Genomic DNA, 144179 nt, shown 5'->3' with positions numbered 1-144179 from the left:
GTACCCAATCTGGACCTCTGCCTGGTAGTGCCTGTGCAACCCTTGTCAGGCGCAGGTCATGTGGCCAAGGCCGGACACCGTCAACTGTGACACCTGACTTGTACAGTCTGCAGCTGTCAATATTACCCCTGTGTAGGCCAGCCTCATGCCAGACCTGTGTCCATGCATACACACACACTGGAAACAAATGTAGGGCACCTCAACACACACATGCATAAAATCCACAAATGCCCAATGATATCACAGGCCCTAACACACACGCATGATGTCATCCAATGGCACAGCCTAGGCCTCTGGAAAACATTATCACCCTGTGCATATGATGGTGCCTGTGCTGCATTCCTGTCATCCACACCATCGGTGCAGGGACAGGTTCATATGGTCTGATGCACAGGGTGAACATACTAGGTAGACAATTGTAGGATAATATTGTTGAGTAGTGTTGGCAGGCAGCAGACATAACATGTATTGCGGTTTTGGAATGCATTTTGTATGTTTGACAGTATGTATCATGTATAACCACACTAACAGCATGTTGATCCTGACGCTCTGCCTTCCTCTTTCAGGTGTATATGCATGTGCCGGGGGGTGTTGGTGTATGTGGGAGTCCCATATGTACATGCTGACTACCCACAGGTCAGTATGACAATGCACTTTGTAGGTTCCACAGCACAGTTATATTCTCCCATGTTTTAATTATGTTTACTGTTCTAATGATCCAAGTGCATGATAGCTGTGTAGTAAGCTATTGTGTTCAGAGCCATCAGATCCATAGTGGGTGACATCACACGTATAGTTACCTGGAATGCGGAGTGGGTAAAAGTGCAGTATGCTGGATGACAATGGTAAAGGCCGGTGAAAATAGTGGCATCACATTGGGAAGCAGTAATACCCACTGCCATGACACCTGCAAACACAGACACATCCAAACACTCAGGGAGTCCAGACACAGTAACACACACTCTGACACACACACACACAGTTGCCAGTGTTCAGATGTCAACCCCTGCCTATGTGCATATCATCATTATAGTACTACGCAATTACAAGATGTGCCACAGAGATTACACATGCACAGGTAGTTGGAATGTCCTAAGATCGAGGACATTGACAGGGATACTAAAGTGTAGTGAGTGCATGTGGGGAGGGGGGTCCATCAGTAGGCTATGTAACAACAGGTCACACCCCAGGACGTACATGTTAACAGGTGATTTGTATGCCCGTCTACGATTGATGTTATCAACAGGCATGCTACACTGCTTTGAGTGGATGGGGGGGCATTAACCTTCCACTATGGTAATATACAGCCTCACTCCAGGTACCGTACAGCCATACACACACACACACACACACACACACACACACACACACACACACACACACACACACACACATACACACACATACATACACACACACACACACACACACACACACACACACACACACACGCGCGCACACACACACCGACACTGTCATTCACAAAGATATACACCTATGTCACACACATACAGACACTTTACATGTGTGTGATTCAACCACATGCCTAAGGCATTTTTTGTACACTTCACTCTGTACCGCTGTCTCCAACAGTGTTCAGGAGAGTAATAACATGTGGGATGTATTCCCAAACATATGTACATATATGGACACACACCCACACATGCCAGTACTTTGAATCAAACACATGGCTATCTCATGATAGGTACTACAGCAGTACAGCACTATCACATCCGGTACAATGCTTACTGATTCTTTCCTATGACAACTGTGCTGATATATGCACAATATATGCACAGGGGAGGTATTACTGTTACAGCTGTCATGAGGTTTGCCTTCGGTGTCACCCTTACAGCATTCTACATTGTCTGTCTTCCACTTCAATTAACAAACCTGACCTTAGCAGGCCTGGTTGTTACACACCTGTGAGCACTCCTCAGTAATTATTCATCTGCAAAGAAGCCCCACCACTTAGTAGTCATGTCAAAACATCCGTCCATACCTCATGTATGGCTTACTGTACTTAGAGCATATCACCATATACAGTTGGCAATGTGGAGGCTGAATTGCAACAGCATGATGTAGTAATACAACAGTCACCTTCAGACATCAGACACTGCACACACATGGAATCTACACAAACAGCAATACATGTACACATATGCAGTCCACATCAGTACGTGTACTAGCTGGTCAAGAGGAAACATTCCACACCTTCCCCACGCCATGTGTGAAACATAGCCAAGCATCTGTGGCTTGTAAACATCTCACCCCAGCATGTACTGTCTATTGTGGTACTAAGGCTAATGTCCAGACAGCACACAGCATGCATGGCTTGCAATTGTTGACATAGGGTGTATGTAGGAGGTGTAGCCACACATGGCTGTACATGTCATGAACATATCACCTGTGAATACTCAGGAACATATAGTGCAGAGCTGGATTTCCCCGAGTCTGTCAATACAGGCCTTGTGTAGGTCCTATGTCCTGTTATTTGGGTATGTTTGTAGGCATTGCAGTAGGTGGACATGTCTAAAGTCATACATGCCACATGGGGTGTTGTATGATATGATAGGTGTCATGGGTGACTAGTAGAGTGGGGATATTACCTCTGTCAACATAGATATCGGACCTTATGTACTGTTAGCATGCTATTTGCCATGTGCATGTGTATAATGGCTGTAGCCACCTGTATGTAGAAAGGTAAATGAAAGCTATGGTAATTTGATATATGTTGTATGAATGTGGGATGTGTATATATATATATATATATATATATATATATATATATATATATATATATATATATGTGTGTGTGTGTGTGTGTGTGTGTGTTTTATATATATATATATATATATATATATATATATATATATAATATCTGTACATATGCATGCATATACATCTACATAATTAAATACTTTGATCATACTGTTGAATGACTGCTGTCTGCTATGTTTGTGATAACATCAGAGTTAAGTATAACTGTCATGGCTTAGTGGTAAATCACATTGGTTGTGGTGTGTAGGGTCCTGGCTTCAAGCCTGGCCAAGGTGGTTTATTGTGTTGCTGGGCAGAACAAGGGCCATTGGACACAGGGTGAGTACAACACTCTTCAGCAGCAGTTTTCCAATTTGCCATGTTTAACCGCCATTTCCTGTCATGCAAACACCTTCTGCATTCTTACTGTGATACGTCACCCCAGTTCACATTTCAATAGTATTATATCGTTATACAGCATAAAATTAGCAGGATATGCTCGTATATGGATTAAGTGTCATAAATGGTGTGTGTTGCAGTCTAACCCACAATGTCTGCTCGATAGGCGGATGCTCTAACCACTACACTATTGTTGTGCTGCTTCATTTGCATGTATACCATGGTTCATCGTTACCAGAAAAAACACAGCAAAACATCACTAAACAGCAGTCATCCATTCTCTTGTCATAAATAAACCATGCCACTACACACGCACCACTCCCTACTGCTCTAGACACATCCTGTATGTTGGCTCTCTCCAAGTATATTCAGACGTCCCAAGCTTATAGTCCTGGGACATATGTTCATATAATGGCCAGGGTGTTCAATTAGTCTTCTGGTTTTCGGCTCATCAGAATGGACACTGGGACTGCCCTGTACCTGTTTGAAAGTCAGACTTAGCACGTGGACAAAGTTAGTTCCACTGTTAGCATCCTACCTGTTTTTGGAAATGCAGGAGGTTTGCTCACCTCTGGCCAGCTTGGTATGACAGCACTAAGTAATACGGGGGATTCAGCTGATGTTTCCCGTCACATTCATTATGACTGCTTTTTTGTGACCATGTTCATTCTTCATGGATATATATATATATATATATATATATATATATATATATATATATCTGTCTGTACATACACATTTGTATACACCTACATGCTTATTTACATTTCCCATACTGTTGTATGACTGCCACTTACCATCGAGCATACCCGCTTACGCCTGCTTGAAAGTGCCTTAATCACCCTATATCCAACTGCCATTATTCTGGGCATCGTATAAAATTAGCAGCCCTTGCATGGCTTGTACCCAGGAACAGAAACACCATAGTCACTGGTTTGACCACTAAACAATCCATGATATATTCTGTATGGATGGTAGTTAGGATATATGACTTTACTACAAGCATTCCACACTACTGGCAACAAATGCGACAGTCGGTTGGTGTACATATGTATAGTACATGTTAATGTTCATATGTTTCTGAGAGGCATATGTATACATTTGTAAGTATACATATTTATGAATAGGACACATCCTTCACAACTAGTTATATGCATATATGTGTGATGTGTAGCTATGCGAATATAAGTATGTACATTTATAGATATATGACTACATATCTGGAGTTATACATGGCCATGTATATGAACACCCGCATCCAGGAGGGACCTGTACCATTTGTATACAGGGGTTGTGTGCATTATTACGATGAGGAACCTGGACAGGGTATACAATTTGTGGACATGTACTATTTGGAAGATGGCTATGGGGAAGCTTCTTGGGAACACATGAAAGGTATATATTCCCAATAATGCACGTGGGGAGATGTGCATCACGGTCATGTGTTTAATCCTGGGTCATAGGTTCTGCAGGACCAGGTGGAGGCTGAGCAGGGTTGTGTACAAGTACTGCTAATCTGACTTGTGCCAGGATGTCAACGGGGGTGGACATCGTGTTGTGCCACCAAGTCTAATCTTGAGAACAGACACTTATCCCATGAGGGATGTCCAAAAATTGTGGACGATGAACCCCGTTCTTCTGGCTGTTTGAAAATGATGGAGAGTTATGCATGCATGGGATAACTGGTTTGCAAGCCTGAAGCTGCCTAATAGATGTGGGTAGGGGGCACTATGTGCAGATATGGCTGGCCCAAGCTAGCAGCCCCTGTATTGGTGGTTTTGATGGACATTCATCAAAGGGGGGGTGGTGTGCTGTGGAGGGGATGATGGGCATTCAATTATGTATCCAGGTGTGTTGGGGTTGGATGGCTCAGTTCAGGCCAGACCATTATGTGGGTGTGAGCCAGTACCATTTCTGTACATGTGTATTGCACATTTTAATGTTCATATGTTTTTGGGATTGTGTTCTGCAGTATAGCCTGTCAGGGTGTATTGGAGATGTGAATGTATGTTCTTTGGTTTCCTTTCTGATTCATCCACTGCTCCCTTGTACACCTCCAGTTCACCCATTGTACATCCGACCCAGTCTCCCCTCGGCAAATTATTACATTACCTGTCACCCCCCCAAATTCCACAGACACACCATCCATCCCTTCTCTGGTTGCTGGCCCATGGCACAGACAGCAGTACACATTGCGTACTCTACATATACCTGGTACCAATATGGTTGTGAGGACAACCCTAGCATATTTGGTCTTCCACATGCTGTACTTCACACGCATAGGTACATGCAAATACTTATCTTTCTTGACATGGTAGATACCCATTCATCTTTGGGACATCCAGACAAGGACAACTCGGACCGTGAATGGGCAGATATTGAATGAATGCTCTGACCATTGGGCTAGGCTTAGCATAGGGTGGAGGCATGCAAACACGCTGCATTTTGCTTCCACTTGGTATAAAAATCAACACTACAATGAAATACGTAAATGGGGTTTTAAATGTCATTGTTCGAGGGACAGGGGCTCAACATTCAGCTATGTGCTTTTGTGTTTACTCCTGTGATTTTATTTTGGTGTTCACAGAACTCTCTTGTATGCTTTGCATGCATTTCAGTATCCACGGACACTGACAGGAGTGATTACTATTAGAGGCAGGCTGTACTCGTCAGCATTTTAGGTTGCTTGACTGTAGCTGACATGTTCACACCTCTGTGCAGTGCTTAAACACATTCCTTGCATTCACACACGTTTCCTGTGCACGTGGACGGTGCGGCACCGCACCTTCATTAATATGCATATGGTGCTGCTGCTCCATCTCTACACTGCACGGTCAGTGCAAGGCTAACGCCGTCTTTGCGCTGAGCTTCATGAATCCCAGGGATTGTCTTTCAAACACCATGTAGTGGAATTTGATTCATTTTAAGTAAAATTGAATCTAGAGATCTTTCTATTCTTAAATTATTACTAGATACAACTATAGATATGCCAATTCTGGAATATAATCTCTGTAATTGCTTTCTTACTATAGGTAAAATCAAAATTCTGGAAGGAATACAAATACTTTATACAATATAATCTCTGTAATTGCTCTCTTACTATAGGTGAAATCAAAATTCTGGAAGGAATACAAAGACTTTATACAAAAAGGGGGAACTACCATGTATTAACAAGTTAAAAAATATATAAAAGTACACATAATATTATATAATATGTTAGGAGTAAAGTTTACTTAGTATTTAATGATGCATTTCATGCTCTGACTGCAACAAGTGAAAATTATTACTGAAATTTCTGAAATATTCAGGATTAAGAGATATAGGTTCCTGTTTTAAAGTGAATCATAATAAAACTGTAAAAAAGGATGATCGTTATTGTATACAAATAATCATCAGCCAGTGGAATGGGCATTCAATATAAGTGAAACATTCGACTTCAATAAACTTGTTTAAAATAAGATTAGACAGCTGTGTTGGTGACAATACATATATTCAGTGAGATTGCATTATTGAGGGCTTTACATAGTTTTGCAGGAATATAGTGAACTATGAGGTATTTACTACAGAAAGCCCTCAAAAGTATTTATTAAGAAATTAAAGCCCTTTGGTCCTCAAATATTCCAATAGATTAAGACAACTCTCCTTTCACTCAGGAGGCATCCATCTCCTCAGACATGAGCTCTGCCTCACTTTTCAATTCACGGAAGATCTAGTCTTATTTGATCTCCTATTTCTTCGCAAAATCAGTGACTGTGCAAACACCCATACTAGGGACCTAAATCTACATTAATAAGTGAATAAGACTCAAGGAAGGGACAGTTATCTAATTCAACATATTCTAAGGCTATTGAAAAAGTTGCCACTACAGATGAAACAAAGCCCTACATTATTTACCTTTCATGCTACATTTGATGCTTGGATGGGAACATACAAATTTATACCAGAGTTATCATGAATGGTACACATGGATTTGGGAGATGAGCACTTCAAACTGCGTGTAAAGGGTGGTAAAAACATCTTAGTGTGTCTACTTAAATGTGTATTTGGCAATTTATCTTATGGTTCATGTGGTTGCTTGCCTAGCATTGTTCCTGTGTTCCTAAACAGAAGGTAGTAAGATAATATTCCATTTGTCCAAGCATAACAATGATTCTATTTCCTTCTAGTCTTGCTACTAGTGCTTAGATTTACTTGTATGAAGAGTTGTTCATTACCCAGGGTACTCTTTCAGGGTGCTCTAGAAATAATCTAGACATTGTATTAAAAATCCTGCATAGCCAGGGCAATGCTCAAAAACAGTTATATGGGTCTTATTTCATGGGCTGTGGTTAAGGGCCAGCATGACTGGCATAAGTGGTTAGAATCTGATTACATTGCATGTGAATAAGTCTTGACATGTATTAACTATCTGTGGTAAGTGCATATGTTTTAGCTGGGTCTGCATTTATTTTGTAGTAATATTCTAACACATCCCCAAAAATGCAGACTGATCAGCTAATTTGAATTGTGCTGATATATATATATATATATATATATATATATATATATATATATATATATATATATATATATATATATACATATATATATATATATATATATATATATATATATATATATATATATATTTTAACCTTTGCCCTTGTACCCCAAGATATGACTTCAATGGGTGTATGGTGATCAATTCCCTTATTTGGTTAACACATTAATTAAATCAATTGCATTGTCTGATCAAGTAATTTGTTAACTTGGTGGTAATTATTATTATTTCTTCTTCTCATATTTCATTTTTGAAGTAATAAAACTTCACCACATCTTTTTCTCTACCTGTGAATCATGATTCAGGCCCAGAACAACTGCAAAACGTTCTCTTTATTTCATGCTAAAATAAAAGTCAAAACTTTGTATTGAAATCTAGAAGCCAACTTTTTTTTTTGTAAAATGAGAGAATTACTGTGCAGTTTGTGAAAGGGAATAAATAGTACCATTGTTCAGACTACCATTCACAAACATTTTATAGCACATGTGTTTAAGACATGTGTCTCTTTGCCTTTAACAAAATGTATATTTATACTAGTTGCTCAATGAAATGTTTCTGAACATGTTAAATATACTTAACCTGAATACATTCTATCATTGAGGTAAGCACTTTTTAGTTACACTACTAAATCTGGAATAGCTAAGCAATATGTACCTTGTATATTATTGTTGTTTGATTATGCAATGTTCAACCATTAAAAAAAGTTATGGAAAATAGTTTATCATTTTATAATTAAAAATTTGAATGCCCTTATTATACATGCAATTGCATTGTCCCTCCTACACCATCTGCTGTATTTTACTATTTTGCCTCTGTAAATAGGGATAAACAACTGCAGATGTCACATGGATAAATGATTCCTATCACTTTTTAAAAAGCAGGGTTAAAACAAGGGCATAAGTTAGCAACAAACTTTAAAATGTATACATATTTTTTTCCTTTGAAACATGTAAGTGATTTTCTTTTTTTCATCCTCAGCAGGTTGTATGTCTTGTGCTGACAGGCTGATGTGAGTAAAAGCATCAGTTTGCTCCAGTAATTTCCCTGTTTTTAGTGTGCAGCAGTTGAGATTATTTTCTGCAGTATAAAAGTGTATATAATGTTTATAACTGCATACTTATCTCTTTCTGCAGTTTCCAAGTGATTCCTATAACCTCTCAGACTTCACTTATCAGGTTATTTGCATCACTTAACAACTACTTAAAGGGAAAAATCATGCTATCATGAACAGTAACTAGCCATTACGTCTCACATTATACAGATGGAAAAACATTCAGTATTCACTGCTTGATTATAAGACAGCTATAACATAGTTTGATAAGCACAGAGTTGAAAATCTGAGTAAATTATAAAAACAGGGCAATATAGGAACAGAAAAATAGATGCACAAAGGATGTTACACAATTGCACAATTACAAAGCAACAATGGACAGATCTCAACATAACAATACAGAGCAAGAATACTGAGTACAAAAAAACCAAATAGAAATATAGATCAGATCTGAAATAAGCATGCCATGTATACATCAAAATACACGAAACAAAGTCTGAAAGAGTAAGCATATGATTTGGGTAAAATGGAGATAGTTAATTTCAAAAATGTTTTACCAAAAGAAAGTGAATACATCCTTGTAGTATCAGTCACATAAAACAGTATTAGAAGTTACTGATATTTATGTAGAGTCTATGTCATTTGATAGGACAAACACAGAGTAAATGTTATTTGTGAGGAAAAAGTTTTGTAATAATGTTAATGTATTAAATAAATTATAGTTTGTTTACTTACTTGTTTCTTTGTTCTTAAGGGGGAATCCCAGTACTTCCATATAGAAGGCTATGTCTTAAGTACCTCATTTAAAATAACAAGTCTGAGATTGTAGCACTTTGGAGTAAGTGGCAATCTCTCCCAACTGCATTGTCAGATAAATCTAGTAATGTTTCAAGTCTTGAGTAGTTACCCTACTCAGATTCAGATAAATAGTACAGATAGTATCAGGAATGGTCTACAAAGTTTTAGGCTTGCTTCTATTGCTCATAGGCTTCACGGATAAGGAGGTTATTTCCCATGCTCTCACACATTGACAAAATTATTTTAATCATAGTGTATGCATTTCAGAATATCTTGCAATGAAAAAATATTTGAATCAGACAGCAAAACTACAATGAAGAGACATTGCAGTCAGTAGAATGATGGAGAAAGAAGGATAAACAGGGTTAGAAACTGCTGTTCTTGAATTCTTTAGACATTATCAATGAAAGAGAGAGAGAGAATATGATGAGTATGCAACATGCAACACTGGAACAAAAGTGAAGGGTAGAAATCAGACATAAAGACCACTGGGAGGAGAGCACCAATCAAATAAAATAAGTGTTGTTGTTAGTTTGCAGACATCTTGAAGGAGACTGTCACAGTGCTGTAGGGTTTTGAATCAACAAGCACTACCAGTAGCCAATAATGTATGTATCTGCTAAAAGTTGGACAATCAAATGTGAGATGATACAACCATTTTATATAACCAAGTCTTAACAGACAGTGACTGTCTGCCTCCTGATTAAAATATATTGTATTTTTTTTTAATTTAAAAATCATCTATAGATGTTTTTACCCTGCAATTATAAATGTCCATCATGTGTAACTTAAATATGGACCTTTTCTTTCTGGACCTCCACTGAAAATAGATTTTACCCAGCCAGACTTTTTTTGATCAACAAAGACAAATAAATAAATAGATACATAAACAAATTCACAATGTAATCTACTGAAGCCTTGAATAATAATGCAGCCTCATATAGAAGGAAAGAAGAAGAAAAAAAAGAGGAATATACTCAGAATTTCAGGCTAAGGGAGGTGATGATGAAGGGCCTTTATTACAACAGCTGTAAACTGACATATCTTTTGCAACACTGACAACAGGACCGTTGTTACAGGCTCCATACAGTTATTAATTCCCTATACAAGGGAGTTTAACCTTATAATTGGCATTATAGAATATTAAACAAGTAGATTACCACTCTGATTTGAGATTGAAAAGCTCCCAGCCGAGGCATTAATGTACAGGTAACACCCACTGAAAAATGAGTCTGCTGCTTCATAGATTCTTGCTAAGCTAACTGCCCTTGTGATCCATTTTAAGCTTAGCCAATTATCCCTTGTGAGACTCAAACCCTGCACCTTGTGTTTGTAAGGCAAACACCTTAACCATTAGGCCACCCTCCCAACCCTTCATGGCAGCATATTAAACCAAACAGTGAGAGTAATATTAAGAGAAAAAGTAAATAAAAATAAAAAATAGAAAAGAAAAGCATGTTTTTGTGGGTGTGAATGCATGTGTTTATGTTTCTGTCTGAGTCTATATGTGTGTTTGTGGTCTTGTGTGTATGAAAGCTTAAGCGAAATTGAGAGAGAGAGAGAGAATGAGCACTGACAGCAACAGGCAGGCCATCAGAATGTTTTTTTAAACATTAAGAGGTATGAAACTTAATTTCTGGCATTATTAACTAAGTTTAATCCTTAGTGTTTGTCCAGGTACATAGCAGCAATATGGACAATATCATGAACAATAAATGCAAGCAAGGAAAGGGGGGAGAGTCGCAATACCTTGCATTCCTTTATATATATATATATATATATATATATATATATATATATATATATATATATATATATATATATATATATATATATATATATATAAAACATATGTGGATGAAACTGTGTATGGAATTGAGTACATGAGTACATGGGTGTTTGTTTCTGTGCATAGGTTTGTAAGTCTGTCTATCTGCATTTCTGAATGTGTGTATTTCTGTCTATGTGTTTGTATGTTGGTCTGTGTTTCTGAATTGAGTACGTGTATGTGCGTGTGTGTGTGTGTGTGTGTGTGTGTGTGTGTGTGTGTGTGTGTGTGTGTGTGTGTGTGTGTGTGTATGTGTGTATGAGTTGTGTGTGGACATCAAATATGTATCAAACATATATACATATATCTTGGATGCAAAATACTTCCTCCAACAACAATTACATATACTATAGCAGGTAAGTGGAAGAACTACTTTACCATTCTCTAAGTGTAATAATACCCTCCAGGTGTGTATTATCATGTAAATAAGGCCCTTTGAGGTGTATAGAGGACCTCATCCTTCAGTGTTGAGCCTCAGAACACCCTTGGGCATGCATTATATACACAGTAGCACACGCCTTAGGGGCATTATTGCTTGCTTATCTAACTGGGTAGATGATCTGAAACTCAGTGTCTAATCCCTTTTAAAACAAGTGATCATGTAAAGGTGTACCATTCCAGTAAATAAAATGTACATATGCACCAAATAAAAGTAGAGTTTCTGATAAAATTATATATTGTCAGAAAAAAGAAGATGTACATGCTATGTAAGAAGATGGTATTGGAATATTACAGGGATAAGGCCCTGGCAATCTGAATTTGATTAGCAGTTTGAGTTCCTGATGGAGCAGGACAGGAATTATGCTAGTGTGTGGCTATGGCTTGGCATAATGGTTAAAATGTTTACCTTACAGATACAAGGTACATGGTTTGATTCTCAAATGTGGTAATTAACTAGGATTAAAATGCCCCACAAGGGTAGTTAGCCTAGAACTAATCTATGAACCTATTAAGTTGTTGTGGTTTGACTTTTGGCTTTTTCCCGGTAAGGGGTCACCACAGTGGAACTCCGGTCTGCTAATGATTGGCAGTAGATTTTTACGAAATGCTGGGGTGCCAGCTCGACACCCAACCTTCAATGAAGGCATGCACATTTCTGCACGCATGTCTTTTGAACGCTACCCAACCGCAGGGAGGACATGCAGACTCCAAACAGAAAGCACCCCAAAGCCAAGCCAAGAATCGAACGGGAGAACCTCTTGCTGTGAGGTAACAATGCTACCGCCATACCACTGCACCCTATTAAGTATTTCTGCCTTAGGCTCCTAGTGCAGGGGTTGGCAGCTCTGGTTCAATACATGGGTGATGCCTAGTGGGAGCATTAGGCATTGCACCTGTGGAGCACTAGCCTATGAGCACACACTGTCATACTACATATGCATGTAGCTGAAATGAGCATGTCACATGAAGTGGTGCTCAGTGAGCAGTCATGAGGAAGGGGGGGGGGGCACACCAGGGGAGAGGAAGTCCACTGCACCGGTCCACAAAGCTGTCCTCCTGCTCCCAACTACCCAACATGTAACACTGGGGAATGAATGAATGGGCAGACTAGACTATCTGGCTAAAAATAAATGGGATGCAAGGGTTTTAATAACCTGTTGATATTCAGCTGTTGCCCTTATCTAAAAAATAAGCTGATTGACCCCGTGAGGGGAAAAATCTAAAGAAAGAAAACAATGTTTTCTCAAACAATGTAAACTAAAAGAGTAGAAAAGTATACATTATTTAGAAGGCATGAGTAAGCAGAATGTGTTAAATAAATTAAAACAGAAGGATGCAGGGAAGCACTGTCATAAAAGACAAATCAACTGGAAAAACTGAGTTTTGTAAAGAAGAAAAAGTAATGAAAGGCAAATTGTGTGTGTGTGTGTGTGTGTGTGTGTGTGTGTGTGTGTGTGTGTGTGTGTGTGTGTGTGTGTGTGTGTGTGTGTGTGTGTGTGTGTTTATCTTTATCTGTATGCATGTGTGTCTGTACATAAAGGGGCTATGGATAAACACAATGCATTTGGAAAGAACAACAAAAAGTTCAGATTAATGAATGCTTTAGGTTAATATATATTAAGAAAGACATGAATAATTTATCACATGAAAGGATGGTAACTGATGTATGACCAGATTGGACATTCCTGGGCTGGTCATTTTTAATGTCTTTATAAGTAGCTTTACAGGTGGACTGAAAAAAAAGTCTGACTTTTTTTGCTGAAGGCACAAATATGTATAACAGAGATTCTAAGAGTGACAAAATTCTTTCCACATTTGGGGGAATGGTCTAAAACATGACACATTTATTTGAAAAGAAAGCCAGCTAATAAAATAAGAGGACACAAATATGACTGTAATCATGTCAGATGAAATCAGTGGAGGAAGGTAGGGAGAACTCTAGCAGTATCATAAGACATTTCAGGAAACCTCACTAGTCTTAAACAAGCAGCCAAATTCTCTTTTTAAAACAGCTGTTCCATACAACTTCTTGAGTATGCTAAGCAGATTTCAAGATCTCCTATATGATTCACAAATGTAGCAGGTGCATTTGTGCTGGGTCAGTCACGGTTCACCAATAAGGTGCTACATGGCATGAAACTCATTAAGGACTAAAAGCATGAATTAGCAGTGTGAAGAGTCATGGCTAGTTTATGGCCTATAATAATGTCCTGCATCCTTCAATAATGACCATGGAATGCAAAGAGAAATGTTCTAATACTTGACATGCAAATAAGCCTTAATGTGGCTCAGCATGTTCATAGTTCAAAGACTCATAGTTATATACTAGATTAATGACCACCAATGCCTTTATAAGCCTAGCTATGCAATCCTGCCTAATTTTGTCTATATGTATCATAAGCGTTTGTTAGTAGGGGTATGTTACTTAAGACGTTTCTAGAGGTAATGTGGGAGGGTATGCTAGTTTAGGTATTATTGTCTACCTCTGTATATCAGAGACATGGGGGCCAGACCCAGGGTGAATTTCCAGTTTCTTATCCATTGGTCAAGGTTATGCTTAAAGTGGGGTTAGAGATGGACTCTGCTTCAAATGGACAGGGATTCTGTTCCAGAACATGGGTATCATCTGAGACACATACCTGGCTCACCAACATGTCTTATTTATATCACAAGCAAAATTTAAATCCTTTGATCTAGTGGTTCTGATGCTGTTCATTTTCCAGATGTGTAAAAGGTTCATCTGAGATGGATACGAGGATGCCTTATGTGCCAGTCATAGATTGCCTCACAGTAACCTGTAGGAGACAGAGCATAGCGATACAGCTTTAATGCATCCCATACAGGACAATGTGCTTATACGCTAGATTCTCCTATTAAGAAACATTTGTGGGCATTTCAGCTATTGCATATGTTTGGTCAGGTACATGCCAAAGGGGGCATTATACTCAATGATGGATCTGATAAGAGCCAAATAAAGTGGCACTATTACTTCCTTGGACCTGGATGCCATGCCCTTACTTATAAGTCAGGTGACATAGAAAGATGTTCTTACTACCTTGGTCACATGTTGGTCAAAGGTCAGATTACTGCCTACATATTTTCCCACATCCATAAATACTGGATCACCTCACAGGGATATCTTATCAATGGAGTAATTATCCTGGGTGGCAGTTTTCCCAAAACCACTATAATGTATTTTTCAGCATAAAGTTTTAGTCTGTGACTTTGGCACCAGTCATTTATCTGTGTTAGATAATTTTGTAAGATGTTTGTGTCTTGAGGGAAACTATGGTAGCTCCCAATTTGCAGTTATCTATAAACCTGGTCAGCCAAAGGCCCTTTCCATTAGCCTTTACCTTCAAGAAATAGATGCCAAATAGAAGAGGTCCCAGCACAGAGCCCTAAGGTACTCACTGGTGACCAGTCTCTTAGAGAAGGTTGTATCACCAATCCTGACTTTCTCGGTCCTGCCTGTGAGCCAGCTGGCAGTCTAATGAATTTTGTATTAGTTTATTCCCAGTTTGGTGAGTTTGTTAAATATAGCCATGTGGGTATTGTATAGAATACCATAGCCAGGTCCAGTTAAGTGGTATGCACCATTTTTCCCTCTTCAATGAGATGGTGACCTTCTCAAAGAAGTCCACCATGTTTAGTAGGCACGATATTTCTTTGACAAAGCCAAACTGGATTGGGTCCAGTGTCTGAAGGTTGCCTATGCCTTGGTTGATCATTTCCATGATAATTCATTCCATGGCTTTGCATGTTAAATTAGTCAGGCTAATAGGTACTTTCTGGGTTTGGATTATGGTTCACCCTTATTGAAGTGGGATAGCTACTGTAGTCCTCCATTCTTGTGGTAGAAAGTCTATTTTGAGGCTACAGTTGAAAAATGATTTAAGTTATCCTGATTAGGCCATGTTTCTAGCTGTTTGAGAGGCATCCAGTTATATTGTTAGGGCCCATTGTGGATGTGTTTATGATCTTAGACAGTGTCACCAGGACATGTTCACTGATAATAATTGGGGTGGGTGTGCTACTACGTATTATATGGTTAATCCAGGGGGAGGGGGGGTGAAGTTTGAGCTGAATTTGTCAGCCAGTAAATTTTCAATGTTGTTTTGCTTAGTAAAGGTGTCACCATTGTCCACCAGTTAGACACGTGTGTGTGTGCTGCCTTTCTGCTTTAAAACATTGCTGTAGAAGACATTATGGTTATCTTTAGCCTGTGAGGCTGCCTTGACCTTGGAATTAGCCTTGTTAGACTTAATTAGTCCTCTTAATTTTCTATTTAGTTTGATTAGAGAGCTCCTATCATTATGAGAGTTGCTCTTCCTGAGTCTAGCAATGACTTTTTTCCTTTTGTTATATACCCTATTAAGGTTAGGATTCCACCAGTGCAGTTTGTTTTTAAAGTTTGTTTTGGGCTTACTTCTAATAGGAACAGCAACCTCTATAAAGCCATTTACATGTTTGTACAAGATCTCTGTGAAGAATTCCACGTAGGTAGTTGTGAACTATGGGTTGCGAGGGACATTGAATTTCGATAAAATATCACTTAATAGGGTGTAGTTTGCTCTGGAATAGTTCTTGACTGTTACAGGGTTTACTGGGGTTACTGAGCTGAGTTTTATTTTGAAGGAGGCAATTTTGTGGTCTGACCTGGGTGTACTGCTCCCCCATATTGGTGAGTACCAGGTCCAGTATTTTTGAACCTTTGATAGGTGTGTGCTGTAAATGGTCAAAGGTATTCATGCTAATAAAGTCCAAGAATCATTGTGCCTGTGAGTATGAGGTAGTGAATGTTTCTCAGTCTATGGAGGGATAGTAAAATTCTCCCATGAATAGAGTATTTGGTTTAGTGGAGAGTGTTTCTAGTAGATCTAGGTATGAGCTATGGAAGTAAGAACATAGAGTGTGACTTCTACTTGCTAGGATATGGTATGGAACCATATCTATGGTGATTTGCATTTGGATAAATTCCAGGGCATTACCCTGTTTAACCAATATAGGGTTATACATGTAGTTAATATAGATTGAGCCTCCTCCACCTTTTGCCCTTATCTGTGAGCTTATGGTCTAATCGTGTGGAAGGCACTGAAGCCTTACACTGCTGGAGTACTTTTTGCATATTTAAACCACATTTCTTTAATGGCACAGATGTCTATAGTCTCCAGAGTAAGAAGAGCATTTAGGGTATGTACTTTCTTGTTTAGGCTCCTAGCACTGAGTAGTGGCACCATTAGTTTTATTTGGGTTTTATTTGCTATGCTGGTAGGTTTTTCAATTTAGCATTGCCTAAAAAAGGCTCTAACCTGGATAACGTTTTACTTGATATTCTGAAGCCCAGAGAAGACAGGTATAGACCATCCTTTAGAAGGAAATGTGGTCTATTAACCATATCCTTCCATGCTGACAAATATCAAATCCCCCTTTAAAGACACCAGAGACTAGGCCAATTATTGAAGTCAGTCATCTTTTGTTCATACTGCGGTATCATTCTTGATGAAGGTAGAACACTGCTCAATGCAAAGCATACACCTGCCTAAAACACACATTCAGAGAGAGCTCAACAACATCTCTCTTCAAATAGTCCATGTAAGTATGTCTCAGGTCATTAACATCCACATGATCTATGATAGAATCATACTGGTACCTGTGGTGTAGTGACTTGAGTGCATACGTAACTTGGCAGATCCAGGATAAGCAACTAACTGTTATCTTCCTCCTTGATTGGTCTGACGAGTGAGGCATTTGTGTGCCATACAATCGAGTCTTATATGACAAGAGTCCTGGGTAATGTGCTGGCTTACCTTATGGGTTTTTCTCTTGGGACCCCACTGGGTATAGAAGTATGTGTGGTGTTTTTGATGAGTGCTTTTAAGATTGCTGAGGGTAGGCATTACTGTTTATAAGCTTAAGAGGTGTTTGAGGTGTGGAATAATTGCTTTTTAGTGCCTCAGCATAGGTTGCTCTATGTGTATAGTGGACACTATGAGTGGTGGATGTAGTGCCTGTATTCTTGACAACCTTGCTTATATGAGAGATTTTTGCCTTCAGTGAAATTGTGTATGTGGATCTCTTGCATTCTTTGTTTATTTGTTAAGGATTAAATGGCTGTCTGTCAACATGAGGCAATTGCTACATTGTCTCAGGATGCCCATATCTACCAAGCTGGCTATGGAGATATTTGGAAACTGCATATCCATGTTGTCCGGACCTGTATTTGGGAGGCTACTATAGGTTGCGGACTGGGTTATTCAGAGGTCTCCTTGACTGGTCTCCTGGTTTGGCACTATACTAAATTAGATTGTGGTAAGATTTGATACTAGTGTTGATTAATGTGCAGATTAGCTGTTCTAAGCTTGCCTCAGCACACTATGTTTGTTTTAGCCACACTAAGTTACAGACTTCAGATCTAAGGACACTTTTATAGATAAAATATATTTTCTGGGTATTTGCGTTTGTACAGGGTACTGATAACTTCTTGATGTAATAACACCAATAAAGATTCCTTATGAGTGTAATGCTACAGCAAAGCTTAAACTATCTTGAAAAGGGAATTTCAAGTACTAGGAACATTTAGAATGATTTAAAGGAAGATAAACAAATAAAGCAAACATTAAGCAGTATCACTCTAAACAGTTAATAAAACAAATCTCCTTTTTTTCCAACAGTGAAGCAGGAATAACTTGGGGCCTCATTAGAGTGTAGCTGGGATGCCAAGCAGATGAGAGCTCTGGGAAAATTAGCAGGAGACAATTTGTAGTAAGGGAGTTTTATGCAGGTGCTGGGTGGGTACTTAGCATTTTGGATTTATGGAAAACAATGGGTGGGACAATACTTCAGTAGTTCACACAACAGACATTAGCAATGAAAGGGGGGAGGAAGGTACTTTGGAAGTCAGATTACACAGTCTTTTAAATCCACAAAAAGAAAGGGTGAGAGGAAATGCAAACTGGAGCACAAATCCTGTGATTTGAATTTTAGAAACTTTTACCTTAATGCCTCAATAGGGGTGGGGCAGACTCAAAGAATAGGGATAAAGCCAGTAGCAAGGTAAATGGAATGGCACTGTAATGCAGCATTGCGCAGATATATACAGTTATAAAAAGTATTGAAGCACAAATCCTGGAGCAGAATTCACAACACTGCTATTACTGCAATCCTACCACAGATTAAAGCAGCAGATTATCAGACTGCAACTCTAAGAAGGTATATACAGCTATTACAAGTGCTGAAACACAGTTCTGGAGAAAAGTTCACAATACTGCCACTACTGCAATCCTGCCTCAGATGAAGGCCCCAGACCATGCAGGAATTTACCAATAATATTGTAATAAATGATTGAATGAGGCTGATATCTGACAGCAGATCACAGTCCTGCCATAAAAGATGTTGCAAGCTTGTCAAGACTGGTTTAAAATACAAAAAAAAATACCTTTTACAAGTAATTCTACTTATGGAAATAGAAGTGCAGGATAATGTATAAACAATGCTAAAATCTAGCAGTAATACACAACCTTCATACAACTATAAATGAAGCTATTAGGCGAAAGTCCTTGATCAAACTAATATAAAAAAAAAAAAAACAGGAAAACAGATAAATGGACAAAAAGCAGAGAAGTAAAACAAATATTAACATAACCCACTATAAGTGCAACTTAAAATATTTAAGTAGAATTTAAATTAAAAACTTTTGTTCTTCCCTTTTGGTGAAATGTTTGTATCTTACACCTATCAGAGTCTTGAAAAAAAGACCTTAGGTAGATGTAGCTCTGATACAAATATAGTCGACTTACTAGAGAGGAATTCAGTCATTTAAAGTCAATGCTGGAACTCATTTTCTATGGTTAGAATTTAAAAACTTTTAGCTTAATGCCTCAGTGGAGAATGGGGCAGACTCAAAGGACAGTAAAAAAACAGTACATATTCATGCCTGTACAGAAGTGGCAAGAAGGAAACAGCAACTCCTAGCTTTAAATACCAATAAAGTGCCATTTTTGTCTAGTCTTTAACCAAATTAAAGCATGAAAATGGGAGTATAGGAAAGTTGTCTTCAAAAACAGGAAGTGAACAAAAAGAAACAAGCAATGAACAATGGGGCATGCTAAGAAATTAACAGGATGGTAATGGGGAAGGAGGATAATTATTTTCTCTTTTTTTCTGGAATAGGCATTCATTTTATACATTTATATATATATATATATATATATATATATATATATATATATATATAGTGTGTGTATGTGTGTGTGTGTGTGTGTGTGTGTGTGTGTGTGTGTAAGTTTACTATCATAAGTTTGACATTCATAACATAAATATATCAAACGTGTGGATTATATGAGCAATGTGTGGAATATTAATTAGGTCATAATGTCACATTTCTGTCATGTAGTATGTTTCATGTAGATGGAAGAACAACATCTGTCATTAGAGCCAGAACCTTCTTGTCATGAACCTTGTCAAGCTACCCATAGATCCATCATGGCAATGCTACTATTCCTAATCTTCCATCAGCTAACAACGTATATGCTTGCACACCACTGAAATGGCTGATAGGTAATACTTAGTAAGCAGCAGGTGTTAGCATATTCCCCACAGTGAATCTGCCTAAAAAGGTTATTTCATGTCTGTGCGTCCAATAATTAGGCTGCTATTCTGAAAACTAAACAATTTCACAGGGTTCAGTATTAAACAGGTATACTCACCTCTGCAGCTGGAAAAAGACCAACCTCCCCTGATACTGTTGATGGTTCTATGCAATGTCCTATGAAGCTATAACATAAAAAAAGACAAACATGACTACAGTGAGTCCAGTCCAGTCTATTCTACCATGATTACTATTTAAAAGAAAAAAAGGAAAAGTTTAATATCTACTTACAGTACATCTCTAGATCTCTCACTCTGACTTATTTTTCCCATCATTCCTGCAGTGTTTGTCAGCACAGGGAATACCAGTGACAGCAGTAACTGTACCTATCGATTGGCCAGAATTTTGCAAAATGTCAAGATTTTTGCCTGGTATGTTTGGTCTGTTGCTCATAACATTTGTGGTTGTTGGGCAAATCACAGAAGATTGAAGTCACTAAACAGTGACAGACATTTAAGTTTCCGACTTTATATCCTTCAGAAAATGCATGGTAATGCAAAGTCAGTTATTCCAATAGCTTTAAACGTTTATAAGATTTTCTGTCCCACCATTATTTTTGGCTTTGTCCAGAATTCTTGCACTAAGATATTGAGAGGTGTGTCAGTAGTCATCCTGGTGAAACAGTACCAGGCATCCACCTTATACTGAATATTTCATAAAAGTCACCTGTGGTCTCTGTGGAAGAAATGAAGAAAGATTTTAGTCTCAGAGCAACTCCAGGATAACCTACAAGTACCAGTGCCTACTGAAGCCATACCAGATAATAATGGCCGACATCTCATGCTTGCTGCCATTTCACATTGTGAAAATTGTCATACAAAGTAGAACAACACATTAGCACAGTCAGTTTCAGGATTTGCGATGGAGCATACAGTTTCTTAACTTATACAATACAGAATGTGAAATTTGACAACCAGAGTTTAGCTGTACTGCATGTTGTCTGCTTGTGGGTGAAATATATGGAATACACAATTCAGAGATATTCGTGAGTTGAGCCATCACTTGCATAATAATCATGCTCAAATGCTTGAATCAAAACAATATGAATGCTATCAGTAGCAGGGAGCCTCACTGTGCAACAGTTGAAATTATGGAGCTCAAGAATCATGGCGAGTTTCACCTGTTGAGGACACTCACTGCTGTGGAAAGCTGAATTTCTACTTGCTGAAGGTATGTGCAGCATTTTTCAGACTAGTGCTTATGTGAAGATGGAAACAAATGCCTCTCAGAATAAATATATGCATTTCAAAAATATACGGTGACTGTTAAGTGTTTTAACATAGCAAAGTAGTTACTGTAGCTCAGAGAAGAGTGCAAACAAGGGCTGTCATGGTTAATGGGAGTCAAGCCCAAAAGCAGCTGTGAAGTGTAGCTTTTAAATGAGGCATTGTACAGCTGTAGCTGTGAGGAACTTATTTTTAGGACACATATTGATGTATATAACAGTAACATGATACTGCCACACTCATATTATAGCAGTACAGTGGACTCATAGGCAAGTACTAGACTAACTGTCCTTGTGGGCCATTTTAAGCATAGCCAATTTTCCTTTCAAGGGTGAGAATCAAGCTCTTTGCCTTGTGACTGTGAGGAAAACATCTTAACAATTATACGAAATGCAATGCCCCAGCAATGTACATGTGGGTGTCTGGGTGTCTACTGAATGTGACTACAGCAGGTAATATGTGATGTCCCTATGGAAGGGCATATGGCAGTGTTAACTGAGTGTATGTTAGCCTTTTGAAGGTTATAAAATAAACTCCTATGTGAACTATTAACAATCCCAATGCATTGTACATAAAGGATGCTGCACTACATATACAGCAGGTGGGCAAACAGTCCATATTGGCACATGTATTATTATAGGTTCATAGGTTCATAGGTTCATACTAGGCTATCTGCCCGAGGGCATTTACAAGCCTAGCCCATCGTTTTGTGGCTTACGCCACCCCTTTAGTATGGGGAACTATACCCATTATTTTGCTGTGCCTCTGTCGAGCAGTGACACTGAGGTAATCCCTGGGGTATATCTGCGATCTCCCATCCATTGGTCAAGATTTCTCTTGAACAAGGCCAGCGAGGTGCTCTGCCTCACATATACCGGGATTTTGTTCCACAGCATAGGGAGTCTTTGGGTGATGAATCTATCCCTCCAGCACGTCCTATTAATAGCCGTGTCGAGTTTTAAGTCTCCCGCCCTTGTGGCTCTGATGGATCTAGATTTTTTGAGGTGAAGCATATTCATCAAATCTGGGTTTGACATGGCCTTGTATGTTAGGCAAAGGTCACCTCTGAGCAAGCGGTGGCGACTGAATAGAGCTGGAGTTCTTTCAGTCGGGCAGCATAGGACAGATTTTGAGACCCTTTATCCTTTTGGTGAGGAACTTTGTGGCCTCTCCAGCTGCTGCAAGTGTCGAGTCAGATACATTCGAATGGGGCATTGTACTCAATCATTGGTCTGATGAGTGATGAGTAGAGGGAGACCATGACCTCCCTTGATCTAGATGAGAATCCCTTCATGATAAGGTGGGCAATGTAGAAGGTCTTCCTAACTACTTTAGCTACATGGGTGTTGAATGACAGACTACTATCAACCTGGGTCCCCAGGTCCCTGATAACTTCTTCTGTGCTCAGTGGATTGCCACCTATTTGGTAGCTAGGGGTAACCTTGTTTTTCCCGAAGGGTATGACTATGCATTTTTTGGCATTTAACTTTAGGCCATGGCTCTGGCACCAGTTATCAGTTTCTGTGAGACCCTTCTGAAGGATATCTGTGTCAGATGTGTTTTCTACTATGGCGCCAGTTTGCAGTCATCTGCAAACTTTGTCAGCCATAACCCTCCTGTGTTTGCTTGTACATCGGAAAAGTAGATGCCAAACAAGAGTGGGCCCAGGACTGAGCCCTGTGGGACACCACTTGTGACAGGCTTTGAGTCTGACATGGCGCCAGCAACTCTGACCCTGTGGGTTCTGTCACTCAGCCAGTTTGCAACCCATCTTGTGATGTATGGGTTAACATTTAAGCTGATGAGTTTTTCAATGATACCCGAGTGGGGTATTGTATCGATGGCCTTCGCCAGATCGAGGTAGGCTGTATGGACTGCCTTTCCCTCATCAATGGCTTTGGTGACTGTTTCGAAAAAGTCAACCAAGTTTAAAAGGCATGATCTGCCTTTGACAAAGCCAAACTGGGTTGGATCCAAAGTCTGCAAATTCCCTATGTCTTTATTTATGAGGTCCATTATGATCCTCTCCATGGCTTTGCAGATAAGGCTTGTCAAGCTAATGGGCCGGTAATTTCCAGGGTCGGTGGAGGCACCGCCTTTGTGAAGTGGGACCACAGTTGCAGTGCGCCACTCCCTGGGTACGTATCCAGAGGTAAGACTTTGATTAAACAGCTGTCCTAGCTGTGGGTTTAATTCCTCATTGATTTCGTGGAGCACACAGCCGGGGACCCCATCGGGTCCCATGGATGCTGTGTTTTTTGCTTTGGAGAGAGCAGTTCTCACTTGGGCGTTGGAAATGTTTGGGGGGCTGCAATCGTTTGGTATAGATATCTCTCCTTTGCGGGGGGGAGAAGTTTGCACTGAACCTGTCAGCCAGTATGTTGGCAATGTCTGTAGGATCAGTAATCTTCACATCATTTTGAACTAGTTCTGAGCATATCTGGGAATTTCCTCCCAGGTTTCTAACATAGCTAAAGAAGGCCTTATGATTGTCTTTTGAGTCTTTAGCTATTTTTCTCTCAAAATTTGCTTTGGATGATTTTATGAGAGCTCTTAGTTTTTACTTATAGTGATCAAGGGTGTCTTACCTTTTAAGGATTTTGCTCTATCTTGTAGTAGCTTCCTCCTTTTGTTGTAGAGTTTGTTTATGGCTGGGGTCCACCAGACTGGATGCTTGCCTTTGGTACAAAGAGTCTTTGTTTTGCTTGGGATTGCCTTATCCATGCAGTCCTGCAGGTGCTGGTAGAAGGCATTTGTAAGTGATTCAGCGTCTTGAGTACTGTTTTCCCGGCTCGGGGCCTTAAAGGAGACCACACTAGTCTTTAGAAGTGTGAAGTCGGCTTTGAGAAGTTCTTCACTGTGGTCTTTTTATTTCAGGTGGGGTGGGATGAGGACCTCCAGTGAGATTAGTTTGTGATCTGATCTCACCAGTGAGGGTATACTTCGGTGTTGAGCATTGTGCTCCCATGTTCGTGATGATGAGATCAAGTATGTTATCTCCTCTTGTGGGGATGGTGACTAGTTGTTCCATGGCATTTGAGTTTATGAATTCCAGGAACTTTTGGGCTAGGGTGTTTGGGCTTGAGTAGTGTTCCCAGTCTATATTAGGGTAATTGAAGTCACCTAGTATGATGGTGTTTGGTGATACATTTATCCCTCTAGTGTTTTCAGGAAGGCCATGTGAGGTTCCTGAGTTTGTGAGGGTGGCCTGTAACATGCTACAATTTGCAGAGCAGTCTTGCCTATGGTTAATTGCACCTGGATGGTCTCCGATGCATCGTGCGTTGCTACCAATCTTGAGGTGTGGGTGTCCTTGATGAATATAGATACCCCCCCTCCTTTCTTGGTATTGTCTGGATTTTGGGGCCGGAATGCATGATATGAGGTAAAACCTGATAGTGCTGGGGTGCTCTCAGGAGCTTTGAACCAGGTTTCTGTCACAGCACAGACATCGATGTTCTCCATACTGAGAAGGGCCTCGAGTGCGTGCATTTTGAGATTGAGACTTCTGGCATTGAGCAGAATTACCCTTAGTTTTTTTCCTTTTTTGTGTTCTAGGGTGGTAGGTTTAGAATTTGAGCCTTGCCTAAAAAGGCACTATGGGGGTGGCAAGAGCTTTTGCCAATATCCGGAATCCCAGGGGTGACAGGTGCAAGCCGTCCCTTGCGAAGCAGCGTGGCTTGTCCAGCATGTCATCCCAGGCAGACAGACATTGGATCCCCTTTGAATGACACCAGAGTTTAAGCCAATTGTTAAAGCTGATCATCTTATCTCTGTATTGTGGCATCATTCTTGGTGAAGGTAGGATACTGCTCAAGGTCAGGGTCATACCTGCCTGGGCTACATAATCAGAGAGCTCCTCAATGTCTCTTTTCATGTAGTCCAAAGAGGTACGTCTCAGGTCGTTTACACCAGCGTGGACAATGACCGAGTTGTACTTGTACCTGCTGTTGAGAGACCTGAGTGCTTGCGTTATGTGGCGGATTCTAGCGCCCGACAGGCAGCTTACTGTGACCTTCTCCTTACTCAGTCTGGTGAGCGGGACGTCAGTGTGTCTGACTATGGAGTCACCAATGACTAGTGTGTTTGGCATTGTGTTTGGCCTTAAGGGCTGTGACCATTTGACACTCTGACTGTGAGGTCTATGTGTTGCAGGTGTTGTGTTCTGAGGTGGTAGTTGTTTGGGTGTCTGCTTTGGTGGCCTCTGCTGTTTTGGTAGATTTTTGATCAGAGCCTCCGAGTATGTCTTTGTGTGTTTATGTGTATGATTTGCGGTTGTGATGGTACTATGTGAGACTGGGTCTATAGTGTGTGTGGTAACCTTCTCCTCCTGTCTGGCCTTGCCAGTCCTATGTTGAGAGAGCTCAGCCTCCAGTTTGGCCGTATATTTGCATCTCTCGCATGTATTTGTGTTTTGTGGGAGGAGGAGAGGGTTGTCTGTGTACATGAGGCAATTGTAACATTGCCTCAATATTCCCAGGTTAACCAGCTGAGCAGGAGAGGACACTAGCAACTGATCCCTCGACATGCTAGAAGGAATAGACAAAAAAAAAGTTTAAAAGAGATTCAGGGGGATGTGGGTGACCGAGAAATGGGGTTTGCCTTTTTGGGGTACTATCTATAACAAGAGTGCTGTATCAAGGTGATAAGTACTGGAGGAGCAAGTGATAGGTTTTTCAGATAGAGTATAGTCTACTTGGAGTCAAGTAGAGATGATTTTTTTAGTTATAGGATACGCTGATTAGATCAGTAGTATAGTTCGAGGAAGGTAGTTTTAAGGGAAAATTTGAAGAGTGGAATTTAGATGGCCCAAATAGTTTAAACGTTGCTAGCCGGTGCTGCCCTAGTTTGTAGTGGTGGCAACTCCGCGCTAAGTCGCGCTAACGCGCGTATAGCGCGTTTTATAACAGGGGGCTGAAAAGAGCTACGAATTGGCCCAAAACGACCAATGGGCTACTAGTTACTGGCTGAAACCTTACCAGATCAGACAAAAAGGCCGCTCAGTGCTACCCACTCCCAATCCATGCAGCCATATATCTGGGAAGGGAAAATGATTGAAGGGCAAAGTCTCTGATGATGGGTAGACATGGAAATCAAGTCTTTGGTTGCAGTGAATGAAGTTTTGCTGCAGTCTCTCTGTCTCCAAGACCAACAGCTCTTTGGACAGGAGATTCCAGACCAGTCCTCCCATGAACATGCTTGTTAGGATCTTGTGGTTGACATCAATGCTATTGTTACAAATTCTCAACTTGTAAACCCCATCCTTCCAGTAGAATTAATTATTAGTTTCCTCAGGCCATCCACAAGCCTTGGGATTGTGCCCCCCCCCCCCCCACACACACACACCACTGCCTTTGGTTCTAAAGGAATTTTCAGCTAAAGCTCAAATCAGCCCTGGGAATTCTCAACTTGTAAACACAAGCCTTCCAGTAGAATTAATTATTAGGTGAAATTCATTGAATTTGTTTTTAACAATTTTCTCGTACTTTGTGGCCATCTTTGTGAGGTGATCACAGCTGCATTGAGCTCCATTCAGCTTCTAACTTGGAGAGCCTTAATGAAATTGGGCACTTGGTAGGAACATACTCTACTAATCCACCCTTCTTACCATAGCTTGGTGGAATTTTTAGTTAAAGCATACTCCCAATTCTATAGTTCCAACTTCCCACTCCCTCCTAGGGAAGTTAACCACAGATTAATTATTATTGAATCTTACCTTACCTTATCTTTAGGCTAAGCTACCTTCTTGCTCAGTCAATCTTTTGCTGTTACTGATATGTTTCTGCAGCTTTAGTTTCTCTTGCTATAGCTTGCTCTATTCGCCCTTCGGGCTCACTCCGCTCCCCTCCTTGCCCCCAAATTTCACCCGCCTCCAGTACTTCTACCCTCTCCACAACAGCTTATTATCATCCCTAAGTCATCAGACCCACTCCCACTTCCACTCCACACCCTCCACCTTACAACAGCTTCCTCTGTACACCCCAACTGCACCATGCAAGGCACACTAGGACTACTACTACTTACTCTCACCACACTAGCTTACACCAAATCCATAGACTCTAACATACTAACAAACATTACCTACCACATACACACACACACGCACACACGCACACACGCACACACGCACACACACACACACACACACACACACACACACACACACACACACAAATATAGTAATATGCTCCACACTATTTAACAACTCATTACTCTACATACACAAAACATCAACCACACTACCTCACAAAAGGTTAATAGTACCCAAAAACACATAGATATAGCTTAAGCCATAAAACTCACACTATTCCTCAGAAAATGGCTACTAATCTCAGGGGACATACAACCCAATCCAGGTCCAAGCAACCCAATCCTATCCCAGAAACACAAGTCAGACCTACTTATTATCAATATAAACACACGTAGCATATCCAACAAACTACATGACTTTCATGCATTCATATCCCACTACTCCCCAGCCAAACTAACCGTTACAGAGACCTGGCTAAAACCTGCCACACAATGAAGAAATTCTTCCCCCAGGCTACAATATCCTAAGGCAAGATAGAGGTACCAAAAAGGGAGGTGGAGTTTCAATCTTATTTAAAAATACACTCAACCTCCAACCACTAAAAACCCCACTTCCCAAATTCCGGAATGCAGAGACATTAGGTTCTGTTATGTTCCTTAAAAACAAAAAGAGAATCAACATCCTCTGTAGTTATATTCCTCCAGGAAATAACTCACCTATAATAGAAGAGATACTACAATGGGCCACAATCAACCTACCCCAAGAAACCATCCTGCTATCAACATCCTCTGTAGTTATATTCCTCCAGGAAATAACTCACCTATAATAGAAGAGATACTACAATGGGCTGCAATCAACCTACCCCAAGAAACCATCCTGCTATCAACATCCTCTGTAGTTATATTCCTCCAGGAAATACTCACCTATAATAGAAGAGATACTACAATGGGCCGCAATCAACCTACTTCAAGAAACCATCCTGCTATCAACATCCTCTGTAGTTATATTCCTCCAGGAAATACTCACCTATAATAGAAGAGATACTACAATGGGCCACATTCAACCTACCCCAAGAAACCATCCTGCTATCAACATCCTCTGTAGTTATATTCCTCCAGGAAATAACTCACCTATAATAGAAGTGATACTACAATGGGCCGCAATCAACCTACCCCAAGAAACCATCCTGCTATCAACATCCTCTGTAGTTATATTCCTCCAGGAAATAACTCACCTATAACAGAAGATACTACAATGGGCCCCAATCAACCTACCCCAAGAAACCATCCTGCTAGGTGACCTAAACTTAGACTGGCTAGCCTGCAACTCCAACCCCTCAAACCATATTAACTTATTTGGATTCTTACAACTAACACAAGAACCTTCCAGAGTAGACAAAAAATCCAATATAACCTCCATTCCAGATTGGGCACTAGTTAATATCCCCACAGAAAATTATTATGTGGGCTGCTTACCTGATACACTGAGTGACCACTACCCCTCATTCCTCCTTCGTAAACAGGAAAAATTACCCAAACCCATGCTATTCAAGGAGACTAGGGGTGAGCACAAAGTCAATCCACAAACTCTTAACAGCATGCTCCAGCAACAGGACTGGAATCCACTAAAAACTCTACCTTTAGACCAGGCAGCTGATTTTTTTAATACTACTTTTATGAATGTACTAAATATACTAGATCCCATTAGGAAACTCAGGACTAAAGTTAACTATGCCCCATGGCTAAATAGGACAACAAAAGCCTTCATAAAATCTAGAGACAATGCCTGGAAAAACTGGAAAAAGAATAATACTATCCAAGACAGACAGAAATATCAAGAACTGAGAAATAAGGCCAAATCCCAAACAAAAGTAGATAAAAAGAACTACTACTTAGACATCAAAAACAAGCACTCTAGAAACCCCAAAAGTTCTAGCAAGCCATCAATACCCTTCTAAAACCGGGCAAAACCACCACTGCATCTCCCAACAATTCTGATAATGATAGCATAGTTTCAGAATTCAACCATCACTTCACAGAATCTATCCTCGCAATATCTATCCAACTATCCAACAAGAATACTAAAACCACCCCAAGTGTAGAACAAACTAACATACCCACCTTCACACTCTCATCTGTACCAACCTCTTCAGTTAAAAAGCTACTCTTTAAACTAAAACCCACCAAACTCACAGCAGATGGTTTACCCACAAATTTTCTAAAGTTAGCTGCAGAATCACTAGCCTACCCTGTCTCAATTCTTATAAACCGGTCTATATAAGAAACCTACGTACCCCATCTATGGAAAGTGTCACATATAATTCCCCTTCACAAAGATGAAAACTCCTATGAACTATGAAACTACTGACCAGTTGCTATCTTGACCCCCTTTCCAAGCTTCTGGAGAAATGTATTCACACCCAGGTAATGCACTTCTTATCCTCACAAAACCTTCTGTACCCCACACAGCATGGTTTCCTTCAAAGCATAGCACAACCACTGCTCTACTCTCCTTTACCAATCAGATTAACCATCTAAGAAACAACAAATTTGTCTCAGCCATATTCCTAGATCTATCAGAAGCATTTTATATGGTCTCCCACAACCTACTCTTAGACACTCTGTCAACCTCATCCTTCACCCCCTCTACTACTTCATTGTTTAGAAGCTATCTCTCTGACAGAAAACAATCAGTTAAATGGCAAAGTACACTGTCTCCTCTATTACCAACTACTATAGGCATCCCACAAGAATCAATACTGGGTCCTCGCCTATTCACCATTTTCACTAACAAACTATATACTTCCACCCTGCATGCATCACTTATACAGTACGCAGACGACTCCACCCTAATCTGCTCAACCCCATCCATAACCACTCTTCAAAAGCTCACCCAAGAACCCTTCTTCTCCATGGAACAATGGATTACCAATATCCAACTCATTCTAAACCCCAGCAAGACCAAATTACTCCTTTTTACAACTAATAAATCCAAATCTACACCACCTACCTTCATTCTCACCTCCGTAAATGGGACGACAATCTCCGCCTCCCCTCACACTAAGCTGCTCGGGGTTGAAATAGATAATAATCTAAACTTTAATGTCCGTATCACACAAACTAAGAACCCTATACAAACACAAACAGTTCCAACCGGACCACGCTAGAATCTCCTTAGCCCAAACCCACTACTTCTCTACCTTAATGTATGCATCACCAGTCCTAAATCATATCAGGAAAACAGACCTAAACAAACTAGAGTCATGTTACAATACAACTGCAAAATTCACTAACAACTCCACTTTTAGAAGCCATCACTGTCTTTCCCTGAAGTAACTACAGTGGATAGAACTCACTCAGCTAATTAGCTATCACCAATTAGTCCTCACCTTCAACATAATAAGCAACCCTCTGAAAACCCCAGCACTAAACCAATTTCTAAACCAATATTCTGCAAATCGCCCTCTATGCTCATCCACCAAAACCCTGCTCTGCATAACCAAAGCCAATAACACTGAAGGGAAAGTCTGTTCTCCCACAACATTGTAAGGAATGGAATAACCTCCCCCAAAGTATCACCTCTGCACCATCCATCTCACTTTTCAAGAAATCACTAAAGTCACGCCTCTTGCAATCATGGCTCTGTCCCTGTATCACATAAAATCTTTTCTGCTCTCCTCCTAACTTGCCACACCTCATCTCCTCACTGCTTACCTCAGTTATTCTGTACTCCCTACTATCCTACAAACAATTTCTCACGCAATGACATATCTCCCAAATAGCACTATTTTCCAGATTCCATTCCTTCATTTTTATGCTTTGTACTACAAATAGGGAATTCAAAGTTTTGCTATCTATATACCAAGCTTGCTCAAATCAAACTAAGGTACAAAAAATCTCCTTGATTGTATATATGCCACTGTATAGAAATTTTCTGTCATTCGTGGATTATGTGTTGTCATATAAAGACATGGAGCTTTGATTGTATATATGCCTCTGTACAGAAATTTTTTTGTCATTTGTTGTATTTGTACCATTATGTTATGGAGCTTTTCTCCCTGGGCCTCCACTGTAAATGGACCTTGTTCCAGTTGGACTTTCCTGGTAAACAAATGTAAAATAAAATAAATAAATAAATAAATAAAACGGGGTCCAGCAGTCACCAAACATGCTACAAACTGAAGAAGTGGTGACTAGTGTAGTCTGCAGTGCAAGTCACCAAATCCAAGTAGGAATCAAAACAAAGATGAAACAAACAAGTTTTTATTTATAAAATAAGATTAAGTGTTTTCATCCTTACAAGGATCAGAATAAATTCATACAAGCCTAAAATACAGTTAAATACTATTTTCAGACCAGACATGACTTACTTTTTGGCTAATACCAAATAGTTTAATTAGTCTGGTTGAGTTAATCCTCACTTACTAATTCCTCTTCTTAAAGAACTACTATTATTAGATTGTTTACAAACATGTCATTTGTTTAAACTGTTCAAGATCTTAAACTTTTTGTGGACATCCCACCTAGCTGAAAAAAAGATTCAAGTGAAAAATAATATGTGCAGACAAAAACACATCGTCAAAAGAAACCACAAGGTGTTAGACATTCTGTTGTAAGAAACAAAACATTTTCTACCCGTTTTATAGCCTAGCTGTACATAATTTGAATATAGGCTTAATACTAATATAATCATTCAAACCTGTGGGGGGTAAAGGGATTATGTCAAAATTGCCATAAGAGTCCTTCATGTTTCAACTGTCTTTCCCAGTATCCTCCCCAGGGATCAATGTCAATTAGTTCTAAAATTCTGAATTTAAATTCAGTGTGTGTCATATCCAGTAAGATATGTTTAAAAAGGGCATTGTTTACATTGTTGCTATTGATTTATTTTATTTATTTTATTTTACACTTATTTACTGGGCTAGTCCAGCTGGATATAAGTCCATTTTCAGTGGAGGCCTGTGGAGAAAAGCTGCAGTAGTAATGCTATAATAATGCTCATAAATTTGTTTTCATAATGTTCTTTCAGTTTTTCCTACATAGATTTTATTACATTTTGCACATACAGCTAAGTAAATTAGTCTCTTACTCTCATAATTTTCTCTTTTGAAGTGCACCTTAGTTTTTAAGGCATTGTCAGGGTTTAGGTGCTCAGCTTTAAAGATATACACAAACTGATTACGTGCTCCACATTTTTTGGTTCCATGTCCATTCCTATGGTTGAGGTGTAAACTCCTCTCATATAGGCTTTTCAAGTTCTGACATGTTTTAAAAATAAATTTTGGGTGGGTCATACAGTCCTCCCAAATTCTGGGGAATTTATGCTTAGCATTAAACTAAATGCAGAACTACCTTTGCCTTCCTTGTACCAGATTTAACTGCTGATTGTCTAACACCATATATGTTGCAAATGGGTGGGAATCTGCAATCTGGTCACCCAAATCTGCCAGCATTAAATAAACAGCAGTACTTGGATTTGGGTTTAATTGTGTTTTCAGGCTGCTTGAAACTGTCTCTGAATTTGCTGAGCTTGACACTGAGCCAAGTATTGGCATGTCTAAGTTTCCACTGGTCTGGTGCCTTGTGCTTTCTACCTCTCCACTGCTATGATTTTTCATAATGTTATGAATTTGGGGGTCTATATCATTTAATTGATATATATATATATATATATATATATATATATATATATATATATATATATATATATTCATCAAATACTTACTCAATGAACACTAATCAGTGAAATTCATTTCGGCAATTCCCAGGGTTAGAAACACTTAGCCATCACTGCAACTATTCCCTTTTCCCCACTGTAGTGTGATCTTGAGTTGGTGTATACAGTTGGGGGGTGCAGCCCCCCACATTGGGGGATGTGGGAGGATGAAGCCCCCACTTGGGTGGATTTAATTAAGTGCGGTGTCTGTTCCAGATTGCTGGTGTATGAGTGGTTCCTAGCCCTGGTAAAAAGTCTGGGGTTTGCTGAAATGAGTTTCGATGATTAGTGTTCAATGAATACATATTTGACAAATGCGTAGATCAATTAAGTGATATAGAACCGATTCTGGATCTCTTGTTTAGGCTTGCTCCTTTTACATTTACTGATGTTCCTGAAAGTCAGCCCTTCTTGTGGTACATACCTTATTCAACAAAATAAAAACAATGCCTATATAATGTTTCCTATCACTAACTACATAAGGTCTAGCATATAGAGACCTTATATTGTAAAAAGGAAAAATGTGCTCCTATTTTTGATGCTCTGCTGTAATTGTTAAGGCCAGTGCTATGATTTTTAATTCCTGGAGGTTGAGAGGGTATTTCTGATTGTACGAGAGCCAGTTGAGGCCTCCTTTAATGAAATGAAAATCCCTTATAATGAGGCACCTCCACACCCGATGTTGCTGTGGTAGTCCTAGCCATACATGACAATGACTTTGGACATCCACATCCATGATGACTTCCATCCATGTAGGTAGATGAAGATTTGCTATGAGGATCTTGACTGCCACATGACATGTGAGCCAGGGGGAGCTGCTTTATGCCAATATGCAATCAGTCCTGTCAGAACTGCCATACAGACAAGCACTCCCAGAGGTCACCTGCACACCCTGTGTTATCCATATCACCTCTGAAAAGACTGAGGATACTGTCCTGTGCCTTGATAATGACACTTCTCATATGTTGGGTCACACACATTGACAAAGACAGTTTGGGGGGACTGTCCGGGTACAGTACCTTTGTCTTCAATTTGCATCACTATGATCATCCAAACACTTCATGGGGCTTGTGACAGACATTAATGCCTAGGACATAAAGGGTGATACACTTCCCTGATTGCTGAGTGTCAGCACTATCCTGTGTAGCAGTGGTTTGTGTTTCTTGGGTCCCTGTTTGCACAGAGATTGTGTTCAAGGTTTGATAAGGTTATCTTGTTTGAACACTCTCTGTAGTGTTCTTTACTCCCTGAACATGCCAGCTGATGACTAGTATATCCATCATAGTTAGATGATTTTCCAGTATCAGTTTGTAAAGTTTTATAATGGTGGTGCCAGACTGAAAACTACTTATGAAAGCAGCAAATCACAAAACCCATTATATGTGCTACCTATCATCTCTACTTTACTCCCACTGCAGATTTAACCCATCATCTCTACCTTAATCCAAGTGCATATTTTATACTACATTGCTTTTCAGCATTACTGGATAATACATTTCCTCATACAGAGAGCCATGGTAGTCATACCTATGTTTTCCTATAGTACCCAAAGCACACAATATTAGTGAGATGTGCAACGATAAAGGGAATAGTCAAAAAATCATCATGGTGTAATATAGGTATAGTAAAAACCCAACTGAGGCATCTCTATGGTATAGTCATAAGACATGTTGCATCTCATCCCTGAAGTCCAGTCTGTTTCTCCCCTCTGAGAGAGACCAGAAATAGCTTTGTCTATATTAAGGGTGGCTCAACAGATGACCTCCTCATGTCAACCTACCTCCCTGTGCAAGGCAACAAGTCTATTTTTCTCAATAGTGGGTAATATCATTGGCCCTAGGTTTGACCTGCTTGCAGTTTTTGTCCTTTTCAACAATATCATTGATAAACTGAAGAATTGGTGGCTAGTGTAGTGATATTGATGCTTAGCAAAGCTCAAGGTTTACCTTTGGCACAAGGAGATAAGGACAGGAACTCCTTTCAGGATTTTAACAAGTTCTGTGCTTATTGTAGATTTCAATAAGCCATCTTGGAATCTCTCTCTCTAGTTAAAGTATGGGCTTTGGAGTTATTTCTTAGGGATTATCTGGACAGATCAGTTTCTTTGGATCAAGTAAATGGCTTCAAAATGTTCTTTTCAATCAAATTCATTGCAAATCACAGATCAGTTTAATGCAAGAATTAGAAACTAGTCAATGGCAAAGAACAGTTTGTGAAATTGTTACTGTTAAAAGAGCACAAAAAAGCACAATGATTGGACTGTTCCAATTACCATCATTTAAGTCCTTTGGTATTTCACTTCTTGGGCCCATCCCTAACAAAACAGAAACATAATTTTGCCCCATACGCTATTTATTATATTCCAAAGGTGGTTCAGTCAAAAACAGCATTGAAAGAGTGTCATTAGAGCACATTGTTCTTCGCTGGATGACGCAATCCAAGTCATTAAAAAATGTGTTGACTGTTGATTTGTATCTAAAACTGGCTTTTTGCCTGCTGCCTATTTGCCTCAGGACTGGCATTAATTAGGCATGCATTTTAGGGATGACTATTTTTTCAACAAAACTGTTCCTATGGGCTGTTCTGTGGCTTGTGCCAATTTTGAGCACTTCCGTTCAGTGTTATTTTGCTGTTGGAAACAATGGTACCCTGTTCAGTCACAAGTACATAATTTAGGTCGTTTTTAACCATTGGTGAAGGAGATGGAGTCATGAAAGAGTGTTTTCATTCATTCCAGGAGTTATGTAAAGTGTTGGGTGTCCCATTTGCACAGGACAAGATGGTTGATGGGTCTTCAAAGTGTTTAAAGCTTTAACAGTAGAAACTGATACACCTTGCCTTTGCTTCCAAATGCCTTTTGATAAATTATGCTTGTCTAAAAAAGATTTCCTTCAAGAAGATTTCAATTAGACAAGTAACAGATTTGGCAGACCTATTGAACTGTGCAACCAGAGGCAAATTCCTGATGTAGGACATTTGTCAGCTCCCTTTCAGAGCTTTTACTAGGAGTAGGGGGTATAAAAGTCCCATAGAATAAAAGTCAATAAAAGAGTCAGGGATGATTTGCACTTATGGTGAAAACCTTGCTTGATTCTAATGGTTGTTCCTTTGGCAGAATCAGTGGTTTGTAATGAAGGTGGGGCTGACATACTGGCTAAGGTTTTTCCTCAAGAATACAAGGTACTAGGTTTGATTTCTGAACTCTGTTTTTTAATGGTCTGTAGACTGATAGCCTAGCATTTACATATGAACCTCTTAAGTTTCTCACAGATGCTGCAGGTGGTTATGGCATAGGAACTTATTTCAATTGTCTTTGCTTTTCAGCAAGTTTCCTCCAGGAAATAACTCACCTATAATAGAAGAGATACTACAATGGGCCACAATCAACCTACCCCAAGAAACCATCCTGCTATCAACATCCTCTGTAGTTATATTCCTCCAGGAAATAACTCACCTATAATAGAAGAGATACTACAATGGGCCACAATCAACCTACCCCAAGAAACCATCCTGCTATCAACATCCTCTGTAGTTATATTCCTCCAGGAAATAACTCACCTATAATAGAAGAGATACTACAATGGGCTGCAATCAACCTACCCCAAGAAACCATCCTGCTATCAACATCCTCTGTAGTTATATTCCTCCAGGAAATACTCACCTATAATAGAAGAGATACTACAATGAGCATAATCAACCTACTTCAAGAAACCATCCTGCTATCAACATCCTCTGTAGTTATATTCCTCCAGGAAATACTCACCTATAATAGAAGAGATACTACAATGGGCCACAATCAACCTACCCCAAGAAACCATCCTGCTATCAACATCCTCTGTAGTTATATTCCTCCAGGAAATAACTCACCTATAATAGAAGAGATACTACAATGGGCCGCAATCAACCTACCCCAAGAAACCATCCTGCTATCAACATCCTCTGTAGTTATATTCCTCCAGGAAATAACTCACCTATAATAGAAGATACTACAATGGGCCCCAATCAACCTACCCCAAGAAACCATCCTGCTAGGTGACCTAAACTTAGACTGGCTAGCCTGCAACTCCAACAACCCCTCAAACCATATTAACTTATTTGGATTCTTACAACTAACACAAGAACCTTCCAGAGTAGACAAAAAATCCAATATAACCTCCATTCCAGATTGGGCACTAGTTAATATCCCCACAGAAAATTATTATGTGGGCTGCTTACCTGATACACTGAGTGACCACTACCCTCATTCCTCCTTCGTAAACAGGCAAAATTACCCAAACCCATGCTATTCAAGGAGACTAGGGGTGAGCACAAAGTCAATCCACAAACTCTTAACAGCATGCTCCAGCAACAGGACTGGAATCCACTAAAAACTCTACCTTTAGACCAGGCAGCTGATTTTTTTAATACTACTTTTATGAATGTACTAAATATACTAGATCCCATTAGGAAACTCAGGACTAAAGTTAACTATGCCCCATGGCTAAATAGGACAACAAAAGCCTTCATAAAATCTAGAGACAATGCCTGGAAAAACTGGAAAAAGAATAATACTATCCAAGACAGACAGAAATATCAAGAACTGAGAAATAAGGCCAAATCCCAAACAAAAGTAGATAAAAGAACTACTACTTAGACATCAAAAACAAGCACTCTAGAAACCCCCAAAAGTTCTAGCAAGCCATCAATACCCTTCTAAAACCGGGCAAAACCACCACTGCATCTCCCAACAATTCTGATAATGATAGCATAGTTTCAGAATTCAACCATCACTTCACAGAATCTATCCTCGCAATACCTATCCAACTATCCAACAAGAATACTAAAACCACCCCAAGTGTAGAACAAACTAACATACCCACCTTCACACTCTCATCTGTACCAACCTCTTCAGTTAAAAAGCTACTCTTTAAACTAAAACCCACCAAACTCACAGCAGATGGTTTACCCACAAATTTTCTAAAGTTAGCTGCAGAATCACTAGCCTACCCTGTCTCAATTCTTTTAAACCGGTCTATATAAGAAACCTCATACCCCATCTATGGAAAGTGTCACATATAATTCCCTTCACAAAGATGGAAACTCCTATGAACTATGAAACTACTGACCAGTTGCTATCTTGACCCCCTTTCCAAGCTTCTGGAGAAATGTATTCACACCCAGGTAATGCACTTCTTATCCTCACAAAACCTTCTGTACCCCACACAGCATGGTTTCCGCCCAAAGCATAGCACAACCACTGCTCTACTCTCCTTTACCAATCAGATTAACCATCTAAGAAACAACAAATTTGTCTCAGCCATATTCCTAGATCTATCAGAAGCATTGTATATGGTCTCCCACAACCTACTTTTAGACACTCTGTCAACCTCATCCTTCACCCCCTCTACTACTTCATTGTTTAGAAGCTATCTCTCTGACAGAAAACAATCAGTTAAATGGCAAAGTACACTGTCTCCTCTATTACCAACTACTATAGGCATCCCACAAGAATCAATACAGGGTCCTGCCTATTCACCATTTTCACTAACAAACTATATACTTCCACCCTGCATGCATCACTTATACAGTGCAGACGACTCCACCCTAATCTGCTCAACCCCATCCATAACCACTCTTCAAAAGCTCACCCAAGAACCCTTCTTCTCCATGGAACAATGGATTACCAATATCCAACTCATTCTAAACCCCAGCAAGACCAAATTACTCCTTTTTACAACTAATAAATCCAAATCTACACCACCTACCTTCATTCTCACCTCCGTAAATGGGACGACAATCTCCGCCTCCCCTCACACTAAGCTGCTCGGGGTTGAAATAGATAATAATCTAAACTTTAATGTCCATATCACACAAACTAAGAACCCTATACAAACACAAACAGTTCCAATCGGACCACGCTAGAATCTCCTTAGCCCAAATCCACTACTTCTCTACCTTAATGTATGCATCACCAGTCCTAAATCATATCAGGAAAACAGACCTAAACAAACTAGAGTCATGTTACAATACAACTGCAAAATTCACTAACAACTCCACTTTTAGAAGCCATCACTGTCTTTCCCTGAAGTAACTACAGTGGTTAGAACTCACTCAGCTAATTAGCTATCACCAATTAGCCCTCACCTTCAACATAATAAGCAACCCTCTGAAAACCCCAGCACTAAACCAATTTCTAAACCAATATTCTGCAAATCGCCCTCTATGCTCATCCACCAAAACCCTGCTCTGCATAACCAAAGCCAATAACACTGAAGGGAAAGTCTGTTCTCCCACAACATTGTAAGGAATGGAATAACCTCCCCCAAAGTATCACCTCTGCACCATCCATCTCACTTTTCAAGAAATCACTAAAGTCACGCCTCTTGCAATCATGGCTCTGTCCCTGTATCACATAAAATCTTTTCTGCTCTCCTCCTAACTTGCCACACCTCATCTCCTCACTGCTTACCTCAGCTATTCTGTACTCCCTACTATCCTACAAACAATTTCTCACAATGACATATCTCCCAAATAGCACTATTTTCCAGATTCCATTCCTTCATTTTTATGCTTTGTACTACAAATAGGGAATTCAAAGTTTTGCTATCTATATACCAAGCTTGCTCAAATCAAACTAAGGTACAAAAAATCTCCTTGATTGTATATATGCCACTGTATAGAAATTTTCTGTTATTCGTGGATTATGTGTTGTCATATAAAGACATGGAGCTTTGATTGTATATATGCCTCTGTACAGAAATTTTTTTGTCATTTGTTGTATTTGTACCATTATGTTATGGAGCTTTTCTCCCTGGGCCTCCACTGTAAATGGACCTTGTTCCAGTTGGACTTTCCTGGTAAACAAATGTAAAATAAAATAAATAAATAAATAAATAAAACGGGGTCCAGCAGTCACCAAACATGCTACAAACTGAAGAAGTGGTGACTAGTGTAGTCTGCAGTGCAAGTCACCAAATCCAAGTAGGAATCAAAACAAAGATGAAACAAACAAGTTTTTATTTATAAAATAAGATTAAGTGTTTTCATCCTTACAAGGATCAGAATAAATTCATACAAGCCTAAAATACAGTTAAATACTATTTTCAAACCAGACATGACTTACTTTTTGGCTAATACCAAATAGTTTAATTAGTCTGGTTGAGTTAATCCTCACTTACTAATTCCTCTTCTTAAAGAACTACTACTATTAGACTGTTTACAAACATGTCATTTGTTTAAACTGTTCAAGATCTTAAACTTTTGTGGACATCCCACCTAGCTGAAAAAAAGATTCAAGTGAAAATAATATGTGCAGACAAAACACATCGTCAAAAGAAACCACAAGGTGTTAGACATTCTGTTGTAAGAAACAAAACATTTTCTACCCGTTTTATAGCCTAGCTGTACATAATTTGAATATAGGCTTAATACTAATATAATCATTCAAACCTGTGGGGGGTAAAGGGATTATGTCAAAATTGCCATAAGAGTCCTTCATGTTTCAACTGTCTTTCCCAGTATCCTCCCCAGGGATCAATGTCAATTAGTTCTAAAATTCTGAATTTAAATTCAGTGTGTGTCATATCCAGTAAGATATGTTTAAAAAGGGCATTGTTTACATTGTTGCTATTGATTTATTTTATTTATTTTATTTTACATTTGTTTACTGGGCTAGTCCAGCTGGATATAAGTCCATTTTCAGTGGAGGCCCGGGGAGAAAAGCTCCAGTAGTAATGCTATAATAATGCTCATAAATTTGTTTTCTTAATGTTCTTTCAGTTTTTCCTACATAGATTTTATTACATTTTGCACATACAGCTAAGTAAATTAGTCTCTTACTCTCATAATTTTCTCTTTTGAAGTGCACCTTAGTTTTTAAGGCATTGTCAGGGGTTAGGTGCTCAGCTTTAAAGATATACATAAACTGATTACGTGCTCCACATTTTTTGGTTCCATGTCCATCCCTATGGTTGAGGTGTAAACTCCTCTCATATAGGCTTTTCAAGTTCTGACATGTTTTAAAAATACATTTTGGGTGGGTCATACAGTCCTCCCAAATTCTGGGGAATTTATGCTTAGCATTAAACTAAATGCAGAACTACCTTTGCCTTCCCTGTACCAGATTTAACTGCTGATTGTCTAACACCATATATGTTGCAAATGGGTGGGAATCTGCAATCTGGTCACCCAAATCTGCCAGCATTAAATAAACAGCAGTACTTGGATTTGGGTTTAATTGTGTTTTCAGGCTGCTTGAAACTGTCTCTGAATTTGCTGAGCTTGACACTGAGCCAAGTATTGGCATGTCTAAGTTTCCACTGGTCTGGTGCCTTGTGCTTTCTACCTCTCCACTGCTATGATTTTTCATAATGTTATGAATTTGGGGGTCTATATCATTTAATTGATATATATATATATATATATATATATATATATATATATATATATATTCATCAAATACTTACTCAATGAACACTAATCAGTGAAATTCATTTCGGCAAACCCCAGAATTTTTCCCAGGGTTAGAAACACTTAGCCATCACTGCAACTATTCCCTTTTCCCCACCGTAGTGTGATCTTGAGTTGGTGTATACAGTTGGGGGGTGCAGCCCCCCACATTGGGGGATGTGGGGGGATGAAGCCCCCACTTGGGTGGATTTAATTAAGTGCGGTGTCTGTTCCAGATTGCTGGTGTATGAGTGGTTCCTAGCCCTGGTAAAAAGTCTGGGGTTTGCTGAAATGAGTTTCGATGATTAGTGTTCAATGAATACATATTTGAGAAATGCGTAGATCAATTAAGTGATATAGAACCGATTCTGGATCTCTTGTTTAGGCTTGCTCCTTTTACATTTACTGATGTTCCTGAAAGTCAGCCCTTCTTGTGGTACATACCTTATTCAACAAAATAAAAACAATGCCTATATAATGTTTCCTATCACTAACTACATAAGGTCTAGCATATAGAGACCTTATATTGTAAAAAGGAAAAAAGTGCTCCTATTTTTGATGCTCTGCTGTAATTGTTAAGGCCAGTGCTATGATTTTTAATTCCTGGAGGTTGAGAGGGTATTTCTGATTGTACGAGAGCCAGTTGAGGCCTCCTTTAATGAAATGAAAATCCCTTATAATGAGGCACCACCACACCCGATGTTGCTGTGGTAGTCCTAGCCATACATGACAATGACTTTGGACATCCACATCCATGATGACTTCCATCCATGTAGGTAGAGGAAGATTTGCTATGAGGATCTTGACTGCCACATGACATGTGAGCCAGGGGGAGCTGCTTTATGCCAATATGCAATCAGTCCTGTCAGAACTGCCATACAGACAAGCACTCCCAGAGGTCACCTGCACACCCTGTGTTATCCATATCACCTCTGAAAAGACTGAGGATACTGTCCTGTGCCTTGATAATGACACTTCTCATATGTTGGGTCACACACATTGACAAAGACAGTTTGGGGGGACTGTCCGGGGACAGTACCTTTGTCTTCAATTTGCATCACTATGATCATCCAAACACTTCATGGGGCTTGTGACAGACATTAATGCCTAGGACATAAAGGGTGATACACTTCCCTGATTGCTGAGTGTCAGCACTATCCTGTGTAGCAGTGGTTTGTGTTTCTTGGGTCCCTGTTTGCACAGAGATTGTGTTCAAGGTTTGATAAGGTTATCTTGTTTGAACACTCTCTGTAGTGTTCTTTACTCCCTGAACATGCCAGCTGATGACTAGTATATCCATCAGAGTTAGATGATTTTTCAGTATCAGTTTGTAAAGTTTTATAATGGTGGTGCCAGACTGAAAACTACTTATGAAAGCAGCAAATCACAAAACCCATTATATGTGCTACCTATCATCTCTACTTTACTCCCACTGCAGATTTAACCCATCATCTCTACCTTAATCCAAGTGCATATTTTATACTACATTGCTTTTCAGCATTACTGGATAATACATTTCCTCATACAGAGAGCCATGGTAGTCATACCTATGTTTTCCTATAGTACCCAAAGCACACAATATTAGTGAGATGTGCAACGATAAAGGGAATAGTCAAAAAATCATCATGGTGTAATATAGGTATAGTAAAAACCCAACTGAGGCATCTCTATGGTATAGTCATAAGACATGTTGCATCTCATCCCTGAAGTCCAGTCTGTTTCTCCCCTCTGAGAGAGACCAGAAATAGCTTTGTCTATATTAAGGGTGGCTCAACAGATGACCTCACTCATGTCAACCTACCTCCCTGTGCAAGGCAACAAGTCTATTTTTCTCAATAGTGGGTAATATCATTGGCCCTAGGTTTGACCTGCTTGCAGTTTTTGTCCTTTTCAACAATATCATTGATAAACTGAAGAATTGGTGGCTAGTGTAGTGATATTGATGCTTAGCAAAGCTCAAGGTTTACCTTTGGCACAAGGAGATAAGGACAGGAACTCCTTTCAGGATTTTAACAAGTTCTGTGCTTATTGTAGATTTCAATAAGCCATCTTGGAATCTCTCTCTAGTTAAAGTATGGGCTTTGGAGTTATTTCTTAGGGATTATCTGGACAGATCAGTTTCTTTGGATCAAGTAAATGGCTTCAAAATGTTCTTTTCAATCAAATTCATTGCAAATCACAGATCAGTTTAATGCAAGAATTAGAAACTAGTCAATGGCAAAGAACAGTTTGTGAAATTGTTACTGTTAAAAGAGCACAAAAAAGCACAATGATTGGACTGTTCCAATTACCATCATTTAAGTCCTTTGGTATTTCACTTCTTGGGCCCATCCCTAACAAAACAGAAAAATAATTTTGCCCCATACACTATTTATTATATTCCAAAGGTGGTTCAGTCAAAAACAGCATTGAAAGAGTGTCATTAGAGCACATTGTTCTTCGCTGGATGACGCAATCCAAGTCATTAAAAAATGTGTTGACTGTTGATTTGTATCTAAAACTGGCTTTTTGCCTGCTGCCTATTTGCCTCAGGACTGGCATTAATTAGGCATGCATTTTAGGGATGACTATTTTTTCAACAAAACTGTTCCTATGGGCTGTTCTGTGGCTTGTGCCAATTTTGAGCACTTCCGTTCAGTGTTATTTTGCTGTTGGAAACAATGGTACCCTGTTCAGTCACAAGTACATAATTTAGGTCGTTTTTAACCATTGGTGAAGGAGATGGAGTCATGAAAGAGTGTTTTCATTCATTCCAGGAGTTATGTAAAGTGTTGGGTGTCCCATTTGCACAGGACAAGATGGTTGATGGGTCTTCAAAGTGTTTAAAGCTTTAACAGTAGAAACTGATACACCTTGCCTTTGCTTCCAAATGCCTTTTGATAAATTATGCTTGTCTAAAAGATTTCCTTCAAGAAGATTTCAATTAGACAAGTAACAGATTTGGCAGACCTATTGAACTGTGCAACCAGAGGCAAATTCCTGATGTAGGACATTTGTCAGCTCCCTTTCAGAGCTTTTACTAGGAGTAGGGGGTATAAAAGTCCCATAGAATAAAAGTCAATAAAAGAGTCAGGGATGATTTGCACTTATGGTGAAAACCTTGCTTGATTCTAATGGTTGTTCCTTTTGGCAGAATCAGTGGTTTGTAATGAAGGTGGGGCTGACATACTGGCTAAGGTTTTTCCTCAAGAATACAAGGTACTAGGTTTGATTTCTGAACTCTGTTTTTTAATGGTCTGTAGACTGATAGCCTAGCATTTACATATGAACCTCTTAAGTTTCTCACAGATGCTGCAGGTGGTTATGGCATAGGAACTTATTTCAATTGTCTTTGCTTTTCAGCAAGTTTCCTCCAGGAAATAACTCACCTATAATAGAAGAGATACTACAATGGGCCACAATCAACCTACCCCAAGAAACCATCCTGCTATCAACATCCTCTGTAGTTATATTCCTCCAGGAAATAACTCACCTATAATAGAAGAGATACTACAATGGGCCACAATCAACCTACCCCAAGAAACCATCCTGCTATCAACATCCTCTGTAGTTATATTCCTCCAGGAAATAACTCACCTATAATAGAAGAGATACTACAATGGGCTGCAATCAACCTACCCCAAGAAACCATCCTGCTATCAACATCCTCTGTAGTTATATTCCTCCAGGAAATACTCACCTATAATAGAAGAGATACTACAATGAGCCGCAATCAACCTACTTCAAGAAACCATCCTGCTATCAACATCCTCTGTAGTTATATTCCTCCAGGAAATACTCACCTATAATAGAAGAGATACTACAATGGGCCACAATCAACCTACCCCAAGAAACCATCCTGCTATCAACATCCTCTGTAGTTATATTCCTCCAGGAAATAACTCACCTATAATAGAAGAGATACTGCAATGGGCGCAATCAACCTACCCCAAGAAACCATCCTGCTATCAACATCCTCTGTAGTTATATTCCTCCAGGAAATAACTCACCTATAATAGAAGATACTACAATGGGCCCCAATCAACCTACCCCAAGAAACCATCCTGCTAGGTGACCTAAACTTAGACTGGCTAGCCTGCAACTCCAACAACCCCTCAAACCATATTAACTTATTTGGATTCTTACAACTAACACAAGAACCTTCCAGAGTAGACAAAAAATCCAATATAACCTCCATTCCAGATTGGGCACTAGTTAATATCCCCACAGAAAATTATTATGTGGGCTGCTTACCTGATACACTGAGTGACCACTACCCCTCATTCCTCCTTCGTAAACAGGCAAAATTACCCAAACCCATGCTATTCAAGGAGACTAGGGGTGAGCACAAAGTCAATCCACAAACTCTTAACAGCATGCTCCAGCAACAGGACTGGAATCCACTAAAAACTCTACCTTTAGACCAGGCAGCTGATTTTTTTAATACTACTTTTATGAATGTACTAAATATACTAGATCCCATTAGGAAACTCAGGACTAAAGTTAACTATGCCCCATGGCTAAATAGGACAACAAAAGCCTTCATAAAATCTAGAGACAATGCCTGGAAAAACTGGAAAAAGAATAATACTATCCAAGACAGACAGAAATATCAAGAACTGAGAAATAAGGCCAAATCCCAAACAAAAGTAGATAAAAAGAACTACTACTTAGACATCAAAAACAAGCACTCTAGAAACCCCCAAAAGTTCTAGCAAGCCATCAATACCCTTCTAAAACCGGGCAAAACCACCACTGCATCTCCCAACAATTCTGATAATGATAGCATAGTTTCAGAATTCAACCATCACTTCACAGAATCTATCCTCGCAATACCTATCCAACTATCCAACAAGAATACTAAAACCACCCCAAGTGTAGAACAAACTAACATACCCACCTTCACACTCTCATCTGTACCAACCTCTTCAGTTAAAAAGCTACTCTTTAAACTAAAACCCACCAAACTCACAGCAGATGGTTTACCCACAAATTTTCTAAAGTTAGCTGCAGAATCACTAGCCTACCCTGTCTCAATTCTTTTAAACCGGTCTATATAAGAAACCTACGTACCCCATCTATGGAAAGTGTCACATATAATTCCCCTTCACAAAGATGGAAACTCCTATGAACTATGAAACTACTGACCAGTTGCTATCTTGACCCCCTTTCCAAGCTTCTGGAGAAATGTATTCACACCCAGGTAATGCACTTCTTATCCTCACAAAACCTTCTGTACCCCACACAGCATGGTTTCCGCCCAAAGCATAGCACAACCACTGCTCTACTCTCCTTTACCAATCAGATTAACCATCTAAGAAACAACAAATTTGTCTCAGCCATATTCCTAGATCTATCAGAAGCATTGTATATGGTCTCCCACAACCTACTCTTAGACACTCTGTCAACCTCATCCTTCACCCCCTCTACTACTTCATTGTTTAGAAGCTATCTCTCTGACAGAAAACAATCAGTTAAATGGCAAAGTACACTGTCTCCTCTATTACCAACTACTATAGGCATCCCACAAGAATCAATACAGGGTCCTCGCCTATTCACCATTTTCACTAACAAACTATATACTTCCACCCTGCATGCATCACTTATACAGTACGCAGACGACTCCACCCTAATCTGCTCAACCCCATCCATAACCACTCTTCAAAAGCTCACCCAAGAACCCTTCTTCTCCATGGAACAATGGATTACCAATATCCAACTCATTCTAAACCCCAGCAAGACCAAATTACTCCTTTTTACAACTAATAAATCCAAATCTACATCACCTACCTTCATTCTCACCTCCGTAAATGGGACGACAATCTCCGCCTCCCCTCACACTAAGCTGCTCGGGGTTGAAATAGATAATAATCTAAACTTTAATGTCCATATCACACAAACTAAGAACCCTATACAAACAGAAACAGTTCCAATCGGACCACGCTAGAATCTCCTTAGCCCAAATCCACTACTTCTCTACCTTAATGTATGCATCACCAGTCCTAAATCATATCAGGAAAACAGACCTAAACAAACTAGAGTCATGTTACAATACAACTGCAAAATTCACTAACAACTCCACTTTTAGAAGCCATCACTGTCTTTCCCTGAAGTAACTACAGTGGTTAGAACTCACTCAGCTAATTAGCTATCACCAATTAGCCCTCACCTTCAACATAATAAGCAACCCTCTGAAAACCCCAGCACTAAACCAATTTCTAAACCAATATTCTGCAAATCGCCCTCTATGCTCATCCACCAAAACCCTGCTCTGCATAACCAAAGCCAATAACACTGAAGGGAAAGTCTGTTCTCCCACAACATTGTAAGGAATGGAATAACCTCCCCCAAAGTATCACCTCTGCACCATCCATCTCACTTTTCAAGAAATCACTAAAGTCACGCCTCTTGCAATCATGGCTCTGTCCCTGTATCACATAAAATCTTTTCTGCTCTCCTCCTAACTTGCCACACCTCATCTCCTCACTGCTTACCTCAGCTATTCTGTACTCCCTACTATCCTACAAACAATTTCTCACGCAATGACATATCTCCCAAATAGCACTATTTTCCAGATTCCATTCCTTCATTTTTATGCTTTGTACTACAAATAGGGAATTCAAAGTTTTGCTATCTATATACCAAGCTTGCTCAAATCAAACTAAGGTACAAAAAATCTCCTTGATTGTATATATGCCACTGTATAGAAATTTTCTGTTATTCGTGGATTATGTGTTGTCATATAAAGACATGGAGCTTTGATTGTATATATGCCTCTGTACAGAAATTTTTTTGTCATTTGTTGTATTTGTACCATTATGTTATGGAGCTTTTCTCCCTGGGCCTCCACTGTAAATGGACCTTGTTCCAGTTGGACTTTCCTGGTAAACAAATGTAAAATAAAATAAATAAATAAATAAATAAAACGGGGTCCAGCAGTCACCAAACATGCTACAAACTGAAGAAGTGGTGACTAGTGTAGTCTGCAGTGCAAGTCACCAAATCCAAGTAGGAATCAAAACAAAGATGAAACAAACAAGTTTTTATTTATAAAATAAGATTAAGTGTTTTCATCCTTACAAGGATCAGAATAAATTCATACAAGCCTAAAATACAGTTAAATACTATTTTCAAACCAGACATGACTTACTTTTTGGCTAATACCAAATAGTTTAATTAGTCTGGTTGAGTTAATCCTCACTTACTAATTCCTCTTCTTAAAGAACTACTACTATTAGACTGTTTACAAACATGTCATTTGTTTAAACTGTTCAAGATCTTAAACTTTTTGTGGACATCCCACCTAGCTGAAAAAAAGATTCAAGTGAAAAATAATATGTGCAGACAAAAACACATCGTCAAAAGAAACCACAAGGTGTTAGACATTCTGTTGTAAGAAACAAAACATTTTCTACCCGTTTTATAGCCTAGCTGTACATAATTTGAATATAGGCTTAATACTAATATAATCATTCAAACCTGTGGGGGGTAAAGGGATTATGTCAAAATTGCCATAAGAGTCCTTCATGTTTCAACTGTCTTTCCCAGTATCCTCCCCAGGGATCAATGTCAATTAGTTCTAAAATTCTGAATTTAAATTCAGTGTGTGTCATATCCAGTAAGATATGTTTAAAAAGGGCATTGTTTACATTGTTGCTATTGATTTATTTTATTTATTTTATTTTACATTTGTTTACTGGGCTAGTCCAGCTGGATATAAGTCCATTTTCAGTGGAGGCCCGGGGAGAAAAGCTCCAGTAGTAATGCTATAATAATGCTCATAAATTTGTTTTCTTAATGTTCCTTCAGTTTTTCCTACATAGATTTTATTACATTTTGCACATACAGCTAAGTAAATTAGTCTCTTACTCTCATAATTTTCTCTTTTGAAGTGCACCTTAGTTTTTAAGGCATTGTCAGGGGTTAGGTGCTCAGCTTTAAAGATATACATAAACTGATTACGTGCTCCACATTTTTTGGTTCCATGTCCATCCCTATGGTTGAGGTGTAAACTCCTCTCATATAGGCTTTTCAAGTTCTGACATGTTTTAAAAATACATTTTGGGTGGGTCATACAGTCCTCCCAAATTCTGGGGAATTTATGCTTAGCATTAAACTAAATGCAGAACTACCTTTGCCTTCCCTGTACCAGATTTAACTGCTGATTGTCTAACACCATATATGTTGCAAATGGGTGGGAATCTGCAATCTGGTCACCCAAATCTGCCAGCATTAAATAAACAGCAGTACTTGGATTTGGGTTTAATTGTGTTTTCAGGCTGCTTGAAACTGTCTCTGAATTTGCTGAGCTTGACACTGAGCCAAGTATTGGCATGTCTAAGTTTCCACTGGTCTGGTGCCTTGTGCTTTCTACCTCTCCACTGCAATGATTTTTCATAATGTTATGAATTTGGGGGTCTATATCATTTAATTGATATATATATATATATATATATATATATATATATATATATTCATCAAATACTTACTCAATGAACACTAATCAGTGAAATTCATTTCGGCAAACCCCAGAATTTTTCCGAGGGCTAGAAACACTTAGCCATCACTGCAACTATTCCCTTTTCCCCACCGTAGTGTGATCTTGAGTTGGTGTATACAGTTGGGGGGTGCAGCCCCCCACATTGGGGGATGTGGGGGGATGAAGCCCCCACTTGGGTGGATTTAATTAAGTGCGGTGTCTGTTCCAGATTGCTGGTGTATGAGTGGTTCCTAGCCCTGGTAAAAAGTCTGGGGTTTGCTGAAATGAGTTTCGATGATTAGTGTTCAATGAATACATATTTGAGAAATGCGTAGATCAATTAAGTGATATAGAACCGATTCTGGATCTCTTGTTTAGGCTTGCTCCTTTTACATTTACTGATGTTCCTGAAAGTCAGCCCTTCTTGTGGTACATACCTTATTCAACAAAATAAAAACAATGCCTATATAATGTTTCCTATCACTAACTACATAAGGTCTAGCATATAGAGACCTTATATTGTAAAAAGGAAAAAAGTGCTCCTATTTTTGATGCTCTGCTGTAATTTCTTAAGGCCAGTGCTATGATTTTTAATTCCTGGAGGTTGAGAGGGTATTTCTGATTGTACGAGAGCCAGTTGAGGCCTCCTTTAATGAAATGAAAATCCCTTATAATGAGGCACCACCACACCCGATGTTGCTGTGGTAGTCCTAGCCATACATGACAATGACTTTGGACATCCACATCCATGATGACTTCCATCCATGTAGGTAGAGGAAGATTTGCTATGAGGATCTTGACTGCCACATGACATGTGAGCCAGGGGGAGCTGCTTTATGCCAATATGCAATCAGTCCTGTCAGAACTGCCATACAGACAAGCACTCCCAGAGGTCACCTGCACACCCTGTGTTATCCATATCACCTCTGATAAGACTGAGGATACTGTCCTGTGCCTTGATAATGACACTTCTCATATGTTGGGTCACACACATTGACAAAGACAGTTTGGGGGGACTGTCCGGGGACAGTACCTTTGTCTTCAATTTGCATCACTATGATCATCCAAACACTTCATGGGGCTTGTGACAGACATTAATGCCTAGGACATAAAGGGTGATACACTTCCCTGATTGCTGAGTGTCAGCACTATCCTGTGTAGCAGTGGTTTGTGTTTCTTGGGTCCCTGTTTGCACAGAGATTGTGTTCAAGGTTTGATAAGGTTATCTTGTTTGAACACTCTCTGTAGTGTTCTTTACTCCCTGACCATGCCAGCTGATGACTACTATATCCATCAGAGTTAGATGATTTTTCAGTATCAGTTTGTAAAGTTTTATAATGGTGGTGCCAGACTGAAAACTACTTATGAAAGCAGCAAATCACAAAACCCATTATATGTGCTACCTATCATCTCTACTTTACTCCCACTGCAGATTTAACCCATCATCTCTACCTTAATCCAAGTGCAGATTTTATACTACATTGCTTTTCAGTATTACTGGATAATACTTTTCCTCATACAGAGAGCCATGGTAGTCATACCTATGTTTTCCTATAGTACCCAAAGCACACAATATTAGTGAGATGTGCAACGATAAAGGGAATAGTCAAAAAATCATCATGGTGTAATATAGGTATAGTAAAAACCCAACTGAGGCATCTCTATGGTATAGTCATAAGACATGTTGCATCTCATCCCTGAAGTCCAGTCTGTTTCTCCCCTCTGAGAGAGACCAGAAATAGCTTTGTCTATATTAAGGGTGGCTCAACAGATGACCTCCCTCATGTCAACCTACCTCCCTGTGCAAGGCAACAAGTCTATTTTTCTCAATAGTGGGTAATATCATTGGCCCTAGGTTTGACCTGCTTGCAGTTTTTGTCCTTTTCAACAATATCATTGATAAACTGAAGAATTGGTGGCTAGTGTAGTGATATTGATGCTTAGCAAAGCTCAAGGTTTACCTTTGGCACAAGGAGATAAGGACAGGAACTCCTTTCAGGATTTTAACAAGTTCTGTGCTTATTGTAGATTTCAATAAGCCATCTTGGAATCTCTCTCTCTAGTTAAAGTATGGGCTTTGGAGTTATTTCTTAGGGATTATCTGGACAGATCAGTTTCTTTGGATCAAGTAAATGGCTTCAAAATGTTCTTTTCAATCAAATTCATTGCAAATCACAGATCAGTTTAATGCAAGAATTAGAAACTAGTCAATGGCAAAGAACAGTTTGTGAAATTGTTACTGTTAAAAGAGCACAAAAAAGCACAATGATTGGACTGTTCCAATTACCATCATTTAAGTCCTTTGGTATTTCACTTCTTGGGCCCATCCCTAACAAAACAGAAAAATAATTTTGCCCCATACACTATTTATTATATTCCAAAGGTGGTTCAGTCAAAAACAGCATTGAAAGAGTGTCATTAGAGCACATTGTTCTTCGCTGGATGACGCAATCCAAGTCATTAAAAAATGTGTTGACTGTTGATTTGTATCTAAAACTGGCTTTTTGCCTGCTGCCTATTTGCCTCAGGACTGGCATTAATTAGGCATGCATTTTAGGGATGACTATTTTTTCAACAAAACTGTTCCTATGGGCTGTTCTGTGGCTTGTGCCAATTTTGAGCACTTCCGTTCAGTGTTATTTTGCTGTTGGAAACAATGGTACCCTGTTCAGTCACAAGTACATAATTTAGGTCGTTTTTAACCATTGGTGAAGGAGATGGAGTCATGAAAGAGTGTTTTCATTCATTCCAGGAGTTATGTAAAGTGTTGGGTGTCCCATTTGCACAGGACAAGATGGTTGATGGGTCTTCAAAGTGTTTAAAGCTTTAACAGTAGAAACTGATACACCTTGCCTTTGCTTCCAAATGCCTTTTGATAAATTATGCTTGTCTAAAAAAGATTTCCTTCAAGAAGATTTCAATTAGACAAGTAACAGATTTGGCAGACCTATTGAACTGTGCAACCAGAGGCAAATTCCTGATGTAGGACATTTGTCAGCTCCCTTTCAGAGCTTTTACTAGGAGTAGGGGGTATAAAAGTCCCATAGAATAAAAGTCAATAAAAGAGTCAGGGATGATTTGCACTTATGGTGAAAACCTTGCTTGATTCTAATGGTTGTTCCTTTTGGCAGAATCAGTGGTTTGTAATGAAGGTGGGGCTGACATACTGGCTAAGGTTTTTCCTCAAGAATACAAGGTACTAGGTTTGATTTCTGAACTCTGTTTTTTAATGGTCTGTAGACTGATAGCCTAGCATTTACATATGAACCTCTTAAGTTTCTCACAGATGCTGCAGGTGGTTATGGCATAGGAACTTATTTCAATTGTCTTTGCTTTTCAGCAGCTTGTCCTCAGTCTTAGTCAGATTCTTGGAAAAAATGTACCACTTTCTTAGAGATCATGCTCATTTGGGCTTCAGTTTTACTATGGCAGGAGCTGTTTAAAAAAATGTTAAACTCATTTTCCAGTCCAACAATGAGGTGGCAGTGAAAGATTTAATAGAAAAACTTTTCTACATCTTTCTATGTGAACTCAGTTTTAAGGTTACTTATGTTACTTATTTTGAGAATAAGTCTTTAATTTACTGCAGACCATATTACAGGTGAGAAAAATTATTTGGCTGATTCTTTGTCTTGTTTGCAAATAGAAAGATTTATGCAAATGCATAGTTAATTGGAAAAGATTGACTAGCCCATGGGTTTGAAATTCTTGGACATTTAGCACAAGGTAGGCTTACAATTCAGCTCCACCATCCATAGCATACCCAGTTTCCATTCTAATGAACCATTCTATCACTGAATCAGCTGTTCCAACTCTCTGGAAACAATTCTATACTATTCCTATACACAAGGGTGGCAACTCCTTAGAACTCTCAAACTTTCGACCAATTGCTATACTTTCTCCCCTCTCCAAAGTCCTTGAGCACTGTATACATAAGCAAATCCTGGCCCACCTACTGCAATACAATCTGATCACCCCTACCCAACATGGCTTTTGTCCACACCATAGTACCTCCCCTGCATTTATTTCTTTTACCAATACTATCTCTCAAGCCAGAGACAATAATAAACTCATTTCCTGTTTATTTTTAGATCTGTCCAAAGCTTTTGACACAGTCTCTCATTTTATCCTTCTCTCAAAACTTTCTCAACTTGACCTCTCCCCAACAACTATCTCTTGGTTCAGCAGCTACCTCTCAGACTGGGAGCAATCTGTCAAATGGCTCTCTGCTCTCTCTCCTTTTCTCCCTATTAATACAGGTGTTCCACAGGGCTCCATCCTTGGACCGCTCCGTTTTAACATCTTTACTAATGAACTCCACAACTCTTATCCCTAATCTTCTTTTATACAGTGTGCAGATGACTCTACCATATCTATAGCTGACAATCCTATTGAACTACTAACCTTCACACAAACATCTTTTAACCAGACTGAAACTTGACTAACTCAACACCTTCTTATACTTAACCCCACAAAAACAAAACTACTACTTTTTCTTCCAAAATCTCATCTCTCTCTTAAATCTTCCTTTACCATCTCCTCACTCAGCAACACTATAATAGCTCCAGAAACCCATACCAAGCTCCTTGGAGTAATTATAGATGACCAACTGAAATTTGACCTTCACATACATCACAATATAAAGAAAATCCATCAAAAGTTTGGTCTTCTTTATAGAAATAAAAAAAATCTCACTCCTGAAACTAGAATAACCCTTGTCAATGCCTATCTCATCCCTAATATTTTTATAGTGCACAAATCTTTACTAGCCTTCAGTCTACCCTTCTCTCTAAACTTGAATCTACCTATAACAAAGTGACTAGATTTGCTGTTAACTTGCCTTACAAATCATATCACTGGCTTGCCCTCAAGTCACTACACTGGCTTGACTTTCATAACCATCTCAACTATATCCAACTTCTCACTGTTCACTTTATTCTCAACAAACCATTTTCCTGTCCTAGCCTCTCTTCAATAGTCTCCTATTACACTCCCACTCGATCTTTAAGGAGCTCAGATCAACATCTTCTACAAATTTGCAAACCCAATAAGTGTGCAGGACAAAACTTATGTAGCTACTCTCCAGCCATTTTCTGGAACAGGCTTCCCTTGACTCTAAGAAGCCTTTCCCAGACTCGTACTTTCAAAATCTCTCTTAAACACTACCTTACCCACCTCACTTCTTGCCCCTGTAATCTCCCCACTCTAACCTAGAACACATCTTGTTCTCTTCATATCTCTGTTAAACACTACCTTACCCACCTCACTACTTGCCCCTGTAATCTCCCCACTCTAACCTAGTACACATCTTGTTGTCTTGATATCTCTATCATCCCTTCACTCAGCTTACTACTCATTTTCCCCCCTACCTATTTCCTGTCTAACCTCTTCTTCCCCTTACTTCTTCCTGCCACCATTTACCTTTCACCTTATGACCTGATCTTTTCTACCTAACTCTTGACTGTATGAATTATTTTTAATTCTTTCTTCTGTCTTTTCATCCCACACTTATTTAGTGCTAATTTCTGATTTATATATTTGTATTAACAGTTTGATTTATGATAGTTTGAATATTTACAACAGTTTGACTAATATATTCTTTAAATTGTTTGTCTATTGTAGTGTATATAACACATTACTGTGTGGAGATTTTCTCCCCGGGCCTCCGCTGAAAATGGACATGTATCCAGTCGGACTCTCCCTGTCAACAAATGTAAAATAAAATAAATAAATAATAACACCTCATGCAATTTTACTATGCTTTACATAATGAAGGTGAGGCTTGATTATTTCTCTTTACATTGTATCTAGCGTATTGTTATTATGTGGACCTGTGTGCCTTGACAGTCCATATTAGCATAAACCCATTAACTTTATTTTCAAGAGTAATTTTCAATATTAAACACATTATAAGACATTGAGTTTTAGGGAGGACTTGTAAAGGTTATGACAGATTAAGTGGTTATCAACCAGAAAGTAGGCACTCTATTGGCAAAGTCTGTTGAAGTTAATTCTTTTCAGATTACATGCTATTTCTGGATCCTACCATTATTATCTTATTTGGGATAATTTGCTTAACTGGATATTTAGGTGCTTTCAGAAAAAGTGAGTTATTGGAGTCACTCAGATAGATGTAGCCTTTTTTCATCAAGCAGTTTTAATCTGGATTCATAATTCTATGAGAGACTATAGGGGAATTAAGTAGCAAGCATGTTTTGACAAGCCCAACAATGGTATGCCTTCTCCAGTAGCTTTTGATTCATCTCTTGAGCTTTATTCTCCTCCCAAATTTAGATTGCTTAGTTTTTACTTTCATTGATGTTTCCTGAATAAATCTCAGAGATTTAGAATTACACTAGTGCAGGGCTCTTAAAAGCAAGGGATTTCTGCAGTTGGCTGTTCTTCATATTCCTTCAGGATTGGGAGAGCCTCTGATGTGACTTCACAAGGTCAATCTATTGAAGTGCTGAAAAGAAGGGTCAGTGATTGTCTTATGCATATTTGAAATACATATGTCAATGTATATGCTTGGGTAGTTCTGTGACATTCCTTTGAGGTTCAAGCAGGACAGAGAATGAGAATTTGCTCAAACCACCCTACATTTGGGCTCCGAGCAGCTCAGACATGAAGAGTTTTGGAAAGTATTTGTGGGGTTAGGTTGGGGGCATGCATTGCTCATGCTTCAATAAACACTGCAAGACATAGATATTAGTCATATTTTGATAATTCATATATGGGTAATGATTTGGGTTTCATTCCAAAGTGTCAACTTGTATATTATATCCAAAGACATTTGGCAGGAATCATACACATTTCCAGGAAATCATCTAACCTTGTCTGCCATTATAGTCCATTTAAGTTCTTGTGGAGATGACAGTCTCTTAGCCATAGAATTACAGAATGGCTAGAGCTCTTTTTTTTCAGAATCTCAGAGGTAGAACATTGGGATATTTATAACAAGGATCCTGCATGCTCACAAAGGATGGAGTGCATTTGCAGGTTTTCATTTTAGATATGTTCAGCCTTGAGTTGTCTTTGTTCTTATAAACTTCACATGTTTTCCTATAAAATAATATGTGTATATGTATATATATATATATATATATATATATATATATATATATATATATATATATATATATATGGGTCTTCGTTCAGCTACCGAAATGAAATATCTGCGAATGGCTAAATAGCGAAACTAAGACATCGAAACGTAACATTACCAAACTTGGATAATGTCATAAAATCATTCATCGAATGGCCATTGTTGGCCAAAATCATGACTGCAACAATCCAAGGTGGAGAACTTTACCCCCCCCCCACACCACCCAATGTTGGGGGCTGTTCCCCCCCACATCCCCCCAACTATATATACCAATTCTGAGATCACAGTACAGTGGGAAAAAGGTAAAATTTAAAAGGTTTCCTTCACTTACCTTATGCATCACGTTACTTCTTGGTTTTTGTCTGACTATGGCCATTTGATGATTGATTTTTTGAAATTGTCCACATTCAGGAATTTTATGTTCCAATGTTTTATGTTCAATATTTAGCTGTTTGTGGATATTTCATTTTGGTAGATGAACCTGAACCCTTTAAATTTACTCTCATGTTAAGATTTTCTTAACTTTGGTGTTTCGCCTTTGTAGTGGAATTAACTACCTGGAAATGGTTTTGTTTATCATCTGGGAAATGTTACTTATAATAAATAAATATATATATATATATATATATATATATATATACATAATTAAAAAATAAAAGAAAAAGAAAGAAGTTAAAGATTTTCTACTGCCAGTAAAGAAAGGAAACAGGCTGGTTATCAATCATTTAGGTGGTCATTGGGTAGCCTTACAACCCCTCTTTTACATCTTCCACTGTTCTTCCTTTCCTTGTGCTGTGCAGTGGCAGGTTTGGCAGAGGCAACATGTTCTGATGCCAATCATCTTCAAGGACAGGCATCCGGGAAGGCTTCATCTCATGCCACTCAGAAACAGGCCTGTGGTTAAAGGTGTGTTTCTAATATTTAAAAGTGTATGTTTTCTTGTGTTACTGCAGTCTTTTTTGTTGTAGTATAAGCTTGGACCCAATAAAGTCAGATTTTTATGTAGAGTTATTTATTGATAAATTCTACAGTAATAAAAAAAATATGGCAGTAAGTGGCTGTCCATGGTTTGTAGAAGTATACAAATAAGTTTAACACCGTAGTATGCTAATTACAGCATAAGCAGCTGAATTGTATGCAAATAAACCAATCCAAGATGAAGGAGCTATTCAACAAGCAATAAAGCGACTGTGTAGACTCAGTGCTGGCTTTCAATGTGAATTCCAAGACCTACTGGAATCCAGCCACGTAAAGAAGTCTTCACAGAAACAATGTTAGGGGCTGCTGTTGCTTTAATTCATGTGCATGTGCAACAAGCTGAAGTCAATGCTGACACTGCCGTTGCTGCTGCTAATAGACCAAGGCCATGAAGGAGAAGAGGTTTCAGACACCAGGTAACTTATCACAACCTACATGATGTGCAAACTGTAGAGCACTACAGGGTGGATAGAGACACACTACAGGAACTCAGCAATCTCTGTTGTCCTCAACTCAGAGTCAGGGAAAACCAAGGGGAACTCTTACCAGTGGAGAGAAATGTATGTGTAGCCCTTAGACTTTTAGCTACAGGTACCTTTCATAGACCACCTGGGGACATGCTGGTGGTTTCACTGGCATCAGCATCCAGGATCCTCTATAAATTACTGAATGTAATACTCTTAACATGCCGATGACCACATATATTTTCCCCATACTCCTGAGGACATGGCCAGAAATATGTAGAGATTCTACCCTGTAGCACACTACCCTGAAGTACTGGGTACGATAGATTTCACACATATAGAAACTGAGTCACCACCCAGGGAACAGGGAACACTCTACATAAATAGAAAGGGTTTCCATTCTACTAACTGCCAATTCATGTGTAATGCCAAGAGAATCATTTGTAATGTGTGTGTTGGCAACCCAGGCAGTTACCATGACTCACATATCTGGCACACCTCCCACCTGTATCATATGTTAACTGGGGGGGGGGGGATATCCCACAGGGTCATTTACTGGGGGATGCAGTTTAATACCTGGAACCATGTCTGATGACGACCATCATAAATGCACACACACACACACACACACACACACACACACACACACACACACACACACACACACACACACACACGCTGAAGAAGGCCATAATGAGGCACACACTCAAACCAGAAATACCACAGAGGATGTGTTTGGGCTGATGAAGTCGCAGTTCCACTACCTAGATACATCTGGGGGAGCTCTGCAGTACAATCCACATGCATGTACTGAAATATTCACCGTATGTGTCATACTACACAACATAAACCTAAGAAAACAACTATAGCAGGATCAACAAGGGGAAGGGCCACACATCCCACCACCAATGGTAAGGTCAACACATGTAGGTGAGGAGTCAGAGGGGGAATCAGCAGCTGCTGTGGGTGTAAGAAGACATAGGTGCCTCACACTGGCTAGGAGATAAAGCATAATACACTCGCGTACCACGTAAGGAGCTAAAATCTTCTTAATATGCACATACATATAGTAACATTGATGCCAAGCAATGCTGACAACCTTTACCTACCCATGTAATGGCTGTGTGCTGCTAGCATTAGACAGAGTCAGCCCTGAACTAAAACTATTGCAACTGCTGGATTTACAGGTAAGTGTTGAACCTGGAGTGTATTGTATAATAATATAAATTACTAGCATATCCATGCATGTTGTTACTTAGTAGTGTCAGCAAGTGAAAGGAGGGTGATTTGTACAGAAATCACTTTAACATGTGACAGCAGAGACTTATGAGACTTATATGTGTCTATTATTAAGTAGTAATCCTCAGGCAACAAAGATTCACAGTCATACCTCTCAGAAGTACTGATGTTCACTGAATGTCCTCAGTTTAGCATACGTTTGTACTTGAAAATCATTAAAGAGAGAAGTTAGAAAGTAATGAGACACATATCAGTTTCAGACTTCACAACCTTCACAAGATCATTAACAATACTGGTGTAGAAAATGTTCAATGCTATCAACTATCTTTCTAAGACCAGTATAAGTCAAAGTTCCAATTTCCAATTCAGCATCACAAAAGCAGATATACTAAGCACCAAGTCATCTATGCATCCTGAGCATCAGACACAAATGTTATGTATCCCTGAATCCAAAAGATAGAAAACAGGGATATGGAACAGTTCTTATCACTTGCACAGAGTGCTGGTGGGGGGGGGGGCAGGAAGCCTAGGCTGACACAAAGGTCAGTGAGTGTGTGAGTAAGAAAGAGAATCAGGCAAACATCGGGCTAAAGTACCAAATGACCAGTAAGACAAAATGAGTTTAAGCTTCATGGCTGAACCATGTAACTGTTGTGTGTGTGTGTCTGTATGGGTCCTCCAGGTGAAATTGGTGTGTGAGTGTCTGCATGAACACAGCCAAGCTCTGAGCTGGCTCTACATCATGGTATGTTGGACAGGTGTGAGCCATGCATGGTAGAGGTGACAGTTCATCATTGTCATACCTGACCATGAGAAATGGCTCTGCCAGGAGTTGCACTTGCACATCCATGCCCATTGTCAGATGCACTATTGCCACCTGAATGTGACTACTGTCTGCTGGATGAACTCCCCTCATGAGGATGCCCAGGACCATGACCCCATGTCCTGCCATGTCTGGATGTGGACACTCAACCACTGATGGAGCAGTGGAAGTACTGCTAATATGGGATGGTCATCAGGCATGGCCACATCAGCTAACAGCAGATGATGTGGCTGAACTACACCCACAAGGATGCCTTTCCCCTCCCAGCAAATGTTTCATCACAGGCACTGTCTATTCCAATATGTCATTCATCCGAGCCATTGAATCAGCAACACAATGTAGGCAGTCACACACTTGTCAACCTGTGCCACATCTACAACTGTAAGCATTTCTCTGGAGGACCTATGGGAATGTGCCTGTGCCTCCATGATGGCCTTAAACATACTTTGAGTGGTATTGGAAGAGACACCTGGATCAGGCAGAGGATGGACAGCAGTTATCTTCTGAGCAACCCTAACAACCAGCCTGCATGGCACCTCACCCACACTTTGGCTAGGGCAGAGTCAACAGGCACTGAAACCTCTGTAACCACACTTCTCTGATCGAGTGTCTCACCCTCCACCTGTCCAATATCTGAGGACTCACTATAATGGGTAGGTAGAGACCTACTGGCTGTGTCTGATGGAATGATAGGGGATGGCTGAATGTCAACCTCAGTGTCAGATTCAACCTCTGCACCCCACGACTGTACCTCTATTTGGCCACCATTATCATCAGAGTCTGCTGATACTTTGACATCAGGTGGTAGAAGTCCCACACTTCCACTGTCAAGATCACCTATGATAATAAGCAACAATGAACTTCATTAGGGTTGCTGAATCCCAAATATTTGGTTATTTTTAGCAGATGGAAACATAATGCAAGCACTCCTTCAGTGTTTGCTGCTAATGTATTGCAACTCTGAATGATTACTGGTAGGGAGATGGAAAACACAACAGCAAGGAAGACTGTCCTACCTCCAGTTTTTGTGTCAGGTTAGACTTAACAAAGTCTATAGAAGTAATTTTATCAATGTTGGAAATGTAAATAAGCAGCACACAATTCACAAATTCTGTTCATTAACATCCAACCTCCCCTTCATTTGTTGACAACTGTATATTATTGCCTTTTAATATTCTCACACTTTTGGAAGACAATGCTATAGAATGTCTTACAGACTGCATGTCTCAGATTATAGGCCAGATAAGACAAAAATGAACAACAAACACAAAGGGGTAAGACAGAGCTGCATTTTTGCAAGCAGTAGTCATAAATGTTTGTGTGATCGCACAGTGCACTACATCTGAAATTAATACATGTACAAATAACTATTATGTTGTTTATCAATACAGTGGATGATGTTGCAGTTGGTTTTATGCAGAATGATTTCTGTTCCTTGCTGAAAAGCTGTTTGTGTGTCAAAGAGGGGTAAGGCACCCTCACCGTGTTCTGAAGGTTCATTAGAGTGAGAGTTCAGATCCAGAGCTATGTAGAAATACTTTATGTGTACTAATGTATCTTTTGTAGTGTTTATATCATAGATTGCTTTTCTTCATTTCAACTACATTTTCCTTTTTTTTCCAGTATTTGTGTGATGCATGGCTTAGCACAAACAAGGGAAACAGAGAAAATGAAAATCAGATTTGAGTGTGCCCCATGCATAGCTCTCCATTTTGCAAGTGTCTTCTTAACACACTTGATTTTGTCTAATTGGCTTTACAACATGATTACAAAGTCACACCTCCTTCTGGAGGCAAGAGTCCAAATTCAGTTAATATACTGCACATATTTTCAGTTTTCACTGTTGTGGAAATGGATAGCTATGACTCTTTTCTATTTCCCTCCTGCACATTCCTGTATTGCTTTCCCTTTGTTCTTTCCCCTGCCTGCTCCCCATTTCACCACTTTCTTATCTACCCCATTTTAACACCTATAATCTGGTAAAAAGTAGAATCACACACAACACACATAAGTACAAGAAAAGCAATGGACACTTTCATTTTTTGGCCTCTATGTTTGCAAAGAGTTTGGCATTCTGCACCAAAGCCAAGTGATGGTGAGGAGCCCTACAGTCCGGTGGTTACCTCCTCACAATGCTGCTAAAACCCTCTGCACTATGCCAACACACAGCAATATATGTACTATGAACAACTGATGTCATTGCATTATCACTGTTTACTTAAAATTATTAGATATACCTGGATTCAAACCAGTGTCATCTGGGGTCAAAAATAAATGTATCAGTGCATTTACACCTGCTTCCACACAGTCAGCTAAGCAGCAAGTGTATTTCATAGACTCTATATTAACTCTCAGAATTTATTTGCTCACTGCTTAAGTATGCGCAAACAGGGAAAATAATGGAAATGTGTATCTTGCATGGGCAAACACTTTGCCAACCATCGCACAAACCCCCTGCTCACCTCCGCACTGTGTAAAGTCACTATTAGCATGTATTAGTGCTGTTTACTGTCAATTTGTTCTTTATGTCATGAAACTACATGTGGAAACATAACATACTGAAGACTCTAACAGTTTGTCACATATTTACCCTTCCCCCATGCACTGCAACTCTGGTGTCTCAGAACTTGTTAACAAATATATCAGCTACACTACATTACATAAATTTATAATAAATGTTGTGTGATATGCAATGGACATCAATCTGGTAACATGCAAGACAAGAACTATCATCACAGCCGAGCTTGCCTACACGTCCATCAACTCACCCTGGGAACTATCGATCCATAAGCCTAACCAATCTTATCTGAAAGGCCACTAAACGAATCATCACAGACCTTATCTACAAGGACATAGACAACCTTCAAAACTGTTGACTCAACCCAGTTTGGTTTTGTCAAGGGTAGATCTTGCTTATTTAACTTAGTGGACTTCTTTGACAATGTCACCAAAGCTCTGGATGACAGAAAACAGTACCTACTACATATTTTGATTTAGCCAAAGTCTTTGACGCAATCCCCCATTCAGGTATCATACAGAAATTCTCCCATCTGTGGATTAACCCATTTATTGTGCTGAGCCCTCTACTGTTTGCAGACTATTTCTCTGAAGTCCAGGTAAAGGTAGATGGCCTGTAGCTTACCAAGTATGCAAATGACTGTAAACTGTCAATGTTAGCATATTACAGAAAAGGCTGACAAAGACAACTGATTGGTGCTGAACTCACAGACTGAAACTTAACACACTAAATGCCTCATTGTCCATTCTGGCAAAGAAGTAGTCCTTACTAATTATGATATACATAGCACCCCTCTAAGCTCAAACTTAGTAATGCAAGACTTGGGAACACAGGTTCATAGCAATTTAAACTTCAATCACTATGTGCCCACAGTATTAAGAAAAACATTGCAAATCGTACACCTCATAAATAAGGCTATCACTTCCAAAACCACAGAGGTCATAGTTCTGCTGTACTCTACCCTTATCAGACCACTAATTGAGTACAATGCTCCCTTCTGTATGTACTTCACCAGGTACATGTGGCAACTGGACAGACCATGCAGGTTTTCTGAACAAGATAATCCAGGGTCTACAAAACATGACATACATTGAATGACTGAAAGCCACGTCACTATACTCAGTATCCTACAGGCTGCTGAGAGGTGACCTGTGGCTGGTCTACAGAGCAGTCTCAGACCCTGCCCTAATGGAAATGCTAGACATCCACAAATCAAATAGGACAAGAATAACTTACTCCAGGGATTTCAATCTAGCCTCTGACATAATTAGTACATGCTGGAGAGACAGCTATATCTCACAGAGACTGCCACTCCTCTGGAAAACATTCCCACTGCATGTGAAACAGAGCTCCTCAATGACCCTATGGCCCAACCCTGACAACTGGATGGGTAACCATTAATTCACCCCAGGTGTGAAACCTATGTCCCTTGTGGACAGGAGCATTTGGTGCTGATCACAAAATTGCTCTGCTAACAATGACCATCTAATTATGGTCAATAAGGTTTCTCAGGTTTTTACACAGCTAGACTAGTAAAGGCCCTAGGGCCATTAGCCTAGTAACCTCCTATGAACCTATGAGCTAGTTCAGGCTTCCCAACATTTTCTCTCCTACATCCACTGTCGATTTCATCTACTATAACTTGTCCTGTAGCCTTGTCAATGTCAGACATGTGCCATGGTGCTTGCATAAAGTATTGAGCTCTGTAGTTTGTATACTTAGATAGTTAGGGGGGTTTGTTCTCACTGCAGTCAAATGGTGTGTGTGTGTGTGTGTGTGTGTGTGTGTGTGTGTGTGTGTGTGTGTGTGTGTGGACTTGCTTGACATTACAGATAGCCTTTTACACCAACATGACTGTTATTATCATATTCTCCTCACCACACACTGCTCACATCATCAGCTATATCTGATTTGTGGATGTGCACTATTTTCTCCAAGGTAGTGTCAGAGACTGGTCTGGAGGCCAGGCAGAAGTCACCTCCTGCTATACTGTACGGATTACAATAACATGGCTTTCTGTATATCCACATACATTATGGTATGGTTTGTACACACTGTACTTTCTTGGTGAGACACCCCTGTGATCTCACCAGCTGCTGTATACATCTGGTGAGGTACATGCAAAAGAGAGCATCATACTCTTTTAGTGCTCTGATGAGGTCCAAGTACATTGCTATAATATAATCCTCAGATCTCAATATGAGACTTATGATGTGCACAACATAGGCCTTTAATGCCAGTGTAGACACTTGATGGTTGAAGTTCAGATTGGTGTCTACATGTATTCCCAGGACTTGCATCAATGGGTTTCAGCATAGCAGGACTGTTATCAATGCTGTAATTAGCAGGGAATTCCACTTTGCAGAAGGACAAAATAAAGACACATTTTTGCATTTATTTGTAAACCATTTGTCTTTGTCACAATCATTTGTCTGTATTAGCCCCTACTGTAGTATGTTGTCATCATGGCTACACTCAATGACTGCACCTAGTATACAGGAATAAGCAAATGAGGTAAGCTAAATGCCATATACTTTAGCCTGAACTGTTGAGAAATAGATTCCAGACAGTAAAGGGCCAAGCACAGATCCCTGGAGTATGCCAATGGTGACAGCTCTATTCCCCAACTTTCACAGCATGTGTTCTGTCGATGAGCCAACTGGTTACCCATTTAGTCCCCAGCAGGGAGTGTTTCTTAATGATACCTACAAGGGGGATTGTGTCCAAGCTCTAGGCCAGATCAAGGCAGGCATTATGCACTGTCTTACCTTCATCCAGGCCTATCACACAGAATCAATGGGCTGTGACACCACAGATCACCTATAGCATGACTAGGTACATATACCTTCCTGACATGGTTGAATACACACTTCTACACAGACTATGTTCCTGTAGAAGGCTATACATCAACATGCATCCATCTCAGCTGAAGGGGCAGCACCCAATGTATGCATGTATAGACACATCCTGACTCTCCTCATCTGTGAGGTAGATAAACATGTCATCATGGGCCTTTATTAAATGGACACTAGTAATATCCCAGCTGTGTGCAACAGACCTTTGTGAGTTGTTAATGCTACATCATGTCTTTACATCTGTTAGATGTCCTCAAAGAGATCATAGAGGGCATGGATGACAACAACACTATCTTCCTTTTAAACTTGACAGTACAAGGCATTTGACACAAATCTGCAGTGAGGTATTCACTCAGTACTGTCAGATGTTGCCATAAGCACCTATATCACCATGTGGGCAGACCACTGTATCACATACGTGGCATCTAATTGTGTTGACATCTGTGAAGTGACCTATATCTCTGGTCTAGTGATTAGGTCCGTACATCAGAGCTGTCTGCTAGGCCCTTTCCTGTCCATTATTTAAGTCACAGATGTCACAAATTACATACATATCCTGTGTCCACACAGCTGTCTGAAGGACTACAGGCTGTGGGCAATCATTGACTCCATCTGTGATATTAGTATAATACAGACAGTATCAACACACACCAAATATTGCTGCCACAGCCATGACAACACCTGCAATGTAACAAAACAGGGGGGATGTGCTACGTCAGGAAAACAACAACCTAAGGATAATGTACACATTGCACCCTACAATCAGACCACTAGGCATGTGACCTGTGCCCTGGGGTAGATGGCATGTGCAATGTCCACCTATATGCTGGACCCTCATTAGTTAAATCTGACCACAAATCTGTCACATTCAAGCTATCACTAACACCAGAACTCACAAAGGGCAAAGTCAGACTAAAAACTTCACCAAGGCAAACTATACCCTCTTAGGAAAAGGTGCAAAAGCATTCTAAGCCCAACCCCTAGCTGGAATTGGTAACTACACCAAAGCTTACATTAAAGCCCTGTATAATCACTTGAATAAGTGAATAGACTCAGCTGTACCAGATTAAATCAAAGTTAGAGCCCCAAGAAAAAACAAGCAGCCATGGTGGACATCCAGCATCAAACAAGCAAAAAGTTGCTGTCTAAGAAAAGAAAGGTGAGACCCCAGCTATGGAAAAGGACCCTCCTCAGTCTCAACAGGCAAATAAGACAACATGGCAAATCCTCTAAGGCCATCTTTGAGAAAAACTTAGCAAGCATAGCCAAGGATAACCATAGGGCCTTTTACAGCTACGCCTGTAGCCTAAAAGGTAGGTCCCAATCATGTGCTAAATTAGTGACTAATAGTCTGACCCCACAGAAATAGCAAACTTGTTAGCGGATAGGTCTGGCAAAAATTTCACTCCCTTATCCCATCCAAACGTATCACAAACCTTGCTCCCCCCACCCTACATAGCTGAAGACCAGATCATTAAAGCCTTGTCCGAGGCAAAACACACAGTCTCTATGAGACCATAAGGCATTCCAAGCTTTCTTCTAAAATGCTAAAACATGAACTAGCATCACCATTAAATACCTTTTCTATCACAGCCTAACCACAGGCATTGTTCCTATGGAATGGAAAACAGCAAAGTACAGTTGTGTACACTTACCATAAATGTAGATGTTTGAGTGTATTCACCATTGCAGTCATTACATTTGGGTTATCTGCCTGCAGGTAGCCCTCAGCCAGCCTGAGTATCAAAGTCTTGGATTCCTGCATTGGATGCTGTCTCTTCTTCCATGACGTCAGGTCATCAGGGGTATATAACATACAGCTGATACCATTACATCAGTTTTTCTTGCCCCAGATGTCAGGTGCCCCCATAATGGGAAGCAATTATATGTTAGGTTACACCTCCAACAAAAAGCAAATACACCAGAAAGATTAAATACACCAAACAAGAAAGTCAGGGGGCTGGAGGGAGGGTAACCAGGACTGCAACAGTGAATACACTCGAACATCTACATTTATGGTAAGTGTACACAACTGTACTATGTCCTTCATGTTTCACTGTTGCAGTCATTACATTTGGGTTGATTTCCAAAGCTAAGGAAGGGAGGAGGAAGTTAGAGAGCATTAGGACCAGCTATTAAGCCCTGCAAGACTGCAGTGGCAAAACCAGCTCTGGATTTAGAAAAAAATAGGCATGTGGTAATGCTTGGTGAAGGTATGTACAGAGCTCCAGGTAGCAGCTTCTAGGATGTCCCTGGTAGGGACTCCTCTGAGGAAGGCTGTAGATGTAGATGCAGCCCTGGTGGAATGTGATCTAATCCCCTGTGGGGTAGGTTTTCCATGGTGCTTATAGCAGAAATGAATGCAATGGGCTATCCGTTTAGAAATGGTTTGCTTTAAAATGGCCTTCCCCTTTGCCCCTGCAGTAAAGCCAGCTAGCAGCTGTTCAGATTTTCTGAGAGGCTTAGTCCTGTCCAAATAAAATCTAAGTTGTCGGTGCACGTCCAAAGAGTGCAGTATTCATTCTCCTTTGTTTTGTGGATTCGGGAAAAAAGTTAGGCAAATGAATGGACTGACTTAGGGCCACACTAGACACCACCTTGGGCATAAAGGGAGGGTTGGTCCTGAGGGAAACCCTGTCTGCATGTAAGATAATGAAGGGCTCCACTGCCATGAGGGCCTATAATTCAGACACTCTTCTTGCTGATGTGATGGCTAGAAGGAAGGCTGTTTTCCAAGAAAGGAATTTCAACTCTGCAGTTGCAGGTGGTTCAAATGGAGGGAGAGTGAGGTTTTCCAATACAAAATTAAGGTCCCAGGCTGGAGTAGGGGCTTGCCTGGGGGTTTTAAATTTTTGGCCCCTCTGAGTAATTGCTTAATTTGTCCAATTGGTAGTTGTGAGGGGATGAAAACAGGTCTATCTCTGGAGTCCCCCATTTGTTCCTCAAGAGGTTGAATATTTTTGGTTCCAGTTTCCATTCATGTGGGTCCATGAGATTTCTGCTTAGGTTATCTGCCAGTGAATTTAGTTTGCCTGGCAGGAATTGAGCTTGTTTGTACACTTGGTAGCTCAAGACTGTGTTCCACAGAGCCATGGCTAGTCTGCAGAGAGGATATGAGTGGGTTCCCCCTGCTTGTTTATGTACCATATAACTGTGGTGTTGTCTGTCGTTACCAATAATTGTCCTAGAATAATGTGGTCTTTGAAGGCTGTCAAGGAATTTTGTACAGCTAACATTTCTTTTTGGTTGATCTGCAGGTGCATCTGACTCTGTTTCTATTTTCCCTGAATGCACTGCCCTGCCAAGTGAACCCCCCCCCCCCCCCCCATGCACAGTCTGATGCGTCTGTTGTTAGGGTTTGGGCGGCAGGGGGAAGAGTGAAAGGGAGTCTCTTGTTGTGGTAGCAGGCCTCTACCCACCAAAGGAACTCTGTTTTTATACAAGGAATGATAGGAATCACTGATTCCAGGTCTTGAGAATGTTGACACCATAGGCTTTTTACATACCATTGTAGTTTCCTCATATGCAGTCTTGCATATGGAATTAGTAGAATGCAAGATGCCATGAACCCCAGGGCTTGCAGAATTATCCTGGCAGATAGCTGGGTCTTTGTGGCCAGTAGTTTGAAGTAGGTTGTCAAACAAACTTGTTTCTCCGGAGTGAGGAAAGCCATCTGGGAAGTTGTGTTCAAGCTTGTCTGTTGGCAGGGTACTATGTGAAATTTATTTTCGTTTATGGTGTTCACCGGTGAGGATAGAAGCTTCTGTATGAATACCAGATGTTTTAATAGCAAGTCCTGGCTTTCTGCCTGAATCAGACAATTGTCCAGGTATGGGTATATTTGAATATTTCTCTGCCTGCAAAATGCAATGGCTGGAGCTAGACACTTTGTGAATACCCTGGGTGTAGTAGATAAGCCAAAGGGAAGTGCAGAAAACTGATAGTGCATGGAGCCTGCCCTGAAGCGTATGAATTTCCTGCAAGATTTCCTTATTGGAATGTGTAGGTAAGCTTCCTTTAAGTCTAAGGTTGCCAACCAGGTATCTTTGCCTAACATAGGAAGCAGCTGTTGAAGTGCTAGCATTTTGAATTTTGGGATTACAAAAAAAGTATTTAGAATAGAGAGGTCCAGGATAGGACGCCAGGAGTTGTCTTTTCTGGGTACCAGGAAAAGTCTTGAATAAGAACCTTGTCCCCTTTCTTCTGCTGGGACAGGTTGAAAAGCCCTGATACTTAGAAGAGAGAGAACCTGCTGTTGAGCCTCTGCCCACTGATTTGCGGGTAGGTCTGGCCAACCGTTTGGGGTTTGTAGGGTGTGGAAGTGGAATCTGTATCTTTGGGAAACTATATTTAAAACTCATTTATCCTGGGTAATGAGTTACCAGTTTTTTGCATGCAGGGTGAGCTTCCCTACTAAGGGAGCAGGCAGTTGAGCAGGGCTTGGGAGGGTTAAGGTTAAGCCATTGTGACATTTTTCCGTGGGGAGGTGTCTTACTACTTCCTGCATTGGAAGTGGGAGCCCCCCACTGCTTAGGCCTGTGTGTAGCCTGAGACTGTAGCCTAGGTGGTCTGCTGTTCCTGGGTTTGGACTGAGAAGGCCTGGAAGAGACTGGAAAGGACCAATTCTTTGAAGGCCAATGCCTACTAAATCTGGGAGGCTGTACCTGCAGGAAATCTTTAACAGTTTGCATAGATTTAGCCTTTTCTTCCATCTTTTTGAGGACTTCTTCTGCTTTGTTGCCAAACAGGTGGTCTTGGTTTAAGGGAGCATCCAGTAATTTAGCTTTAACATGATCTAGCAAGATTTGCTCCTTAAGCCAAGCATGCCTTCTAAGTACAGACTCAGTGACAGCAGCCCTGCAAGATGCTTCTAAAGAGTCAAAACCAGAATGCAAGGTATGTTTACCAACTTGTTCAGCAGAATGCATTAAATCCTTTAATTCTTTGTGTTCAGCACAGTCAGAAATCAATATCATTTTCTGTTTAAGTAGTCCCATACTATGCTGCTGGTACTTTAACATATGAAATTGACAATTTAAAGACCTAATGGCTAAAGTAGCAGAAGTGTATACCTTCTTACCCCATCTGTCCAAGGCTTTAGAATCTCTATCAGAAGGGATAGGATTTTTGGCAGCAGTAGCTTTAATGCCCTTTGGACCTTGGGAAATGGTCTCTGGATCCACAGTAGGATTTTTTAAGAGGAACTTGTGAGAGTCAGGTACTCTGTAATACCTGTCAGGTTTTCTGGGAGCTGGAGATAAAGTGTCTGGGGACAGGCTAGATTCCAAGAAAGCATCATCTACAATGTCCAGAACAAGAGGGATAGTTAAAGATCTGTGCTGAGGAAGGAGTAACCATTCCCTAAGCCTCTTTTTGGAGTCTGAGTAATTATGGCTTTCCCAGCAGAAATGCTCCCTAAGAGTGTGCAAGGTTTCACCAAACGAAAAATCTACTGGAGGGGAAGCAGAGGGAATGGAATCCTCTGCATCAGAATCCTCATAGGTAGATAAGGGCAAATCCTGGTAATCAGAAGAAAGAGAAATATCAGAATCCTGATCAGAAGAATCAGAAGGAAAATCAGTTCTAGGTCTCTCTTAGAGTGGGAAGGCTGGCTTCCCCTAATTAAAGCAATAAGGTTTTCAGCCGTTCTAAGCATTTGTTTTTTAGGCATATGGGCCTGACCATGCAATTTGGATGTCGGTTTTCTAGGCGTGGGTCGAGTTTTAGGCCTCGATAAAGAAGATGGCATCGGTTTAAAATGCAAGTCTGTAGGCCTGAATACACCCTCAGAAGCTGGTGCCTGCACAGCGGCTCCAGACCCATCCAAGGTAGAGGATACAGGTTCCATAGTCAAAGAAGCATCTCGCGACATACCGGACTCTGAATAGGTCTCAGTAGAGGCCTGCGAATCTATAGTAGTGGGTATCAGGGGCTGTGAAACTGCCTCACTGAGTACCAGCGAACTGGTGACTAGCTTAACAGAAGCGTAGTCAGCAGTTTTGGACCTATGTGGTCTGTCTCTGTCTTTATCCTTACGTTTTTTTCAGAATATCGGTAGTTGCATGGCTTACTGAAGCCATTTCTGGATAATTACACTGAGCACCAAAATAATTTGCTGCAAAAATAGACCGACAATGAATAGTTCGAGGATTGAATAAGGCACAAAACCAACAGCGAGTGACGTCGTGGTCTGGGCCTATGCAAGGAATGCTGTACGAATTAAAATCTTTATGAAGTATTTGCTTTCCACAGGTAAGACAATTGTTAACTTTTACTGACATCGGTTAAGACAAAGAAAAAGGATCCCCAACAGGGTACTTAGCTTTTTTGAAGACTTCGGTTCTGAAACTCACAAACTAAAATTTCAGGAGTCGGCCGACCAGTACTTGCGAACTGCTTCTGCTTCTGCTTCGGGCACTGTGTGGCAAGAAAGACTGGTGTAATGGTATCGGCTGCATGTTTTATACCCCTGACGACCTGACGTCATTGAAGAAGAGACAGCATCCAATGCAGGAATCCAAGACCTTGATATTCAGGCCGGCTGAGGGCTACCTGCAGGCAGATAACCCAAATGTAATGACTGCAACAGTGAAACATGAAGAACATCATTTATTTCCCTCCATAAAGATGGCCTAGCAATAGACCCAGGTAATTATAGACCCAGACATCTGACCAGCCTCATCTGTAAGGTCATGAAATGTATCATTATGGATCTCATAAATAAAGATATTTGCAACCTCTAAACCCTGGATCCAACCCAATTTGGCTTTGTCAAGGGCAGACACTGCCTGTTAAATCTTTTGGATTTCTTTGAAAATGTGACCAGGGCCATTGATGAGGGTAAATCTGTGCACACAGCATACCTCAGCTTTGCAAAGGCTTTTGACACAATTCCACAATCAGGCATTACTGATAAACTTAGCAAACTGAATGGAAACCCCTTTGTTGTAAGATGGGTTGCCAACTGGCTCACAAACCAGACGCACACTATCAAAGTGGGTGACTTCACATAAACCAGCAGACCTGTCACTATTGGGATGCCACAAGGGTCAGTACTAGGCCCCCTTCTGTTTGATATATACTTCTCAGAATTCAAGCCAAAACTAAGGGATTGGGGCTGTCCAAGTCTGTGGATGACCACAAACTAAGTGCAATCACTGAATCCCCATATGATGCTAGTATAACTCAAGAGGGTCTTACACATACCAACGGCAGGCCTCGTAGTCATGGTCTACAACTGAATGCAAAAAATGCATCATTATTCCCTTTGGCAAAAACAATGTCCCACATGTCACACTATCAAATCAACAACAAACACCCTAAGTATTTATGAAGTGGTAAGGGATCTGGGATCACAAGTTGACAATGACCTTAACTTTGAACACCAGGTGTCTACTGTAGTAAGGAAGGCTTTCTACGTAGCACACTTGATTAGTAAAGGCATTGCCTCAAAAGCAAAGGAGGTTATAAATAGGTAAAGAAAAGTCACAATAACCATAAGCAGCTGATAAGCAAAGTTTATTCACTATACAGGAGAGCTTGAAAATGGCAGTAAAAAACCTTCACCTTGTAAAAGACTTCAGGCACACTAATGAGTAACAGCATCTATACTTACACAGCAGCCTTATTACATGGTCAAGCAATTAGGCTCATTTATGGTTCTCTTTTAATAGAAGTTTTAAAGAAACATGGCCATTTAGACCTGGTGCAATGTGTGTCCTAGCCGTAAAATCCAATTGAATTCTTCCTTTTTACTTTGAGCATTAATATTTTCCCCAGATATATTACTGCCAATAACTTTCAGAATAGAAAACTTCAAGCTATGTTTAAGTTCCTTGTCCTTAATAACAATGCACTTCTATGACACTGTTCAAAAGGGATCTGGACAAGTGGATGGGGCACTGTAAATTCTTACCAGGGATAGTGCCCACAACCCTCCTGGACATGGGCAGTCATTACTAAATGCAATCCTAGGTGCAGACTAGTGTATCTATGGTATTATATTGGGATGAACCAGCTAGGCTTGAAATGACCTCTGGGTCAATAGCCTAGTAAAATCCTATGATCCTATGATGATCCTATGTGGCCACAAGGTTGATTACTCCCTTGTATGTAATACAGCTACTGAGTATGTGAAGGACATCCACATCTCAGACCATAATGCCTCCATAGTTTTCTGCATTCATCACACCAGCAACTGAGTACAATGCATCCTTCTTCTTGTACCTCTCTACACATCTTCCAGTACTGGGTAACTGAAGTGTACACATCATCCAGTAATGTGTAACTGAAGTGTAACACCTTTGCCACAGTGACTTGTCACATATCTTATTGGCCATACCTAGGTATTCTTTTTGTGGCATAAACATTACTGTCTGATGGTGCGGAACCCCCATCAAGTTATTAACCAGATGCATGTGTAATACCTGTTCCAGTGATCCTGTGTTGATCATAATGTCATGTACAGGTATACCAGTGCCCCTACTAACACCTCCAGCAGATATTACAGTGTCAGGACAGCACGCATGATTAGCCTCATGGAGTGCAGATATCTCTTAATAGTTGTACAAGTGTGTTTGTACAGAACCATCTCTGATCATTCTAAATCACATTTGTTATGTCAGAGACATGGGATTCCTAATAGCATTATTCTGATATTTTCCATGATTGTGTGCACTTATTTTACTGTTGTCCATGAGCCTTTACCTGTGTCCTACTTGCTGGAGACCTCTGCTGAGATTACACTCATATTCAGGCAAATCAGTTTTCACAGCTTCACAATATGATCCAATTGTATATAACATCCCTGATAGATGTCCTCTGCATTGTTCGTGTAAAGATGCTTACCTCACACAGACATCTTCCTCATTTTCACTATGCAGTCTGTACTGTACCATATTGATATGTGATTGGTGTTTCTCATATAAATGTCTTCCATTGATATGTCCTCATCTGCTTTACATTAGGTTGTTTCACCTGTCCACTTTCCTTGTGTTCATTCCTGCAATTCATCTGTGTGTCTCTATTCAATACACACACTTCCCCTGAGTGTTTGTTTTACATGACAGTCCATGTACCTTTACAGATCATTTATACAACTTTGGTACAGAATGCCTGGAATGGGATTTCACAATACTCTTCACTGTATACACTGTCTTGTACTGTGTTTGGACCATATGCATAACTAATTCATATCTCTCAACTGTCCAGTTTTTTGCAGAATGTCCTTTTTGCCTTATATCTTTTGGTCTTTTCCTTATAAAATTTGTGGTTTTCTGCCATATCACTGAGATGATCTCAGGACTGAAGTCACTAAATAATTGCATACATTTGACTTTCAGACTTCAAATCCTTGAGAAAATGTATCTTAACACAAACCTTGTGGTTCTGGCACATTTATAAGTTTAAAAGAGCAAATATGTAAAATCTGTCCATATTTCTGGGTCATTGTCCCTCCATTATGTGGGGCTTAGTCCAGATTACTTGCACTAAAAGTTTAAGAGCTATGCTAACTATAAGTTAAGCCTTGGTGATCATTGTGGAATTCTACACAAACCTGCTAACCTACTGTGTTTTTATGTAAACAGGTTTCCTATCTATATTGCTTTTCATGGTTTTCTGGCTGTGAAACTGTGCTTGTTTACATTTAAACATGGTATGCGGTATGAATATATATTTAGCAATGCTGCTCACTGGACATCACTGAGCACACACATAAACTCTGTGGAGGCTTCGCATGAAGCCTACATGGAGTATACTGAATCCTAGGGATATTTTATGTAGAGTTATTTATTAGTAAATATGTCAGTTGTACTTGCAAACATGTATTAATGTTTTTTGGGAATGGGTCTTGGGAGATGGACAGCCTTGTGGCACAAATCTGTTTGCCTGCTGTTATCACATTGCTGCAGCAGGTGTGAGGTGTGCCCTTTTTATAAGACGTTAATAGCTCTATAGCCATCTCTCAATGGCAGCCAGTGTCCTTCCTTCCTCCTTCCCCAACATCACTGCGGGGGCAGTCAGTGTGTGGCCTTCATCCTCACTTTTACAACTCTCCATTCTTTCTTTCCAGGGTCAGCTGAAAAGTAAAATAGTACAATGTCAGGTAATCGTGCTGCAGCATGCAATGGCAAATTTGGCTAAGAGGACATATTCTGATGCTACTCAGTTACAAAGACAGACATCTGGGAGGACTTCATGTCACACCACTCATTAACATGCCTGTGGTTGAAGTTCTGATTATATAATGCAATGTTATACGTTTGGTTGCATTGTTGAAGTCTTTATTGTTATAATATAAGCTTGGACTCAATAAAATATTTTATGTAGAGTTATTTGTTGAGAAATAGTATGGTCACGAGAGACATGGCTCATTAAAACTTAAATTAAGGAACATTGCTCATAATGAGGTACACTTCTGAGATTTGAGCATGACAATTTTCAAATCCCTGTAATCAGTGCTTCCCATGTATGTGCACAGCTCACCACAGGTGCTCAGACAACTGCACAGCATTGTGTAGAAATCATCACAATGTTTATTAGTTTTACATGACATGCAAATTAAATAATACAGAGCCAGTAATGAGATGGGCCCTAATTAGCATATTTTATTGCTTAGAGGGGATAATTGATATAATAAAACTGTGACTAGAGCCACATATCATCAGTGTGTTATGAAAAACGAACTTTGTTTGAATCCAGAAGTCTCTTATTGGATTCAATTGTTGATACATAATACCATTATCTGCTTACATAAAAGGGTATGATGTTCTTTTTACACCCTTCTTTGTACAATCATAGATTTTGTTGTGCTATTTACTGTAAGGCCTAGAAGTGTGATTTCTTTTTTAAGTGTTACGTAAAGGTTTCTGATGCTGTTAATTGGAAATCTACAGGCTGTAGTAGAATGCAGTCATTTTACTGTAGGTTGGTAAGTTCTGCAAAACAGCAGTGTAATATGGACTTTGTGCTTCTTAACATTTACTCATATGCAGTTAGTTTGGGGTTTGGCTATTGGTGGAGGGGGGTGATTGTGCTTAGGATCCAAAATGCCTGACATTTAGGTAAGGATGGTGTCGTAGATGCACATTTTAATTTAATTGTTGTTTACTGGGAAAGTCTGACTTGGAATAAAGCCAATTTTCAGCAGAGAGCTGGGGAGAAATGCTTCAGACATACATCTTTGTAACATGGGAGGAAACTGGAGCACTCAGAGAAAACCCACACAAACACATGGAGAACATGCAGACTCCACACAGAAAGCACCCCAGCCAATAATCAGACCAGAGAACCTCTTGCTGTGAGGCGACAATGCTACCATTACACCACTGCACTGTGCAACATAAGGGATTAATGTCAGACCCTACTAAAGTGTAGCAGCTTGATTTTTATTTTCATACTATGTATCTTAGGCTTTGTAACACCCATGTAAGACCACAGCTGTTATTTCCTGTGTCTCCCATACCAACAGAGACATGCTGAAGAAATTAGCATAGAATACTACATTTACCCACAAGCCAAAATGTGTAGTAGCTGAACATGAAGTGTTACTAAAAGCCTTCTTTCTCCTTGGTGAATGGCTCTTTGTTTTCAACTCTGCTGACTGTCCTCTCCATGATCATGTTTGTCAAGAATCTTTCACTAATATCAATAGTGTGGATGGGTCAGGGTTTAAATGATGGCACAGTTCACTGCAGAGCAAAAAGTATGATCAGTGGTGCCAATCATAGAGCAGAGGCTGTGAAATGGAATGGAAAGTGATGAATAAGAGGCTGTCTACTTAACCACCCCTTATGGAGATGGAGGAGTTGCTGTCCTCACTCAACAGCAGTATCACCTCCACAAAGTTCCACAGTGCAGTGCTGGTTGCCGAGCAGAGATGGAAAGGCCCAGATAATTTAAACTAATGATGGCCCAGGTATGTTTTCCAACTATCACTATCTTCCTCATCTGTTACCTGTTAGTTACATTACCATTAATTTTTCCTGTCACACTACTGACTTGTAGGTATACTAGGAATCTGGGTGCAACATCCACCTGCACAATATATGTAAAGGATTATAAATCCATATCATACTTTTATAGCTGTAATATCAGCAGCCTGTATATTTCTAGAGCAGGGTCATACTTACTCTGCAGATATTTTCTTTTGGCTTATTCATAGGTGAAACTGTGACTGGCACCAGCACTGTTAAACTACCCTGTCTGATGTTGGAGGATTTTTTAGCCACTCATGATGATGATGGTGATGATGGGATGGCAAAGAGCCATCCACCAAGGACACAAGGAGTGTGACCCCCACATCCCCTCCTTAGACTATGGACACAGTCACTATGCATGCACACATCCAGGACACACTATATTCTGAGAGTGGACAGATTCACTGTGACAGTGTGTACACCAGGAATGTGTGGTGGCTCCCACTAGAGATATATCTGAATCTACCCTTGACAATCATAGCAGGAGATTCCAGAAAGGGTTTGGGGGTAGGCTACTACTGGCACTCATTGCATGTATGGTTTCCCCCAACCCCTTATGTTGGTGTGTCAGCAGTTGCCAACCAATGTATGTGCAGGGTCATTGTTGAGGTTCATCCAATATCCACCAGATCCTATACAGAGGTGGTGAGGTACATCCAGGTTGTGTATGGTAACATACTGGAGTGAATTAACCATAAGCATGATTCGTTGGATAGAATGACTCATAGATGAACATGCAATGTTCATTCGGGGTCACCTGCAGGATCACAGCTAGTTCTCTGTGATGTCTTAAGATTTTAGTCGACCCGGTCAAGATGAGTGAGATCCTGCTCCCATCTTGTAGTATGTCCATTGCAACATTATTTGTGGATGTGCCCCAGAAGAGACCATCCCCCAGGTCGTGGTAGTTGAAGTGCTGGCACATACTCCACCAGATGTTGGTCATAGTCAGGTAGCATACTGATATGTAGCCAATGTCATGGGAGAGCTGATGTGCAGAACTGGCTCTCATGGGTAGAGGCATGTACATAAAACTCAACACTCTGCCCAGCAAGCATTGGTTGTGTCCAGTAATTCATGGCATGGTATAGCACCATGTGCTGATTCTATGTCCCTGCAGATGAACACACACACACACACACACACACACACACACACACACACACACACACACACACACACATACACACACACACTACCACTGTCCCCAGCACTTTACACATATAGCTAAGGATCTCAGCCCTTCAACACATTAGCTTCCCGTCACAATCAAGTTCTAAATTTACACTTAAAAGCACCTTGTATTTTGTTACACCTCTGGACACACACTCAAAAACTTCCCTGTGAATATATACTTCTGCTCTCCTTTTCCCACCTGTACAAATGATGTAAACTGTGCCCTGCCCTTTGTACATTGTTACTTGGATTGTCCATGCTTGATGTACAGTGTGGCCAAGCTATGCATGGGTAAACAAAGTCTGGTGTTTTTGTAGACATTATTTTTACTGTATGTATCTACTTAGTTGTTGTATAATCCTGCAAAGAATCCCTTCCCATCCTGTGGAAAGGATAATAACTATATCTTGTCCTTTGTACCCTGTTTATTTGGTTACCTGTGTCTGATGTGCAGAGTGGTCATCCTATGCATGGGAATGAATACTCTGTTGTTTTTATATGAATCTATGAATGTGCTTAGCTCTTTCACAGTTATGTTGTAAAGCTATGTGCAATCCACTACCTATTTTCTAATGCCATGATGCACTGCATCTGCCTCCATCTGGCATGATTATCATTTGTTGTTGGTTCCTCCTCTGACTCTTTGTCTGTCTCATCTGCCACTGCCAGATGAGCAAGATCAGTCAAACAAAAACATGAAAAAACACTTAACGCTACTAGGATTGGGGTTAAGGCTTGGGGCAAGGAAGTGATTAGTTAGCACACATGATGGGCAGGGGCACACTGTCTATGTAGAATTTGATGCTCTTCTGTGTTTTTGTGTTGAAAGCCTAGGCTGATCCATAATTTCTTCCACTGTGGTATGAAAAAGAGCAGGCACTGTGGGGATTGTGGTGGCTAGGGTATAGACGATGTTGAAGCTTGACCACCAATTGTTGGGTACAATTGTTCAGAAATGGCACTGCAACATATGATATATTTTATGGACGGAATTTGTGAGTATAAAGAGAAAAACTGAAGCTCAAACTGTCATTCTCAACAGCGTTGAAACTATATTGGAATGGAACAGTGAAAACACCTGATGTTCCAGGAGCAGCTATTCAGCAGTATAAGAAGTGGCCTGTATGTTTCATAAATAGTTAGAAAGCATACAGTCATTTAGACACTGAACCATGAAAGTGGTCGCAGAGAGTAGAATTACATTATCTTACCTTAATTATATTACAGTTGCATGCCAAACCTCCTCTCAGGTGCACGACCAATAACAAAGTCTCAGTGCATGTGTAGGAATTTTCTTTCTTTTTGCATAAAAGGAAAGCTATCATTTTCCTTTGGTCTTTGATCTTCAGCAGCATTGCTCTATGGCAACCCCTGAGCAGCACAGTAGTACAGAAATGGGAATTGGAGTTCATAAGCCTTTTTTTGGGCATATATGTATGGTATATTTTTCTATTTTTTCACCAGATTGAAGGTGAATATTGGTGGGATAGGACAGAAAAGGAAAGTAGAAACAAGCAGGAGTTGGGAGAGAAGGATGGAGGGCAAACTAATAAAATTTAAATACAGTAGTATTTTGGCTCTAATGACACTTTAAGGAATGAAACATAGCAGATATCCATCCACTCTGTTTGCTGTCAAAAATATATGCTCATCAATGACTTCAACTTCGCATCATTAGAAATAGCATGACCATTATTTTCAACCTTCCCTAAGGAATAATCACCTCAAAAATTCGTTTACCAGGAATGTCCAACTTGGAACTAAGCCAGTGTTCAGCAGGGAGAAATACTCCAGATGCATGTGTTTGTGATGTGAGAGGAAACCCACATGAATAATATGTAGACTCCACAGAGAAGGCACCCCAGGCAAGAACTGAACTGGAGAACCTTTTGTTGGGAGGCAACAATGCTACCACTGTACCACTCCACCATCTGCTGCACCACTGTTGAAGAAATTGAAATATGTTTAACACTCTACTGAAACTTTACCAACATCTAGAAGTCATAATCTCAAAGACTAGTTAAATTGTGACATTTTGCTGTATTAATTCCATTCCCAACTATATACTATGGCTATTACTTAAAACTACTGTATAGCACTTGAATGTGTGACAGACCCTTTCAATGCATACGTTTTAGACACGTCTCATTAAAAGCTAATTTTTGGATTATTAGTCCTAATAAGGTACATTTGGAAGTTATGATCCTGAGAATTTCTGATTCCCTACTATCTGGGCTTCCTGCATGTGTGCAGGGTGCAGCATAGCTACTCAGTCACAAGAACTTTACCTGGTTTGCTCATTGTGCAACTTGAGAGATTCAGAAACAATACTGAATTGAGCCTTAATCAGCATATGCATAATGGCCTGAGGGGGCATTCCACACAATATACCCATGATGTACAGCAAGGATGACCTTTTGTTTCATAGAAGACACTACTGAGAAACATGCTGCTTCATGCTATAATCTGTCATCTTTAAGCTATATGTTATTTGGCTGCGCCTGCTCCTTTGCACAGTTATGCTCGCTTGCCCACCAGTGACAATGATGATGAGAGTGCCTTGCTCTTTACACATTCTGACTTAGTTTATGTCTGATGAAGATGTTGACCTGCCTATGCATGAGTAAACAGAGTGCATTGTTTTTCTATGTATCAGCTTTATTGTCTGTATCTACTTAGTACTTGTATAGTTACATAGTGAAGCTCCCTTCCCCACCCGTGGAAATGGTGACAACAGTACCTTACCATTTGCACATTTTGACTTGGACTGTCCATGTCTGATGCACAGAGTGACCAGCCTTTGCATGGGTAAGAACAACCTGGTGATTTTGTATGCATAATTTTGTAAAAGATGTGAAATCTGTAGTCTCTTAGTTTGTGGTATGGTGCATTGTGCCTGCCTCTGCCACTTTTTGGTATGGTCATCCCTTGCCACTGGCTCCTCCTCTCATTCCTCATCTCTCTTAGCTGCTGCTGTCTGTTGTGCTGGGAACTCTGGTTACTGTGCACTGCCACTCTGTTCTATTTGCTTAGTCAGTATTTTATTACATACAATAGCACAAATGGAATTTTTGCACATGTGGCAGAATCATGCTGAAGGATTCCACCAGATGCATCCAGGCAGTGGAACTGGAATGTCAGCATCCCAAAAACATACTCTGATATTCCTGGTTTGCAATAGGATATGGCTGTAACCTTGTTCTGTTCGGTTATGTGAATTTATCACTGGGGTCATGAACTGAGGATCTGGGGTATATCGAGTATCTCCCACTTATTGTCCCTATAGGAAGTTAACAGTCACAATCTGTTAGTAAAGGTCACACGTATGTCATGTGAGTCATGTAAACTGCCTGACTGGCCTACATACACATTGTAGATGATAAACTCTGCATTACAGACCACTGAGCAGTTGATGGAATGATAGCCATTGCAGTCCACATACCACCTTCTCAGTTCACAAGGTGGCAACTTTATTTTGGTGTTGGTACAGTCTAGTTCCCTCAGTACTTCAGAGTTTCAGCTTAGACATCACACACAGTGTTTGCTAACTCCTCTGGGATGCGTGGGAACCTCACCCCCCCCCCCCACACTGAAGCATGACATCATGGAACTGGCAGAGTTTTCTTTAGGCAGATGCCTGATATACTCCCACTCTGTCCTCATTTGGCCACTTAACCTTCCTTAAACTTAAACTTCCTAACCAACTCTTATTCACTCAACTTCTCATTATCCAATCTATCCTTAACAAGCCCTCTGCCTGCCCTAACTTATCCTCTCTTCTCTCCCTATATAACCCCCCTTGGTCCCTCAGAAGTTCAGATAAATGTCTCTTACAGATACACAAACCTAATAAATCCATTGGCTAAAATCTTTATAGCTATGTTCCTTCTCTTGCTTGGAATAAGCTACCCCTATAACTCAGATCTATTTCTCAAGTCCATGAGTTTAAGAAAGCTCTTAAAAATGACTTATATAGTACCTGGATTTGACTGTGTAATCACTCTACTTGATTTTTTCCTGGAAGTTTATACACTGTGGATAATCCTTTTTATTCTTTTTCTTTATTTTTCTACCTGTTTTTGTTTCTGTCCTCCTTTTTCTTACTTGTTCTATATTTGAATTTTTCAAGTATTCTTTTCTGTATGTATAGCTTGTAGCATCTATTTCTTTATGTATTTATATTGTCTTATTTCTGCTATGGAGCTTTTCTCCCCAGGCCTCCATTGAAAAAGGGCACTAGCTCAGTTGGACTATCCCAGTCAACAAATGTCAAATAATATATATATATATATATATATATATATATATATATATATATATATATATATATCTATCTATATATATATATATATATATATATATATATATATATATATATATATGTATATATATATATATATATATATATATATATATATATATATATACATATATACCGACCTCTCTTGTTCGGTATATATTTCTCGGAGGTGCAGGCCAACACGGAAGGACTGTGGCTGACCAAGTTCGCAGATGACTGCAAACTGGGCACCATAATCGACTCTCCAGCCGACACAAGCATCCTCCAAAAGGGCTTCATAGAAACAGACAACTGGTGCCAGAGCCATGGCCTCAAGCTAAATGCCAAAAAGTGTATAGTCATCCCCTTTGGCAAAAACAAAGTGCCCACAAATTACCACATAGGTGGTAATCCATTAAGTACAGAAGAAGTAATTAGGGACCTGGGACCCAAGTTGATAGCAATCTCTCATTTGACAACCACGTGGCCAAAGTGGTTAGAAAAACATTTTATATAGCCCACCTAATCATGAAGGGATTCACATCTAGATCAGGGGAGGTCATCGTGCCTCTTTACTCATCCCTCATCAGGCCCATAATTGAGTACAATGCCCCTTTTGGGATGTACCTTACCAGACACCTGCAGCAACTGGAAAGACCCCAAAAGTACCTCACCAAGAGGATCAAAGGGCTCAAACAGATGCCATATGCTGCCCGGTTAAAGAAACTCCAGCTCTACTCAGTGGCATACCGCCTGTTCAGAGGCGATCTGTGCCTGACGTATAAAGCCATGTCCAACCCGGAATTAATGGACATGCTGCACCTCAGAAAATCCAAATCCCATCGAGCTACGTTTCTCGAGAGACTTGAACCTCAGCACTGAAATAAATAGGACATGCTGGAGGGACAGATTCATAACCCAGAGGCTCCCTTCACTCTGGAATAAAATCCCAGTCCAGGTTAGGCAGAGTCCCTCATTGACTCTCTTCAAGAGGAATCTTGATGAGTGGATGGGAGATCGTAGGTTTACCCCGGGTATCACTTCTGTGTCACTGTTAGACAGAGGCACAGTATACTAACCTCGAAAAAGGGCATAGCAAAATAAATTTAAAATGGGTTGCGAAAGCCAAACACATTCTGGCTAGGCTTATAAATGCCCTAGGGCAGATAGCCTAGTATGAACCTATGAACCTATGAACCTATAAATAAATCCATAAAGTTCTCTTATGTAATATACATAAAGCCATGCATATCTTGGAATCTGCTGGGACAGGAACTCCATGACTTTCGTGGGTGCTGCAGACAATTCCACAACATGTCCACTATTTGTTGCAAAGTGTCTTTGCCCACATGGTAGCTATCCATTAAGGCAGTGTCTTGGGGGGCATGATGTTATGAGTGTGTTCAGAATATCTGGTGACTCTAGATGAGATATTATACACTAACAGCAGCAATGGCTGCTGTGAAAGTCTCTTGGAGATATGGATATAAAGTTGCAGTGATAACCTTAATATATTTTTTATTTCTTCACTGCTTGAGTGCCAGCTTATTGCTGTGTTCAATCGTTAAGGTATGTGAGTTATGGCTGCACATCAGTTATATGTTTCTAACTGCTCAGCCATCTTTTCTTATCATATAGCACAGCTCATAATATGTCTTTAGCATATATCTCAGCTGTGCTTTGTTTTCCAGCGAGTCTTGTCATTTAGCCATGTTTTCTGAATTGCACACACACTGCTTGTTCCCACTCACTACACAACTTCTCTTAGAACAATGCAGTAACAGTTTATGAATCTGTCCCTTATTATTTGTAGCATAGCTTGGGCAGAGAGAAGGAGGCGACTTCTCTGGGTGCAAAGTATTGGAGAGGGTGCGATCAGCCTATCCCAACTGGTCTTTAATGCACACTGGCTTTCCAAAGTCGATATTGCATTTGCAGTCAAACCTGAATGCTGCAGCACTATTTGTGTGCTACAGTTTAAAATTAAAACAAAAATGAAACCTGAGCACTACAGCAGTTTCTGCAGGGAATAAACAGTAAGTTGCCAGCAGTTTGTAACAGTTTAAAAATGAAAATATGTCCTTTTTTTTTTTTTTTTTTTTTTAATTAAAACTTGAAAGCTATAGTGCTCTGTGCAGGGGATGAACTGTATCAATCACAACATAAGTGGTTTGTTACTCTTTAAAAGAAATGCATTTTTTTAATTAATAAATTGAGAATAAGGAAGGATGGGGTCAGATAGTACAAATGGAACCTGATTGGCAGATGGGTGGGGAGGCATGTTGTGTTTCTGGCCACCAGGTGGGATGGTTGAATGTAAAAAGATCATACATTTTCTTCTCTAAAGTGGAAGAGATCAGGGAGTGGGATGCTAATTCATGGTACCGTATTTCCCTGAAAGTAAGTCTGTGTCATACTTTTTCCCCCGCCGAAATACACATTAGGGCTTATTATCAGTGGATGCCTTACTTAGCCCCCTTACAACACTCTACATTTATCCATGTACAAAATTCGACATTTATTCATGTACAAAAATCGACAGTGCACAACAATGAATGCGCTATAGCATAAATAATAAACCACACACATATATATATATATATATATATATATATATATATATATATATTATGTATATATATATATATATATATATATATATATATATATATATATATATATGTATATATATATATATATATATATATATATATATATATATATATTATGTATGTATATATATATATATATATATATATACATACATAATATATATATATATACATACAATAAACAGATCAGACTGAACATATACACAACAATAACATTAAAATTATTCCATACAAAAATACAAGTACAAAACATCCTCTGATATAAATTGGACCTGATGGAGATATAAGTATGTATTCCAGAGATTACCCCTTCTCTGGAACAGGCTTCTCGTGTGAATGTGAAGCAGAGATCCCCCCAACCCAATTCAAGTGCAATTTGTGCAAATGGATGGGAAATAAGAAATTAATTTCTGATTTGGCACCTATGTCTCTAATGGACAGACACAGCCTGTAAATGATTCATCTCCCAGGCCCCTGCTTGTAAATGTTTTTTGGTGTTAGGCTTTATTGGCCTGCATGTACCAAAAAAGACTTAAAAAAGAAAAGAAAAAAAAAAAGTCATGGGCATTCTGAAGCCATGTAGCTGAGACATTGATATGTCTCTAAGGGGTCATTTACATAATTCTAATGAGTCTTTTTTCCAGTTTATATAGAACTATATATATATATAGAGAGAGAGAGAGAGAGAGAGACAGACAGACAGACAGACACAGACACACACACACACACACACACACACACACACACACACTCACAGATCAATAAATAGATAGAGGAGAGAGAGAGAAGATTTACATTGCATTTTAATCTTATAGTGGCTGAAAGGAAAGATGTATTTCCTGTTTGTTTGTCTGTTTGTCTATTTGTTTATGTTGTATATTTATTTATTGTATTTTGCTTACCAGGGAAGCCCAACTGGGCCCAAGCCACACTCTCAGAAGATGCCCAGGGAGAAAAGTTCTACATAAAATACAGTTTTACAATGAACAACAGCAAAACATTAAAAGTTTTAAGCATTGCTGTTCAGGTAATATTGAGACAGAAATAGTAAATATATTTATCTTATTCTTTAGATGTTATATTATTGTATATAAGTCAAAGAAAGACATGTTAACAGCTGGAACAGAAAACAGAGGAATAGGTAGAAGGGAATAATCAGAAATAATCAACCATAGGCTCACAGATTAGTACTTGGCTAACTACCTTTGTGGGTTAGCCAGTTACCCCATCTGAGAATCAGACCCTGTACCTTGTGTCTATAAGGTAAACACCTTAACCATTATGCCAACCTCCCACCTGGAAACAGCCATCTTTAAAAAGGTTCTAATAGTAGAGAGGTTGAAATAACAGTAGATAGTTAAGGGGCTGATTATTTAAAAAGGTTCTAATAGTGGAGAGGTTGAAATAGCAGTAGATAGTTAAGGGGTTGAGTACTTAATAAGGTTCTAATAGTGGAGAGGTTGAAATAGCAGTAGATAGTTAAGGGGCTGAGTACTTGAAAAGGTTCTAATAGTGGAGAGGTTGAAATAGCAGTAGATAGTTAAGAGGTTGAGTACTTAAAAAGGTTCTAATAGTGGAGAGGTAGAAATAGCAGTAGATAGTTAAGGGGTTGAGTACTTAATAAGGTTCTAATAGTGGAGAGGTTGAAATAGCAGTAGATAGTTAAGGGGTTGAGTACTTAATAAGGTTCTAATAGTGGAGAGGTTGAAATAGCAGTAGATAGTTAAGGGGCTGATTATTTAAAAAGGTTCTAATAGTGGAGAGGTTGAAATAGCAGTAGATAGTTAAGGGGTTGAGTACTTGAAAAGGTTCTAATAGTGGAGAGGTTGAAATAGCAGTAGATAGTTAAGGGGCTGAGTACTTAAAAAGGTTTTAATAGTGGAGAGGTTGAAATAGCAGTGGATAGTTAAGGGGCTGAGTACTTGAAAAGGTTCTAATAGTGGAGAGGTTGAAATAGCAGTAGATAGTTAAGGGGTTGAGTACTTAATAAGGTTCTAATAGTGGAGAGGTTGAAATAGCAGTAGATAGTTAAGGGGCTGATTATTTAAAAAGGTTCTAATAGTGGAGAGGTTGAAATAGCAGTAGATAGTTAAGGGGCTGAGTACTTAAAAAGGTTTTAATAGTGGAGAGCTTGAAATAGCAGTGGATAGTTAAGGGGCTGAGTACTTGAAAAGGTTTTAATAGTGGAGAGGTTGAAATAGCAGTAGATAGTTAAGGGGTTGAGTACTTAAAAAGGATCTAATAGTGGAGAGGTTGAAATAGCAGTAGATAGTTAAGGGGCTGAGTACTTAAAAAGGTTTTAATAGTGGAGAGGTTGAAATAGCAGTAGATAGTTAAGGGGTTGAGTACTGAAAAAGGTTCTAATAGTGGAGAGGTTGAAATAGCAGTAGATAGTTAAGGGGTTGAGTACTTAAAAAGGTTCTAATAGTGGAGAGGTTGAAATAGCAGTAGATAGTTAAGGGGTTGAGTACTTAAAAAGGTTCTAATAGTGGAGAGGTTGAAATAGCAGTAGATAGTTAAGGGGTTGAGTACTTAATAAGGTTCTAATAGTGGAGAGGTTGAAATAGCAGTAGATAGTTAAGGGGCTGAGTACTTGAAAAGGTTCTAATAGTGGAGAGGTTGAAATAGCAGTAGATAGTTAAGGGGTTGAGTACTTAAAAAGGTTCTAATAGTGGAGAGGTTGAAATAGCAGTAGATAGTTAAGGGGTTGAGTACTTAATAAGGTTCTAATAGTGGAGAGGTTGAAATAGCAGTAGATAGTTAAGGGGCTGAGTACTTGAAAAGGTTCTAATAGTGGAGAGGTTGAAATAGCAGTAGATAGTTAAGGGGTTGAGTACTTAATAAGGTTCTAATAGTGGAGAGGTTGAAATAGCAGTAGATAGTTAAGGGGCTGAGTACTTGAAAAGGTTCTAATAGTGGAGAGGTTGAAATAGCAGTAGATAGTTAAGGAGTTGAGTACTTAAAAAGGTTCTAATAGTGGAGAGGTTGAAATAGCAGTAGATAGTTAAGGGGTTGAGGTGAGTAAGGAGGGGTACCAGAAGGAAAGGATTAAGGAAAGGTTAGTTGGAGGAACAGTGGTGGGAGCAAAAGAAAGAGAGAAAAAGAGACAAGGGATAAGAAAGGTAAGAGTGTAAGGGTGATTAAGAGAGACTGGTCATGGAAGAGAAACAGAGAGAAATGTCCGTTTAGTCACGATGGAAGCATTAGCATAGCCATGAGGAAGTTAGGTGTTGTTTTACATTATAGGCTTTAAGCTGTGTACTTTACAGGTACAATGCCCTGAAATAAACAGTATTAAAAGCAAAATAAAACCAGGTGGCATGAAGAAAATGACTGGTCTTTGAAAAAAAAGTGCAAAACTTTTCTGCAGTATGGATGCTTTGGTTTACTATTTTTCTATTCTCAGATGTAGGAACACAACACAGACATGTGTGGGACTAACTTTAGCACAGTTGTTAATGGGCAGTTGCTGAAGTACAAATCTCAGTCTTCATTTTCAATGATATTTATTATCTAACACGATAGAAACTGCTGCCAAGGTGTCACTCTGGATGCAGTGTAATTAGCATTTTATTATGACCAGTTATCCAATTATCATCCAGTTTGTCAAAACAGTCAAACAGTTAGGGTGAAATTAAACAAACATCAGGACTTTATGGAGATGAAATTTCAATTCAATTTATACCAATTGGGTCTGTAAAGTTTCTTAGACAGTATCTGCTACAAGATACTGATATGCAAGAATACAGGAGAAACAGGGAAAGTTTTTTTGAACATTGAGAATTCAGGAAGCATTATTTTTTCTCCTTGACAAGATGAATCAATGCAATGGAAACATGTTATCTGTTCAAGAGCTTGAGAAGATGTTACTCCTTAGAAGAAAGAAAAATAGGATCACTTTGTCGGGGGGAAATATCCACATGGATTGCAATCAATTCCAAGAAGAATCTGCAGTCTCAAATGATCCTAAATCAGATATGGCTACATTTTCAAATGACATTAAAGCTACTATATAGGTGCAGCTTTAACCAAGCTGTTACTTTGAAATGTTCTATGTTTGGATGACTGCTTAGGAAATCATTCTTTGTGAAGTTTCAAATGAATTAATAAATAAATTAATAACAAACACTCATCAAATATGTGTGTTTTGAAGGAAATCAAGTTACCTACTTTCCTTTATTTAATGTATTTTGTGAATTATACATTAAACTCGCTACCTTTTCATAGTATGATTCTTCAGAGTCTACATTCTAAGCTTAATAGGCTACATTATTTTCTTTTTAAAGTATGTGGGATGCCATATATAGCGCTATTTGAAATATTAGAGTTTATGCCTTTAAGGAAGCATATTCAGAATTAAGCAATTACCCATAAGTGGGTGTGGGTATATAAGGATTTATCCACAGTCAGCATGGTTTGATCATGAGGGTGAAGCCCAAGTGAATAAAACAAATCCAACAATGGGTAATTTTTTTTATCTATTTTTATTTTACATTTGTTTACCAGGAAAGTCTGACTGTACACAAGTTAATTTTCAGTGGAGGCCTGGGCAGAAAAGCTCTACAAGTAACACAATACAATACAATACAATACGTTGAGAGAGCAAAAAATACAGCATACATATAGCATTCATACACAATATGGTAGAGATTAACAACTCTTACAAAAGATTCATTGAGGTATATAAACTTAAAACAACATTTTTCTTTTGTTTTAAGTTCAATAAGGTAAATATCAACAAGTTAACAAGCTTTCAGGAGAAAACTGTTTGTGCATAGCCGAAACCCTGAAGCATTCTCATGGTATAGATTAACCTGGGGAGTAGCATGAGCATAGCCAGTCATTTAGATAGTGGGTTTTCAGGAGTTTTTTGAAATGAAAAGTGGAGGTAGTAGAAGTAATATGGCTTGGTAGTGTGTTACAGTTTTTGGCAATGGTCCTGGCAAAGAGGGATTTACCAGCATCATTTTTATGCTTGATGACAGTTATGAGATTCTGGTTACTAGACCTTATTTATTTATTTATTTATTTTACATTTGTTAACTGGGATAATCCAACTGGATAAATGCCCATTTTTAGTGGAGACCCGGGAGAAAATCTCCAAAGAAACACATATGCAAGACATACAAACAATATATTTTACATATTTCTAGTATATTCAACCAGACAATATAGATGAGCACACATTATTAATTCCTTCACAAAGACATATATAATGATCAATACATAAAGTATGTTAAATATCCTATCTAGAGTCACATCATGCATCTAAATATGGCATTGATAAGACTAAGCAGTCATATCAGGAGATTGTGTGTTTGAGGCAAGAGTTATAGCAGGAGTGGAGTAGGACTGAAGTTAGTCTGGTGTGGAGCAGGGACATAACCATTTGTTGCTGAGATGGCTTTTGATAGATTTCTTAAATTTGGATAGAGAAGATTCCAGGGTAATGGAAGGAGGCAGAGAGTTTCAAATTTTGGAAGTGAAAGATGAGTAGAGGGAGTCACCTGCATGGTTGTGTGATCTAGTAATTGTTAATAGTAACTTATCTGTGGAGCGGAGTTGCCGAGGACAGGAATACTGCTGAATTAGGTTGCTTAATGCTGGTGTTTTATTTGGTTGGGAGAGCAGGTTATAAGTAATGATAATTTTATTGTAGATTCATAAATCTGGCAGTTCAAGCCAGTCCAATTGTTTTAGGTTATGACAGTGATGGGTTCTAAAAGATGAGTTATTAGCAAATTTGGCTATTTGATTATAGCAGGTTGCCAGTATGCTGGTTTCTGTTTTGGATAGATTTGTTAGGATTGGGGATATATAAAGTAATATTGAGAGCAAGTGAGTGCAAGCAATTGTGGTCCTAGCAGTATGGGTCAAGTAGGATTTGTGCTTGTAGAGACTACCTGGCTTTCTGTGAGTGTTTTTAATAGCTAGATTAATGAGGATATCAAATTTTAACTTGTTATCAATGGTGACGCCTAGTAGTTTTGTTTGAGATTCGGGTGTGATAAGTGTATCATTTTTAGAGTGAATATTGAAAGTGTCAGTAAGGGTGGTATTTTGTGAGGGGTAAAATAGCAGGATCTTGGTCTTTTTGGGGTTAAGAATGAGGCCATTTTCAGTAAGCCAGTTTTCAACTGAGTGGACATTATCCTGGGTTTTATTGTGTAGTTCTTGCAGGGTTGAGGCACTGCATATTATAGTGGAATCATCTGTGTATTGGATAAGGCTAGTGCTATTTGCTGCTGAGTGGAGATTGTTTGTGAAAACTGAGAATAGCAAGGGACCCAGTATTGATCCCTGATGTACCCCAAGAGAGACTGGTAAAAGTGGAGACAAGTTATTGTTCCACTGTACTGCTTGTTGCCTGTCCTTAAGATAGTTGTCGAGTCAGGAGATTGATTGGTTGTCTAATCCTAGGTTTTTGAGGTGGCAGATGAGTTTGTCATGGCTAACCATATCAAAGGCTTTTGATAGGTCTAAGAAAAGGGCAGAAGTAAGTTTACCATTGCTCCTGTTATGGTTTATGGTGTCTGTGAATGCTAACAGAGCTGTGGTGGTACTATGACCTGGACGGAAACCTTGTTGAGATGGAGATATGAGTTTTTGATTTATAAGGTGGGACATAAGTTAATGGTGGATGCATTTTTCTAATATTTTAGCCAGTGAAGATAGAATAGAGATTGACCTGTAGTTAGATATGTCATAGGAAGTGCCTCCTTTGTGAAGAGGTATGCTATAGGCAGTTTTCCAAATCAGGGGCACTGTAGCTACAGTAATTGATCTATTGATTAGTATAAAAACTGGTACAGCTATTTCTGCTGCTGCCAGTTTTAGAAATTCATTGGGGAGGGAATCTATTCCTAGTGTTGTGGGTTTCAGCTGGGATAGTAGTTTTCTTATGTAGGAGGTTGGGATGAGTTGCAGTTTAAAAGTGGGCATGTAGTTAATGGGGGTGGGGACACCTGTTGTAGTGACAGTGAGATATTGTTGGGCTAGAGCTTGTATGGTTCAGTAAAGAATGTATTGAATGATTCAGCTATGTTGTCTTTTGTTAAACCTGATGTTGGGGGTGGGGTGATTGTTTTACCAGGGTGTATTAACTTGTTTAAACATGCCCAGAATTTCTTAGGGTTATTCATGTATTGGGTTTGATGGATAATAAAGTAGTTTCTCTTGTCTTGGTTAACTAGTTTTTTTGGTTAGATTCCTAATCTGTTGGTAGGCTTGCTGTGTACTAGGGCTTTTATTGGACCTCCAGGTTGTCCAGGCTCTATTTCTTTCAGCTGTTTTTGCCTAGTTTCCCTAGTTAACTATGGGACAGAATATTAAGGCTCTAGAGAGAATGTGGGGCTGAATTAGATGCTGAAGTGCTAGAGTTTTATCAGGGAAGTAATAGAGTTTGTGTGCTATAGAGAGTTGATTGAGTAGAAGTATATGAGGCAACTCAAGCCAATTGTGCTGCTTAAAGGATAGACAGTGGTGAGACCTATATGAGGCTTCAGTAGCAAACTTGGCAATCTTGGTATAGCAAGATTCCATTTTGTTTAGATCGGTTTGACGAATATTAGCCAATATGGGAGAGGCATATAGGAGGATGGATAGAAGATGAGTCCTTGCAATGGTTGCTTTGGTATGTTTAGTGATAAAGTATTTGTTCCTGTAGAGGAGTCCAAGCTTTATGTTAACTTTCCTTTTGGTTTGTGCAATGTGGATGTCGAATTTCAGATTATTGTCTATTTCTACACCTAGCAGTTTGGTGTGTGTGGTTGGACTGATTTCTTTTGGAGTTGATGGTGAAATTATTATTTAGGAGAGGAGATCTGCCTGGGCTGAAAATAATTAGTTTTTTTTTTTTTTGGGATTAAGAAGAAGTTTGATGTTAGTGAACCAAATTTTGGCTAGGGTGAAGTTGTTTTGGGTTAGGGTTTGCAGTTCATTTAGGGTGGGGGCGTTACATATAAGGGTTTTGTCATCTGTGTATTGTACTACTGAGGCAGAGGGTGAGGATGAAGAGATCTGGTTAGCAAATAGAGAGAACAGAAAGGGGCCAAGGATGGACCCTTCAGGGACTCCTATGGTTACTGGTAACAGGTGGGACAATTGTTCCTGCCAGAGAACTGTTTGCTGACAGCCTGATAAACAGCTGTTGAACCATGATATAGAGGAGGGAATTATATTTAGGGGAGATAGAGTTTCAAGAAGCATACTGTGGTTTACTATGTCAAAGGCTTTTGATAAGTCTAAGTATATGGAAGATACAAATAGACCCTTGTTTCTATGGTGGTTAACTATGTTGGTGAATGATAGTAGTGCTGTGGTGGTACTATGGGAAGGTCTAAAATCATGCTGAGATATGGAGAGAAGGTTGTTATCTTGGAGGCACTGCATTAGTTGAGGATGAACAACTCTTTCTAATATTTTGGACAAAGGTGTTAGGATTTCAGTTGGACAATAATTGATGCGATCTAAGGAGTTACCTACTCTGTGCAGTGGAATGATATGTGATGTTTTCCATGAGGTGGGTACTTTGCATTCTGATAGAGACCTATTTATGAGAATAGAGACAGGATAGGCTATAGCATCAGCTGATATCTGAAGGAAGTCTGATGGTAGGTTATCAGCTGCTAGGGTGGTTGGTTTAAGTTTTCTAAGGAGTTTGGAAATTACCTTGGTGGACACGGAGTGAAGGTTAAAAGTGGGGGTGTTGTTTTGTCTGTTGGGATGGGTTGGGGTAGTTATCTGTGTGGGGGCTACTAGTACTATTTTGGGCATTGGCAAGGGTCTAGACTGTTTCGGTAAAGAATTTGTTAAATTGTGTGGGAATGTTCTCAAGATTATTTGGTAGCACAGAATTTGGAGTAGTGGATTTTCCTGGGTGCAATATGCCATTTATAGTGGCTCATAATTTTTGGGGGTTGTGAGCATATTTTTCTTGTATGTTTTTATAGTAATTAGTTTTGTATAATTTGATTTGTTTTTTGGCTTTGTTACAGAGTTCTAGACAGTTTTGTCTCAAAGTAGTGGTTTTGTTTTTCTGATATTGAATCCAGGCCTTGTCCCTTTTTTCATTATAGTTTTAGTATCTTTTCTAAGCCATGGAGAGTAGTTAGTTTTTAATCTAATGGTTTGAGAGGGTGCATGATGGTTTAAGATTTTTAGAAAGGTTGTGTTAAAGTATTCTATGGCTTTGTCTAGAGATAGTTGTTTTAGTGGAGTCCAATTGCAGCTCTTTAGTGCATTGATGAAGTCAGTAGTTATAAAGGTCTTTTGTTGCGAACTACTCTGAGGATGGGTAGGGTGATGGTTTGGGATTTGTGATTTGTTCCTAATTAGGTAGGTTGGATGATGGTCACTTAGACCATCTGGAAGACAGCCAGATTGCAGTGCACAAGTCGGGTCAGATACCAGGATCCAGTCTAAGACTGACTGGTGTTTGGATGTTTTGTCATTTCTAGTGGGGGTGGTTATGGTTTGGGTAAACCTGTGGAGGTTTATAAAGGCAGAGGGATTGTGGCTGGAGTAGTTAATCCAGTCAATATTAAAATCCCTTAATAGTATGTCTTTTGTGGAAGGGAGTTAGAGATCCAGTTAAGCAGCCTTTCCATTACAGTGATGTTATTGCCTGGTGTGATATAACCACCTGCAATAATTATGCGTTTGTTGGAATTTATTTTTAATTTGGCAAAGATTAGTTTTATATCTTCTTGGGTATTGTAATCTAATTGTTCTATGGTGAGAAGATTTTTGAATAATATTGCTACGCCACCTCCCTTTTTCTTTAACGTGTCTCTTCAGATAATATTGTAGCCAGGGGGAGTAATCTCATTATTGTGGTGTTCTCATTTAAGCCATGTTTCAGTTAATACAGTGATATCTGGTTTGTATAGCATTAGTAGGGCATGAAGGTCCTGAATTTTGTTAAGTGTACTTCTTACACTAATGTTTAAGAATAGAAGAGATGAGGTAGGTCTGTGGTTGAGTTTATGGAGTAGGTGTAGATCGAGTTTGCTTAGTTTGTGAATTATTTTAGTCTGTATTTGAAAAGAGTGAGGGTTTGCTTTGATTGCCAGTTTATTGCATGAGTAAGAGAAAGGCTGGGAGTGGGTAAGGTTGCATGGTGATATAGGGAAGTTTTTTAGTTTGGTGGGATTGGCTGTGGATTCTGTCTGCCAAGGGGATGGGGGTTAGTTATAAAGTTGAGTGTAGGAGGAGGACAGGTTGGAAAGTAGGGTAGGGTGAAGATTGTTAATGGGTAGAATAATATTTTAGTAGTTGGTCTGGCTGTATGCAACACATGTTATTTAGTTACAGAAAGAGTGGAGTGTATACAAGAGTAGTGCCTATAATTGTGTGAGATTGGTGCTGTGTTAAAGGTACAGTATTAAAGGGGTAATAGATTTAAAGTGTTAGGTAATTAAGAGTGTAAGAATTGATAATGGCTATAGCTGCAAGCTGAAGTGGTGTTAGGCACTTAGGAGCTATTACACGCTGCTGGTAATGCTGGGTATACTGCTTATGTAAAATGTTGGGGAGTATGGCCAGTGGCAGAGTTATCTTTTATATGTTAGGCAGCTGCTGTATGGCCAAGAAGTGTAGGAGAGGTAAATAGTGTCCTTTAGATAGGAAAGGGTAACAGAGTTAGTGAGTTAGCAAATCTGGGGGGGGGGGGTACTTGCTACTTATCTGTAATGCTGTGCTTGACTATGGATAAAGTCCTTCTGTAGTAGTTGATAGTAATGTTTATAGGTACTGATAATACTAGATTATCAATCTACTTGTACTATCTTCATATATGTATGCAATGTAATAAAGTATTATATATCTGTAATAATTATTGGCTATAGGGTTGCATGTATTAGAGAGGTGGTGGAGAACCTAGGGGTACTATGATGGCAGTAGGAAGTGTGGTGGAATGTTGGTGAGGAACAGGAAGGGGAGGAGTCTTTTGGTAGGAAGAAACAGGTGGTTAGGTATAAAGAAATTATATGGGGGCTGGGAGGAGAGAGAAGTGAACCTGAGCGTAGCGAGGGCGAATGGAGTGGGGCTACATCCAAGACAAGGGAAGTGCAGTAAAATAAAAAAAATACAATCAGTAAGTAAAGAAACAAGTTAGAGTGTAAAATATACTTGTATAATATTAACAGAACTGAGGTAAGATAATCCCTTTCCTTACTTTTTTATTTTTGTTTGGAGCACTATTAGGAGTCATGGGAGATAGATTAGTTAAATACAGGATTTAAACAGATATTTTATTTTAATGTTGAACAAATAACACTAGGTGGGAGAGTATGGGAATAGATATATTGGTCGTTCAAGGTACGGTGCTCAACAGGTTTTTCTAGGTGAAATACGATGAAAATCAGGCAGTTAGATTAGAAGTTACAATATAGTTACAGAAATGGTTTAACATACTTTGCATCAAGTTTTATGGAACACTAGTCTGTTGCTGTTTCTAGGAGAAGTGATTGCAGTCAGTAACTGTTCTGGGCAAAAGGCACAGCCTTTTAGTTTAGTTTGAGTATTTTTTTGAATGAGATCTAGGAGGAAGGAGCAGAGCAGAAACAAGAGTGTTAAAATGGAGCTGTAGTAGGAATTATAACAACATAAATTGCTATCAAGTGAAAATAAAATGAGCTAAGCAGCATAACAGAATTGTGAAACAAGTAAACACTACAGACTGTATTTCCTGCTATGTCAGCTTTTGGTAGTTGGCTCATTTAAACAGATTAGCATAAAAATGAAACATGAGAAGACATAAAACCCTAAAACTTTAAATATTGGAAAGAGGGCAAGAGAGTAAATATCTACAGAGCAGCCCTGATTAGTTAGCTAGTTCAAATAACAAGCGGCACACTAATAAAATGCAAGAGTACATAATAAAAGACTTTTATGACAAAATATCTAGCAGTATTCTGCACGTTTCAGAATTAGTGATAATACAGGCTCATTTAACACAAAATACCTTAAGTGATGCAATTATGACTATTTAGCAAAGATATTTAGCCAGTCAAGATAGCTTGCAGTGTTCAGCACACATCAGGTTTTGCGATAATACAGTCACTTTTGAAACAGAATACTTTTAGTAAAGCATAAACACTATTAGCAGGGATGCACAAGACAGTGCATTTCTTCTTGCTGGTCCCAAGCCCGGATAAATGGGGAGGGTTGTGTCAGGAAGGGCATCCGGTGAAAAACATCTGCCAAATGAGATATGCGGAAACCAATACAGATTTACATACTGGATCGGTCGAGGCCTGGGTTAACAAAGACTGCCAATAGTACTGTTGGCTGACAGGGTGCTGGCAGAAATTGGGCTACTGTTGGCCAAAGGAGGAGAAGGAGAAAAAGAGGGGGAAGGCATGCCAGAAGGCAGGAAGAGAGGAGAAAGGTTAGGAGTGTGGTAGTGAGGGTAGGATCTTTGAATGTTGGCAGCATGACTGGTATAGGGAGAGAGCTAGCTGATATGATGGACAGAAGGAAGGTTGATATATTGCATGTACAAGAGACCAGGTCGAAGGGTAATAAGGCCAGGTGTATTGGAGGTGGGTTCAAATTGTTCTATCATGGTGTGGATGGGAGGAGAGATGGGGTAGGGGTTATCCTGAAGGAATGGTATACCAAAAGTGTTTTGGAGGTGAAAAGAGTGTTGGATAGAGTGATGTTTATGAAGCTGGAAATTGATGGTGTAATGATGAATGTTGTTAGTGCATATGCTCCGCAAGTTGGGTGTGCGATGAATGAGAAAGAAAAATTTTGGAGTGAGTTGGATGAAGTGGTGATGACTGCACCCAAGGGTGAGAGAGTGGTGATTGGAGTAGATTTCAATGGGAATGTTGGTGAAGGGAACAGAGGGTATGAGGAAGTGATGGGTACGTATGGTGTTAAGGAAAGGAATGCAGAAGGTCAAATTGTTGTGGATTTTGCAAAAAAAGATGGACATGGCTGTGCTGAATATGCATTTCAACAAGAGGGAGGAGCATAGGGTGACATACAAGAGTGGAGAGAGATGCACACAGGTGGATTATATCCTATGTAAGAGGGCCCGTTTAAAGGAGATTGGAGATTGTAATGTGGTGACGGGGGAAAGTGTAGTTAGGCAGCATAGAATGGTGGTCTACAGAATGACATTGGTGATCACGAAGAGGTGGAGGAGTGTGAGGGCAGTACCAAGGATTAAATGGTGGAAATTGAAAAAGGGTGATTGTGAGGTGGAGTTCAGGGAAGCGCTAAGACAGGCACTGGGTGGCAGTGAAGTGTTACCGAATAGCTGGGTAACTACAGCAGAGCTAGTAAGGGAGACTGCTAGAAAGGTGCTTGGTGTGACATCAGGACAGAGGAAGGAGGACAAAGAGACCTGGTGGTGGAATGAGAAAGTACAGGATAGTATACAGAGAAAGAGGTTGGCAAAGAAGAAGTGGGATTGTCAGAGAGATGAAGAAAGTAGACAGGAGTATAAGGAGATGAGTTGTATGGTGAAGAGAGAGGTGGTGAAGGCTAAGGATAAGGTGTATGAAGAGTTGTATGAAAGGTTGGACACTAAGGAGGGAGAAAAGGACCTGTACCGATTGGCTAGACAGAGGGACCAAGCTAGGAAAGATGTGCAGCAGATAAGAGTGATAAAGAATAATGAGGAAAACGTACTCACAAGTGAGGAGAGTGTGTTGAGCAGATGGAAAGAGTACTCTGAGGGGCTGATGAATGTAGAGAATGAGAGAGAGGGAAGGCTGGATGATGTGGGGATAGTGAATCAGGAAGTGCAATGGATTAGCAAGGCGGAAGTAAGGATACTTATGAAGAGGATGAAGAAAGGAAAGGCTGTTCATCCAGATGACATACCTGTGGAAGCTTGGAGGTGTTTAGGAGAAATGGCAGTGGAATTTTTAACCAGATTTTTAATAAAATCTTGGAAAGTGAGAGGATGCCTGAGGAGTGGAGAAAAAGTGTTTTCTTACCGATTTTTAAGAATGAAGGTAATGTGCAGAGCTGTAGTAACTACAGAGGGATAAAACTGATCAGTCAAAGCATGAAATTATGGGAAAGAGTAGTGGAAGCTAGGTTAAGAAGGGAGGTGATGATTAGTGATCAGCAGTATGGTTTCATGCCAGGAAAGAGCACTACAGATGCGATGTTTGCTCTGAGAGTGTTGATGGAGAAGTACAGAGAAGGTCAGAAGGAGTTGCATTGTGTCTTTGTGGACTTAGAGAAAGCTTATGATAGGATGCCTAGAGAGGAGTTGTGGTATTGTATGAAGAAGTTGGGAGTGACAGAGAAGTATGTAAGAGTGATAGAGGATATGTACAAGGGTAGTGTGACAGTGTTGAGATCTGCCATGGGAGTGACAGATGCGTTTAAGGTGGAGGTGAGATTACATCAAGGATCAGCTCTGAGCTCTTTCTTATTTGCACTGGTGATGGACAGGTTGACAGACGAGATCAGACAGGAGTCCCCGTGGACTATGATGTTTGCAGATGACATTGTGATATGTAGTGAGAGTAGGGAACAGGTTGAGGAGACCCTGAAGAGGTGGAGATATGCTCTAGAGAGGAAAGGAATGAAGGTCAGCCGGACTAAGATGGAATATATGTGTGTGAATGAAAGGGAGGATAGAGGAATGGTGAGGATGCAGGGAGTAGAGTTAGTGAAGGTGGATGAGTTTAAATACTTGGGATCAACAGTTCAGAGTAATGGCGAGTGTGGAAGAGAGGTGAAGAAGAGAGTACAGGCAGGGTGGAGTGGGTGGAGAAGAGTGTCAGGAGTGATTTGTGACAGACGAGTACCAGTAATACAGAAAGGGAACATCTACAAAAGGGTAGTGAGACCAGCTATGTTATATGGGTTGGAGACAGTGGCATTGACAAAAAGGCAGGAGTCAGAGCTGGATGTGGCAGAGGTAAAGATGTTAAGATTTGCACTGGGTGTGATGAGGGTAGACAGGATTAGGAATAAGTATATTAGAGGGTCAGCCCAGGTTTGACAGTTTGGAGACAAAGCCAGAGAGGTGAGATTGCGTTGGTTTGAACATGTGCTGAGGAGCAATGCTGGGTACATTGGGAAAAGGATGCTAAGGATGAAGATGCTAGGTAAGAGGAAAAGAGGAAGGCCTAAGATAAGGTTTATCAATGTTATTAGAGAGGACATGTAGGTGGTTAGTGTGATAGAGCAAGATGCAGAGGACAGGAAGAAATGGAAACAGGTGATCTGCTTTGGCAACCCCTAACCGGGAAAAGACAAAAGAAGAAGAAACACTATTAGTGCTGTAACAGCATTTGTAGTGAAATAACTTTAGCAAAGCAATATCTTACTAAACTCTGTAACAGCAGGAGTGCAAGTGGTAGGTAGCATTAATCACTACTCCATGCAAGTCAGTGAGTGCCTGTAGCAGTTGAATACACAGTTCTTGAGTATTCCAGTTCAGTACAAAGTTATTTCAAGTAGTAGCTATATAAACACAGTAACATTATCAAAAGTTTTATTTCAAGTGTTTCAACAAATAGAGGATGATTTTGACAATTTCTTACCTGATTGTCTGTTGATCATGCTACTTAGAACACCGTGGGATGGAGGGAAACCAGATAGGTGGAGTGTATAGATGTAAAAATGTCACTCTTGGCCTAAGGAGGCTGACATAGACTATGGCAGGATGTATGGAATATGGGCGGGCCACACCCAAGATGAGGGAAGTGCAGTAAAAGAAAAAAAAAAACAGTAAGTAAAGAAACAAAATTAGAGTGTAAAATATACTTGTATAATATTAACAGAACTGAGGTAAGATAATACCTTTCCTTACTTTTATATTTTTGTTTGGAGCACTATTAGGAGTAATGGGAGTTAGATTAGTTAACTCATTCCTTCCAGTACATCTCTTTTGAGTGTGTACCTTTAACTCCCAGTGGGTGTGGCTTGAACCTTTAAAAAATGAAGCTATCATCTTACAATTCTAACAAATATTCATTGATCAAGGTCACATATCGATACAGTTGTGTTTGCCATAATGTATGCCTCAAGACAAAGCCTTCTGATACCTTGTATGTAGCATGGTTTTGGAATTATTAATGCAAATATGAACAAGCAATATTTGACGCCTAGAGGCATCAGTAAGAAGTAACTGAAGATGCACCTGGAGGCGTCACTCGAATACAGGATTTAGACAGATATTTTATTTTAATGTTGAACAAATAACACTAGGTGAGAGAGTATGGGAATAGATATATACTGGTTGTTCAAGGTACGGTGCTCAACAGATTTTCCTAGGTGAACGACGATAAAAATCGAACAGTCAGATTACAAGTTACAATATATTTAGTTACAGAAATGGTTTAAGATACGTTGTATCAAGTTTTATGGAACACTAGTCTGTTGCCGTTTCTGGGAGAAGAGATCACAGTCAGTAACTGTTCTGGGCAAGCGGAACAGCCTTTTAGTTTAATTTGAGATATAGGGTATATTTGAATGAGATTTTGTATCAAGTTTTAGGGAACACTAGTCTGTTGCCATTTCTGGGAGAAGAGATCGCAGTCAGTAACTGTTCTGGGCAAGAGGCACAGCCTTTCAGTTTAGTTTGAGATATAGGGTATTTTTTTGAATGAGATCTGATTGTCGGTTGAGCTCGCTACCTAGAATGCCGTGGGATGGAGGGAGACCAGATAGGTAGAGTGTATAGATTTAAAAATCCTGATATACCTACACCCACTCATGGGTTAATGCTATTACAATGACATTATTCAAGAAAGAAATGGATTTCCTTTCTTAAACAATGTCTTTCTATAATGGTACCATAGTGTTCCACTGCTTCTTTGCCTGCTCTTCCAAATTTTCTAATGTACTGTGCAAGCATGTGAGAGTTATGTTGCCATGCTTGCACAGTATATCAGTGATACTGAAAAGAAGTAACAGAGAAAAAAGAATCTCTGTTGTTGTTTGATTTTCCAGAAGGATATGAAGGCTATATCTTAAATGCCTGTCATTATTTGATGACTTTAACTCCAATAGCGTGCTAGAAAAGTAATGAATAGAGCAATATTATGAGGCAAAAAATCTGGAAATTTTGTGAAGATGTGGACAGTTAAGTGGTACAAGAGAGAGCCTGCTGAGATTTAAGGAGGAACAGAGCAGAAAACAAGGAAATCAAGTAAGTTTCTTTTTTCCTTACTTTTGCAGAATGCACCTGCTTTTTCTTGTATTTTGCTCTGCCCTCCACATCATATTCCAATAGAAACTTCTATTAGTATATGCTTGATTAACAATGGCCATGCTGTTTGGTCTGCCCAGTCACCATGCATGTTTTTAAATAACAACGACCCATCATAATATAATAGGTATTTTGTGTCATATGACTTTGCATTTTCATTTAGTCTTCAGTGAAATCCAACAGTATTAACATGAATGTGCCAGTCTCTTGGGTTTTCTGTGACTGTCTACAGGTTCTCTGTTTGTGTACATATGCTACCCACTGAATAATGGTCTCTGAATTTGGTCTAATATTCGTACAGTGTAAGTCAATTTGTACATGCAACTCACCAGATGCTTGTTTGATATACAGTAATACATTGCTACTACAGCAGCACTTGCATGATAGTCTCAGCTGAGAACATGCCTTTTCCCAATCCTTCTTCAGTTTGAAGCACACCTCTCTACAACTAGCCCATGATTTTTTTTATTAATCTAATTAATTTATTAACGGAGTAAGTTTGTAAAGCATAGCTGCCACCTGTCAGGGATATTATGGAACAATGCTTGGAGTAAGGCATGTCTTTACAGTCAAAAAACATGTAAGTTGAAAGTTAGGGCATCAAATATGTATGTATATGTGTGTGTGTGTGTGTGTGTGTGTGTGTGTGTGTGTGTGTGTGTGTGTGTGTGTGTGTGTGTGTGTGTATTTTTTAATATATATATATATATAGATAGATATACACACACACATATATATATATATATATATATATATATATGTGTGTGTGTGTGTGTGTGTGTGTGTATGTATTGTATATGTATATATGTTCTCTCATATTCTTCAGTTTAGTTTGTTTTGTCAGTCAAAGATGGTCAGCAGTGTGATGCCCGTGTCCTGGCCCAGCAGTCAAGGAGCCTCAATCCTCACCACTAACACCAGAGAGGTTGTCTCATATAAGAGGGAATGATAACAAATACACACAGTAAAGTACAATTTCCCTTAAGTGCACACAGAGATCACAGTCAGTCTGGGGCTGGTTGCGCCCTTGCTCTCCAGGTCCCCAATACGACTCCCCACTGGCAAAGATATAGGGTCCAGATCTCAGCCTAGCTGGCAAGCTAAGCTCCAGTACCCTCTGTGTCCAAACAGTGCTTCATGCCCCTGCCCAAATAGCTGACACACACACACACACACACACACACACACACACACACACACACACACACACACACACACACACACACGCACACACTTTGAGATAAGTATTTATACAACTTCACAGACACTCCTGGGAAAGGCTGACACAGATTATCAAGCTGTGCCCCTTTACCTAGACTATACGGTAGTAATTGCTGCCACCACCAGCTAATAATTATCAGCTACCCAAACGCCCTTAAAAGGGTGTCCAATTATTACTGTGCAAAATTATTCTCCAATAGTAGTGTAACTTAAGCAATCTTAAGGCTTTGGAAGGGTTTATTACAGGATCACTTCTAAGCATGCAATGTACTCTAGAGTTTACTTATCTCTACACAAACCAGCCACAGGTAAAAGCCTTTTAAAATATTTAATAATGCATACTAAAAACACAAAACAATACTACTACATCACAGTGCTACTCAAGAGTTCAGAGATCACACAGAAATGTAAAATAATTCCATAGTACAGTTCTGACATAGCAGAAAAACACTTAGTCTAATCTTTATAGTCCTAGCTATTTCTAAAAGAAAACATACTTCTAAGATAACTTACTTAAGACAACAGGCAATGCTGAGGTTGGATATCAAGACAAAAATGCTTAATAATTTCTGGTTCTCACTGTTTAAATTGAAACTGCAGTTCTGCTAAAACATTACATCATTTGTTTACACCCTTCCTGGAGTTCCCAGGCTACAGAAACTGCAATTACATTCTTTTACATTTAGAGCAACAAAGAACATTCCACATTTAAATTCTGGTCATTAACTTTAGCCTTAAAACAATAAGCAGGATGCTTACTCCAGACTCACTGACTCCAAATTCTAACTTCAAAGGACATAGAAAACATAATTTTAATTTTAAAGAACGTTTGAAATGCTTGGCTTTGTTTTCCTTACAGCAGATGGCAATGTTGCTACAATCCTGAAGTTCACATTTTACCATGTTTTCTTTCATTTAAGAAACAAGCCTGTATTTTATATTTATATTTACAAATGCCAGAATTAAGTATCAAATTCTATTTGACTAGGCTGGCAGCCTTCACCCTTCTCTACCAGTCTTCACACCCCCCCAGAGAACTCAAGCTAGTTATTCAAATGTCCCCTGAGAAATGCCGCTTGAGAGGGTTAGGTCTGTCTGAGTGTACCTCACCCCATTCCCTGTCGTGAGAGTCAATCTGCATAGGCATTGCTACTCCCACTGTGGCGCTTCACTGTCATATCATATTCTTGCAACCCCAGACTCCATCTTAGCAACTTGGCATTTAGCTGACTGGCTCTGTTTAACCATGTTAGAGGGTTATGATCTGTCATAACAGTGAATTTTCTTCCATACAGATAAGACTGAAGTTTCTCCAGTGCCCACACTATGGCTAGACATTCCTTTTCTGCAGCTGTATAGCATTCCTCCCTGGGTGGGAGCCTATGACTGAGATAAACCACTGGGTGCTCTTCTCCCTCTGAAGAAATCTGGCTAAGTACAGCCCACACCCCATGGTTCGAAGCATCCGCTTGCACACCAAATTCTTTGTGGTAATCTGGACTGGCTAACACAGGGGGTCTACCCAAAGCATCTTTAAGCTTCTGTAATGCTTCCTCACATGCTGGGGTTCACATTACCTTATCTGGCCTGTTCTTCCTTTTCAGGTCTGTGAGGGGAGCAGCTATGGTACTATAACTAAGGACAAACTTTCTGTAGTTCTCTGCTGTCCCTAAAAATGCCCTCACCTTCTTTTAAGTAACAGGTGCAGGCTGTGCCTGAATGGCTTCCACTTTGGCAGGTTCTGGCATTATCTTACCACTCCCCACTCTATGGCCTAGGTAGGAGACCTCTGCCATACCCACCTGACATTTTCTTGGCTTAATGGTCAACTCTGCCCTCTGTAGTCTGCCCAGCACCTCCCTGAAATGCTGAAGGTGCTCTGGCCAGGAATGGCTGTAGATGGCAATATCCTCTAGGTAAGCAAGGGCAAACCCTCCTGCTTCTGCTAGGATATTATCTACCAGCCTCATGAAAGTCACTGGGGCATTCTTCATCCCAAAGGGCACCTTTGTGAACTCAAACAAGCCAAAAGGAGTCACAAATGCTCACTTGTCTCTAGCACTGGGAGTCAAGGGCACCTGCTAGTTACCCTTGGTAAGATCAATGGTTGTAAGATACTTAGCCCCACCCAGCTGCTCTAGGGTCTCATCTGTCCTAGGCATGGGGCAAGCATCCGACTCTGTGTGACTATTTAATTTCCTATAATACACACAGAACCTGGTGCTGCCATCCTTCTTTGGTACCAACACCTCTGGGGGGGCCCAGAGACTGTTGGACTCTTGAATCACCCCTAGTTCCAACATCTCCTGTACTTCCTCCCTCAGGGTTTGTCTGACTCTCCCAGGTACCCTATAAGAGGCTTGCCTAATAGGCTTTTGGGGTCCTATATCCACCTGGTGCTGCAGTAGGTGAGTGCACCCTAATTTCCCAGTGAACATGTCCCCAAATTCCTGCAAATCTGCTCGGATTTCTCAAACCTGGGTAGGAGATAGCTGCTGGGATATTGCTACCCCTTCCACTGAGGTGTCAGCCCGAGCCTCACTGAGGAGATCAGTCAACAGATCTCCCTCAGACTCCTCCTGCAATCCACTGCAAATGCTCAGCACAAGGGCCTCACTATCATGGTAAGGTTTCATCATGTTAAAATGGTACAATTTGTGCCCCTACCATCTGCCTAGCAGTTCCATCATCACTTACCTTTCTTACCACCATGTAGGGACCCTCCCAAGCTGCTTGCAGCTTGTTGTGTCTGACAGGAATGAGAACCATTACCTGCTACCCCACAGCATACTTTCTAGCTCAAGCATTCCTGTCATACCACACATTTTTCTGTTGTCGAGCTTCTGCCAGGTTCTCCTGGGCCAAGCCCATGAGTTCCCTAAGCCTTGTCTTGAGGTTTAGGACGTATACCACAACAGACTCCCTGTGAGACTCACACTCACCTTCCCACTCATCTCAAATTAAATCTAGAGGTCCCCTCCACCTATGCCCATACAGCAAATCAAAGGGTGAAAAACCTGTGAATTCCTGGGGAACCTCTCTGTAAGCAAACAACAGATGGGGCAAATATTTGTCCCACTCCCTCTTAAACTGATCTGCAAATGCCCATAGCATGGACTTGATTGTAGAGTTTAACCTCTCAACAAGACCATTAGTCTGGGGATGGTAAGGGATGGTCTTCATGTGCTTCACCCCACAGAACTTCCACAGGCAGGCCAGCAGGTCTGATATGAAATTGGCACCTCAGTCAGTCAGTATTTCTTTTGGGAAACCAACCCTGCTGAAAATCTCTAGCAAAGCATTTGCCACCTTCTCTGCCTCAGTGGAGGACAAAGCCACTGCCTCAGGGTATTGTGTAGCATATTCCACTACCACTAGGATATACTTTTTTCCTGTGGAACTTGGGGTACTCAGAGGATCCACAATATCTATAGCTACCCTCTGAAATGGCTCCTCAATCACAGGCAAAGGCATCAAATGAGCTCTCACCTTGTCTCCCACCTTGCGTACCTTTTGGCACTGCTCACAGGTTCTGCAGTACCCTGTTACATCTCTGGAAATTCCATGCCAATAGAAGTTCTGCATAATATGCTTCTTTGTATGTTTTATGCCCATATGACCTACAGAGGGAATATCATGGGCTATGGCTAGAAGCGCCAAATGGTAGGCTCTAGGCACTACCAACTGCTGTACTCTCTCACCTTCTAGCCCTCCCTCAGGGGTCCACTCTCTGTAAAGTAACCCTTTGTCCCAGTATACAAATTTGCCCTTTCCTTGAGAATCAGGTGCCTCCCTAGCTACCTGCCTCAGGCCTTGCAATGTAGGGTCTGAGAGCTGAGCCTGTCTCAACTCTCTTCTTGTAACCCTTCTCAGCTCCCCTTCCACAGGAAGTCTGGCATCCTCTGACAGTGGTGCCTCACTGTCAGCCTGGGTACTACTACTCACCTCTACCTTTGCAGTTACCCTGTCTAAGGGAACATCAGTACCCACAAGCAGCTGTGGCTCACCTTCAGTCTCACTGCTACAACGTAGCTCATTCCCTGAAGTAACCTCCTCACCAGTCCTGACTGCAAGTATGCAGTCTGTCTGGGTCTTCCCCAGGCTACCAGACCCACATGCTTGTCTCCTAGCCTGACCGCGTGTAACTGCATAAGTACATCTTACTGCCTCATCCAAATCCTTCCCTCTCAGGACATCTGTAGGATGGTAGTTCCATACCCCTGTTGTCTCAAGACAACCTACTACTGGCATTTTGTCTTTCCCACATACTGGCTCCCTCACCTTTGGTTCCCCACCTTGCTTCTGTGGACACCTGTATGCCACATGGCCCCTCTGGTTGCATTGAAAGCATTTAACCCTAACTCCTGGATGTGCACCTGGACTAGTGGCTTCCCCTGCTACTGGCAGATTTTGTTGGGGCAGTCTGTGCTTCCCACCATGAGTTCCTTTAAACCTATGAGCAGTACTGGGTGTCTTCTTCCTGTGCAGGGCTGCCCTGCTGGCCAGGTATAGGTCTCCCTACTTCCCCAACTCATCTGAAGTAGCACATTGTCTATCAGCTAACCAGATCCTCATGTCCTCAGGCAAAGTGCTAAGGGCTTGTTCCCTCACCAAAAGGTCTGCCAGCCCTTCAAAAGTGGTGACCTGACATCCATTCACCCAGTTATGAAAATATGTTCTCAGTTCAGCAACGTATTCATACACACTTTCATCTGCCTTGCATCTATGCTCACAAAACTTTTTCTTATACATTACAGGTGTTAGCTTAAAACATTCTAAATTACATTTTTTACAGCACTATATTCAAAACAGACAGAGTCAGACATTTTTGAAAGAAAAGTTACAGCTTTCCCATGGAGTAAGGGGGTCAGGAAACGTACTCAGAGCCTTTGATCAACACTATACTATATGCATACCCTGTCAAACGTATGAATTAGACTATCAAAATTATCCTCCTCTTTAAATTGCAGAATAAATTTACTTATCTGTTGTGCTTCTGGGGTCCAGTTACTCCCTTCCCCATTATCTCCATGACTCTGGTGAAGAGTCAGCATTTCCTTCTCATGCCTCCTCTGACGCTCCTTTTCTTTGGCTTCGATCTCCAAATGCCTGGCCTCCAACTCAAGTCTCTTTAGCTCCAGCTGGATATTTAGTTCCACTGCAAAAATGTTGAGCTTTCCATTCTCCAAGGATATTGTATCTCCACTGCCAGTCTGATTGTCCTTCACAGAAAGGTTGAGCTGTCCATTCTCCAAGGATATTGTATCTCCACTGCCAGTCTGATTGTCCTTCACAGAAAGGTTGAGCTGTCCATTCTCCAAGGATATTGTATCTCCACTGCAAGTCTGACTGTCCTCCGGAATATTGTTTTTTGATGCAGCTGTAACCAAGGCTGCAATCAGTCTGCCTTAGTCAGGTTTCCATGCACCAGTCCACTAGCCTGGCATATCTCCACCAGCTGGCTCCTTGTCAGCTTTCCATACTCCACTGCTGATATGCTGCCTGCTCACCATGACTAACTAAGCTAACAAAAGAAATAAAGCAATTGTGATCTGAACTCTGAATATTCACTGCATGGCTGATTTAGAGTACAAAACACCTTCAGAGATCACTGTACATAAAGTACATAATTCACTCTACCCACACTACTACAAGCCAATTAGTATTTGCCAATTAATTAATATGTGATGTGGATATCCACCGCCACCACAAATGTGAAGTGTATCCCACCACTGCAGACCACAAATGTGAATTGGATCCCACCACTGCATGATGTGAAGACTGGTAGAGAAGGGTGAAGGCTGCCAGCCTAGTCAAATAGAATTTGTTACATAATTCTGGCATTTGTAAATATAAATATAAAATACAGGCTTGTTTCTTAAATGAAAGGAAACACTGTAAAATGTGAACTTCAAGATTGTAGCAACATTGCTATCTGCTGCAAGGAAAACTAAGCCAAGCATTTCAAATGTTCTTTCAAATTAAAATTTGTATTTTTTGTATGTCCTTTGAAGTTAGAATTTGGAGTCAGTGAGTCTGGAGTAAGCATCCTGCCTTTAGTTTTAAGGCTAACGTCAATGACCAGAATTTACATATGGAATGTCCTTTATTGCTCTAAGTGCAAAAGAATGTAGTTGCAGTTTCTGTAGCCTGGAACTCCAGGATGGGTGTAAATAAATGACGTAGTGTTTTAGTAGAACTACAGATTCAATTTAAACAGTGAGAACCAGAAATTATTAAGCATTTTTGTCTTGATATCCAACCTCAGCATTGCCTGTTGTCTTAAGTATCTTATCTTAGAAGTATATTTTCTTGTAGAAATAGCTAAGACTATAAAGATTAGACTAAGTGTTTTTCTGTTATGTCAGAACTGTATTACAGAATTATTTTAAGGTTCTGTGTGATCTCTGAACTCTTGAGTAGCACTGTGGTGTACTAGTATTGTCTTGTGTTTTTAGTATTTATTATTAAATATTTTAAAATATTTTTACCTGTGGCTGGTTTGTGTAGAGATAAGAAAGCTCTAGACTACATTGCATGCTTATACGTGATCATGTAATTAGCCCTTCCAAAGCCTTAAGTTTGCTTAAGTTATACTACTATTGGATAATAATATTGCACAGTAATAATTGGATACCCTTTTAAGGGCCTTTGGGTATCTGATAATTATTAGCTGGTGGTGGCAGTAATTACTACCGTATAGTTTGGGTAAAGGGGCACACCTGGATAATCTGTGTCAGCCTTTCCCAGGAGTGTCTGTAAAGTTGTATAAATACTTATCTCAAATGTGTGTGTGTCAGGTACTTGGGTAGGGGCACAAAGCACTGGTTGGACACAGAGGGTACTGGAGGTTAGCTTGCCAGCTAGGCTGAGTTCTGGACCCTATAGCTGTGCCAGTGGGGAGTCTTATTGGGGACCTGGAGAGCAAGGGTGCAACCAGCCCCAGACTGACTGTGATATCTGTGTGCACTTAAGAGAAATTGTACTTTACTTTGTGTATTTGTTATCCTTTACTCTTATATGAGACAACCTCTCTGTTGATAGTGGTGAGGGTTGAGGCTCCTTGATTTCTGGGCCAGGGCATGGGTGTCACAGACAGAACAGTTGATTGGTGTACAACTTTGAAATATTTATTATACCAGGAAGGAATTATACCATTTGCATGCAACTGTGGCTAGTATAGTTAAGTTGCAGTGAATGTTGGGGGTGCACTGGAGCTTGCTTCCCTGCAAAAAAGATCTTTTTTTAGTTAAAACCAAAATGAAAGTAGAAGCAAGTGCTGAAAACAATAACTAAAACCAAAAAAGAAACTCAGCACTAAAGGATGCACAATTCAGCTCCAGAAAACCAGTTTATTGAGGTTGCAAGTAAAATAACAAACCACACATTAACACCCAAGATTAAAGCTGCATTTTCATCAAATAGACTTCATCAGATGCCAAACAATAAAATCAGATAAATGCTCTGATAAATACCAGTCCCAATTACAAACCACTAATCACAAGCAATTCAATACAGTAAAGACCAACCCCCTTGGTTTTCCATATTAAATGAACAACACCATTATTACATCTTAATGTGTTTAAAAAATTGTCTTATGTTTTCCATAATCTACACACATAAAATACTAAAAAACTTAATAGACATAGAGACATTGTAAACCTGCATGAATCAGTTTAAATGTAAAGCTGCTAAAAGTTAAGAATTAAAATATAAATAACAGAGAGTAAGAAGGCTGAACATATACATTGTTAAAGGTAAACACAGCACCATCTGTTGACCAAATGGTGAAAAAAAAAAAAAAAAAAAAAATATATATATATATATATATATATATATATGGTTTACTATCATTTAATCGATGAGGACTCGGTCGAATGATCATATCATCGATCGACATCCTCGAAAACACACAATGCCGAACTCCGGAATTGCCGAAATACATCTCGAATGCGACCTAGGGACGAGCTTTACCATGGGTCAAGATAGGGACGAGATTTGTACTTCGGCAGTATCGGAGTTCGACATTGCCAATGTTCGATGTTCGGGTTTCGCATGAAGTAGATTCGACCGAGTCCACTTCGATTAAATGATAGTAAACCTATATATATATATATATATATATATTTGTGGTTTACTATTGTTTGTTTGAACAGCAAAACATTTGCCCTTCAAAACAACGACAAGTAAACCTGAACACAAACATTCCGACCAGCCACAATGTCGACCCAAATGATCAACACATTTGAGTCAACATTGTGGGTGAAACCATCACGTGATAGCCGTATAGGAGCTGATATAAATCAGACTCCTATATGACATATCATGTTTATGCAGGGGGACAAGCCCCGCTGCACCCCTCCCACACCCCCTACTAATATATTCTAACTCCGAGATCGATCGCACTACAGTGGAGATATGGATGAATTTCCAATCCCCACTGTACCATGATCTCCATGCAGATAGTGAAGTACACTTATACAAATGCACTACTGCATTGGCATAAGTGTGTTTGACTATCCCATCCATTTATGTTTTGTGCATGACATTCTGATTTTCGGCAGCAGTGCTGCCAACAGAATGTTGTTCGCACAAACCATAGTAAGCTATATATATATATATATATATATATATATATATATATATATATATATATATATATATATATATAAATATATATCCCTTAAGGATATCCAAAAGGTACCAAAATCAACCAATAACCAAAAAAGGTACCCAGATCTGGTGAAACAATAAAGCAACAGAAAATAGTCAGGTAGAACGCTGTAATCCAAAAACAAACACTGTAACCACTAACAAATCAACAAATAAAAAAAACATTAACACTTCCAATATTACGTTTTCATTTGGAAAGACTTCTTCAGATGTGGGTTGAATAAGGACAATAAACAGCTGTCATCAGTAACAAATCTGAAAGCAGGTAAGGCGAAACAAAATCCTCACAATTTCAGAATCCTTAGTTATTATATGACACTTACAAAATATTATACAATAAAATGTTTTTCATAGCCTTGCAGCTTTCAATTTTAAAACAGGGGCTAGGGAGATAATATAATTTAAGCCTGGGGGTTTATTGGCCTCTAATAAAATCTGCCAATACTGTAAACCTTCCTGTACTCCATCCTAGTCTCCCAAAGCCCTCCCCTACAGTTTTTTGCTATTTCTTCTATTACAAAAAAAGAAAAAATTGCCCCAACACATGTGAGTGTATGTTTGTATAAAACACTTTGTGGACTTTTAATATGTATATCGTTCATGTGTTCGTAGATCCTTCTCCTCAGTTTCCTCTCCATTTTACCTAAATAAAAGGTGGATTTGTTGCATAGGGACATGTAAACCAGACCACTCAAATCACAGGTGCTACAAACCTTACTAGTTAAATACATGTCCGTAGCCAAAAGAAACACCCCATCCCTGTTAATAATGTACCTACACTGAGGACCAGCTCCACATTTGAACGTTCTTATTTTTCTAAACTTCCCACTTTCTTGGCGTGGTCACTCCAAACAGTCCTTAATATTGGGATACCTACTGTAAATAATTTTCAAAGGGGTATCAAAAACATGCCGCAAAAAAAGATGGGAAAACTTACACCATTCCTTCTGCAGAATATCTCTAACAACCAGTGAATCCCGATTAAATTCAGTGACAAATACTCTTCAAAACTCTACATCAGTTTATCATACAAATCTGGACCCCCATCTACAAAACATTCCACCATGGTGTCCACCCTCAATATGGGTTTAAACCTACTCACTCTATTCTCTAAAACCTCATTGTATGCCTTCTCAACAATGTCCCTAGGATAGACCCTTTCCAGGAACATCTTAGTTAAAATTTTACCCTCTTCTAGAAAATCATGGTCAGAAGAACACATCCTACATATACGGACAAACTGTCCTTTCACAATCCAATTTTTTGATGATAAGGATGGGAACTAGTGAAATGCAGTAAAGATTTCCAGTAAGTATCTTTCCTAAATATTCTAGATTTTAACCCTTGTTCATATTTCTGTATAGTAACATCCAAATAGTTCACCAAATGACAATTATAATGATGGGTGACCTATAAAAATGAAGTAGTACTTGATATATATAATCCAAACATTTGTTTAAATTGTCTTCCAAATCTACCCCAAAAATTATGATGTTGTCCAAAAATCTTTTGTATGGGGTCCAACAGTTCTGTACTTAGAGTTAATCATATATAGATGCCAGAACATAAGAATCATATTAGCATAAATGAGGGCACAATGAGCCAGCATGGCTACCCCACTTGTTTGGTGAAAAAAATTCCCCTTCAAAAAGTGCAAAATTATTTTTCAAAACTAGTTCAATAAGTTTCAAGTTGAGGTGCACATCATCCTGAGGAAGCTGGCCAAAACATCCTTAGAGTTTCCTCAAACCAGTTTAAACTTTCCAAATGGAGGATACAACTGAATAAATCTATAATATCTATTGTCACAAAATATAATTGTTCATGGTATTGTTGCTGTTTTACACATCTCAAAAGGTCCCATGAATCTTTAAGTACATTCTGGTCCCTCAAGGGAATTTTCTTCAATTTCACATCTAAAATCTTGGCTAATGGGGCCATAACCGATCCTTTGGCTGAAACTATTGGACTGATAGGGGGGCACGATATACTCTTATGTACCTTTGGGATCCCGAAAATTGCTGGTACCCCCGGTTTAATCATCGTGCAAAAAGGCAAAAGTTTGTTGATTAATAAAACCCTCTAAAAGCAAATCTTTTAAAATAATATATATATATATATATATATATATATATATATTTATATATATATATATATATATATATATATATATATATATATATATATATATATATATATATATCTGTAAGCAAAATTAACCTCATTAAGGAAAACTCTTATATATTTCTCAATGTCTGCAAATAATTCCATAATTTTAGCCCTGTAGTTTCTGTAGTTTTTCTTATTCATCAACAGTGTTCCTCCACCCTTGACAGGCTTCATAACCCTGACCAATTTATTCCTTTTTAAATCTTCCATCACTTTCCTTTCGTTTGAAGTCATATTAGGGAAAACTTTGTTTTCTAAAACACCTTTTTTAATTCACTCTCAACAAGGGTTTAAAAATTCTTTAACTGAGGGTGCAAGGGTGGGTTATAGACACTTTTCATCTTACATTCACTGGTCGTAATACCCTTACCATTACAACCCAACATTAACTCAAGATTCTTTTTCTTTAAAAACATCTTTAAATCAACAATGGGATTACTAATGTTGCTTGTTTTCCTAGGTATAAAATTAAACCCTTTAGTAAACAGTCCAAAATGCCCTTGGTTGATTTCAGTGTCACTATAATTAAAAATGTTATACCCCTTAAAAGTCAATTTAAACAATCTGTAACAATATATTGGTCATTTAGAACCCCTATTGTCTCATTTGATCCCCCCTTCATCGGCCATAATTGTTCATAGGTTCATACTAGGCTATCTGCCCAAGGGCATTTATAAGCCTAGCCCAGAGTTTTGTGGCTTTCGCCACCCCTTTAGTTTGGAGGATACTATGCCCATTATTTTGCTGTGCCTCTGTCAAGCAGTGACACTGAGATAATCCCTGGGTTATATCTGTGATCTCCCATCCATTGGTCAAGATTTCTCTTGAACAAAGCCAGCGAGGTGCTCTGCCTCACATGTACTGGGATTTTGTTCCACAGCATAGGGAGTCTCTGGGTGATGAATCTGTCCCTCCAGCACGTCCTATTAATAACCGTGTCCAGGTTTAAGTCTCCCGCCCTTGTAGTTCTGAGGGATCTAGATTTTTTGAGGTGAAGCATGTTCATCAATTCTGGGTTGGACATGGCCTTGTATGTCAGGCACAGGTCACCTCTGAGCAGACGGTAAGCGACTGAATAGAGCTGGAGTTCCTTCAGTCGGGCAGCATAGGACATATTTTTGAGACCCTTTATCCTTTTGGTGAGGAACATTTGGGGCCTTTCCAGTTGCTGTAGGTGTCGTGTCAGATACATTCCGAATGGGGCATTGTACTCAATCATTGGTCTGATGAGTGATGAGTACAGGGGGACGATGACCTCCTTTGATCTAGATGTGAATCCCTTCATGATCAGGTGGGCAATGTAGAAAGTCTTCCTAACTACTTTGGCAACGTGAGTGTCAAACGAAAGGTTACTGTCAACCTGGGTCCCCAGATCCCTGATAACCTCTTCTGTGCTTAGTGGGTTGCCACCTATATGGTAGCTAGGGGTAACCTTGTTTTTCCCGAAGGGTATGACTATGCATTTTTTGACGTTTAACTTTAGGCCATGGCTCTGGCACCAGTTATCCACTTCTATAAGACCCTTCTGAAGGATATCTGTGTCAGATGTGTTCTCAACTATGGCACCTAGTTTGCAGTCATCTGCAAATTTTGTCAGCCATAATCCTCCTGTGTTTGCTTGTACTTCTGAAAAGTAGATGCCGAACAGGAGTGGGCCCAGGACTGAGCCCTGTGGGACACCACTTGTGACAGGCTTTGAGTCTGACATGGCGCCAGCAACTCTGACCCTGTGGGTTCTGTCACTTAGCCAGTTTGCAACCCATCTTGTGACGTTTGGGTTTACATTTAAGCTGATGAGTTTTTCAATGATACCCGAGTGGTGTATTGTGTCGAAAGCATTTGCCAGGTCAAGGTAGGCTGTGTGGACTGCCTTTCCCTCATCAATGGCCTTGGTGACTGTTTCAAAAAAGTCAAACAAGTTTAAAAGGCATGATCTGCCTTTGACAAAGCCAAACTGGGTCGGATCCAAAGTCTGCAAGTCCCCTATGTCTTTATTTATGAGTTCCATTATGATCCTCTCCATAGCTTTGCAGATCAGGCTTGTCAAGCTGATGGGACGGTAATTTCCAGGGTTGGTGGAGGCACCGCCTTTGTGAAGTGGGACCACAGTTGCCGTACGCCACTCCTTGGGCACATATCCTGAGGTGAGGCTAAGATTAAACAGCTGCCCTTACTGCGGGTTTAATTCCTCATTGAGTTCATGGAGCACACAACGGGAACACCATCTGGTCCCATGGATGCTGTGTTTTTTGCCTTGGAGAGAGCAGTTCTCACCTGAGCGTTAGAGATGTTTGTGGGGGCTACAATCCTCTGGTATAGATATCTCACCTTTTGGGGGGGGGGGGAGTTTGCACTGAACCTGTCAGCCAGTATGTTGGCAATGTCTGTAGGTTCAGTAATTTTTACATCATTTTGAACTAATTCTGAGCATATCTGGGAGTTTCCTCCCAGGTTTCTAACATAGCTAAAGAAGGCCTTATGATTGTCTTTTGAGTCCTTAGCGACTTTTCTCTCAAAATTTGCCTTGGATGATTTTATGAGAGATCTTAGTTTTTTACTTATAATGATCAAAGGTATCTTCCCTTTTAAGGATTTTGCTCTATCTTGTAGTAGCTTCCTCCTTTTGTTGTATAGCTTGTTTATGGCTGGGGTCCACCAGACTGGATGCTTGCCTTTGGTACAAAGAGTCTTTGTTTTGTTTGGGATTGCCTGATCCATGCAGTCCTGTAGGTGCTGGTAGAAGGCATTTGTAAGTGATTCCGCGGCTTGAGTAATGGTTTCCGCAGGCTCGGGGGCCTTAAAGGAGACCACACCAGTCTTTAGAAGTGTGAAGTTGGCTTTTGAGAAGTTCTTCACTGTGGTCTTTTTTATCTCGGGTGGGGGCGGGATGTGGACTTCCAGTGAGATTAGTTTATGGTCTGATCTCACCAGGGAGGGGTATACTTCCGGTGTTGAACATTGTGACCCTATGTTCGTGATGATGAGATCTAGTATGTTTTCTCCTCTTGTGGGGATGGTGACTAGTTGTTCCATGGCATTTGAGTTTATGAACTCTAGGAACCTTTGGGCTAGAGTGCTGGGGCTTGAGTAGTGATCCCAGTCTATATTCGGGTAGTTGAAGTCACCTAGTATGATGGTGTTTGGAGATACATTTATCCCCTCCAATGTTTTCAGGAAGGCCATGTGAGGTTCCTGAGATTGAGAGGGTGGCCTGTAACATGCTACAAATTGCAGAGCAGTCTTGTCTATGGTTAATTGCACCTGGATGGTCTCTGATGCATCGTGCGTTGCCCCCAACCTTGAGGTGTGGGTGTCCTTGATGAATATGGACACCCCCCCTCCTTTCTTGGTGTTGTCCGGATTTTGGGGCCGGAACGCGTGATATGAGGTAAAACCTGTTAGTGCCGGGGTGCTCTCGGGAGCCTTGAACCAGGTTTCAGTCACAGCACAGACATCGATGTTCTCCATACTGAGAAGGGCCTCGAGTGCGTGCATCTTGAGGTTGAGACTTCTGGCATTGAGCAGCATTACCCTTAGTTTTTTTCCTTTTTTATGTTCTAGTGTGGTAGGTTTAGAATTTGAGTTCTAGGGTGGTAGGTTTAGGATTTGAATTTCTGAAGCTGTTTGTTCCTCAGTCTCTCTGATCTGCAGGGGGGGAGGGGGGTATTCTAAAGTGTCTTGATAGTTAAACTGGCTTTCATTTGTTTCATAATCATTAATTTCTACATATTCATTTCTAACTGAATTGTCATACAAATTATTACCATTTCTATCCTCATTCCTTTGGTAGTTAATGTTACCCCTGGGTCTTGGGAAGCTATGTTGTTCTGAATATTCCAACCTGTCCCTATCTAGCTTTCTTTTTTTGCGGTTAACAATGGCCATACATTTTCTATCCACATAGTCCCTAACCTCACAATATTTTTTCTTATAAACTTCCAACGAAAATAACAGGTCATTGACAATTCTCCGATTAATTATTTATATTCTCTATGCAACAATTCCATTTCCTTTTCATTATTTCTAACAAGGGCTTTCAAAATATCTATTCCACATTTATCAAAAATACTGATAAGCTCCTTGTGGAAATCAGACCCTTCCTTCACATTGTTTGAATACTTCCAAACTCGTTGTCCTTTAGGTGCAATTCCCTTGCTAATACATTCTTTCAGGTACACATTGTCAATGTCCAAACTCTTGTATTTAAACATACTAACTTCTAGTATTTTAACATTGTCAATGTACACCGAATTATCATATCCATTATTAAAATTCACATCACCTGAATTGTCATTACAAATAATAACTGGCTTTCTAAGCCAGTAATTTAAGTTAATATTTGGACTAATACCAGCATTGAGCCTATGTAAACTGTCACTTTGATTTGAAAGGCCGGTTCCATAACCGTTCCACTCTCTCTATCCATTGTCTTCCATACTGTCACCTAAAATGACTGGAGTCCTCTGCAGATCAAATTCCATGTCCAGACGCTCTTTGGCAGGTATAAATCCACAATTTGGCATATTCTCAGTCCGTTTACTTTGTGCGCCATTGAAACAATGCAGTCCCACCACTTGGTTATCAGGGGGCTGGTTGACAGAAGCAGTAGAGACTATTGTGGAACAAAGAGTTGTCAACAATTCCACCAACTGAGTAAGCTGGCCAATCAGCTTTCTCAAATGTCCGATGTCACCACCTCCTGTTGCCATGGTTTTGGGCCGTTCAGAGAAGGGCAGCCAAAGCTTCTAAAATCAACCAAAACCAAAACGAAAGCAGAAGCAAGTGCTGAGAACAATATCTAAAACCAAAAAGGAAACTCAGCACTAAAGGATGTACAATTTAGCTTGGGAAAACCAGTTTGTTGAGGTTACAAGTAAAATAACGAACCACACATTAATGCCCAAGGTTAAAGCTGCATTGTCATCAAATACACTTTATCAGATGCCAAACAATAAAATCACATAAATGGTCTAATAAATACCCATCCCAATTAGAAACCACCAATCACAAGCAATTCAATACAGTAAAAAACAACCCCCTTGGTTTTCCAAATTAAAAGAATAACACCATTATTAAATTGTAATGTGTTTAAACACCTGTCTTATGTTCTCCATAATCTACACACATAAAATACTAAACAGCATAATAGACATAGTGACATTGTAAACCTGTATGAATCAGTTTAAATGTAAAACTTCTAAAAGTTAAGAATTAAAGCATAAATAACAGAGAGTAAGAAGGCTGATCATATAAATTGTTAAAGGTAAACGCAGCTTAAACTAAATAAACTGTTTTTCCAACGCTGAATTGGGCATCCTTTAGTGCTGAGTTTCCTTTTAGGTTTTATCTTTTTTTAGTTTGCATGCTCCAGGATTATATCCTAGAACATGTGCAGTTTGGTATAAATCTTTTGAGATTGATAAGTTTTTGTCAGAGATATGTGAATTGATATAATGTGTGTAAGATCAACTTACATATGCCCAAATATCTCTATATCTATATCTATATCTATATCTATATCTGTATCTGTATCTGTATCTATATCTATGTCTATATCTATAGCTATAGCTATAGCTATATCTATATATATATATATGTCTATATCTATATCTATATTATTTCTAAACATAGAAGTAATTAGGGAAGTGAATCTAGAAGCATATATATGGATTGGCAGTAGCCACCATCATGCAGCACCCGCAGATATTCTGAAGATGTTTGTGTTTGTACATTAGCACTGATGCACTTTGTGCATATGTGTGTGTGTGTGTGTGTGTGTGTGTGTGTGTGTGTGTGTGTGTGTGTGTGTGTGTGTGTGTGTGTGTGTGTGTGTGTGTTTTCACAGCTGTTTGGCCACAGAGTTAGTATACATGAATATGGGAGATGGAGGTTGAAACTCCCAATCTGGGAAGTGTAGGGGAGCTTGCTTCCTGCAAAAAAACATTTTTTATGCTGTACTTTTGTAGAATGTCAATTCGAAGTCAGTGAAAAAAAAATCAGTTATTAGTACTCAGTGTTTTGTGATTTGGTCAAATAAGTATTCAATCATTTGACCAAATGACATTCACACACACACACACACACACACACACACACACACACACACACACACACACACACATATAGAGAGAGTACAAAGAGTAAAATCAATCTAGAGGTTGATTGCATTATCTAAAAATACTGACAAACCAAATAATATCTACTTGCCATTACAATGTAATAGAAATAAACTGGATTAAAAAATCAAATTAAAAACAGAGCATCAACTAAAAATATAACTCTTTCATACGTAACCACAAACATGCTAAAATTAACCATAAAACAAAAATACAAAATAATATGATGAAAAAAATCTGTGAGACGATACATGCAGAATAATCAACAGGTAAAAAACAAGCAAAGTACAGTTCCACAGCTGATAAAACATAAAACTCTGGGCATAAGTTCATGTTTAATGTTAAAGCAGATTGTAACGTGAAAAATCTAGTATATTTAGTTAAGTGTATGACATGTAAAAATTTTATGTTGGCACGACCAACAGACGTCTCCGTGAACGGACAAGAGACCATTTATATTGTATTAGTAAAATATTAGAGTACAGTGCACTTGCTAAACATGGAGCACAGGAAGAGGATCAGCATAAATTTGCCTTTCAGGTATTGGAGGTTACCAGGACTGATATGAGACTAGTTGCTATTATTAATAATACTGAATGCAATGAAACTAAACGGATTCTTAGAGTGCATAAAGGCTCCGGTCTAAACAATGTAGTCCCCCTGAAACCAGAATTAAAGAACAGGGGTTTGAGAAAGTAATTTATACAATATTTATACTATATTAGTTAATATAACATATAAATATATCAAGATTTTCAGGTCATTCATCATATAATTGGATTTTTAACAGTTTTTGTGTATCTTGTTCATACATATGTTTTTTATGAAGGATGTCTTTTATTGTGGTTTTCTTTTTAAATGGCTCTCTTCCTGAGCACATTTACTACTTTTTACATATCATATGGCTAATTATTGTTAATTGAGTACTTAAACATCTGGTGTTTTGGTCTTTTTGTGATCTGAAGAAGCAATTGTTTAAATTGTGAAAGCGCTCATCCTTTTATTAAACTTTTTGACTACATTGGATTTGGAATTTTGTCTTTTATCAGCCGTGGAACTGTACTTTGCTTGTTGTTTACCTGTTGACTGTTTGATTTTGTGCAGCTAACCATTGTGAGGTATTTATATTTTCTTGACTTGTTGCTGTTTTGTACCTCACAAGGACATGGCTGAAGGAAATGCTACTGTGAATATGTTACCTATGAGACATACTGGTGAAAGACTCATTAATTTTATGTGCTTGGACAATAATCCTTTATTGGATACTGATTTACAAATAGATATTCCTTCTGAAAATGAGACTCAAGGTGAAAAAAATGAAGGGTATTTAATATGCCTACCTATGGTGACACATGCTGAGCTGCTTGCAAAATGGCAGAAGATTAATTTAGATACCAGTTTCAGATATATACTGCTTCTAATAGACTGTTTTACACCTGTTGAGCATTCCTCAATATATTAAATGCCTAATAAGGGAAGAATATAGTATAATTTCATCATTTTGTAGACAATCTTTTACTTTTATGGAAAGGAACTGAGGCAGAAATTTTACAATTCTTTGACTATGTGAATACAACCGTCAGTTTCCTGAAGGTTACTTTTGAATACTCTTCTTAGTTTTCACATTATTTAGATGTACAAATTCAGAGGGATAAAGAAGATGGCAGTATATCCACAAATGTATATAGGAAAGAATGTTATGTACCTTCTTACCTGCAGAGAGATAGTATGCATCCGAGACATATATTCCCCAATGTTATGAAGGGACAAATGTTACGTGCCTCAAGGCTAACAGCTAATGATTTCAATTTTGAAGAGAGCTTGTTCAAACTTACCAAAGATTTTGAACATAGGGATTATGATAGTACTGAAGTTCATAAAACAAGTGAAGTAATTAGGAAGGAGAGGAAGAATCTTGGTAAACCTTATTTTTCCTCACCCCAGAGAACAAATGTTTCAAACTATAGATCTAGATAGAACATTTTGTTTCAATTTAACATACAGTAGTGAAGTCAATGTTTTTAACAATATAGTTAGTAAACATTGTCATGTTTTGCAAACTGATGAAAATACAGCTGGAATTCTCGGAACTAAGCCCTCTTTTGTCTACAGGAATAAAAAATTGTTAAGAAGACGGTTATGTTACCCTAAACATGAAGGGCAAGATATGAATTATATACTGACAGGCACTAAGAGATGTGGTGCTTGTAATTTTTGTACTAGTAAAAATGAAGATCCAAGCTTTATACATCCTGACTCTGGGCATAAGTTCATGTTTAATGTTAAAGCAGATTGTAACACCACAAATCTAGTATATTTAGCTAAGTGTATGACATGTAGAAAATTTTATGTTGGCAAGACCAAGAGACGTCTCAGTGAACGGATAAGAGACCATTTATATTGTATTAGTAAAAGATTAGAGTACAGTGCACTTGCTAAACATGTAGCACAGGAAGGGGATTAGCATAAATTTGCCTTTCAGGTATTGGAGGTTACCAGGACTGATATGAGACTAGGTGCTATTATTAATAATACTGAACGCAATGAAACTAGATGGATTCTTAGTCTCAGAGCACATAAAGGCTCCAGTCTAAATGATGTAGTCCACCTGAAACCAGAATTAAAGAACAGGGGTTTGAGAAAGTAATTTATGCAATATTTATATTACATTAGTTAATATAACATATAAATATATCTAGATTTTCAGGTCATTCAGCATATCGTTGGATTTTTAACAGTTTTTATGTGGGTCTATATCAGAACACCGAACATTTAAAATGTCGAGTGTTCTAATATTGACATGTTTTCAACGAACGCTAAAAATATCGAAGAAACAGAAAACCAAATTTTTTCCTAGGGAAAGATTTTGGTTGTCCGTTTCTGTTGCTTCAGTATTTTCAGCGCTCTGGTGGAAAGTTACGGGTCGGGTTCAGGTAAGTGTGCAATTGAGTGCAGGTTAGGTTAGTTAGGGTTAGGGTTAGGGTGCGGGTTAGGTATGTGTGCGATTGTGTGGACATGAGGGTTAGGGCAGGTTAGATGAGTTAGGATTAGGGCATGGGTTAGGTATGTGTGCGATTGTGTGGATGTGAGGGATAGGGCGGGTTAGGTGAGTTAGGGTTAGGGCACAGGTCAGGTAAGTGTTTGGACCTTAAGGTTAGGATTTGGGTTAAGGTAAGTGGATAGTTAGTGGTGTGTGTATAGTTTAGTGTAGGATTAGGTGTAAGAGTTTAGGTGTATGTGTGTGGATTGCTGTTTGTTTGGTGTGCTTGTGTTGTTTGTATGTGTTTTGGAACAGCAACTTTTTTCCCTAGGAAAAAATTTGCTATTCTGAATGTTCGATGTTTAGTATTTTCGATTGGTAGGGTTCGATATTAGAACACTCGACATTTTGAATGTTCGGTGTTCGAATATAGACCCTTTTTATGTATCTTGTTCATACATATCTTTTTTATGAAGGATGTTTTTTATTGTGGTTTTCTTTTTAAATAGCTCTCTTCCTGAGCACATTTACTACTTTTTTACATATCACATGACTAAGTATTGTTAATTGATGGAGTACTTAAACCTGTGGATTTTTGGTCTTTTTGTGATCTGAAGAAGCAATTGTTTGAATTGTGAAAGCACTCATCTTTTTTATTAAACTTTTTGACTACATTGGATTTGGAATATCATCTTTTATCAGCCGTGGAACTGTACTTTGTTTTTTACCTGTTGACTGGCTTTGGGCAGCTAACCATTGTAAGGTATTTATATTTTCTTGACATGCAGAATAATGTTTAGTAGGAGGAGTAAGGTTTAAAAGAAGACAGGAGCTGAGCAATTTACAAAATGTTGGAGTGAATGATAGCCACTATAAATAAAGAAACTTATATTTTATGTATAATGCATGAAAACAAAGTTAAAGCTATTTTTCTTTTCAGTTAATGTATGTATGCCTATGCTTTGTGACAATTTAATAAAGGTGTTTAAAAAACACTTCCATTCACAAGAATGGAAAGCAGTACCTAAAAGAGACCCAGTAAAACAACCAACACACCACACACAGGCAAAATCAATTCAGAACATGTCAAGAGAAAACATAACAGCTTAATAAGAGCTAGGAATAATAATGTGTAAAAACTGAAGGAAAGTAGACATTAACTGGAAAAATCAGTTTAAAATATCCAAAAATCAAATACAAAATAAATTTAAGAATCAATATAAACTGCAATATTAGGGCAGTAAAATACCAGTTAATGTAAAAGTAACACCCAGTATTTAGAAAACTTGCATAAGAGAAACACTGCCTAATGCAGCTATAATAAAACAGACTAAAAGAGAAACATTATTTAAGGTAACATTATATCACTACACTTCTGCCTTTTGGAAACACAAGGGACACCGCTGCAGTTGCATATCTTCAACAACATACAGCAACAAAAAAAATTCCCAAACAGCAAAAATGATTGGGAAAAAGAAGTTAGGTCAATAGATTTATAATTATGTACTAGGCTAGATGCCCTTGTGGGACATTTTAAACCTAGCCAGTTTCTCTTTTTGTACTTGAATTAACATATCTCAATTGGCTAAAGACTGGTCTTACCCATTCCACAGTCAATAATGATATATTACCCCTAATGAGAATAACTAGGATCATACTATAGATAGTTTGAGATGTCCCATGCATGGCATAAGGAGCTGCCTCTGTCCATTAGCAGTGCAGAGAGCAGCTCTGGGGTACATTTTCTGTTTCATGTCCACAGATGCAAGCTGTGCTTGAATATAGACAGGGATGAACTTTGTTTTATGTGGAAAGAGTCTATTCCAGAACAATAGCTTCCTCTGTGAGTTATACCTTTCCCGCCAAACCATCCTGTTGATGTTGCAGAAGAGGTTTAGAACCCTAGGCTGTTTATTTGTAATGCCACTTGACTTGCTGATCTGCAGTAAAACCATCAGTATTGGGTGAGTGGATGCCTAGTATGCCAGACACAGGTCAACTCTTAGCACTCTGTAGGATACACAATATAGTAATGGGTCTTTAATTCAGTCCAGTGTAGGACAGTTTTTAGGCCTTATATCCTTTTAGTAAGGTATGTCTGTGTGTGTGTGTGTGTGTGTGTGTGTGTGTGTGTGTGTGTGTGTGTGTGTGTGTGTGTGTGTTCCAGTTGTTGCATGTGTCTGGAGAGATACATGTCAAAGGAACATTATACTTAATGATTGACCTAATGAGTGCTAAGGAAAGGGGAACAATGACATCCCTTGAGCTAGATACAATCCATTTATTTATAAGCTGTACATATAAAAGGGCTTTCTTACATCAATTGACACATGTTGGTCAAAAGTTTAATCACTGTCAACATAAGTTCCCAAATCCTGAACAAACGAGTCAGCTCTTATGGGCATATTGTCAATGTGGTAGTTCTTATGGTAGAATGACTTCCCAAAGGATACATAATGCATTTTTTGCATTTATTTCCAGTCTTTGATTTTGGCACCATATATTTTTTGGTATAACCCTTCCTGAAGGATGGCTAAGTTATTTGAGGATTTAATGACTACTCCTAGCTTGCAGTCATCTGCAAACTTAGTTAGACAGATCCCTTTGCTATTGGTTTTTACTTCTGAAGAATAGATGAAAAACAAGAGTCCCTAGGAGGCTTCACTGGTGACTGTTCTCTTTGTGAGGGTAACTCACTCTGTTTGGATTCCCTGCATCCTATCTGTGAGCCAGTTGGCAATCCAGGAAGTGACATGGGATTTATACCCAGTTTATTTTTCTTTTCTGTTATACCTGAGTGGATAATTGTGTCAAAAGCTTTGGCCAGGTCAAGGTATGTGGTGTGTACCACATTGCCTTCATCCACTTCTTTGGTAACCTTTTCAATAAAAAGCCCACCAGGTTGACTAAACATGACCTGCCCTTGACAAATCCAAACTGAGACAGTTCCAGTGTTTGGAGGTTCACTATGTCCTGATTGATTAGTTCCATGATAAGTCTTTCTATGGCTTTACATATCAGGCTGGTCATACTTATGGTTCTGTAATTGCCTTTGTCTGTGTAACATCCTCCCTTATGGAGGGGAATGACTGTAGCTCTTATCCACCCACTTGGCACAAAACCTGTATTGTTACATCCAGGGATATTGTCAGTCTCTATCAATGCAGTATTTTTAGCTCTTGATAATGCTTTTTAGACTTGGTCTTGTGTTATAGTTGGAGTTGAGTCAGTTTCAGTATATCTTGACAGACAGAAGAAGGGGGGAAAGAACTAGAATTAGAACTAAATTTATCGTTCAGTAGTTTTTTTTTATCTTAAGCCCTAGTGTAGGTAACTTCATTCATGATCAACTCAATGCATCGCTGTGATGTACTTTTGAGATTATAAACAGAAGTAAAAAAATAAGGTTTGTATTTGCTTTGGCATGGGTAGCTAATTTAACATCAGACTTGGCTTTGGTGGATTTTATTAAGCTCATGAGTTGTTTGCCCATTTCAGTGATGAGGACTCTTGCATTCTGGGAATTACTCTTCTTATGTTTGGTAAATTATATTGCTTCTGTTGTCAAGCTTGTTGATACTATGGTTCCTGCTTGTGGTTTATTTCTGGGGTTTGCTCTGCACATGTTCCTATGGGGCACAGCTGCATATATGTAGCTGTTTTCATGCTGGTGTAGTGTGGTGGTGTATGTTTTGACATATTCAGTGGAGTTAACTGAGCTTGGTAGAGATTTGAAGCTTGCCGATGTATCACTTATGAGAAGGTTGATTGTCTTAAATTTCTTAAGGTACCTTGAGAAGAAGGTATCTCTGTTTTTAGTTTTATTTCGAAGGAGACTGCATTATGTTCAGACCTAACAAGTAATGAAGAAATGCAAAGGGTGGAGCAAGATGCTTCCATATTAGGACAAGATCCAAGATGCCATTCCCCCTAATGGCTTTACTGACTGATTGTTCCAGGGCATTTGTATTGACAAAGTCTGTAAATCTTTGTGCTTGTACACTAATGCTGGTGTAGGTTTCCCAACTTATAGTTGCATAACTTTCACTCAGAACAATTCTATTGGGTTTAATACCAAGCAATTCTTGCTCCTGTGGGTAGGCATTGTTGCTTTTTTTTGTGTCCTAGAGGGAGTTCGTTAGCTAGTTAACATATGGTATAGGACCTTTCTGAAGGTTATTTGGACATGGAGAAGCTCTAGTGAATCAAGCTGATTTACTAGACTTGATATGATTCTCTTCTTGATGAAGATTAAGACAAGGCCACCTTTTTACCCCTTCTACATACTAGCTGAATATATTAAATGCACACATACCTGCGTACATGCATATTTTATTAAAACTACCAACAAGCAAACTGATAAATAAACAAATGGAATTAATGGAGGCCTGGCAAGCAATAATTGAAGTATCTGGTACTAAGGGTCATCAGAATTTGGATCATGACTATTATTTGCTGCTTCTCACATTAAGAAACTCAAAAACCCAAGTGCAAAATATTGCACTTTTAAACTATAAGTCCCAGCACTCATCATCAAACTCATACTATTCATTGTTGGCATAGAGGAATAATGATCTCAGTATATCTCAGGTACCCAGGGTTTCATTAGTGCTTCTGGTACCTTCTGGGACTGGAACAGGGGAAAACGGAAAATGAGGAATTGTATTCTATTCATCATTGTCTATGGTCCTCTGCTTCTATTCCCTTTTTCCTAGTGCCCCGTGCACCCATTTCCTCCCCATTTAAAACAATAAAATCTTATACAAACATTGCCAGGATCTCCTTACTGGGCTTTCAGCCATTCCCTCTGCATCAGAATGATGAGCTTATGGCATGCTTTGACAGCAACGTACTGCTTCTTTGCCACTGGCTTCATGACATTCCTAGCTGTAATTGTAGAAATCAGTCTCTCATTTCTCAGCGTATTTCCATGAATGGGTTTCTTAATCAATTAATGGTAATTATAGAAATCAGTCTCTCATTTCTGAGCCTATTTCTATGAATGGATTTCTTAATCAAATCATGCTTAAGCCATACGATTCCTGCTTGCAAATTGATAATTGTCTTCAGACTGCATCACTCACTTCAACTTCTCTGCGGTAGCCTTTTCCTCAATCACAGAAGGCGTGTTTCTGAATCCCACTGCTTAACTTATTCAATCCACTGGAGATCAGAGGAGTGAATGCCAGGCAGCCTAGACACATCCAACAAAATGTTTTTGTAAGTCATCAGCTAAAATGGAAAACGATTTTAAAGTGACTATAAATAAATACTGTTCCGGCTTCTTCTTTTTTCCCAAGGACTAACTCTTTCAGCTTCAGGTCATTGTGAGAGCAAGCAGGTGATTAGACATCTGTAAGTAATTTCTGAAACAGATTTTTTCATGTTCGAGTCTGCTGCCATGTTAGTGAAACAAAGGGATAAACTATAAAGCTCAGGACATATTTTATTTTGCATTTTACTCTCTTTCACCTTGTTTTCATTTTCTGTTCCCTGCATCGATTAATCCTTACAAATAAAACTTTTAGCTGTACTGTGTAGCCATTAATACAATTGATTTAAGTCATTATCTGTAATTAAAATTAAACATTTTTATAAGCAATGAGCCTGGTCATTTCATGAATGTACACTAATTTAGCAATCCGTAAAGAAACTGCATTCAGATAATTCAAATGAATATTATGTTACCAGACAGAAGACATTATGAGAACGTTTAAAGTTTTAATGAGGGGAAAAAACTCATACAGAAGCCTGAGCTTGTTAATCATATCACGTGTCTAAATTAAGTATATTAGTTTTGAAGAATATGAGATAGCTGATACTCTAATATTTCTATCTGTTGCTAGCTTTTACTCAAACCAAACTTAATTGCCAAGCCATAAAAATAGAGCACACAGAAGGGAAAATGATTTTTAAGAAATGGTCCACTACTGCTAATCTTTCTTAATATGAATGACCCTGTACAGACCATGTGTGAATATTCACATACGTACACAGATGCATGCATGCACACCACACATGCACACATACCACATGCATTATCTTACACACACACACACACACACACACACACACACACACACACACACACACACACACACACACACACATGCAAATTCCTAATAAAATGATATACATAAATGTTTATTATGTCAGTTGCACTGAAAAATCATGTCCATTTGTCTGTTTTAAAGAACTTATCTTTGCTGTATATGGATGTCTTACATTGATCAGCTCCATACTTGTTCATAGCAGACCAGAAATCATGTAGTTTAGAAAACTGTGATGTATGTTACAGAAGAATTGTAATCCATTTGCTGGTGAATCATAAAAACTATGCATGCAGTGTTTGACTATATCGACCATATTGGGAGCAATGTATAAGCATAATCTGCTCAACAATAATGCATTGCCAGTTCTGCGTCTCTGCTTCTAAGAAAAGCTTTCCATTTTGTAACATTAAAAACTGTACTCAGCCATAGGAGAATGGCAAGATACTGCAGTGCCATATATTTAAAGTAAGATGTGCTCCATTTTGCAACTTTGTTGGCATCAGGGATAAAACCCTTACTATGATCCAGGTAACCTGTGTGCTATCAGGTAGTTGCTTTAGTGCCTGCTGGAGTTGACAGGAGTGGAGGTTAGGCATGAAAAAGTGTTGCCTGCTCTCTCAAGTAAGGGATGAAATGTGTGTCCAGCAGCATGCCAAGTACACAAGCTCCCTGGTGATGGGCACCTGCTGGGGCTGGCATGGGTGTGGGTTAGGAGTGAAGCACTGGTGCTTGCTCATCTCTCTCAGATAAGGGATAGGGCATGTGTCCAACAGCTGACTGAGTACACAAGCTCTGTGGTGAAGAGCTGCGATTCATACATAATGAGCCTGCTCTAGGAAGTAGAGCTATCTGTGGAGTACACCACTTGAGGGACAGTTCTATGTTATGCTCATAGCATGTCCTGCTAATCAATTACTGAGCATGTGCGTGGAGGTTTTAAATATCAAACTAAATACCTTCTTGCCAGGAGAACTAAATTACCTTAACATTGACTGGTGGTAAATCCTAGACTTTGTTGATACCAATGCACTGGAGCAAATTGTAAAACTTCCCGCTAGAGAGTCTAGACTCCAATATCCTTAACACATTCTCTTCCATCCTAGTCTCTGCCTGTAACCCACCACACACTGCCTCATTCCTGGTTTGAAATCTGACTGGAAACAAGTTGCCTTCTCTGCAAAGCTTAATGGTACCACCCAACCACCAAATGAAACCATCTTTAAGATCTTCTTCAGCGCAAACCTATTCCAACTTGTAGAAGATCTACAGAAACTTCCCTGCAATCACTCACAGAGATCCAGCTGAGAGGGCTGCCAAATTCACTTCCAATGTTTACCAGCATCTAAGTAGCTACATAGAATTTTTTTTATCCTTGCACCATAAATATAATGATAAATTCAGGGTAACACCTCTCTGGTGTAAATACCATATTCAGCAGCATAGCTAGGGCAGGACGAGAGTGTAAACTGCCCTTGGTGAAAAGTGTTGGGACCGTAATCAGCCAGTCCTGATCTGTCTTTAATGCAATACCGACTTTTAAAATCTTGTATTGCATTTGCAGTTAAACCTGAACATTGTAGCTGTCCATGGTCTAATGTAGCAAGCAGTTTGCTACAGTTTTTTTTTTAAACTAAAACTTGAGTTTTGTACCTCTCTGCGAAAGTGGAAAGCAGGATATAGGCTCTAGCAGCCATTTGCTATGTTTATAGCAAGCATTTTACTACAGTTTAAAAATAGGATTTTTTTTTTAAACACGAGTGCCATAGCACTCTTTGCTTGCAGGTTATACACTGTAGCAACTGTTTGCTACAGTTATAGCAAACAGTTTGCTATAGTTTAAAAGGAAGATTTAAAAAAAAAAAAAAAAAAAACTAAAACATGAGGGCCATAGCACTCCATGAAGTGTGGGAATAAACTATGAAAAGTACAGTTGTGTACACTTGCCATAAATGTAGATGTTCAAGTGTATTCGCTGTTTCAGTCATCACATTTGGGTTATCCCTGAAAAGGTAGCCCTCAGTCGGCCTGAATACCAGAGGCTTAGTATTCATGCATCGGTTGCTGTCATTCCAGGACTGATGTCAGGTCATCAGTGGTATAAAAACAGGCAGTCGATGCCATTACATCAGTTTTTCTTGCCCTAAATGTCAGGATCCCCCAATAAGGTTATGGTGGAAGAGCACCACCAGTAGAAAGTAAATACCAAAAATTCCTTGTAAGGAGAGAGAGAGAGATAGAGAGGGGGGGGGGAGAAGTAGGGATGAAGGGAGGGAAACCAGGACTGCAACAGTGAATACATTCAAACATCTACATTTATGGTAAGTACTATGTTCTTCGCATTTCACTGTTGCAGTCATCACATTTGGGTTGATTCCCAAAGCTAAAGAAAAGGGTGGAGGCTGTCAAGAAGATTGGAGGGTGGCTAGGATGCCCTGCAAGACTGCAGTGGCAAAGTCTGCCTTGGATTTGGAGAAGATAGGCAGGTGGTAATGCTTGGTGAAGATATGAACAGAAGTCCATGTTTCAGCCTCCAGGATGTCCCTGGTGGGGACCCCTCTGTGAAAAGCTGCAGAGATGGAGGTTGCTCTGGTGGAATGTGTCCTGACCCCCTTGGGGGGAGGTTTTCCATTTTGTTTGCAATGGAAATGGATGCAATGTGCTATCTATTTGGAAATTGTTTGGTTGAATATGGCCTTGCCCTCTGCTCCTGCAGCGAAGCTGACTAGCAATTGATCAGTTTTTCTAAAATATTTAATCCTTTCTAGGTAGAATCTGAGCTGTCTGTGCACATCTAGAGAGTGCAGAACCCTTTCCCCCTTATTTTGTGGATTAGGGAAAAAGGTGGACAAACAAATGGATTGGTTGAGAGACATACTGGACACCACTTTTGGCATGAAGGATGGGTTAGTCCTGAGGGAGACCTTGTCAGCATGGAAAATGATGAATGGCTCTACAGCCATAAGTGCTTGTAGCTGTGATACTCTTCTAGCTGAAGTGATGGCAAGAAGCAAGGCTGTCTTCCATGAGAGAAATTTTAACTGTGCTGAAGCTGCAGTTTCAAAGGGGGGCAGGGTGAGCTTTTTCAACACAAAGTTTGCCATTGAGCAGATGAAAAGCGCTTACAAGTTACTTTATTTATTTTATTAAATCAAGTGTGTGGATTCAATAGTTTCCGGGACTTATTTGTTTTTTGCAAAGTTTAGGTCCCAAACTGGAGTAGGAGCTCTTCTGGGTGGCCTCAAGTTGTTAGCCCCTCTTAGGAACTGTTTGATGAGAGGGTGTGAGAAAAGAGGTGGCTCTGTGCTGAAATTAGCAGAGATGGCAGAGGCATGGATTTTAATAGAAGAGAAGGATAGTCCCTTGTGTAGTAGATCTGCCAGGTAATCCAAGATGAGAGGTAGGGTGGGCTGTGCCATTCCAGCTCCCTTAGGCTGGCTCCAGGTGCAAAACCTTTTCCACTTGTCAGCATAAGACTTTCTAGTGCTGGAGTGTCTGGCCTCACTTATAACATCTAGAACATGTTTGCTTAGACTGGAAGCTTGAGGAGAGGTCAGGGAATAAGCCAGACTGCCAGACTGAGGGTCTGCAATTGGGGATGCATGAATTCTTCATTCCTCTGGGTCAGGAGTGTTGGGATCTGAGGTAGGTGCCATGGTGGCAGGGGTGAAAGGTTGCAAAGCAGTGGGTACCAGTGCTGCCATGGCCAGTCTGGGGCAATCAGAATTGCCCTCGGTTTTTCCTCCCTTATTTTGAGCATTACCCTTTTAATGAGCGGTAGAGGGGGGAATGCATAGACCATGAGGTTTACCCACTGGAAGGATAGAGCATCCACTTTCCAGACATTGTTGTGAGGTTCCCTGGTGCAGAATTTGCTGAACTGATGATTGGAGTGGGAGGCAAAGGTGTCTGCCTTCGAGGTGCCCCATTTCTGGGTTACAAGGGTGCAGGTTCTTTGGTCTAGCTGCCACTCATGTAGGTCTAGCAGGTGTCTGCTTAGGTTGTCTGCCAGAGAGTTTAGAGAGACTGGCAGGAATTGTGCTAAGAGGTGTAGTTGCATGGCTGCGACCATGTGTCAAAGGGTCATGGTGAGCCTGCACCGAGGATAAGAGTAAGTCCCTCCCTGCTTGCTGATGTACCACATCGCTGTGGTGTTATCTGTTTTGATCAGCAGAGGCCCCGGTGAGAGTATGGGTCTGAAAGCTGCCAGGGCATGCTGAACAGCTAACATCTCTTTTTGGTTGATGTGCAGATGTATTTGATTTGGGCTCCATTGGCCCTGAGTGCACCTGTCATCCAGGTGTGCACCCCAGGCATAGTCTGATGCATCTGTGGTGAGGGTCTGAGTGGTGTGGGGTAGTGAGTAGGGAAGTCCCTTGTTGTGGTAGCATGCTGCTGCCCACCAAAGAAAATCTTTCCTTAGACAAGGTATCATTGGTATAAGAGTTTCCACGTCTTGAGAGTGCTGACATCAAAGGCTTTTTAGGTACCATTGTAGTTTCCTCATATGCAGTCTGGCATATGGAATGAGTAGAATGCAAGAAGCCATGAACCCTAGAGCTTGCAGGATTTTCCTTGCGGATAACCGGGTCCTGGTGGCTAGTTGAGGGAAGTAGTTTGTCAGGTAGGTTTGTTTTTCTGGTGTAAGGAATGCCATCTGGGATGCTGTGTCCAGGCTTGCTCCCAGGAATACAATTTTTTGTGTGGGTACTAGTTTTGATTTCTTTTCATTGATAGTATACCCCAGGGAGGTCAGTAAGTCCTTTACAAAGGTCAGGTGCTTTAGCAGATTTTCCTGACTGTCTGCCTGAATCTGGCAGTCGTCTAAGTATGGGTAAATTTGAATATTTCTTTGCCTGCAAAAAGCAATGGTAGGAGCCAGACATTTTGTGAAAACTCTGGGAGTAGTGCATAAGCCAAAGGGAAGCACAGAGAACTGAAAGTGCAGTGATCCTGCTCTGAAACATAGGTATTCCCTGCATGATTCCCTGATTGGGATGTGTAGGTAGGCCTCTTTTAGGTCTAGGGTGGCTAACCAAGCATCCTTGGAAAGCATATGAAGATGCTGCTGGATGGTGAGCATTTTGAATTTTGGCATCACCAGAAAGGTGTTTAGAATGCATAAGTCAAGGATGGGGTGCCATGTTCCCTCTTTTCTGGGTACCAGGAAGAGTCTGCCAACTGGTTTGGGGTAGGATCTGGGAACCCTTTTGGGGTTGGCAGAGTGTGAAAATAAAATTTGTATCTCTGGGACACTATGTTGAGGACCCAGCAGTTGTTGGTAATGGTGGCCCAGTTGCTTGCATGGAATGAGAGTTTTCCACCTAATGGCAAGTGCAGTGGGCAGAGGGAGGGGGTGGAGGTGTAAAGTCATTGTGAGCTCTTACCATAAGGGGGTGGCTTTGCACTCCCTGGTTTTGAAGAGAAGGAGATCCATTGCTTAGATCTCTACATTCCCTGGGGCTGTTGTCTGGGGGGGGGGGGGGTTGCTTCCCCTGGGTCTGGGCTGAGCTGACCTGGGGGCAGGAAAAGACCAGTGCTTGGCGGGCAATGCCTACTGAACCTTTGTGGCTGGACCTGTAAGAAGTCCTTAACTGTTTGCATAGATTTAGCTTTTTCTTCCATCTTTTTTTTTAGGAACTCTTCTGCCTTAGTGCCAAATAAGTTTTCTTTGTGCAAGGGTGTGTCCAATAATTTGGATTTGACATGGTCTGGCAAAGTTTGTTTCTTAAGCCAAGCATGTCTTCTAAGTACAGAACCAATACCTGCTACCCTGCAAGATGCTTCTAGGGCATCAAAACCACATTATAAGGTGTGCTTAGTTACTTGACTTGCAGAATGCATTGACTCTTGTAACTCTATTTTCTGCACAAGCAGGGAAAGAAGATATTTTTTGTTTGAAGAGTTCCATGGTATGTTGCTGATATTTCAGCATATGGAACTAACAATTTAATGCTCTAATAGCAAGAGTAGCAGAGGTGTATACTTTTTTACCGCATCTGTTTAATGCTTGGGAATCCCTATCTGAGGGGGTGGGAGTCTTAGCTGAAGTTGCTTTGATTCCTTTAGGTCCTTGAGAGATGAGCTTGGGGTCAGCAGTAGAATTTTTGAAAAGAAATTTATGAGAGTCAGGGACTCTATAGTACCTGAGGTTTCCTGGAAGCAGGAGGGAGGGTGTCAAGGGTCAGACTGGATTCCATAAAAACATCATCCACAACATCCAGGACAGGAGGAATGGTCTGAGGCCTGTGCTGTGGAAGATCTAAGAATTCCCTGAGTCTCTTTTTTGACTGACATTCCATTTGAAAATGCTCCCTTAAATTATGTAGGGTTTCCCCAAAGGAAAAATCTTCAGGTGGAGAGGCTGAAGGGATGGATTCCTCTGCATCAAAATCCTCATAAGCAGAGAGGGGTTGCATATTTTCATATTCAGATGCATCAGAGTCATAGGACTCCTGTTCAGATAAAACTACTGGGGACAAGTCTCTTTCTCTTTTGGAAGGGGTAGCCTGACATCCCCTGATAAGCATTATAAGATCTTCCACTATTTTAAGCATTTGAGACTGAGGCAAGGAAGCAGGGGCCTGAGCTTGGGTGGTCGGTTTTTTGGGTGTGGGTCGTACCCTGGACCTTAGAAACTCAGTAGTTTTCGAAAGAACTGTAGACGCAAAAGAAGTCATTGGTCTGTGTTGAGTATCGGTAGTGCAAAATACTTCCTCGGAAGCCGGTGCCTGCTCAGCAGCTCCGGACCCATCCAAGGTAGAGACATCCGCAGGATCCTTAGTCGAAGAAGAGTCTCACGGCATACTGAACTCCAAAAGGGTCTCGGTAGTGGCCAGCGAATCCACAGAAGCAGGCATCAGGGGCTGCGAAAGCGCCTCATTGAGGACCAGAGAACTGACAACTAGCTTAACGGAAGCGTCGTCAGCAGTTTTGAACCTGTGCGGTCTGTCTCTGTCTTCCTTATGTTTTTTTGGAAGCTCGGTTGTCGGATGGCTTACCGAAGCCATATCAGAAGTCGAAGACTGAGAGCAAAAATATCTAGCTACAATAAGGGCCCAACGATGTATATTTCTGGCGTTGAACAAAGCACAAAAGCAACAGCAGGGGATATCGTGGTCTGGGCCTAAACAAGTGATGCAGTAGGAATGAAAGTCTTGGTGTGGTATTTACTTTCCACAGGCGAGGCAATTGTTATCTTTTTCTGACATCGGTTAGAGCAAGAAAAAAGGATCCCCAATGGGGTACTTAGCTTTAGAAGACTTCAACTTCAGTTCAGAAATGAAAAACTTGGGTAGCAGCTGAAAGGCACTCATGCGAACTGCTTCTGCTTCAGACTCCTTGGCAAGAAAGATTGATGTAATGGCATCAGCTGCCTGTTTGTATACCGCTGATGACCTGTCGTCAGTCCTGGAGTGACAGCAACTGACGCAGAAATACTAAGCGTCTGGTATTTGGGCTGACTAAGGGCTACCCTGGCAGAGATAACCCAAATGTGATGACTGCAACAGTGAAACATGAAGAACATCTGTTTTCTACATTTTAAAAGGAAGATTTTTTTAAACTAAAACATAAACACCATAGTGCTCTGTGCATGCAGGTTTTAAACTGTAACAACCATTTACTACATTTGTTTGTAGCTTAAAAGAATAATTTTTTAATAATAAAATAAGTTGAAGGATGGTTTGGGCAGGGCAGAGAAATGGAACCTAAATGGCTGGGGGAGGAGGGGGGGTGTCATTCATCTGGTTGGTCACCTGGATGGTGTGCAAGTAGAATGAACATCAGTTTTTTTTTTTGTTTTGTTTTTTTTTTTTTTTTTTTTGGACTTTAATGGAAGTGCTGGGTGAGAGGGATAGAGCTAAATGTAACAAATAAGCCAGTTGTTGTGACTGGCATATCGCAGTGAAGTGTGTGTTTTTTTTGTTTTGTTTTTTTTGGGGGGGGGGGGTTCATAGTAACATTGCATCTTCACTTCTGACCATATTGATAAATTGCATAACATAAGATGGAAAATAATGAAAAGTTTTAAGAAATCCCCAAATCCTACCTTAGGACTACACTGAGACATGCCAGCAATGAACATAGGATCACTATTAATAAATGTAAAGCAGAGTAAAGACTTAAGGTCACTACAGATGGAACAGGAAAATGCAAGTCTTTCTATATTTATGATAGGAGTAATGCTCAACAATGTACTCAGATCTTCCATTATATTTTCGAACATTCATATTGCAAGGATATAGTCAGTATATTAGTAGACCCACTTAGTGTTAACTTAGCCCCACTTACAAATACTGTTGCACCTTCTACCCCTGAAAATATAGTCTCCTCCTGCAATCACCTAGGAAGTCTTATAGTCTTTGTCAAAGACTTAACATAATGTTTCTGTGGGATCTGATAACATACCGGGCTGCATTGTCTTCAGTGTCATGTATGCACTAACCTCATCCTACAGATAAGTGTTTGTCTCTGATGCCTGGAGAACAGCCACTGTAACTCCTCTGTACAAGAATGACCTCTCTACAGAGCCAGGAAACTATAAGCTCATAAACTACTTCACCAATCTTATAGGCAAAGCCATGAAACATTTAACAGAACTTGTTTATACAGGCATAGACGATGATCTAGACCAGACTCAGTTTGGTTCTATAAATTGGCAGGTCCTGTCTTGTGAACCCAGTAATCTTCCTTGAATAGGTTACAGAGGCTATTGACAGCAGTCACTCTATGCACATTGCTTATCTTGGCCTGGCCAAGGTTTTTGACACTATCTCCAATGCAGATATTATTAAACAGTTAGACAAACTTAATGTAAAGCCCTATGTTGTCCATTGGTTTGCAAACTGGCTATCCAACAGATTGCAGATAGTGAAAGTAGCTTGTACCCTCTCTGAATGTAAGATTGTAACTAGTGGGATCCTTCATGGGTCAGTGTTGGGCTATCGCCTGTCTGGCATTTATTTTGTAGACATCCAAGTCAATATCCCTAAAGTGTGGTAGACCATGTTTGCTGATAACTGCAAGCTGGGCACTGTCATCCCCCCATCCCATTAACAAAAATGGCTAGAATATATACATTCCTGATGTACTAAAAATGTTATCTTACTTTATGGAAAAAAATTCAGCATAGTGGCAATCATAAAAAAAGAAGTTCTCATCCCATATATTGTAAGCAGCACTTCTCTTTAAACAGATACATTCATTAGAGACTGGGCACAACTATCATTCCATCACTCTGTTTCGGTCATAATCATGAAATGCTTTTATCCATCCCAGTAATGTCCTAGGGAACATCTTCAAGATCAAAGGCAATCTTGTCAGTACTGGATTCCTCCCTATCAGACCCATCATCAAATACACTGCATCTTTTAGTATGCACAAATGCAAGCATACTGCTCAACTGGAAAAGCCCCAGTGATTTTTAACAAAATAAGTAAATAAATAATGGCATTAAATGCTTCAACTACCATGGCAGGTAAGCACAACCATCTCTTTGCTCATGATCCTGCTAGATGTTCTGAGGTAACCTGTGACTCAATTTTCAGGAGATGAATGAGTTGGTCCTATCTGACCACGTATTTTTTCACAAAAGCAGTGGCTCTACAAGCACTCATACTCAGTATTTAAATTTATACCAACAGATAAAGAAGACTTGCCTGTAGTATAGGTTCCTAGCACATTGCATTCCCAGCCCATGGAATAAGCTACCATTACAGGTCAAGTAAGTTTGTCAGTCTTTAAGGCTAGTCTTATGACTGGATTGGTAGTCATAAATTTACACCAGGCTTATCATGTATGGCTCTGGCTGATTGGTAAGTGGGCACTATTAAAAAATACTTGTAAAGGATGGTGAAAACTTTTAAGTGTATCTACTTAAAGGTGTATATGACTCATGCTAAAGAAAGCTTGTATCTTTCTTTCTTTCTGTTTTTAATAAATTTCTTATGTAGTTACTAGAGCCATTTTATCTAGTATGTTGCATTATTTACCAAGCTAATATTTATCTGCGTGAGCTTTTTGTGGTTTGTATTGAAAAGGTGTGTATGTCTAGGCCTCTTAATGTCTCTGTGATAACTTACCTATCATTGTTCCTATGTTAGCTTACGGACAAAAAGAGAGAAATTATTTCCATCTGCATAAATGATGGTCTGAATCCCAGTTCAATAGAGCCTTATTCCAAGGACTGCATGGGCTGTACAGCTCTCATCAGTAGGTCCAAGAGAGGTAAGCTGATGGTAAACACTGGATGGAGAAAAAAGAATGAGGAAAAAAAAGAGAGAGAAATATTCCATCTAGGGACATTGTAAAACATGATTATACATGTTTACTGGCGACGTTAGATACAAGAGTTACCTAGCATGAGGAAAGCATTTTTTTTTTGTTAAGACATTGAGGTTGATAAAACAATCTACAGTATGACAGTCTAGAAGTCTATAATGTGTCAGTGTACTGTACTTAAGAAACAAGTTTCAGTTCAACTGGACTTTGTCAAACTTAAGCTTCCAGTATCAAGCCCAGTTAAAAAAAAATATATATATAGCAATATTTTGGCAGACCTGGACACTGCAGTATAGCAGCCTGTTATAGTTAAAACTTATAAATACACAAGGAAAAGAACTCTCTAGCTGATGAGAATGTAACTTTCTATAGACTGTGGAAAGTACTACATACATACCTCTCAACCTCTTAGACCAAGATATTTGAACAAAGCCATAAAATGATGGTGGGACTAAGGCCAAAATATAGGGACACTCTTTAAATATCGCTCTTAAAAATTCAGAAAGTAGACAGAACAACAAGTTTTGCATTAGCATGAATTTTCTGAAGGGTATGAAGTCTGAACCTTCAATGACTGTCATTATTTTCTAACTTCCACCCTCAATGATTTGTCACTGATTTCCCAGAAAACCACAATTAGATGAGAAACAGACCAAAAATACAAGACAAAAATCTGGACAGACTGCAAAAATCTGTATAGTTGAGAGGAATGACTACATATTTTTAATTGCATAAACATGTGTCTGTTTGCATGTGTCTGTTTCTTCTCCTGTTATTGTCTCCTTATCACCTAATCACATTGCAACAGACCAGGGTTAATGAAATAAGGAAGGCAGTTACCAAGTTAACAGACGAGATGGCAAGTAACATAAATAATTTGACAGAAAAAGGATACCAATATGCATCAATAACTTATTGTTAATAGCACTATAGGATTGCAAGAAAGCTGAGTTTTGTTTATTACTTTTATACATGCATTATAAGGATTACTGTACTGCTGAGATGTTACAATGGCTCTTTCAACTTGAATGACATTGAAATGATCTTATACCATGCTAATCAAAAATAAAGTGATGTTTTATTTTCTCTTCATGGAAAACTCAGCTTATGTTTTCTAGTATCTTCAGCAGAAGGTTGTAATTATCTGAAGCTTGCTGAACACGGCTGCCATCAAATTGCTATCATTCAAAACTCAGGGAAGTATGGTTTATTCTGTCATAGGTTAAGAATAATGTCACCTAAATGCAATTGTATGGAGGAGGAAACAGCTGTTCTGAAAATGTTGTTGATCTTAGTGTCATATTTAATGTGAATTAATAAAGAGTTCTTGCAATACTTTATTACAGCTGCACTATATTATCTGATCATCAATATGCCTTCATGTAAAGACAGCAATGAAAAAGACTGCTAAAGAGTAAATCATTTGAGTTAGGAATTTAATAAGGGCAGTCTAACACTGTTGAAAAACAGAAGTCTGATCTACTATGTCAAAGTCCTTAGAGTAATGAAGACTGAAGCGCAGACTTATGAGAATGATAACACCGTTCATTACTTTAGTAGCAACAATAAATATATAATCTAAAGCCGTAAAGGTATGATGGCATGTTATGTAAGAAATAAAGCAACCAAGAAAAACATCTGACAAATGATATATGGGAAATTCATTGATTTGCATGTTTCACATTGGTTTGTAGTAGTAGTTTTACTTTTATATTTTATTTTTTTTTTAATTTCTCTTGCGAATAATTTAACATACTACATGCAAGAATATTCAGGCAGAAACATCCTGCACTGACTCTTAAATGTGTATCATGATTAAAGTGTGACAATGATCTTCAATTATTTAAGTTAGATATTGACAGGATTCATGGCAATCTGTGCATGTAATAAACAGAGCGTTTATTCACAGTGTCAGGTTATAGCACAGGTAATTCAGTTGGCTGCCTATTGACCACAGCTCAATGGGAGGTCCACGGCCAACACAGGACTAGGTGTAGGACAGCACAGCTGTGGCTGCTTTGAAAAGTGGCATGGCAAGCTGATTTTCTATTTGTTTTATTTTTTTATGTAAAGAAACAATGGGCTGGATTTATAAAACTTTAAGGCACATTTGTGCAATGAGCAGGCACAAGCAAGGTGAGTATAATTTGGGAAACATAGCTACACAATGTGGCCAGCAAAAATAACATGGCAAAAAATGTCATATGCTAATGACCACACAACAAAGCATTGTTTATGTTAATGAGGCAAAAAAAAAAAAAAAAAAACATGGCAGAGTGATTCAGAAATGTTTAAACTTTGAGTAGTGATGTTGTGTCTATTTTAAATTTGCACATGAACAGATGCTTGCATTCAAGTAATGTAAAATACTGAACAATGTTGTTTCCTGAAGTTACTGTAAACTTGTATTTGCAGGAGGCTGTCATAGGTGGTACCACAGCTGATTGTGAGTGATGCTGGTAGTGGCAAAGGGTTTCAGATAGGGTTTAACATTTCATGCTCTCCATAACAAAGAGATAGTACACCATTACTGAGTGGACAGGGCCGCCATGTAAAACATTGTATATGGGTTGGCCTTATCTGAAGGCATGTGGGAGTCTTAGAGCACTCAGCTCAGTTGATACTAAGATATGCGTTGGTTTACACATACGTGCTACAAGACTTTTTAGCAACACATAGGGGACATAGTGGAAGTATCACAAACATCTGCTTTCAGAATACTCTGCCACATACCCAAGTGGAAATAAATACCATGCAGGATGTCTTTGTTACAGCATGTCTCTCTGATGTTCTGGGAACCATTGACTATACCCATATTGAAATAAAAGCTTAACCTAGTGAATCGGGAAGTAGGTACATGAACTATAAATGGTATCACTCCATCAATATTCACCTGATCTGTAATTCATGGTATCATCTAAAATGTGTGAGCAGGCAACCCAGTTTCCATGACTTTCACATATGACATACATATGAATTCTATCAACTGTTCGCAAGGGGAGACTATCAGCAGGGACTTCTGGTGGGTGATGCTGGATATGCCATGGAACACCTGCTCATATCACCTATCAAAAGACCAAGTTTCCAACCATGTCCTATATAAAACCAGAAACATCATAGAGCACATGTTTGGGTTCCTGAAGTCAC

This window comes from Protopterus annectens, chromosome 4.part0 (assembly GCF_019279795.1).
Source record: "Protopterus annectens isolate FY-2018-M chromosome 4.part0, PAN1.0, whole genome shotgun sequence".
Classification (NCBI taxonomy): domain Eukaryota; kingdom Metazoa; phylum Chordata; order Ceratodontiformes; family Protopteridae; genus Protopterus; species Protopterus annectens.
The sequence above is the reverse complement of the archived record's forward strand: the minus strand, read 5'-3'. Positions refer to the sequence as shown.